The sequence below is a fragment of the Acartia tonsa genome, chromosome 10 (genome assembly GCF_053477335.1).
Source record: "Acartia tonsa isolate MP-2025a chromosome 10, ASM5347733v1, whole genome shotgun sequence".
In the NCBI taxonomy this organism is placed as follows: domain Eukaryota; kingdom Metazoa; phylum Arthropoda; class Copepoda; order Calanoida; family Acartiidae; genus Acartia; species Acartia tonsa.
In genome coordinates this window covers 28841811-28985989 of record NC_137269.1, presented here as the reverse complement: position 1 = coordinate 28985989, position 144179 = coordinate 28841811, and the positions used below count along the sequence as shown (strand labels likewise).

General features: G+C 33.8%; 5 protein-coding genes and 1 long non-coding RNA gene across 9 annotated transcripts; 5 read left to right on the top strand and 1 right to left on the bottom strand.

Annotated features, from left to right (window-relative positions):
• Positions 1-11722: 11722 nt before the first annotated feature.
• Positions 11723-21373, top strand: spz6 (Spaetzle domain-containing protein 6). Its single transcript, XM_080175339.1, has 14 exons — positions 11723-11939; positions 12840-12932; positions 13633-13672; positions 14082-14103; positions 14981-15095; positions 15502-15568; positions 16336-16543; positions 16807-16883; positions 17220-17271; positions 17656-17740; positions 18119-18202; positions 20110-20201; positions 20595-20738; positions 21251-21373. Exons 1-14 carry the CDS (start codon positions 11868-11870, stop codon positions 21330-21332), a joined length of 1233 nt encoding a protein of 410 aa, XP_080031465.1. The 5' UTR covers positions 11723-11867; the 3' UTR covers positions 21333-21373.
• A 3691-nt stretch (positions 21374-25064) lies between these two features.
• LOC145329797 (myrosinase 1-like) lies at positions 25065-38273 on the top strand. Its single transcript, XM_080174195.1, has 23 exons — positions 25065-25147; positions 26098-26192; positions 26418-26476; positions 26707-26773; positions 27039-27082; positions 27544-27630; positions 27929-28005; positions 28347-28395; positions 29089-29165; positions 29890-29963; positions 30165-30200; positions 30470-30573; positions 30826-30875; positions 31273-31364; positions 31793-31856; positions 32626-32693; positions 33310-33348; positions 33919-33963; positions 34434-34477; positions 34830-34914; positions 36670-36734; positions 36942-36995; positions 37966-38273. Exons 1-23 carry the CDS (start codon positions 25090-25092, stop codon positions 38045-38047), a joined length of 1515 nt encoding a protein of 504 aa, XP_080030321.1. The 5' UTR covers positions 25065-25089; the 3' UTR covers positions 38048-38273.
• Positions 38274-59845: 21572 nt separating this feature from the next.
• Positions 59846-75942, top strand: LOC145330681 (uncharacterized). The gene is made up of 5 exons (XR_013883550.1): positions 59846-59901; positions 62344-62397; positions 68859-68934; positions 72311-72358; positions 75198-75942. It is a non-coding gene; the product is annotated as an uncharacterized LOC145330681 (long non-coding RNA).
• A 4411-nt stretch (positions 75943-80353) lies between these two features.
• LOC145329796 (myosin heavy chain, muscle-like) lies at positions 80354-90377 on the top strand. Of its 2 annotated transcripts, none has more exons than XM_080174193.1 (11): positions 80354-80454; positions 81395-81454; positions 81790-81944; positions 82127-82282; positions 82468-82654; positions 83472-83554; positions 84132-84248; positions 84528-89021; positions 89147-89373; positions 89655-89903; positions 90105-90377. In XM_080174193.1, the coding sequence occupies exons 2-11, from the start codon at positions 81409-81411 to the stop codon at positions 90214-90216; spliced, it is 5826 nt and encodes a 1941-aa protein (XP_080030319.1). In that variant the 5' UTR covers positions 80354-80454; positions 81395-81408; the 3' UTR covers positions 90217-90377. The 2 variants fall into 2 exon arrangements, with proteins under 2 accessions (XP_080030319.1, XP_080030320.1); XM_080174194.1 differs by lacking the exon at positions 83472-83554 and adding an exon at positions 83348-83430.
• Positions 90378-91570: 1193 nt separating this feature from the next.
• On the bottom strand, positions 91571-110045 carry LOC145329806 (uridine-cytidine kinase 2-B-like). Of its 3 annotated transcripts, none has more exons than XM_080174211.1 (14): positions 109901-110045; positions 108732-108871; positions 108485-108556; positions 107912-108004; positions 105028-105063; positions 103616-103675; positions 102549-102600; positions 99206-99253; positions 98759-98869; positions 97816-97931; positions 97092-97148; positions 96456-96526; positions 93778-93890; positions 91571-92756 (listed from the first exon to the last, which is right to left on the bottom strand). In XM_080174211.1, the coding sequence occupies exons 4-14, from the start codon at positions 107932-107934 to the stop codon at positions 92673-92675; spliced, it is 771 nt and encodes a 256-aa protein (XP_080030337.1). In that variant the 5' UTR covers positions 107935-108004; positions 108485-108556; positions 108732-108871; positions 109901-110045; the 3' UTR covers positions 91571-92672. The 3 variants fall into 3 exon arrangements, with proteins under 3 accessions (XP_080030337.1, XP_080030335.1, XP_080030336.1); XM_080174209.1 differs by having other exon boundaries at positions 108485-108559; positions 108724-108882; positions 109901-110025; XM_080174210.1 differs by having other exon boundaries at positions 108732-108882; positions 109901-109987.
• A 1375-nt stretch (positions 110046-111420) lies between these two features.
• On the top strand, positions 111421-129432 carry LOC145329795 (F-box/SPRY domain-containing protein 1-like). Its single transcript, XM_080174192.1, has 16 exons — positions 111421-111656; positions 111985-112031; positions 112323-112438; positions 113147-113247; positions 113349-113400; positions 113882-113960; positions 115291-115347; positions 116041-116129; positions 116651-116730; positions 116992-117048; positions 117302-117417; positions 117754-117837; positions 118488-118550; positions 122823-122881; positions 128800-128847; positions 129139-129432. The coding sequence occupies exons 1-16, from the start codon at positions 111637-111639 to the stop codon at positions 129172-129174; spliced, it is 1104 nt and encodes a 367-aa protein (XP_080030318.1). The 5' UTR covers positions 111421-111636; the 3' UTR covers positions 129175-129432.
• The last annotated feature ends 14747 nt before the right edge of the window (positions 129433-144179 follow it).

The window sequence follows — 144179 nt, the reverse complement described above, 5'->3', positions numbered from 1 at the left end:
TTGTACAATACTAATCAGTGCAGAATTAGCCACGATAAACAGTTTTTATATGAATTTGAATTTTTTTTCATATGATTTCTAAAATTTCATCTGTCAAAATTGTATTAATAAAATCAATTAAATTGTCATATTTATTAATAAAAGGAGTGTTTCTATCTTTTTTTTGTTCCGACACAAAAATTTTTTGTTTTGCCATTGACCTGCAATAATTTCTGTTGTATTCAATGTGTTTATATTTACATGTATAAAAGAAACAGGATCAGGGTATGTCTCTACTGAAGGATCACTGTAACCACTAAACCGATATGGTTATCCTTTACAGTAAAGCTTCTTATAGGTCCAGTGAAGGTTTTTAACTATTTAAGGAGAGGGAAATTCTTCCTTGCCAAGAGAAATGGCCCCTATAAAAAAGGACCCCACCCCCAAATTTGTTTTTCTTTTCAAACTATAATTGACAAAGGTGGAGGCAACATCCCCCCCCCCCCCCCAACCCTTCTCATGTAGCCGCTAGTATTTAATATCGCAAGATAATCTAAACTATCAGATGCGATACTCAAGAACTTTTCAAGAACTTTACATTAAAAAGTTTACAGTGTAACGATTTATTGTTATTAGTCTATCTGAAATGCCATTGCTGCGCTTCTTTAAAAGGAGCGTTGTACTTTAAACATGATTATATGTATAAAACGAATTCTAAGGTTAACCTTCAATGAGAAGATAATCCTAAATGATAAAGCTTCCCTTTAATCTGTAGCCAGTAAGTTAGTCGATGCTTTGTGGTCATTATAATATAAATTTACCTTTTTGTACCTTCATCATATTTTTAATGATTTTAAATGTGTTAGATATATATCTACTAGAGTTGGCTCGATATAACTATCTCGCTATTGGCTAGGTTTATTCAATGATTTATTTACTTTTTATGGATTTACAATATAAAATACACTCTATATTTCTATAAAATCCTTTCGCGGCATTCTTTTACTAAAAACCCACCTTGTATTGGCAAAGTTTAATAACCAATTCAAAATTAATCTAATAACCTTTACAAACTGACATTTTAATTCATACATTTTATTTCACAAATTCACTCTCTTTAGATTTTTTTGAAAAAGACGACATTGAATATGTTTTTGAAAACATGTTGTGTTCATCACAACATGTTGTAACATACACAGGGGTGGGTTTTTATAAAAGAATGATGCGTTATTTTTTTTATCTTTCCTTTGTCATGAAATCTATGTACTTTTCTCTGTCTCTCTTTCTCTCCCCCTCTCTGTCTCTTTCTCTCTCTCTCTCTCTGTCAACAATATTTTCTGAAACAATATTTTTCTATTTTATATACTTTAGCATGTAAACTAAGGCTGTAAAATTGTAAACTTTATCCAATGCTGATGTGGCTCATTTGGTTAAGGCGTCAGGTTTGAGATGTTAAGTTTCAAGATGAGTGGTTCAAGACTCACCACTGAAAATTTTTTTTCAATCTTATATACTTTGGCATGTAAATTAAGGCTGTAAAACTATAAGTTTTTCCAATGCTTATATGGCTCTTTTGGTTAAGGCGTCAGGTTTGAGATGTCAAGTTTCAAGGTGGATGGTTCAAGACTCACCACTGAAACATTATTTTTCTTTCAATTTTATATACTTTGGCATGTAAACTAAGGCTGTAAAACATTAGTCATTGTCTCAAGTGATTTAGCTCTTTTGGTTAAGACGTCAGGTTTGAGATGTCAAGTTTCAAGGTGGATGGTTCAAGACTCACCACTGAAACATTATTTTTTTAAATCTTATTTATTTTGGTACATAAACTAAGGCTGTAAAACAATAGAGATTGTCTCTTGCTGAATCAGCTCTTTTGATTAAGGTGTCAGATTGAAGATGTCAAGTTTCAAGGTGGGTTGTTCAAGACTCACCACTGAAACATTATTTTCTTTCAATCTTACATACTTTGGAATGTTTATTAAGGCTGTAAAACTATAATAATTGTCTCATACTGATTTAGCTCTTTTGGTTAAGGCGTCAGGTTTGAGATGTCAAGTTTCAAGGTGGGTGGTTCAAGACTCACCACTGAAACATTATTTTTCTTTCAATTTTATATACTTTGGCATGTAAACTAAGGCTGTAAAACATTAGTCATTGTCTCAAGTGATTTAGCTCTTTTGGTTAAGACGTCAGGTTTGAGATGTCAAGTTTCAAGGTGGGTGGTTCAATACTCACCACTGAAACATTATTTTTTTTAAATCTTATTTATTTTGGTACATAAACTAAGGCTGTAAAACAATAGTGATTGTCTCTTGCTGAATCAGCTCTTTTGATTAAGGTGTCAGATTGAAGATGTCAAGTTTCAAGGTGGGTTGTTCAAGACTCACCATTAAAACATTATTTTTTAAAAATCTTATATACTTTGGCATGTAAATTAAGGCTGTGAAACTATAATAATTGTCTCATACTGATTTAGCTCTTTTGGTTAAGGCGTCAGGTTTGAGATGTCAAGTTTCAAGGTGGGTGGTTCAAGACTCACCACTGAAACATTATTTTTTTCAATCTTATTTACTTTGGCATGTAAACTAAGGCTGTAAAACAATAGTAATTATCTCATGATAATTTAGCTCTTTTGGTAAAGGTGTCAGGTTTGAGATGTCAAGTTTCAAGGTGGATGGTTCCAGACTCACCACTGAAACATTATTTTTCTTTCAATCTTATATACTTTGGAATGTTTACTAAGGCTGTAAAATTATAGTAATAGTCTCATGCTGATTTAGCTCTTTTGGTTAAGACGTCAGGTTTGAGATGTCAAGTTTCAAGGTGGGTGGTTCATGACTCACCACTGAAACATTATTTTTTTTCAATCTTATTTATTTTGGCATGTAAATTAAGGCTGTAAAACTATAATAATTGTCTCATACTGATTTAGCTCTTTTGGTTAAGGCGTCAGGTTTGAGATGTCAAGTTTCAAGGTGGGTGGTTCAAGACTCACCACTGAAACATTATTTTTTTCAATCTTATTTACTTTGGCATGTAAACTAAGGCTGTAAAACAATAGTAATTATCTCATGATAATTTAGCTCTTTTGGTAAAGGCGTCAGGTTTGAGATGTCAAGTTTCAAGGTGGGTGGTTCAAGACTCACCACTGAAACATTATTTTTTTCAATCTTATTTACTTTGGCATGTAAACTAAGGCTGTAAAACAATAGTAATTATCTCATGATAATTTAGCTCTTTTGGTAAAGGCATCAGGTTTGAGATGTCAAGTTTCAAGGTGGATGGTTCCAGACTCATCACTGAACCATTATTTTTCTTTCAATCTTACATACTTTGGAATGTTTATTAAGGCTGTAAAACTATAGTAATTGTCTCATGCTGATTTAGCTATTTTAGTTAAGACGTCAGGTTTGAGATGTCAAGTTTCAAGGTGGGTGGTTCAAGACTCACCACTGAAACATTATTTTTTTCAATCTTTTTTACTTTGGCATGTAAACTAAGGCTGTAAAATAATAGTAATAGTGTCATGCTAAATTAGCTCTTTTGGTTAAGGCGTCAGGTTTGAGATGTCAAGTTTCAAGGTGGATGGTTCCAGACTCATCACTGAAACATTATTTTTCTTTCAATCTTACATACTTTGGAATGTTTATTAAGGCTGTAAAACTATAGTAATTGTCTCATGCTGATTTAGCTCTTTTAGTTAAGACGTCAGGTTTGAGATGTCAAGTTTCAAGGTGGGTGGTTCAAGACTCACCACTGAAACATTATTTTTTTCAATCTTATTTACTTTGGCATGTAAACTAAGGCTGTAAAACAATAGTAATTATCTCATGATAATTTAGCTCTTTTGGTAAAGGCATCAGGTTTGAGATGTCAAGTTTCAAGGTGGATGGTTCCAGACTCATCACTGAAACATTATTTTTCTTTCAATCTTACATACTTTGGAATGTTTATTAAGGCTGTAAAACTATAGTAATTGTCTCATGCTGATTTAGCTCTTTTAGTTAAGACGCCAGGTTTGAGATGTCAAGTTTCAAGGTGGGTGTAAACTAAGGCTGTAAAATAATAGTAATAGTCTCGTGATAATTTAGCTCTTTTGGTAAAGGCGTCAGGTTTGAGATGTCAAGTTTCAAGGTGGGTGGTTCAAGACTCACCACTGAAACATTATTTTTTTCAATCTTATTTACTTTGGCATGTAAACTAAGGCTGTAAAACAATAGTAATTATCTCATGATAATTTAGCTCTTTTGGTAAAGGCATCAGGTTTGAGATGTCAAGTTTCAAGGTGGATGGTTCCAGACTCATCACTGAACCATTATTTTTCTTTCAATCTTACATACTTTGGAATGTTTATTAAGGCTGTAAAACTATAGTAATTGTCTCATGCTGATTTAGCTATTTTAGTTAAGACGTCAGGTTTGAGATGTCAAGTTTCAAGGTGGGTGGTTCAAGACTCACCACTGAAACATTATTGTTTCAATCTTTTTTACTTTGGCATGTAAACTAAGGCTGTAAAATAATAGTAATAGTCTCATGCTGAATTAGCTCTTTTGGTTAAGGCGTCAGGTTTGAGATGTAAAGTTTCAAGGTGGGTGGTTCAAGACTCACCACTGAAACAATATTTTTTTAATCTTATATACTTTGGCATGTAATAGCTTTTTAATATTTTAAGTGACTGTTAGTATAAGGTAAATGTTTAAAAATATTTTTTTACTTTTACCAAATATTAATTATTATATCAGAGAGTGAAAATGATAATTAGTGTTAAGGGTAGATTTGAACCATCTGACCTGAACTGGAACCTCATCTCTACCCCTGAGCTACAATGACAGACATGAAAGAGAGTAAAATTTTGAATTATACTATAAGATTATGTCTCTGATAATTGGTCTCCGTCATAGCTCATTTATAGAATGTCGGTTACCTTATCCATATGATGCGGGTTCGAGGTTTTTGTAGTTGTTAAAAATTGGAAGAATTTATAAAACAAAAGTTGTCACAAATGTAGGTATTAAATAATACAAAATAGCCTGATGTCTGTCCGTCTGAAGCTTAAGATCTCGGTAACCACTGAACCGATTGGGCTCTACTTTTTTTACTCTTTACTTTTAAATCTAAATAACACAAAAATAGGTTGATTAAACCTCTTGGGTCAAAGCCCCTAGAGGCTATGGGCGAATCCGCTAGTATATATAAAAAGTTGTACAGAGAGAACCTAGTAATAGTGTCTAACTTTTTATCTTTGTGACGTAACAAAAATCGAAGGATGAGAGGGGAGGTGGGAAAGGAAACCCCTAAAAAAGAGATGGATTTTTGTTACGTCACAAAGATAAAAAGTTTGACACTATTACTAGGTTCGTCCAGGGATTAAAAAATAAAATTTTATTTTCAATCCCTGCTTTGTTGGCTTATAGGTCTCCAAGTCCCTGGCCAACAAAATATAATTTCTTCCTATAATTCTTTTTTTGTGTCTGTAATTCGATAATAGTTATTTCTCGCATCGTATTATAAACAGCTTTCCGCGGATATAAAATGTTCAATTAGGAACGGTGTTGAGGAAAAATTGTCAAGGGTTTAAATATTTTCAGAACCACAAAGGTCCATAAGGTAATACATATCAGATAACTTGCATATTAAGTGCATGACCGTTGTCTGGAATTTCACAAAGTTGTTTTTGGATATGCTTCCTATTATATTACTTGGATCTTACACCAGATTTTCATGTTCTCTAATAAAGTCCATCCCCTCAAGAACTAACTAAATGAGTTCCATGTTAGCAAGCTAAATAGACTACAATTTTTCCCCTGTCATAATATCTACGTATATTCTACGTCTTCTCGTTTTAAATACAATGCACTTGAAATCAAAATTTTAAACATGACAAACATCAACTATTGGGTTTATGTTGTTGCATTCGTTGCACGTTTTTGTAATTTATCATAAATGCATAATTTTTTGATGTATTGTTTACTGTGCATCATATAAGTAAATGTTCCTGATTTCCCCCTCTTGCTATGTGACCCATGAAAGGAGAAACCAACGGACTATGACTAGGTACTTGTGACTTTGCTGTTTCTAAAGCCATTTATTTTACATTGAAAATACAGCATACAAATTTGAGGTAAATCAGTTTTTTTGTAGACCTCTTATTTTTTAAGTAATTTAAGTTAAAAAAAATAAATTAAGTCGATTTTAAGGTACTAAAATGCAACAAAAAAAAGAAAGAAAATGGCCATTATGAACAAAAATAGTAAGATCTTTAATTTGACACCTTACTTTTTCAATTCTGTCAGGTAATTATTGAAAAAATCGATTTTTTTAAACCCACGAGAATAAAAACTTTGAACTTAATTTTATCATTTCACAAGTAAAAAAATATGGGTTCATATATACCTTTAGAATCAGAAAAATATTACGAATCCATTGTAAGCAAAATTGAAAAAAAAGTTTACAATATAGTATATAAACTACAATAAAAGGAATTATATGAAAATATCATATTATATTGTACAGGCAACGTCTTAATTCTTGAATTGGGTATAAAAATGGGAAGGGGGTAAAGAGGGGGTAAAAAAGGGAAGACGATAGTGTTGCCTGAACAAAAAATATAATTGGCCATTTGTTTATTTTTTTATTTTTTTACTTTTTTTCAATTTTGCTTACAATGGATTCGTAATATTTTTCTGATTCTAAAGGTATATATGAACCCATGTTTTTTATGTCTGTTTGAGAAAATATTTAGGTCTAAAGTTTTTATTAAACCGAGGTTAAAAAAATAGATTTTTTCAATAATTACTCAACAGAATTTTAAAAGTAAGGTGTCAAATTAAAGATCTTACTATTTTTGTTCTTACTGGCCATTTTCTTCTTTTATTTTGTTGCGTTTTAGTACCTTAAAACCGACTCAATTATTTAAAAAAAAAACTTAAATTACTTAAAAAATAAGAGGTCTACAAAAAAACCGATTGCATATCTGAATTCTATGAAAAAATTTACATCTACTACTTACTAAAAGAACCGGCTAGCTATAAAAAAAAAGTTGATACACCTTCTTTTATAGAATAAATGTCTATAAAAATCTTATTAAATTACATATCAGTGCTTTTTAACTTGATAATATGTATTAGGTTTTATTAACAAAACATTAATAAAGGAAGGGAGTGTAAGAAGGGATCCAACGCCCCCCTAAAAATTAAAATTCAGGAGGCCCGCTTATGTTTTCAACCACTGCACTGATTGTTTCACAACCGTCTTATGAATTGCTGTGCACGCCACTGGTAAAAAAATCTGCACAAGAAATTTTAGAGGTTTATCTTAAACACAGAGGCCTGCAGAAGAAGTTCATTTATTTCTTTGCCATATGTATGCCAGTCTCAACTAACCACTTAACTAAATGCATAATACATCAGTGCTAACTAATTTTAGAGTAAATTAAAAGGCTAAGATTTTTCTTCTTGTAATATATAGATTTCAATTTTGAACATCAATCTTAAATTCAATTATTTTGACCTTTGTAAAAAAAATAATTATCGTTTCAATCAAAATCATTAACCTAATGAAATGTACAGTATAATTAATGATGATCTTGTGCTTAACTTTTTAATTGCTAATAACGGGGGCGCGCTTATGTTTTCACGATCCCTAGATTTGTTTGCCCCCCCTTTGAAATCGATCCCTAGCAGGGAGGGGTGTATAATATCAGTTACTTATTTTGAGTTGGTAAACTGCAGGGTTCTAGAGGGATAAGACAATTGCCGATAAATTAATATACATTACCAATGATGATACACAAACGTACCCATTTTGTATATTAAAATAAGTTACTGAAACGTTTAAACACTCAACTTTATGAATAACAAATTAAATTCACTAAAGTACCCAAAGGTGTTAAGCCAACGAATAAGAAAACGTTATTATAAAACTTTGGGGACTAGTGTAATAAACAGCCTATTGTCCCCTCTCTCTTTCCCTCTGGGTTAACTGTCCTCCCTCTACTAGTAGACTCTAGTTTGTAGGATCATATCGGTACGGGGTTCCTTTTTAAATCTTTAAACGTAACAAAACAAAAATTTGCCAGGCTTTTAACAGTCAAGCTCTTTATACAAGATTTACAATCAAAGCTATCTGTCAATAACGGGCGCACCCTAATTACAGAAAAATCCTATTACATAAAGTAGCAACGTTTTTTTTGTCTGTAGCTTGGGATCTCAATAACTACTGAACCGATTGAGTTCTTCATTTTAGGGGAGCTTCACTCCCATAGATACAAGTATGGTTTTATACTATTTTTGTTATATATTTAAGTCATAGGATAGTTTAGGCTATTTTTCTGCCCTCACTTATAGCTTAAAACTTAGAACCTCTAGATTCTAGAGGCGTAAATGCTAGTGATTTAACAAAATACCAATACAATCTTTTTAAAAGATTAATGTAATATTGAAGGTCAGATGATATTATATGTGTATTATTATAGTGATGAATTTTTACATCACATTTTTGTGGTTTTCATTCATAGTAATTACTTTTCTCGTATTCATTCGAATCCGGTGGATAGGAACCGGTTCTCATCCATACGAAAAAACTATGTCTATCACCGTATATTATATCCAGCTTTCTACGAATATAGAAATGTACAATCATAAGATTAAAACCAGTTTTTTTTAGCCCGTGCCTTTGGCACCTTGGAGTTAAAAAACTGATTTTAATCGTACAATTGTACATTCTATATCCGCGGAACTGTTTATAATACGATGCGAGAAATAACTATTACAACGCTCTTGCCAGGGATGCGGGTAAGGGACAATTAACAGTAAATTAATCCTCCTCTTAAAGTATATACTTGAAAATTAAATTCTGTATTTGGAATCTGTCAAAATTTAGGGGAGAAATAAAATTTTCAGATTTTGGTCCCTAACCTTCCTAAGCGCAAGTGTGATTTTCATACACAATAATGCTTTTTAAAGATACTATAAAATTAGGATATTCTGTATGTATGATAGGTCACAACGAAAGATTTCATGATTTGTTTAGTATTTTAGTTAACAGTTAATTTAATTATACTATGCTTTCTTATTTTTTTACTAATTATTTTTCATCTAAGGTATTGTTAACTTTTATTGCTGCGTTACTTATGGACTTAATGTTATGATAATTGTTTTCTAACACGAGTCAATATTAACCATGGATGATGGAAGTGTGTTGGGGCAGGATCTAAAAGGATAAGGCAAAGGAAGATACATTGATGTACATCCCCATGATGAAACATAAAATTACCCCTTCTATATATTACAATTAGTGGTTGAAACTTAAAGACAGTCAACTAGTGAAACAACCAATCAAAATTCAATAATAGTCCCCAAAGTTGTTAAACCATCGAATAAGAAAACGTTTTTGTAAAACTTTGGGGACTAGTGTAATAAACAACACAAAGTCCCCTCCCTCCCTGATGGTGGGGTCAAATATTTCATGACTTGTGTAATAGAAAACAAGTATAGTTTTATACAAAAATACTATACTAGATAACATCTATTTATAGAAAAAAAAAATTGTGTAATACATTAAAACAGAATTTAGTAACAATACACACACATTACACAAAGTGTAAGTTATTTCAGCAGACAAAGGCTCGTTTAGTTTTTAAATATGAATTTTAATATCCTGTAATAAGTAAAATTTAGTATTACATTAAATCAATAAATTCCCATTTGGCTAAAATACCTACAGAGCTACGCTAGTTATAAAGTAGCAGCGCGACAAAGAAGATGATTTTGTGAAAAAGACATTATTTGTATTGTACATTTGTGGTTTAATTATGCTCGCCAAGCTTCGCCTACATCACAAACACATGGATAAGAATGAATATAGGATATCGTACCCACCCCCCCCCCCCCCCCCAACACCCAAATACCAATAATATGGAAGGGGGCACGAATCGGGAAGAGGCTACCCCCCCCCCCAAAGTCTCATCAAAATCTCGATAAGGGTAAAGATATAATTAGAAAAGTCTTTTGAGAGGTAACAATCTTATTTTTTCTAACATGAGGTGGGGGTTAGGATGTAACATGTTGATTAAAGGGATGTTGATTTTTACGCAATTTTACTGATGACTAGAAGTTTAGATGTGAAGGTGGATTATATGATACGGTCGTTAATAAATCTCTTAACAACGTCTGTCTGTTTGTTTGTTCATTTGTATGTCTGTTTTTAAGTAGTGTATGCCCGTATATGATAAGGCCATCAGTAAATATAAAGAATTGTCTGTCTTTCTGTTTGATTATTTTTATTTTTTATTTAAGTAGGTATGTCTGTATATCATACGGTCATTAATAAATCTCATAACAATGTCTGTCTGTTTGTTTGTTCGTTTGTCTATCTGTTTGTCTATGAGTCTGTCTAATCGTAGCTAAATATTTTAACTTGTTTGTTTAAATTCTTTCTGCTTGTAGAAACTGTAAGAAATAGATTACATAAATGATTAATTGTAACCATGGCATTAATAAACTATAATTTATCTACTCTAAAAATGCTATTTTAAGCTATTGATAATTTCGGCAAATGACTTTTTCCCAAAAACAAAGCTTTTCTAAATTTTGATCATTTTGGCAAACAGTTGGAAGCTCATTTAATGGATTGCCATATTGAAGTGCTTTAATTTTTAGTTTCACATGTGTCTAAGGAGGTTGACCCCTTGATGGGCGAATCTGACCTTCTTACTGGTGAATATATCAAATTTCTTAATTTATATGAAATAATGTTTTAATCTTATTAATTGATTCGCTAATTAATGATCTTAGTTGCTTCAGAAAAACAACTGCACTTATAAAATTGTGATTGAGTGATTTTTTTATATCAAACCTTGAAGATAGATATTTAGTGTTTCTTCAGTTCCACATATGTTCAACTTTAGCTTGCACAAGAATAGCCTATCATTAATAAATAGAAAATTGGCCCCTGTTTTTGCTTCGTTCTAGTAAAACACAGATAGATAGGGGATAATAGGCTTTTTATTACACTAGTTTCATACTAACGTTTTCTTATTCGTTGGTTTTACAACTTTGGAGACTTTAGTGACTTTTAAATAATTGGTTTATTAAGTTGAGTGTTCAAATGTTTCAACCAATAATTTTACGTAAAAGAATGGGTAATTTTGTGTATCATTATTTGGAATTTACATCAATTTATCGGCCATTGTCTTGTCCCTTTCAACCAATAAACGACATTTCTCATTGCATACTATTTATTTATGGCTGATCTTTTGTACTTTTGCAAAAAAGAAAAATGAATACATAATATTTTTAAAAATTCCTTTTAAAAAAGTGCGATTACGTTCATTTGTTGCAAGACATTTTAAAAGATATTCTATTTTTATATCAAAGTATCCTAATTAGATTTCATACTTGATAAGTATAAACTATTTTTATACTTTAAAATTCTATTAACAGACAAAGCAGGAATCATAATTATATTTCCAGTTTGGCTACCAGACCGATTAATATCCGCTGGATTAGAACCGTTTCTCAGTCATACTGAAAAAGTATGTATTACATTGTATTACAGCCGATTTTCCACGAATATAAAAAAAAAATAATGAATTTAATACCAGTTATGTAAGTTTGGACCTCCGGCCCCCAAGGGGCTAACAAAACTGTTTTTATCTTACTATTTTTAATTTTAAATATCTGCCGAAAGTTGTCTATAATACGATGCGATGAATAACCATAAAAAAACTTTTGTCAATTTCAGATAAAAATGTTCAAGAATGGAAGAAATCTGATTTCAGATACACCAAATTAAATGTGAAAAATATGAGTTATTAGTGCAGCTTACCTCTTTGTGATATTTATAAAAAAAAAGACAGAAAAGAAAGAAAAAAAACATTATTTAAAATGATTTTGTTATTGTTACTCACTGTTGTGGAGGCCAAGATGCAATACCCGCAAGGATATTATCCATTTCAAGTAAGTCTTTTCTTCCAGGGAGGGAGGGGACATTAGCCGGGTTGTTTATCATGATAGTCCACAAAGTTTTATAATAACGTTTTCTTATTCGGTGGCTTGATAACTTTGGGGACTTTTATTGAATTTTGTCTGTTTAGTTTGTTAAGTTAAGAGTCCAAACGTTTTAACCAATAATTGTAATACACAGTATAAGAATTTTTGTGTATCTGTATTGGGAAATTGCATTGATTTATAGGCCATTGTCTTATCCCTTCAGATCCCTGTAAGAGAATAGATATAGAAAGTCTAAATGAACAATTTCTCTTTTAGATGTCTGATTGGCCATCTATGGTAATAATCGATGGGAGTTAAGCATTAAAGTAAAAGAATAGAATGAGTATGAGCTAATGTAACTCGGTCCACAGGGAGGGAACCTTTTCCCAATTTTGTATTGGGTTTTTTAAATCAGCTAATAGTTTTGGAAATTGAAAAATAGCCGAGTCCCTACAAAAGAACAAAAAGCTATTTGCTACCAGAAGAAAAGGATCTCCACCAATTGGGTTAGGAAGTTGTCTAGATACATCTATACCTATACATTTATTAGTTAAGCAAAGGTTGAAATTATTCAGCTCTGATCATTTGGTGTTTTGATATTCTGAGGGATTGAACTTAAATTAATTTATCTTTCATTTACCTATCCCTTAGGTACGTATTTACATTTTAGGAATCACCTGCCAAAATCTCTCCAGTGCACGTGGTGAGAATGCCTCCATTCTTCCAAACTCAAATTAATTTATCTTTTATTCACCTATCCCTTAGACCACTTATTATTACAGATATATATTTTACCTAAAACTAAAATTACTCTATCTTTTATTAACCTATACCTGTAAAAATGATCATTACAAAAACATATTTTAGGAGTCACCTGCCAAAATCCCTCCAGTAGTGAGAAAGCCCCCCTACCTCCAAACTCAAATTCAATGCCCGGGTGTCGGTTTACTCTCAAATAAGGTAAACTTAATTTTCAATTGGAAAGCTTTTCTTCAAGAGTAGGGTAGGTCCGTATGTCCTGTCCATCTGTCCGTCCTTTATGGATAGCTCTTATTGTTAATGTAGGCATGATAATATTGTCTAATTTCTTTGACTATTTCAAACCTTGGCATGATTATTCCTGTAAGAGTTAGGTACAATTTAGAAAACGTCACCTCTATTCAATCATTATGATATGATAATGAACACAGTAATAGTGTCTGACTGATTATGACGTAACAAAAAAAATAGCCAATGAGAGGCCGTTATTGACCAATTGTAAAATTTATAGTGGCCTCTCATTGGCTAATTTTTTTTGTTACGTCATAATCAGTCAGACACTATTACTGTGTTCTATGATAATGTGACAAAATTTGAGTTACCGAAAAATTTGATTATTTAACTGTTTTTGCCGTATTAATTCTAAACCGATTAATATCTTGTTGATTAGAACCGGTTCTCATCCATACAAAAAAATATGTCTAGCATCGTATTATATCCAGTTTGCTACGAATATAAAAATGTACAATCATAAGATCAAAACCATTTTTTATCCCGTGCCTTTGGCATCTCGGGGATAAACAAACTGGTTTTAATTTTATAATTGTACATTCTATATCCGCGGAAAGCTGTTTAAAATACGATGCTAGAAAAAACTATTACAATATTTCAAATTTTTCAGGAAGAGCAGACTTTAGATAACTTATGTGGTGACCTCAACAAGGAAAAATTCATTTTCATTTTGGACTGGAAATTATACTGGTACCCAAAGTTTTATATCGACGTTCTCTCATTTGTTGGCTTAAAAAATATTAGTACTTGTGATTGGTTAGCTCAAACAATAAAGCAGTGTCAAAACACCTTTAATTAATAGTCATATTCTAATCTACAGAGGTATATTTTCGTTTATCATAATTGGGCGTGTATACAAATTCATCGTCCATTGTCTTATCTCTTAAGATCCATGCATTTCAAACTTCACATACATACGAGAAATAAATAAGAGGTGGGGAGAGGACATTAGCTGATAAATTATATTCAAACTGTTATCTTCAATCCTCTCTATTCCCTTTTAAATATTGGAAGGTAATATAATTTTGGAGAATTAAAACTGAAAATGAATTTATAACTAGGGATACTTACCACTAAACCCTACAGGAAAAATTTATCTCAATTTTCTTTTGGCGATTTTCCGGAAATAGCCTTCAATCACAAGAAAGGCCAAGGAGTTTTAGTGTGTTATCTTTGGTTAGGTTAAAATGGTACAGGCTAACCCCGCAAGGTTGAGAACCAAATCTATAGCCTAAAGACCTACCTACTTTAATGTCAACTAGCGGCTACTCCCCTAGAGGCCTCTAGTGGCACTTTAAATGTTTTTTTTTAATAACACGATACCTATCTATGTTACTTTCAAGTATACGATACCTATCTAAATCTAAAGCCTAAAGACCTACTTACTTTATTGTCAACTAGCGGCTACGCCTCTAGAGGCCTCTAGTGGCACTTTAAATGTTTTTTTTTAATAACACGATACCTATCTATGTTTTTTTCAAGTCTACGATACCTTGCTATGTTGCGTTCAAGTCTCTAAGGTAAACGAAAATTTCGATTTTTTGTGATTTCTCTTGGGAGGATGGTGGTACCCTCCCCCAAAATAGTTATAAACTTTTCCGGGACCTATGAAAAGCTACCCTGATAAGGAGAACCCGAGATCTTACGGTACAAACACACAGACAAACAGACATCCTGTTACTTTAGTATAAGGATTTATTCTAAAGTCTGTAATAACTTTAGATTAAAATTATCATTTCCTTTTCAATTCTTGAATCCAAATAACAGACAAATATATTTTTTTTCTTTTTAAAAACTGTTGAATATATTAATATTATTTAACAGTTTGATTTAGTGAAATCAATTAAATGTTTTTTTTCTGTCTAAGTTATATAAAGTAACACACAGACAAAAAAAAACCATAGGCGATCATATTTAGCATACACATTTTTACATCATAGAGATAACTTTAAATTTTGAGCAGGTCAAAATATTCTTGGAGTTTCTTACCCCTTTGAGTTAATAAAGAACAAAACTCTGGACTTTTTCAGTAAAACTTTACCCATACTAAAAGCAGACGAAACTTTACCAAAGGTAAAAACATTTATATTCTAGAAGCGAAGCTACTCTAAAAGCCTAATTAGTTTGTTGGTATGTCATACTTTTTGATATTCTACACGTTGCGTTTTAAAATAATAAATATTAATATTAAATTTTTCTCCAATTTCTAACAATAATTAGGGAGGTAGGGTTCATTGATCTGTAAATTACACTAGTTTGGTACCCAATGTTTTATAATAAAAAAACTTTGGGTACTTTTACCAGTTTTACCAGGTTTTAATTTACCAGTGTTGAAACCAATACTCTAAATCTACGAAAGGGACAACTTTATTCATAATTATTGGAAATGTACATAAATTTTTCGTCCATTGACTTATCACTGCTAATAATAGAAAGACCACTTTAAAAAATTGATATTAAAATTATCATATTTTTGTAGGTTGCTAAATATCAAGACTCCCACATATTATATAATCCAACCATTTTTAATTCTCAGCCCACGGCAGGTATAAGCAATAAATTATTTTTTCATTTCTAAAACCGACAGTTTTTTCGTGTATTCTTGGTTTTTAGGTGTGGTTAGGTAAGGTTATATCTATTAGGTTGGCACTGCAGGATTAGGGCACCACAGGTTTAGGCCCTGCAGGAGTTATGCATTTAGAAATAACTGCACCCCCCTTTCTTATTTTTAAAATTATTTTTTACATCAAGGGGGTGGTTTTACTTGCTCGTCAGGCATATTGTTCTTAAGAAAAGCTATTCGACAAATATCAAAAGCGCTTATTATGTAATGCAATATAATCAAACTTGGGGCTACGCCCCTAGAAGCCTCTAGGGGCACTGGTAGGAGGGGGAAAAGTCGATCTCATCCCATTTTAAATTTGAGTTTCAAAGAGTTAAAAAAAATATTCACGGGGGTGAAGACACACTCCCAAAAAATAGTTTAAAACCTTCCCAGGACCTATAAGAAGCTTTACAGTAAAGGAGAACTATATCGGTTCACCGGTTAGCGAGATCCTTCATGACAGACAAAAAACGCTTACTACTTTATATAATAGGATAAATTTGAATACCTTTTTGATACTTTTATACAAGAATGATTTGTCCATAAGGAGCGCAACAACAACAACAAGCTTATGACAGTACGAATTAAATTTGAATGATCAAAATCAGTCAATAAACAGCGATAACATCTTTTAGCGGATTAATCGTAGGACTGGCCTTATTTTTAAGAAGCAATTGTAATCCTTAGTTGTCATTTATTCAATTTTAGGCGTTAAATTCTATAGCGATGGCCGACAAAAACGCCATATTAAAGACTTGCATCAAGAGCATTCGCAGCAAATATTAACCGCCGAGAAACGGCGGAGAAAACGTGAGGCCGATGAGGTTAACGGAGACAATGCTGCCAACACACAGCCACGGGAGGGCAGACAAGCTCCGGAACCAAGACATGAGAAGGATAACGTTGTGAGAGCCAGGTATTATCTTGCAATCTCTCCTGGTCAGGTTTTAAGGCTACTTTGTTATAAAGGGCAGCCCAAGGAGGGGAGGGGGTATGTGAGTATTCTCAACCATAACATCACATAACCATGAGAAACATCTAATGAAAAAAAATAGATAAAATATCTAAAAATGTCAGTTTACATTCATCCACTTGTTTCATCAATACTTATGGGTGTTGATAACCTTGTTTTTATGGAAATTGCATTTACGTCACAATAACATTAGAATATCTATATAGGCAAGGACGAGGGTGGTGTGATGATAGTCATGGTTTATTCTGTCTTCTCTTCAATGTATTGAAAGGAGACGAGCAAGGTATGCAGAAATTTTAGTAGTGAGTCTATGTTTCAAGTCTTTCACGTCGATTTGATAGTTTTTCTTAAAACATGTTAAAAATATTATTTCACCTATAAAAAAAGAAGATGATTAAAGTCCCTCCACAGATTATGACGTCATACGATAGAACAGCCAATGAAAGGCCAGTATACACTGTAATTGACCAATGGTAAAATTTATATTGGCCTCTTGTTGGCTATTCTATCGTATGACGTCATAATCTGTGGAGGGACTTTCATCATCTTCCAATGAAATGTTAGCGTTTTTTTCTGATTTGCACAAAGTATTTGACCCTTACCTTTTTTAATGTTTTAGATAAAGCTGATGATAGAATTGGCATAGATTCAGATGCAAAGGACGGTGTCAGGTAAATATTAATTTTATAAAGAAGCTTCTCTTTAATTGGTTTTAGTCACCGTCAACCAATTACAAACTGTCTGCTTTTGTAATGTAATTAATAAATTCTAAATTCCTGAAATAATAGCCGGTATTATAAGAAATAGGACAATGGACGAAAAAGTGTTGTACCTCCAATTATGATTAACATAACTGTTTTGTGCGATCCAATCAAGATTTAATTTAAGTCGTCAAAAGTTTTTAAGCTTACCAGTTGAAGCACCTGTTTATATAACTTTGAGAACAAGTAGTTTTTATAAATCAATGTCCTCTCCCTCTTTGGAATTAAGCAAAACAATGTATAAAAATGTTAGGAGAAGAGTGAAATTAAGACCTCATGTGTTTATATTTTCAGTCTGATCAACTCTATTGATGAACCTATGACACCGTGTCCATCAGCTGTAGAATATGTTACCCCTGTCTTTGCTAAAAATTATCAGGTATATTTTACTTCCTCCAGGGAAAAACCTTTTTTTAAAGAACTGGTGAAGATCTAACAAAAATATGTCCAGTTTATTGTCGAATCTAAAGTGCTCAAGTAATGGATTTATTATTACTTGGATCTTACACCATATTATCATGTACTTTAATAAAGTGAAACTTGTAGCAGGGTAAAATAACAATCCCACCCCATCCCCTCCACTCATACTGGATGAACGAACTGACCAATAAATGACATTTTTCAGCTGCCATAATATCCACCTATATTCTTTATCACTTGCTCCACTAAAAAATAGTAAATGATTCTTTAAATACATTCTTTTTAATAAATCAATAATCTTAAATTAAATCAATAAATCAACGTTTCTTTTATTTAGGGAGTTTGGAGGTATGTGGTACAGATTCCGTATGAAGGATATTTTACACAAACTGTAGAAGTTGTAAAATGCTTGAGCACAAAGGTAAATTATTTAGAAGCTTTGCTTTACGATCAATAATGTTCTTTCATATCCGCCTGTCTTGTTATATTTTTAGTAGCGAAGCTACTGATAGCTAAGTTTGTCTGTCCGTCCAACAGTCGGCTATTACTATTACTATTACTGTGCTATTAAACCAAGTATTTGTGTGTGGATTTCTTTTACTAATTCGCATCAAGTATACAACTAATTTTTGTTTGCCGGTTTGCAGTTAAATAGTATATGCTCTGAAAGATATTGAAATTCAAAAAGGAAAATGTTATTTCTTCAGCTGTTATCAGAGATAGATGTCTAAATTATTATTTGGCCACAACTTGGTCAAAAATGCTCACAAATCAGACCTTTTTCGACCGAAGATGCTCAAATGGTTCCTTTACAAGCCCAATCAATCAGTTTTAAGATATCTTTATATTTCAAGAAAAATTGATGAAAATACTAAAAAACGGCAAATTTGGGTGTTACCTTTTATATGCACAGATACCATAAAATCAACAGAAAAAATTCTTACTTTTACTTTTCTGTCATTTTTAAAGTTTAATTCTGTTAAATTGGCTATTCATGAAGGGATTTATGCATTGATTATACTGAAACATAATATTGGACAAAAATTAATGTATTTCAAAGAAAGAAATTTTGGAAAATAAGAAATTCGACCTCTATCACTTCAGAGGACAGCTGCCAACCTCCAGTTGACAGGATGTAGTTAAATACTTGTTAGCAATAATAATTAGCCCAAAAAGTAAAAAAAAAATTTTTTAATATGGTAAAAAAATGATAATCTAAATCTTAATTTTGGGGATGATGATCTTAAAGACGCTCTTGCTGTTGGTGATGATGACCCAGATGGTATCCAAATACATGAGCATTATGACAACTTATCTATGAAACTATGGTCCGATTTTTGTATTTGTAGCATTCTCCAATCAAGAGAAATCCCAAAACATACAATCATGGTTTTTAAATTCTCATATTCATAAGGTAAATATAGTAGTTTTTAAAAGATGGTTATATTTCTTGTTACAACTTTTAATTGGAGGCTGCTACAAATACAAAAATTGGACCATAGTTCAATAGATGAGTTGTCATAATGCTCATGTACTTGGATACGATCTGGGTCATCATCACCACCAGTAAGAGCGTCCTTCAGATCATCATCTCCAAAATTATGATTTAGATTATCATTTTTTTACCATATTAAAAAACTTTTTGTTTTACTTTTTGGGCTAATTATTATTGCTAACAAGTATTAAACTATATCCTGTCAACTGGAGGATGGCAGCTGTCCTCTGAAGTGATAGAGGTTGAATTTCTTATTTTTAAAATTTTCTTTCTTTGAAATACATTAATTTCTGCCCAATATTATGTTTCAGTATATTTCAATGCATAAATCCCTTCAAGAATAGCCAATTTAACAGAATTAAACTTTAAAAATGACAGAAAAGTAAAAGTAAGAATTTTTTCTGTTGATTTTATGGTATCTGTGCATATAAAAGGTAACACCCAAATTTGCCGTTTTTTAGTATTTTCATCAATTTTTCTTGAAATATAAAGATATCTTAAAACTGATTGATTGGGCTTGTAAAGGAACCATTTGAGTATCTTTGGTCGAAAAAGGTCTGATTTGTGAGCATTTTTGACCAAGTTGTGGCCAAATAATAATAAAACATAAAATAAAGTAACACACTTTATGTTAATTGTAGCACAACCCAATTTGGAAATTTCATTGGAAAGGGGGGGGGGTATCCTTGCCTTGACCCATATAAATATTATAGAAATTTCCTTTTCAAGCAACTGTTTAATGGATCGTATGTAGCAATGCAGACCAACATAGGGACAATCATATTCCTATAATTGTCTGTTCTTTTACTTATTGAGAAAAACTTATATTTTAGTGTGAGTTTTTGGAGGGAAGTTGTTTAGCCTCTCCCAGATGGGTCAGTCTACTAGTGGCAGAAATATATTATCCTGATGCTTATTTTCCCAGGTATACACACTCGTCAAGTTTAAGCTTCACTGAAAAGAATAAACGAATGAAAATTTCAAGGGTTGAGTGGGTCTAATAAAATCCACAATGTCAAACATACCAAAATAAAGTTTGATTATTTAAAAGTAAAATTATATAAAAACTGAAATAAAAATATCATAGACAAACTTTTAACAAACAGGAAGGGAAAGAACATTGGGCCATTAATTAATTTACTTTAATGACTTCGATTCTTTGAATTTATTTCACAAATAAGAATTAGATGGAAAGAATATTTTTTTTTTAATTTTAGAATGTTTTAAACCTATTTTTAATAGAATACACTATTTTAAGATATAAAGCTATATTTAAATTTTAGCATTTTTTTTCTATCCAAAGTTTTATATTTTGTAGTGAGGACCAGCCAATATCTGGGAGACAGGCAGTGGAGGGAAGTTTACCCGGGGGTGGCTACCCCTCCAACTATCTCCAGAAGAGAAGCAGCCAGTCAAACATCAGCTGTGACGGTCATGATGAACTTGGCTGCTTCCAAGTCAGGTACTAAACAGCTGTAACAAACAACTGAATTAATTCGAAAAAATTGTTATTTTGAGCTGATTTTTGCGTAATTTCGGGGTGCATTTTCTCGTAGTAAAGACGACCTTTTATCTGCCTCCTAAATATCATTTTAGATTTAATTCGTTTATTGGCTATACCTTATTCCTGGGTACAAAATTGAATTAAATAAGTTTTGAGTAAGTAAGTAACAAATTAAAAGTAGTTGACTGTTCTGCAGTCTGTCTGAAGGACCTCTAAAACATTGGTGTCTTTGGCTTAAGTTAAAGAATGTCTTTCAATTATGTGAGGAAGGGAGAAATTTAAGTTACAGTAATATATTTACTTATCTGCATACCAGGGAAGCGCTGAAGAGTGTCATGTGTGACGTCATAATGATAAGTCTAAATCCATCTCTTTTTTAGGGGTTTCCTTTCCACTCCTCCTCTCATTCCTCCTTTTTAGACGTATTTTCATGACGTCACACATGACACTTTCCAGCGCTTTTATTCTAGGTTGTATTATGACTGGTTCCTGATACCTGGATCCTGCAAATGCTGGAAGAATGATTTCTTTGCTCAGTACACAAGAAAATAATTCAAAATTTTCTTACTGAACACCCTATAATTAAATTCAGAAAAGTTTATTTAATAGAGTAATTTCTATTATTAATAAATTTGCTTGTTATAAATGGTGATTGTTTACACTTCACGGCAATTGAACTGAAAATCTTCAACCCCTTGAAAACTCTAAAACTGGTAGCTAAAAACTGTTTTAAAATTTGCATAGAAAGGGAGAATGTAGAACTATGTAATGAATAGTTATTTCTTTCATCGTATTATAAGCCGCTTTCCGCGGATATAGAATGTACAATTATAATACGATGGTAGACATAGTTTTTTCGTATGGATGAGAACCGGTGCCTATCCACTGGATTCGAATGAATACGAGAAATTGATATATATTTATTTGTATCAATTTTAGTTTACTATTTCATTGTATTATTTGTTATCCTTTAAAAAAATCATAAATTTTTAACACATATCATTACACTTTATTTTGTTTTATATATTGCTTTAAAAAAACCTGCAATATGTTTTTTTTGCAAAGGAGAATTTTATCCAAAAGTAGTGCAGCTACAAAAGATAACATTTTTATACAGGAAATAAACAGTAGATTGTTATACTGCAATCCAAGTTTTTAATTGCTTTTTATGAGGGGAAGGAGGTATATGACATTTTCAAATAGTTCTTCTTGATTTGTTAAAAATAAAAGCTTTCAATCAGAGATTTTCTATTTGAAGGGGGGGGGGGGGCGGGGAGGATATCCAACTTAGGTTTTATTTAATGTTGGGAGGTATAGATAGAATTTTTTTTATGGGAATATTGCCCTAATTGCAACACCTCTAACCCCTACGCAACCTTTGACTCGAATTTGAGAGTATCTGCGCTGAAAATAATCAATCTAAAACAAATAAAGAAAAAGTTGAATAGTAAAAAGTACATTACATATGTTTTCTGGCCTAATCCTCCCCCCCACCTAGTATGTGACCCCCGGGGGGTTTATGGGGGTATGGTGGGGGCATGGTTGGATGAATATATAACTTAGTCAATGGAACAGATTCATTTCATGAAGTAATTTTAAAGAGAAGACATTAAATTCTTACCAATTAAGTTTTAAATATATATTAATTCAAGATAAATTGCACAAGTTTAATACTTTTTTTTCATTTAATTTTATCATTTTATCAAGTAATTGTAAAAATAAGCAGTTTACTATATATGTATTATGTATATTAGCTGGATAGGTATGTAAATTTACAATTTTCTGTTGGAGTAGATTTGTATACCTATATTCTATGATTTGCATTTTGTTTTCCCTTCATATTAACATATAAATTAATTTACTAATTATTTATTTTAAATGCTACTCTTATAAATTACTCTGTGCTTAATTTTTATTTCATTTCATTTTCATTTAATGTCACATAATATAAAATTTCAATTGTATTTATGATTTCTAAATTTACATACATATTTTTAAAAGACGGACTTAGTCTCAAATATAAATACATTTTAGCCTGTATTTAGCGGCCAAACGGCTGAACAAACTTATTACATATGTATATCGTTCAAAACCAGCATTGGAATGCCTACAAATAATCTGGAATAGCGTTAGGCTATTTTGGACTATTTTTAGAACGTACAATACCAATTATAATGTCTGTTGTTTGTTCAGCCGTTTTGCCGCTTGCAGCTACAAACTTTATGGAGAAAAAACTTATTCATAATCATTTACCTCTAAAACTAAGTGTAACAGGGAATAAATATTATGACACCTTCTTTTTTAATTTTTACTTTTAATAGATTGAATGGTTTATAGTTTTCAATAAAAAATAAAAAAATTTTTTTAGTTACCAACCTTCTTTCAAGAAAATCCATAGAATGTTGCCCTCAGATACAAACATGCAATTTATGATTTAAAAAGGTTGTCATTCGTCCTTGATTATATTAAGAGAGAGGTAGGTTTCTGGTAGAATCCGTAAAGGTGTGTGTTTTAAGGCTTAAAAATAGTAGTAGAACGATAATATTCACTAAATATGTGTATTTCTTATTGAAAAGAACTATAGACAACATTTGGGTATAGTCCTTTTCACGACATCCCTCCATAAGGAGCGATTTTTCTTATTTTTAAAATGGCTTTTTATAGGTTATTTTAGGTTAGGTTAGGTTATATTGTGTTAGGTGATTGCCCCACAGGGTTAGGTAATTGGCCCCGCAGGGTTAGAGCCCCCCGCAGGGGCTAGAAATAGGAGAAACGCTACTGTGAAAAATACGAAGAATCGCTCCTTATGGAGGGATGTCGTGAAAAGGACTATACCCCAACATTTTTTTTTAAAGTTCACATAAATTTTTATCGTTCTACTACTGTTTTTTACTTATAACACATAACCTTTACGGATTTTACCAGAAACCTACCCCTCTCTTTATGTTTATTTGTTATTTCTAGTAGAATTGTTAGAATCAAAATATTGTATTGTTATTTGTTTTGTTAATTCTTTGTTTAATAAATGATAAAAATAAGTTTTAATGTTACTAACTGGTAATTGTCCCCATAGCTTTTAGAAGATTTTTCGGGAATAGTCCCTTTCGTAACATCTCCCCATAAGGGGCGATTCGTCGTATTTTTAAAATGTTTTTATTATAGGTTATTTTAGGTTAGGTTAGGTTAGGTTACATTGGGTTAGGTGATTGCCCCACAGGGTTAGGTAAATGACCTCGCAGGGTTAGAGCCCCCCCCCGCAGTGGCTAAAAATAGGAGAAAAGCTACTGTGAAAAATACGAAGAATCGCCCCATAAGGTGCGATGTTACTGTTACGAATGTTTTTTTTTGTAAAGATTATTTTGGTTAATAAGCATCTACCCTCTAATTCTCTTGGTCCATCAGTCTGTAAATAAAACTTATGTAAATATTCATATGATCACTATACAATTTATTATATCTGTATGTTATGATATCTTTTTCCTTCCATCTTCTTCGCTATTTATGCATGTTGTTAACTTGTACAGTTAATTTAATTTACAGCTAGCAAGAGCAAATATAAAAACTAATGAACAAGGATGAAGATGGTTAAAATTAGCGTACCTAAAATTAGGATACACAAACAATTGTCAAACCAGTGCAAAATTAAACTATTTAAACTGTTGACGTTCTGTCGATATGCGATTTTAAGGTTTTATGGATAATAAATGTTGTACCCAGCGTTGTGGAGCCGAAGCCAGGAGCCGCCATATTTTGCTGGAGCCGGAGCTAAAGCCGTTTTTTTTCGTTCAAAATCGGCTCCGGCTCCGGGTTAGCTAAAAAAAGAGATTTTTTACTAATTATAATTTAGTAACTCTGTTGTGTCGTGTGTAAATGCTTCTTTAAGTTCTTCAAGTCCATTTTTATCAAAAATTGAACTTTTAAAACCATCGAAAGTCAAAAATAGACTTGGCAAAAAAATATATCGAGTTCTTAAGCCGGAGCCGCACCAAAATCAAACGGCTCCGCAACACTGGTTTTACCGAATGTTTAATTCATTCCTTTATTATGAGTATGACGCTTCAGGAATTGGTCTTGTGTATTGAATCTGAAGGGATAACGCATTGGACGATAATTAAGATTACACTTTCTGTAGAGTAAAAGTATATATCAGTGAAAAAGTTTGGGTACTTCTGGTATTGAAACTTTGGGTTAGTATACTGTCAAATTTCCCCTCTCCTGTCTCTAAATTAAAAAGCATATTCTACATTAAAGAGATACTACGCTGCTAAAAAAGATAACAGTAAGAAATGGACAAGTCAGTAATAAAAAGATGCTTTTTAAGAAACAAATAATGTTCTTGTTATTTGTGCTATGTGTGAATATAAACGGTAATGATACTTTTTTATGAGTTCATCTTATACTCTATTTCAGGGGTGTTTCTATCTAAGCCCTCTTTTGTAGAATCAATTGAAGAGAAAAATTATTACGATGTGAATATAAACGATAATGATACTTTTTTATGAGTTCATCTTATACTCTATTTCAGGGGTGTTTCTATCTAAGCCCTCTTTTGTAGAATCAATTGAAGAGAAAAATTATTACGAGAAGATTTGAGCTAGCCTGTAAAAATCATTATTCTCCATCAAGAAAGCCTAAAATGTCACGTGTGACGTCATAAACATAAATCTAAAAAGGAAGAATAAGAGGAGAAGTGGGAAAGGAAACCCCCAAAAAGAGATAAATTTTTATTACGTCACACGTGACATTTTAGGCTTTCTCTGCTTCATCATTACATACGGTATTTTGGGTAATTTTTGCTTAAGTTGCTATGTTTTCATAATTATGTTACATCACAAGAGAATCAAGTTACAGTATCTTGCTTAGACAGAAATAACAAAAACGTAGAAAAGTTTCGCTTTACAAAAATTCGAATTATTGCTTTATGGTTGGCTCTTAATAAAGTTGTCTTACTATGGTATTATACTGGAGAAATTGGTAGAATTTTTGTCTATCTTCATGTCAAAAACTTTTAGATTCTCCTTTTTTTTGGATCCTTAATCTTTTTTTAAGGGGGAAAAGAATTTTAAAATTAATATCTAAAAAGTAAATTCTTATCCAGTATAACTTCGTAATATCTGTTGGATTATAACTGGTTCTGGTAAATAATGAAAAATCATGTATTACAGATAATTTTCCATGAAAATTAATAAAAAAATCATAATAGCAATAAACAGTTTTGTTGGCCCTGAGGGTCCGTGTTCTCATTATTCTTATATTTTTTTCTTTTACCATCTGCGAAAAGTTGTCTATAATACGTTGCGATAAATAACTATCATAGGCATAAGTGGAACGGTTGAAGATTACACAGACGACATTTTATATGGAAGTTTTCCTGAAGATTTTATCTGGGGCGCTGCAACGGCTGCTTATCAGGTTAGGAAAGTTGTCTGGTGGGCGGGTTGTGGAAATATCCCCCATGTATAGTTAAAAGCATTTACTAGACCTATAAGAAGCTCCAATGTAAAGGAGAAACATATCAGTTCAGAGGTTGGCGTTTTCTTTCGCTACAACACACGCACACAAAGACTATGATCCTATTACATTAATTTTTTTCATGTGTGGATTTGCAATGTTAGATAACATTTATTTTATTTTTAGATAGAGGGAGGATGGAACGCTGATGGTAAAGGAGAGAATATTTGGGACGTTTTTACCAGGTAAAATTTATTCCAGCAACAGAGCATCATAAAATTGACTAATTTAAATATGGCATAAAAATGTTTGCGTACTTTAGACTGGCAGTATCCAAACTTTTTAACTCAAATTCTTATGAAAATTTACATAAAAACGACCTATTTTTAGAATTCTATTAGAAGCACTTCCGGACAAGATAAAGATATTTGAATTATTCGAATGTCGTCATCCATGTACTTATTTTGTATAACAGGAAAGATGGAACTATTATTGATGGATCCTCTGGTGAAATTGCATGTGATAGTTACAACAAATATAAGGTAAACCGTATGGGTATATGTATTTCTTAACCCTTAATGGAGAGGGGGGGGGGTAATGTTCAATACCTTCCCCCTTTCCCGGATTTGTTTTCTCTATCTCTTTGTTTAAAAAAATGAAAGGCTATAAATTGAGTATTAAGTGACATGTGAAATTTTATTTTTTGAATACCACCTGGCGGGCACAAGATGCCAGGTCACCTGGCAGAGTCATCCATGTAATCAGAAACGTTTTTTGAATGCAATAACGCATTTAAAATATTTGTAGGAAGATGTTGCTCTACTAGTTAAGTTGAATGTAACAGCTTACAGGTATATCCAGTAAAATCTACTACATGATTAGTAACTTTCTTACAAGAAAAATGTATCAATCAGTTACAGGAATGGCACGAAATCATCTGACATCATTTAACAATGATGACAACATCTATAAAAGAAGCTAGGCTCTATAATCAGAAGAAAATAAACAATAACTCTTGTATTGTGCCAGAACTTAATAAGCAAAACATTAATTAGTAAGTCTAAACAAATGTTGCAAAATTGAATAAATACAGAATACAGCAAAAGGAAATACTTTATTTTTAAGGATTTGATTATAGAAAAGCTTCGCTTGAAAAAAAGGAGTTGATAACACATTCTTATACAATATTTATACAATATATATTTTTACAGGAATCTATTTCAAAATCCATAGGCCTATTCTAACTTAGCTATATTAACAATCAGAGCTATCCGTTATGCTGAACAGACAGACAGACATGTCATAATTATAGGTTTTCAATATCTTGGTCAAGAATTCTGCCAAATGGGTTTGGAGAAATTAATCCACTTGGAATACAGTATTATAAAAATCTTATAAGGTTGGATTTTAGATTTTACCTGGAATGGGGGGTAAAGCTTTAAAGGTATCCATATCTTTATTATAAGTAGAAACTACCGTCAGGTGGATTGGTCAAGTATTACTTAGTGAAACACTGTCTTATTATTTTTTTGCCCCCTCAAATGGGTAAACAGAAAATAATAAGAAAAAATTAACGCTTTAGTTTTTTTAGTTACTTATTCATAAATACTCAGTGGTAAAAAGATTGTATATTATGCTTAAGATAAAATAACTAATGTTAAACTTTTAAAAAATCACCATTTAAAATTATATTTAAGTGAGGTAAAGTCAAGTAACATAGAACCAGTAGTGACTTTATACCATTGGGATTTGCCCCAGCCTCTTGAAGACTTAGGTATGTATACAATACTGTTTAATTTTTAATTGGTATCATAATGTTTTAAATCCTTTCAACTTTAAACAGTATTCAGAGTTTCCCAGACTTTCATAAATATAAAGGAATAAGTAATGCTTAATAACCTCAAATAGTAAATACTAAAATATGCTTTTATTGATATCAATAATCAATTGCAATAACATATTTAGTTATAGACAACTTATCAAAGCAAAATGACATCGATATTTAATAAAAATGAGTCCAAGGAACATGCTACCGTGAATTGTACCTGATTCAAATTGTTAAAATTCTATTCTGAAATTACTAATTATTGTTCTTGTTTATTGATGAATTTCTAGGTGGTTGGTTGAATCCTGATATTATAACATATTTCAAGGATTATAGTAGGTATAACTTACAATTACTTAATACTGAAAACAACTTTCCGCGGATATTAAATGTACAATTATAAGATTAAAACCAGTTTTTTTAGCCCCGATATGCCAAAGTCACGGGCTAAAAAAACTGGTTTTAATCTTGTGATTGTACATTTTTATACTTATATACTATAATAAGATGCTACACATGATTTTTTCGTATGGATGAGAACCGGTTCTAATCCACCGGATATTTATTGGTGTCGAATGAATATTTATAAGAAAAAGTAATTTATTTGTTTTTTTTTAGTATCGGGATTCTTAATGTCAATATAGTGATGGTAGGTCTGAACATAGTGAGCCTTAACGCGACATGTCACGTCAAGGCTCACTATGTTCAACGTCTGTCTTTCCCTTTGCATGTCTTTTTTTCTCCTTTTTTTAAATTCTCTTTTTCCTCAAGGTTAAATTACATCGATTCTGTTGAGGGAATGCCTTGGCCCACACTCACAGGCGCAACTCATTGTCATGCAAAGTTAGGACTTGTCCTTCAAAGGTCATGCAATTAAATGGTTGGCGTTACTTAATCTAATATCCACCAGTAGCCGTTAGAGTATTTCATTTCATTACAAGCAGATGATGACCTTGGGTTCTCTAGGTGACCACTTGAAATCGAAGGAGAATCCCTCCGCAATTAGGTAATAATAATAATATTAAATCACAGGATTATTTTTACTGAATTTGGAGACGATGTGAACAAGTTTATTACTTTGAATGAGCCTCGTCAAACATCTGTTAAAGGTATTATTGTTATCAGCGATCTAAAGGGATAAAACAATAAATGGCCAATAAATCAATATACATTCCAAATGATAATACACAAAATTACCCATTCTGGAGATTAAATTATTGGTTGAAACGTGTAAACACTCAACTTATTTAACCAACCAATCAAAATTCACCCTATAATTGTTAAGCCAACGAATAAGAAAACTTTATTATAATACTTTAGTGGCTAGTGTAATAAACAGCCCATTGACCCCTCTCTCTCTCTGGATTGTTATTGCTACACAGTATGCCAATTTAAAACATCACAGCAGTAGAGACAAACCTACAGACTGAATATTTTATAGAGTAGATTCAATGAGAAAAATCTTCACGAAAAGCAGAAGATAAAAACACATTTCCTCTACAGAAATTTTTGGCCATTAGAGCATAACACACCTTCAAAGCAAGATATTGAATAGGTCATCAAAATCTTGGCATAAGTCTTCAGCTGTCTGTATCTAATAGCAGCCAAGTAATGCAGATTCCCTTAAGGATGGAGACTAAAATGATTTGCAGAGTTACTGTACTGCTAATAACCCTAAGGTTTCTAGTAGCTGTCCTACTAGAAAAGTAATAGTAAAAATTATTCATTTATTACACATGACATTTACAGAATTTTTTTATAATATTCCAAAGTAAACTAAATTGAATATTTTGTTTTGTTTTTATTAATCCCCTCTTCCCTGACTAATTGTAGGCTATGGGACTGGTGAATTTGCACCGGGAGTTCAGGGAATTGGCGATAAATCTTATATTTCTGCACATAATCAGGTTAATACGTCCACAGGAGTTTTTTTTCGGGGTAGAAACACATTTTTAAGTTTTACCACACAAAGCGCATTCTATACAGCTTAGTATCTCTCACACAAACTGTCTATAGTGCATTATAACACTTGATTTTTCTTAAATACAATAGTTATTTACAGAATTTTAAGATTTTCATATTTTGTAGTTACGTTACTTATTTTTTAGATTCTTGCACATGCGAAAGTATATCATTTATATCAGGTAAAAGTTTATCTTTTTTCAAAATAGAAACCTTGATAAATAGGCAATGGAATTATCTAATTATCTTCAAACTAAAATGGTACGGGTAAAGACTAAATTAAGTACAAAACAATTAACATCCAAGCAATCAAATAGCTAAAAATAAACAAATTTATTCATTTTTCTTTTTTTCTTTTTTTACATCTTGTATTAAACATTATTTCTTTTAATCTTAAATTTCTTAGTAAAATTTAAATTAATTTTTGATTGTGAAAAGTTAACATTTTTAGAATGAATTTAAAGAATCCCAGGGTGGCCAGGTTGGAATATCATTGAATATTCACTGGGCAGAACCTGCTACAGACACCACAGAAGATATTTTGGCTGCTGAAAGGTATCCTTAAAATAAAGTAACAGGATGTCTATTTGTATGTCTGTTTGTACTGAGGAATCTCGCTAACCGCTGAACCGATGTGCATCGCCTTTACAGGGTAGCTTATCATACGTCCTGGGAAGATTTATAACTATTTTTTGGGGAGGTACTTCCACCCTTCCAAGATAATTCGACCCTGTTTTATTTACTTTTTCTTTTTGGAATAAAATGAAAAATTAAAGTCTTCCCTCTTCCCTCAAGTTTTCTATTTAGATACATGCAGTTCTATTTTGGGTGGTTTGGAACTCCAATTCTTCTAACAGGTAAGGGATTTTTTTTATGAAAAAGTGGCATTTTTTAGAACAAAACAACTTTTGAAACTTTTATTTAATTTTAATTGATTCGATTGGTTCATAAAGTCCAAACTTTCATCCACTAATTGTAATCTACAGAAGAGGTAATTTGATGTATCATTAGGGATGTACATTTTGCATAAAATAATCGATCATTGTTTTATCTCTTTAATTGACTGTGTGATCATTTCAGTGTTCATAGAAATGGTATTTGTTTAAACACTCTAAATATATGCCATTTGAGTTGGAAATAATAACACAGCCAAGTCGCTACATAATAGCAGAAAGAAAGTTGCTAGAAGACGGAAAAGGTCCCAAATTGTTGATCCAGGTAGTAGTCTGGATTATATACTTTATATTTATTTAGGAGACTATCCTGAAATTATGCGATCATTAGTGGATGATAAAAGTAGTCAGCAAGGGTTTCTCACTTCTAGATTACCATCTTTCACTCCTCAGGTAAGGAAATGAATATAGTAGATCTAGATACCAAATCAGTAAATTTGACCAATAAGAACACAGTTTAGAACATAGGCTATGTTATTGGTTAAAACTTGTACCCATTTTGATACAAAAGGGAAGATTTTTTTTTCATTTCATCGCTATATAATAAGTAAATTGTTAAAAGTCTTTCATGAAATTATATTAACCAAAAGTATCTCCCTCGTAATACTGAAAATTAAATATTTGTTTTGTATCTGAAAGCCCATCTAGGATAATAAATCTTTTAGTAAGGCATTTTAAAAGATCTGAGACATTTTTTTTATAACAGGTATTGATTTTTATTCTCTTGAAGCCAACTATTTTTTTCCATGTATTTAAATTCATCCACCATACATATACAATAATTAAACAATTAAAATTTAATTTGTAATGTTTCTATTTAGGAGAGTTTACTTGTAAAAGGCTCAACAGATTTTCTGGGAATAAACTTTTATACAACAGATAAAGGTAATGAATTAATATAATATAAAATGGAGCATTTAATTTGAGCGTTTTTTCCAGTTAGGTAAAGAGTTCAAGTTTTGACCGAAACTACATAACATCATCATTTCAATTATTTATATGTTAATGATATGAGAATTGGTTAATATCAGGGTGGAATGGGAAATTGGGCTGTTTATTAATCTAGTCCCCAAAGTGGTAGATGAACAATCATAGTAAATTATAGAATAACTTCGCTACTTATAAAAACTAAATGACAAGAAAAATTAAAGAAGGTAATTGAGGCTAATTGATGGCCATTTAAGAGACTATTTTTTGTGTCAATGCATAATTGGATAATATATCATGATTTTTATTTTAACTATTCAAAAGTACGAAGTTATATTTTTAAATTAATCTTTAAAATAATATTTCTTTATTATAATGGAAAGGAAATTATTTTACTTTTGTTTACATTGAGAAAAACTTTAATGTCAGCTCTAACTTAAAGGAAGCCTGAAAGTAATACACTGCTTTAACATCTACCACAAGTAGACCTAATATCCCAAATTTGAAGCCTTTAACTTCAATAACAAAAAGTTCAATGACATTTTAATAAGAAGAAAATTTGAAAGTTTTTTATCACTTATATTAGAAATTTCAATATTGCATCACGTCAGATTGAAGCAAAATTATGAGCTTATTTTGGACACAAAGTAACTGATTACATTTTTGCAATAAAAACACCCCTGTTAATAATCAAAATCACAAAAAAAAATAATTTTTGTTTGTTTAGTATCCAACTTGGACGAAGGAGTTGATGAGATTTCTTACTTTGCTGATGACAACAACATCCAATTTCAAGTAAGATTGTTATCAGAGTTAACCTACATTTAGGCTCCTTACAATTGTTAAAAGCAAAGCTTTTCTATAATTAGCGTCAGTCCTTATGTCCGTACGTCTGGAAAGGATAGCTTTTTTCCCTTAATTTAGGCAAATTAGAATAGTTCTAACGATTTCAAACTTTGGATGGTGATTCCTGTAGTAGTTAGGTACAATTAAGAAAGCAACTCTATAATCGTTCCCAGAATGTCCGTATGTCCATTTTCAGCATGTTAATTTTAATTTTTTTAACAACAATTTTATGTAATATAAAAATCCGATTGATCTGATTTTCGGAATACTGATTCCTAGGAAAACAAAGCTAATGTTATAAGCGAAGCATCTCTATAATCAAGTACTAAACATGAAAGTATATCCTTCAACATTTTCCTGTATTTAAGCAGTTTTTCAACAAATTTACTTACAATTTTGTTTCAAACGTTATTCATATTCTGATTATTCAGTTCTGACACTATACAAGTGTTCATGTTTGTTTGTCAGTGTATTCTTTATGTCACATATTCTTATCATTTTAATACTTTTAAATCTAATTAACATACATTGTAACATTATTACAATTTGTGTATTTTGATCCGAGGATGAAGACTGGTATAATTCTGGCTCTTCGTGGCTGAAGGTAGCTTTTTTTCTGTAATTGAGTAATAGTTATTTATAGCATCGTATTATAAACAGCATTCCGGGGATATTAAGCTGATGATTTTCAATTTTAATATACGCGAAAATATCTGTAATATGGTGCTATACAAGATTTTTTAGTATGGTTGAGAACCGGATCTTATCCAGCAGATATTAATTGGTTTCGAACCCATACCGAAAAGATAAATATATAAATTAAAAGTAGTATTCGTTTAGATAAAACTATAATGCTTAAATAAGAGAAGAGGGTTATTAAATAGTTATAGGAATAAGGTATAACCAACAAGCGAAATAAATCTTAATCTTAATAATCTTGGGGGGGGGGGGGGGGGAGATCGAAAAGCCGTCAACTTTACTATATGTTGCTCCTCAAAGACAGCTGAAATTATGCATAGGTTTCGTGATTTTTATCTAATTAATTTGGTAAAAGCTGAAAAGTAGTGGACGAGAAGATTTTGAAGGATAAGACAATGGAAGATAAATCAATGGACATTTCCGAATCTCAATAAGATATAAACCTTACAACTGATGATAAATAATTAACTTTTAGATTACACCTTGGGGTTTGAGAAACACCTTAAATTGGCTGAACCAGGTAAGAAAAAAGCAACAAAATATAATACAGAAGAAAAGTTCATTGGACATTGAGCCAAATATGTCTAAATAAATAAATGCAGCCGATTAATTAATTGTTATTTCTATTGACCCTTGCCCTTGTTGATATCCTTGTTAGTAGTAGCAAATGTGCTCTATAATTCACTTTGTCTGTTTGACCGTCCGTCAGTCTGTAATGCGATTATTCCGACTGCAATTCAATTTTGACTGCAGACTTCTTGTAGGATGCCCTTTACCAAAGAGCATCCAGCATAAAAATTATTTGTCTGTCAGTCTGTTAGTCGTGCTTTAACATATAGTTTTGAATTTTCTACTGTTTAATAATCAATTATTCTCTCTCTATTTAATTTTCATGTTTTATAACACTCAATATCTCCCTCTAAAACTCTTTGATGCTTCGCTACATATGGATATTGTCATCCTTTTATATACTTTTATACTTTTTCTTAGAATTATCCTGGTTATGATATATACATCACTGAAAATGGTGTCAGGTAAAATGTTTATTATCAACGTATATGTATATGTTACAATCCTATTACATAAAGTAGTGAGGTTTTTTGTCTGTAGCTTAAGATCGCAATAACTACTGAAATGATTGAGTTCTCTACTTTAGACTTTACATAGCTTCTATGCTTGTTTTAGGCTTTCAGATTCCAGTATTGGGATGGTTTTAAGCTATTTCTCTAACTCTTTGTCCCTTCGTATAGAATGGCCCTAAATAGTAGGGGCGTAGCCGCTAGTTTATTTACATTTACTATCATTAAAACCTATTTGAGGAAGTATACACCTTAAAATGAAAAAGTATTGGGTATTGAAGATCCTATTGATCAATTATGATTTTAGTGATAAACAAGGAAATTTGGACGACCTGACAAGAATCTACTACTACAAACATTACCTCAATCAAATGTTAAGATCTATTCTAGAGGTAAATATTTTGGGTCATATAAGAAGGGTGATTAAACGATCATCACAACGTGTAGAGTGTCAGAACCCAAAAAGCAGAATATGAATATATAGGTCTAAACAAAATCTAATTAAATTTGTTGCAAAAATGCTTAAATACAGGATACATTTCTCGGACTTGATTAAAGAGATACTTCGCTTATAATATTGTTTCTTGTTGTAATAAGAATCAGTATTTCAAAAATCAGATGAATAGGAGAATTATATGACATAAAAATTTATATCATTTCCTAAAACTGAAAGATTGAAATTCTTAATTGAAAAGTTTGGAAACTGCTGGTTTGTACAACCGAGATTTGATAAAAGTCTCTAAAGTTGTGAGACAACAAATAAGTGAACGTGTTTATAACGCTTTTGGGACTAGACTAACTGTCCCTAATCTCACGAGGGAAAGGTTGTGGGCGTAACATTAATACTAGCGGACTTACATAATCAGAGGACTTGTAGAATAGCTTTGCTACTAAAAATAGTCTATCCTGTATTTTTTTGTATTTTGTAAAATAATGTTCAAAAGCCATTTGATCGATACGAATTTTCAAATTTATCATATTTTATCTTCATTTTTATAGCTTATATTCAATTATTTCATCTTATTTTAAGCGAAGCTACATTACAACTTATTATTGTATAGTCTGTAAATAAAAATAGTAAAATTAACTAAATAAAGTTTAAATTTTTAGGCTATTTTGGCTATTTAGCTGTCTTAGAAACATTAAATCTAATATAAAAATTTAATGTTTCTAAGACAGCTAAATAGCCAAAATAGCCTAAAAATTTAAACTTTATTTAGTTAATTTTACTATTTTTATTAAGGTAGATTTTCTTAGAATAAGGTAGAATTTCTTATAACAAGGAAGAATTTGAGGGAATAAGGTAGATTTTCTTAGAATAAGGAAGAATTTGGGGGAATAAGGTAGATTTTCTTGAAATTCTTAGAATAAGGTAAGCTATCTGAGATTAAGGGAGAATTTGTGTAATGAAGGTAGAATTTCTGAGAATAAGGAAGAATTTGGTGAAATAAGGTAGATTAATTAAACATGGTTGTAATAGTGAGGAAAAGGAAGAATTTCTAAGAACTAGGAAGAATTTGTAAGATTGTGGACAGAGGCCACCTTCCTTTAGTGATAATTTGTAAGATAGTGGACAGAAATCACCTTCCTTACTGAGAATTTGTAAGAAAAAGGAAAGGAAATAGCCTTCCTATACCCAAGGAAGGGGATTTCTGTCCTTTTTAGGAATGACTTCATTTCCTTCATATGATCCAAATTATCAAAGGGAATGAGTAAGTCATGCTTTAACATAAATTACAGCGTTCCTGCTTGCTGTCGGAGAGGTGTCTGATCGAGGGTTCGAGTCTGTTAAACTGTCATAAAAGAGACGTTAAGAATGATGTACTATCACTAAGTCTGGCACGAGATACAAATAGTGAGAGTAGTGGAAATGCCTTGGCCCTTAAACAGGCGATAACATTACAACGAACTGTTAGAACTTAGAGACAAAGGTCATACTATCAAAGGATTTTTTGTCTGTTACTTAACCTAATATTCGTGGGTGTTAGAGTATCACATCCTGTAACAAGCGGATAATGCTCTGGCTTATCTAGATGATGAGGTAAGGCTTTTATCATGTTAGCCAGTTATTTAGTCAAACAACGAGAAAGAGAGGGAAGATGCTCTATATATTCGAATGATTTAATGATAATGTTCCATATTTTAAGGATGGCTTAACCACCGTGAAAGGATATTTTGCCTGGTCATTACTGGATAATTTTGAATGGTCTAGGTGTGTACTGTATATTCCCATTATTTATAATATGATGTTTATTTGTTCGTCGATTAAAGTCTCGCTAACCACTAAAAAGATTGAGATATTTTTTTAAAGAAAACTTTATTAAACATTATTAAAATTTGAAACGCCCTTGCGGATTAATTTTATTGCACGGAAGGAAATTCAAATGCTTCTTTTATTTAAACTTTTAAAATGTTTTAGTGGGTACACAGAAAAGTTTGGACTTTGCTATGTTAATATGACTGACCCAGAAAGGTAAACCAGGGTTCGGAAGCCGCGCCTCAGCCGCGCATAAGCCTCAGTTTTAAACCTGCTTGTGAGCAGAAAAAGAAGTTTTTGAAAGAAGGATTGTCTACTAAAGAGACAGTTTTATACATCCAGCTAAATTTTATAGTGATAAAATGACGATTTCACTGAGGCTTACGCGCGGCTTCCGATCCCTGAGGTAAACTAATTTAAAAATATAAAAAATATAAAGTGAAGAAATAAGAAGTAGGCTGTATGAGTGTTTGTCAGTGTCTGTTTTTGGATCCTGTAGATATGGTTCTACTTTCAAAATTTTTATTTTATTTTTTTGTACACTAAGATCATGCTAACTTAAAAAACGATTGAGTTCTCCATTTTATTTTTTAACATAGATAACGGGATAGTTTTTGACAATTTTACTATACCATTTCTCCAAGATGCTATTAATTTGAAAGATAATAGAATATTTGAGGGGAAAAATCCCTGTGGGAGCTTCGCCTAGCTATGCAAATTAGACTATATAAGTTTGAAGGAATTTTAATTAATATAATAGATTTGAAATCTGCATAAGATTTTAAGGGTTTTTTATTAAATTCGTTTTTTATTTAATTCTTTATTTAACGGCGCAAATACGATTTAAGTTAATTTATTTTGACCAATAGGAAAGCTAGATTGAAACCTACCCGCGCTCTAATTGGTTGAATGATGTACGACACTTAAGCTTCTCCAATCAGAGCGCAGATAGTTTTCAATCCACCAATCACAGATGTCAAAATTAATTAACTTAAATCGTATTTGCGCCTTTAAATAAAGAATTATATAAAAAACGAATTTTATAAAAAACCCTTAAAATTTTATGCAGATTTCAAATCTATTATATTAATCAAAATTCCTTCAAACTTATATAGTCTAATGCAAATATCAACAAAGCCAATTAAATTTTTTTAACTTTTACTAATTCTATGTTTTTTTTATTTAGACGGAAAGAAATAAAGGCATCCGGAAGATTTTATCAAAAAATTGTCAGTGCAAATGGCTTTAATGTAGAAACAATTTGTTGATTTTAAAAATATACTTTATTTCAGTTTTCTTATTTTTATTTTCACACTATACATTCTATCCTAATTAGCACAGCGATTCTTCTTGTGAAAGTTTTGGTAGCCCTCTCCCAACCCCAACCCACCCCCTCTAATAAAGAGGAAAGAAAAACTAATTTTCAAAATTTAAAAAAATATTTCTAAGAGGATATTACTGTGTTATTCTGACACCAAATATATTTTGACATATGACATAATTGCTTAATTGCAAAACAAACATGATTCAAGGACAATTGGGACCTAAAGGTATAAGTCAATGGCCGATAGATTAAAGTACATCCCCAATGTTGATACAAAAAATTACCCCTTCTGTAGATTAAAACTATAGTTCAAACGTTTGGATACTCAACTAAATTAACCAACTAATCGTAATTCAATAAAAGTCCCCAAAGTTGTTAAAGAAAATAATAAGAAAACGTTGTCATAAAACTTTTGGGACTTGTGTAATACAGCCTAATGTCCCATCCCTCACTGATTCGGAGTCGGACCAAAACCCGTAATTCAGTTGAGTATAGAAAATCTTATTCATAGGAAATTTTGTATTTAATCAGTAGTATAAAATGAAATAAATATATTTTTTATGTATTATAATTATCCTATTTATAATTCATAAAAAATATTGTCAAAAAGGTTAATTATCTACATCTTTGAAATGGACGTACATACAATCTGGTTACGATTATAGAGTTACTACGCATTCTCAAATTTCCTAACTACTACAGAAATCACCATTACATGTTAAATTCGATAGGACAATTCCAACATAACGGACGGACCTACTCTAATTATAGGAAAGCCTTGCTTAAAATAAAAGATACTTAAGATATTCTTTATTGGCCGTATTATTATTGGAATATTGAAATTATTTTACTATAGGTTAGATCCGCTGCAAAAAATATGAGAATGAATAAATGTTGTCAGGGAGGGAGGGGACATAGGGCTGGTTATTACACTAGTCCTTAAAGTCTTATAATAACGTTTCTTAATTTGTTAGCTTCACAACCCTTGGGACTTTTATTGAATTTTGATTGGTTGGTTCATTTATTTGAGTGGCCAAACGTTTCAACCACTAATAGTAATCCACTAAAGGGGTAATTTTGTGTATCATCATTGAGGATTTATATCAATTTATCGGCCATTGTCTTATCCCATTACATCACTGAAATGTTGTACAATATGAATATATTTGTTCATTACAAAAAGTTAAAAGTTTATGCAATATTCAATAAAGAAAATTTTATAATACTCCATAGATATTTTAATAAAGGTAGAAAAAGAAGCTGATTCGCATGTTCCCTAAAAGAAGACGAGGTTTTTACTGCTGCTGATAATAATTTGTTATGTATGGGGGAACGTCTATCCCCAAAACAGGTGTATTACAAACAGAAAAAGTCAGAACTTCAAGACAAAAATCGTACAATAAAATGGTTGTTTAATGTTGGATGATAGCACTAAGTTTAAAAGAAGAATTTTTTTCTTTATTGGCGAATTTACTTATTTTAAAACACCAACACATACTGCAAAATTACGTAAATACACGATTCTGTTTAAGGACATATTTACAATTTGGGATTTGATTATAGAGATTCGACGAAGCCCACTGTCCCACTTTTGAGCAAGACGATTCCTATATGACGTCATATAAAGGGAAACGAAAAAGGGAAGGGGGGGGGGAAGAAAATCTCTTCAAAAGAGATGGGAGAAAAGGGAATCGTCTTGCTCAAAAGTGGGACAGATTGGCCTTCGTCGATTACTCGCCTAATATATTAAATCTTGTTGTCTTAGGAATCATTGTTAAATAAATCAGTTGAATAGGATAATCATATCATACAAAAAAATGATGTAAAAATTTAATTATTTGCATGTTTTAAATGGACATAAAGACTTTCTAAGAACGGTTATAAAGTTGCTACCCTTCTAAATTATGCCTAATTATTACAGGAATCATTATAGGACAAATCTAACATGCCTAATTTAACAAAAAGAGTTGAGTGTGACTTACGGACAAAAGTACAGACCCAAATCATAGAAAAGCTTCGTTTTAAAAATGTCATTATTTCTGCACTACATTATTTCTACTTGTTGGAACACTATCCATGGCGTTAAAACTTTATTCTTTTTATGAAATTGTTTATGAAAAGTGCGCAAACTTTGCTCAAAATTAATTTGTAAGTTTCACGAACAAACACAAGTTTTAAATAAAATTTTAAAAGGTAAATAATCTAATTCTTAATTCCTTGGTTATCTTAAAAATAAAAAGCAGGAGCTGTAAACAACAAGAACGATAAGGTTCATTTTTACAACAGAATTAAAAACCCAAAATATTTGGGATAAAAAATTAAAGCATTATGAATCATAACGAAAATTTTTGCAAGCTTCAAAGTTAATATTTTTTCTTAACAATTGTCAATAAACCTCTGAATATTATTTTTTGTTGTTGTTGTGTGGTAATACGACAACCAGACGGACAGGCAGTTTACAGAGTTGCTACGCTGTGACTTATCATAACAAACCCACTGCACTAATCTTATTATATCACCATCTATCTCATGACCGATGTTGACCCCGCTATCTAGCGGTCAAACTGGCCTGCCTAAATGTGGGGAGGGGCTCAAACATGCAACTATCACGCGCCCCTCACGCGCTTATATAACCGGGAGGCGCTGCCTCCCCTTTTACCACCGCTGCCCCCACAGCCTGTCTACCGCCGGGAGCTAAGCCCTAGCGTCCCACACCCCCTTCAAACCTAACCATTGTTATAATCTGTTGTATATATATAGTAAACATTGCTTGTAAATATTATTCAGTTAAATATATAATTTCTGTATGACTAAATCCTGCTAGTTTGTTTTGGTAGAATAATTCAAGGCTAGGGCTCGTTGAACTCGAACTCGTTACCCTGTGGGCCGAGAACGCTCGGCTTACCAGAACTTGGTGTCAGCGTGTTTCAATCGAGCCTTACAGAAACTAGCCTATTCTACCTCTGATTGGACCCTTTGGCAAGTAAGGGGACAATCAGCCGCCAACTGAGAAGCCAACTGACCCGCGAGACGGCCTTTTTAGGTCGAATTTCCATCATTTTGAACGCAATATGTGGGCCTCTGGCCTACGGCAAGCAGATTTAGCCTGCTAAAAGCGCCAGTTAAGACGCTTTTTCCGTACCGTGTAGGAGTAGCGCTAGGGGCGCAGCCACGGTAATCGGATAATTTAGCTCAGACGGCTACAGAACTGAGTCTAAATTGGCAAGTGTAGCTGGGACAAGCCCCAGGACACCCAGGCCAAACCTACGAGACAGACAGCTGGGTGCTGGTCTCCTTGAGAAGGCAATGTGTGGCTGCGAAGCTTCAGCACACAAGTAAGCCCTACCACTGCGACGGATAGCAGATTTTGAGCCACAGGCACGGCAGGACGGGACATTCCCTGCCGCTGCCTTCCAGGATTCGAACCCGAGGCGCTGCAGGACGGGCCATTCCCTGCCGTCATTTTCGGGATTCGAACCAGCGGCGCTGTAGGACGGGTCATTCCCTACCGCCGTCACCCCTCTGAACCTTGCAGGACGGACATTCCCTGCTGCCAGTGCTTCCAGAATCACACCTAGAGCTCCTAGTGATAACAACACATAAGTGTGTATAAATGTCAACCAAGTGATAAGAATAAATATAAAATTGTTGACCCAGTGATAATTAATAAGCTCTAGTGATTCGAAGCTACAGTCTAAGCCACCATGGTAAGCGATACCACCATAGCTGCGGTTCGGCCACCACCGAAGTTTCTGCCAACCCCAGCCGAACGGGAGGCCCCCTTGTCTCAAGGGCAGGACCTCCACTTCCCCTGCCATATCAGGGTGAGGTTTCCTACTCCTGACCCTGCCCAGCATGTACAGGTTGATGCCATGATCGATTCTGGCAACCGTGTACCAGGGTCTGCTGTAATTTCTGAACACCTCATGCACGCAATGGGCGTGCAGCGCATGTTGATTCCGGACAACACCCAAATCCTGACTGCTAACGAGGAAGGCCAGCCCCTCCAGGTAATAGGAAAATTGAAAGAATTATATATGGCAGTCTCACACACCCTTATACTCCATCTTTACCACGTGACTGTGGTCCGGAACCTCTCACACCCTCTGAACCTAGGAGGGTATTTTCTCAAGGAGTTCGGAACTAGGCTCTGTTTCGACATGCAACCACCTTGCTTGTGGGTGCTTGGGGAGTTTATCCCACTCCGTGGCGTCCCCATTGACCGGGAGACAGCCGAGAGAGAGCTGAGTTATGAAGGGCCTCTGCCAGGCCCACTGCCAGAGCAGCCGCGTGTGGTCGAGAAAGGCACGCACTGGGTGGATGCTGCGCTCAACGCCCATAAGGGGGCCAACCTGCTAGCCATGGGGTTGCCCCCAGTGCCCAAGGTGCCGCGGGAGAACCTGCCAACAACGTTCCCTGAGATTGCCAGCCCTCCAGAACCAATCTTCTCCTCCGACACCTTTATCAACGGCCAGCCGTGTCCACCTGGCCCCCTCTACCTGGGACCCCCAGCCAGTCAACCAGCCAAGCCCGAGTCCAGACCCGTCAAGTCGCGGTCTGATGCACCCGGAGCCACACTCAACTCCCAGGAATCAGCCTCTCCCGGCGCCGGGCCCGTCAAGTCGTGGCCGGCTGCCTCCGGAGCCATGCATGGCTCCGCTGCCTCAGCCTCTCCTAGCGCCGAGCCCGTCAAGTCGCGGCCGGACGCCCACGGAGCCCAGGCTGGACCCAGCGCCTTGGCCTCTCCCAGCGCCGAGCCCGTCAAATCGTGGCCGGACGCCCTCGGAGCCACACTTGGCTCCGACACGTCAGCCCCTCCCGAGGCCGAGCCCGTCAAGTCGCGGCCGGTGGCTCCCGGAGCCGAAGCTGACCCCACACCAGCCACGTATAGGCTAAGCGCTGTCACTCCAACTGACGGCCAGCCACCCCAACTTCGCACGGCCAAGCGGGTGGTCTTGCCTGGCCGCGGTGTCATGGCGGTCCCTGTTGAGTTAGTAGGCCACCGCACCAAGGATGCCATCCAACTAGCTGCCCCAGAACAGAGGTTTGGGGAGGATCTTGTCATCCCAGAAGGCCTGTATGCCCACAGGCCTGGATCCGCCACTGTGTTTCGAGTGCTGGTGGTAAATGAAGGGGAGACGCCCCTCCTGCTGGACGCTGGCCTCCCAGTGGCAGGGGAGCTGGTCAAGCCCGACATTTTAGAGGTTTCTGATAAGCCTCCTCCGAGTCTCCACTCGTTCCAAGAGCCTGTTGAGCCCCCAGACATGCAGGAGTTATGGGAGGCCCTTGAGATGGAAGACAACGAGTTCCTGCGCAAGGATCCCTTGCTCAAAAAGGAGGTTTGGACCATGTTATCAGAATACAGGGACGTCTTCTCCAACTCTACCCCCGGCTGCACAGATGTAGTCGAGCTGCAGCTGCGCCTCAAGCCAGGGACCCAGCCGATCCGCCAGAGATTTAGGGATCTGAACCCGCGGCAAGAGGCTGAATTGGAGAAACAATTGGACACTTGGCTACAGGAGGGAGTCATAGAGCCGTCAGACTCCGTCTGGAGCAGCCCCTTGGTGCCCATCAAGAAGAAGGACGGGAGCACCCGCTGGGCCGTCGACTACAGAGCCCTCAACAAGTGCCTGGAGCTGGATAGCTACCCTCTGCCCAGGATCCAGCAGCTGGTAGAACGAGCTGGAGGGCACCGCGTCTACAGTGCCCTAGACGCGGTGGCCGCATACTACACCATCCGTGTGTCTGAGGACAGCCGGCCCTGCAACGCCTTCACCACCCCCAGGGGCTTGTATCAATGGAAAAGGATGCCCTTTGGCCTGGCTACGGCACCATCCGTCTATTCCAGATTTATTGCAGGGGTCCTAAACCCATTAGGCACAGCCAACCTCCAGTCCTACCTTGACGACGTCCTGACCTTCCACCAGGATACCTGGGCCCACCTGGCTAGGCTCCGAGAGGTCTTGGAAGCCCACCGCAGGGGAGGAATCCGCCTCAAGCCAGCCAAGACTAAGCTGTTCCGAGCCAAGGTGGATTATCTGGGCCACACCCTCAGCCGTGAGGGGATAGCCATGCAAGAGGATTATATTGACCGTATCCTGGACTGGCCGGCCCCCAGCACCCCCAAAGATTTGCTGGCGCTTCTGGGGTTCTTTGGATACTACCGCCTGTTCATCCCAGAGTATGCCGACCTCACCTACGAGATGAATCGGCAGAAAACGGCCAAGACCCTAGCCTGGACACCTGAGATGGAAGCCCAGCTGCTGCAGCTCAAGGACAAGTTCCGTCAAGCCCCCATCCGAGCGCCGCCCAGGTTTGACTTGCCAGCAGTATTCCAGCTCACCACAGATTTCAGCAGCCGCGCCATCTCTGCCATTCTGAGTCAATGCCAGGACGGCAAGGAGAGACTGATTGCCGCCGTGGGGCGCAAGACAACCGACCCCGAGACTCGCTACCCGTCCTGGAAGGGAGAGATGGCCGCCATTATGTATGGAATCCGGAAATTCCACGGCATCTTGTCCTACCGCAGCTTCCAGATCAACACTGACTCCTCAGCCTTGCTACAGATGAAGTCACTGAACACATCCACAGGGATGGTGGCCCGCTGGCAAGAGGAGCTAGCGGCCCTAGATTTTACTGTCTGCCACCGTCCTGGCACCCAGAACACCAACGCTGACGCCCTCAGCCGCCGGGAGGACGCCAACATGCCAACGGCCAGCGCCGAAGAATTAGCAGAGCAGGCTGAGTATATCCATAACCTTGGCCAGCTAGGGGAGTCCGCAGCCAGCCGGCCCCCTGCCGCCCGACTGGACCCAGCTAGAGTACTAGAAGCCCAGACACAAGACCCTCTCCTGCTCCGTGTCCGCCAGTGGGTGGCTGATGGCAGAGCCCCAACCAAGGCTGAGCTGCGCGGCAAGGAACGAGACGAGCAGCAGTACGCCAGCCGCTTCCCAGCCCTGGGACTTGACAAGCATGGTTGCCTCACCACCACTGACCAGACCCTGACAGGGGAACGGACAAGATACCTGCTGCCTTCGGCCCTCCAGCAGGACGCGTTCTTTCTAGCCCATGGGACCCCCATGGCTGGACACTTTGGGATGGACGCGACTATCGCCCGCGTTGCCATGCACTTCTGGTGGCCCAACCTGGCCCGTGACGTCCGCCTGATGGTTCAGACTTGTCCTGAATGTGTCCAGAAGGTTACCAAGGAAAGGTTGAAGCAAGGGATACATGTACCCTCCCGCCAGGGGTATCCACAGCAAGTCCTGTTCATCGACCTGGTGGGGCCGCTGCCAGAGACCCCAGCTGGGAACCGCTACATCCTCACCTGCCAAGATGGGTTCAGCCGGTTTGTCAGCCTCTACGCCATCCCCAACAAGCGCACCCTCACGGTGGCTGAAGCCCTGCTGCACCGCCACCTGGCCACGTTTGGATGCCCCCTGAAGATCCACTCCGATAATGGGATGGAGTTCACCGGCCAGGTATTCCAGGAACTGGCCTCCAGGCTTGAGATTGGCCTGACACATCCACCACCCTACAACCCACAGTCCAACCGAGTGGAAAGGTTTCATCGGATGCTCAATACAGGCATGCGTCTGTTTTTAGACAGAGACGACAACAACTGGGAGCCCCACTTGCCGGCCATTGCCTTTGCCTACAACACCAAGGCCTGCAGATCTACCGGCGTGACCCCGTTCCTAGCCTTCTTTGGGAGAGAGGCCAAGCTTCCGGTGGACATGGTGCTCCGGCTGCCAGAAACAGAATATGCCTCGGTTCCAGCCAACGTCCAAGCCCTCCTGCAACGTTACTATGCAGTGTATGATGCCATCCAGCAGAAGGAGGAGGGAGCCATCCGGAGGAGCGCGGCAGCCTACGAAGGCACGGCCAAGTATGAGGTTGGAGACTTGGTCTGGTACCTGGCCCCCCGCCTGGTGCCAGGGAAGGCAGCCAAGATCACCAAGAGATGGACTGGCCCCTGGAAGGTAGTGAGGAAAGCTACAGAAGTCCATTATGTCATCAAGCCTGCCTCTCCAATAGCCAGGATCTCGGAAGTTACCGCGCATGTAGGCCGACTGCGCAAATACACTGGAGATGTGACTGCCCACCAGATTCCAGCAGACATTCAAGTTGACGTGGACGGCGACGAGGATGCCACCAAGCTGCCGGTTGGAGCGGCGGCGCCCGCAGCTGGCGACCCAGGACAGTTCCCAGTGCACCAGCCGGCCGCAGCCGCCCCACAGCCCAGCGGCCAGGATCGTGACCCAGTAGAAGAGGACCTGCAGGAGCAACCCAACGAACCACCGCCGCCGCCGCCAGTTCCAGAGCCCCCCAGAGATGCCATCTGGAATCCTGATACAGAATGGAGCACCTGCCAGCCAGCAGCGAGCCTGTAGGAGGAGAAGCAGCTGTTGCAATGGAAGAGGCCGCCCCAGAGGACGAAGCTGAAGCCATGTGCCCCCTGTTGATGACAGCCATCCCTATCCGGGTAGGAGCTAGGAGGCCAAGCAACCTGAACCAAGCAGGCGCCCCCATGGAATTTTATGCGCCCTCATCCATCGTCATCCCCCCCTTGGGAACCACCAGAGTTAGCCTAGGCCTCCGTGTCCAGCTACCCGCTGAGGCAGAGCTAGTCCTGCAGACGAGGCAAAATTTCCAGCGCCGGGGCCTGGCCGTCGCCAACCCCCGTCTAGAAGCCAACCAGGAGCTGACAATGCTGATATCCAACCACAGCCAGACCGAGCAACGGGTGTCCCGTGGAGCCTGTGTAGCCAGAGCTGTCCTCCATCGAGCTGTGCCCCAGGAAGAGCCTGTCCTGCGCAGACATAGGTTGTCGTATCCCCAGGTTCAAGGCCTGGTGGCTCGAGAGCCACGCAACCCTTGAAGGGGAGGTTGTGGTAATACGACAACCAGACGGACAGGCAGTTTACAGAGTTGCTACGCTGTGACTTATCATAACAAACCCACTGCACTAATCTTATTATATCACCATCTATCTCATGACCGATGTTGACCCCGCTATCTAGCGGTCAAACTGGCCTGCCTAAATGTGGGGAGGGGCTCAAACATGCAACTATCACGCGCCCCTCACGCGCTTATATAACCGGGAGGCGCTGCCTCCCCTTTTACCACCGCTGCCCCCACAGCCTGTCTACCGCCGGGAGCTAAGCCCTAGCGTCCCACACCCCCTTCAAACCTAACCATTGTTATAATCTGTTGTATATATATAGTAAACATTTGTTTTGTAAATATTATTCAGTTAAATATATAATTTCTGTATGACTAAATCCTGCTAGTTTGTTTTGGTAGAATAATTCAAGGCTAGGGCTCGTTGAACTCGAACTCGTTACCCTGTGGGCCGAGAACGCTCGGCTTACCAGAGTTGAATTGTCCCTTTTTTAAAATACAGCAATTTTTTGTTTTCTGTTGTAAACCATCTATTAAAGGATAGACGTGATAATATAGAAGTTTGAACACACCTAATCTATAGAGTAACCAAGCTCTTTGGCTAGAGGGTACTCAGTGGCTTGCAAGGGGGTGTAAACCATGAAAGTGTGAAAAAGGGTAGGCTGGCTAATTCCAATTTTAAGGAGGGTGTCGAAATCCAAGAGAAAGATTTATAGTCCCTCCCCTATTGCTTAGTTGTCATATAATGTTATAGTATTAGTTCAAGCGTCTACGCTTCTAGATGCCTCTTGGGGCCCTTAAGAAAAAAAGTATTACAAACTTTTAGAAGAGGGTAATTTTCTTCTTGGGACTATTTCTCTTTATAGGGTGGTTGGACCCTCCTCAAAAATAGTTATAAATAAACCTTCCCAGGTCCAATAAGAAGATACACTGACAAGGAGAACAATATCGGTTCAGTGGTTATAGAGGTTCTTTACTATTGACATACACACAAACAGACACAGATCCTGTTACTTTTACATATGGATAATGATGGAACTATCCTAATTTAAGAAAGCCTTCGCAGCAATCAATCTAATTTATAAAGTATGATGATATGAATTGTATTGATTCCTATTAGAAGTTTGTTTATTGGGTATGAAGGGATGTATGGATTAGCAAAAGGGTGTTTTTAAAATTGGTATGCACGATTGCTAAAGTCAATATGAATGGGGAGGGGGGGGGGGGTCTATTTATCATTTCCAAATGTTTTAATCAAATGTTTTAATAGGTAAATTAAACGCGGAACCTATTTGATTATCATTTACAGTGAAGCTTCTTATAGGTCCAAGGAAACTTTAAACTATTTGATTTATTACTTTAGGATAGGACTAGCGGCTACGCCCCTAGAGGCCTCTAGTGGCACTTTAAATGTTGTTGTTTGTTAAAGTTAATTTTTTATGTACGATACCACCTTATTTGATGTTGAAGTCTCCTCTAAATTTGAAATTTTTTTTATTTTTTTGTCATTTCTCTTGGGAAGGTGGTGGTACCCTCCCCCAAAATAGTTATAAACCTTCCCGGGACTTATGAGAAGCTACCCTGTTAAGGAGAACCCGATCGGTTCAGCGGTTAGCGAGATCCTTCGGTACAGACACACAGACAGACACACAGACATCCTGTTACTTTAGTATAAGGATATGTTTTATTATATACATATATGAGTAATGGGTAGCCCCCTAGGTTAGCCTAGGGTTAGGGCAACGAAGGTACTGACCACATGTAGAAATTAGGCTAAAGAAAAAAATACCCACCCTTTCCCCAAATTTTCCATTTATTCTAAAAACTAGGAGGGGGGTTTCAGTGCTCGATAGGCAATTTTAGGTAAAGCATCTTACACTAATCGATATTCTTTTCTTAATTGCAAGCTGACAAAAGCAGAACATCCTGAAATAATTGGGGAAGAATCTGAATTATTTTTTGTTTATTGTCCTTTCCCTGCATGCCTGGTTAATTCTAAATTACTTGCGAAAGTTTGCTTATGGTGGGGTGATAGCTGATACATATATGTTTATTTATATATACAACTTGAAGACAAAAGTTTTTGTATTCAAGTATTCATTTTACTTTTTGTTTTGAGCAACAAAGCTTTTCTATAAGTTACCGTCTGTCCGTCATCTTGTCCAAATGTATAATTCTCCCATTTTATTTTCCTCTTTTCTCCATCATCCTTTGCCCAAAGAGCTACCCTTTTCTTCTTTTCTTTTGCTTTGAGCTTTCAATTTCCTCATTGCTCTTACATTTTGCCTTATTTTATCCTCTGCTTTCAGATTCTTTTGCACTAAAATTATTCTCTTTTCCCCAATAATCCTTTTAAAAGCCCTTGAAAGGTATATTAAAAACAGATTACAAAGAAACATTTATTTACATTTCAGCAGACAACAAAATTTTATCAAGTCTATTTGATTTCTGTGTTAGTATTTACTTCATCTAAAAAAGAAAAAAAAATTCTGTAACCTACATAGATTTATCAGTCCATACGTCTAATATTGACGAACACTTATAGATAATCTTTGCTACTATAAACAAAGAAATAATAATGTAGTGTTAATCAGTTGATTGTTTTTGGGAGAGATTGATACATTATAAAAAAAATCTTTGTCGAAAAAAGAAATAAAAGGCTACGTGGATTTTCGGCTACTGTTAGATATATAACTCTATAGCTCACCTTGTCTTATTTAAGTAGGTATTTTTATTATTTTGCTACTATAGATCTTTTTATCCTTGATTTCAATTTTAGTAACGAATTTGTATCAACGCTACCCTATAATTTATTTTGTCTGTTCATCAGTCTGTCAGTAACGCTAATGGTTTAATATGATTTTCTTGGCTGTTATTTTAGATAGATTGCTGGAATTTTTCTCTGTACCAAATAAATATCCAGAATATAGTTCATTTGGTCCGTCTTTCGGCTATTCTCTAAAAATAAAAATAAAGATTTCAAGATTTTCTTTAAATTATAGCATATTCTCTCTCTTTCTTTTTTTATGACAATTAAATAACTACTCTATAATTTATTATGTCCGTTTGTATGTATGTGTTTTTTTTCTTCTCTGCTTATAGATTTTGTCATCCTTGTTTATTTTGAGTATCCTTATATCTGTTTATGATTGTGTATATATCAATCAATGAATGGAGTTTCTTCTGTTTTTATTTATCCATTATCATTACAAACTTATTACAACATATCATCAGCAGAACAATAAGTAGCGCAGCTACAACAGGATAACAATCACTATCAGAATTTTGTGTAATTCAAATAACCTGAATAACCAATCAGAGATCAAGAGGGATGATGTATATCCTCAATGACGATATTCAAAATTACCTCTTCTATGGATTACAATTAGTGGTTGAACGTTTGGATAGTCAACTTAATGTACCTTCTAATACAATTTCAACTAAACCAAAAGATGTTAAGCCAAGGAATAAGAAAAGATTTTTTTTATAAATTTTGGGGACTAGTGTAATAAACAGCCCAATGTCCCATACTTCCCTGATAACCATTAGAGTACGGAATGCTGAACAATATCTTATTTTGGTTTATCATTGAACCAAACCTTAATAATGAAGTGCTTTCTTAATATAATCCAGTCAAACACCCTTCAGCCAACCAACCCTTTGATTGCCCGACCCATTGTGCTTTAGGCCTGTTTTAACAGCAATAAGAACCATTTTTAACGTCGTTAGTTATGACTCAGTGATTGGCTGAGATTAGAACTTATCGCAAGCCCTAGATATACAAAATCTACGCTTTTAAAACTAATAAAAACTTTTAATAAATATACCATATAGTCAAACTTTAATAGTTTGCATTTAACTGAGAAGATAAGTGTACCCACGGGTGGTGTATAACTATCGACTGTAGAAAAACCTCGTACATAAATATCTTATCGAGATGCATGAATACTAAGAGGTATGGAATGTAATGGCCTAAGAACAGCTGCAATTCAGTAAACTCCCCAGTTAGGACTGTTAGTAGCGTTATCTAAAAAAATATTTTGCTTCGCGCCCTCCATGGTTAATATGATGGGTAAACCCTTGACGGCAGATGGATAGATTCACACACATTTAAAACATTTTAGATTTTGTTTTCTTAAATGCAATATTAATCCATTAAGCTCAAAGGATTAGGGTCAACGATTATAAATTTTAATATTTTTTCAATAGTTATTTGCTTTAAGTAATTTACGTCTTAGGATGATTTAGTGCTGTATTTTTGTTATTTCCTCTGCAACAAGTTTCACTTTTTTTTTCGTGAGTTATTAGAGACAGTTTGACTTTAGACTAGCATTTGATAATAAAAGGCATCGGGCAGTTTATTATACTAGATCGCAAAGTTTTATAATAACCTTTCTCGTATTCATTCGAATCCGGTGGATAGGAACCGGTTCTTATCCATACGAAAAAACTATGTCTAGCATCGTATTATATCCAGCTTTCTACGAATATAGAAATGTACAATCATAAGATTAAAACTATTTTTAATCTTATCATTGTAAATTTTATATCCTCGGAAAGCTGTTTATAATACGATGCGAGAATTAACTATTATTATTCGTTGTCTTAACATAACTTTGTGGAATTTTCTTGAATTTTAATTGGTTGGTTCATTTAATTGAGCATAAAACTGGTTATATAAAAAGAGGTAAACCATTTACAGGAATGCTTTGAAAAAAAATTGTTGTTACTCCCTAATTTTCATCTATGTATGGAAAGCAAACTGTGAAGAGCTCATTTGACTACAATTTTTTTAAAAACTTATTTTCTATATTGCTAAAATGTTTATTTTTTGGCTGTTTAAAGGATTTTTAGTGAAAAAAAATACCTACAGACAATTTTTTGCCAAGATAATAGTGAACGCAAAAAACGACTGTGTAATAGTAGTGTGTAAAAATCTTTTTTGAGAAAGTAAACTACACTATTGGTTTGTTTTGTATATATTTCATGGTCCGGTTTATGTGTTTCTTAATGTCAAAATCTATGGATCCCCAAGTGGATATAAGAGCAAAGGAAACAATATTCTTCATAATTCTCCGCCACTCAAAGATTACAGGGCTTCACACACAAACACACACACACATGCACACTCACACACACACACTAACACACACACACATGCACACTAACACACATACACACACACACACACACACATAAATGCTCTTCTAAAATACTACACGGAATCATCTTAGCAGTTTCATCCTACCCGTTGTTTCAATAAGTGCGTCTGATTTTAGAGTATAGTTATTTTTCAACCAAAGCTTGTCTTTTTGCCCGCAATTTAAAAGTTTACTGAAAATTCATGAGAACTCTTTTTTTTAAAGCGAAGCTTTTCTATAAATAGGGTTTGTACGTCCATCCGTCTGTACGTCACGGGTAGCTCTTTTCGTTTATTAAGGCATGTTATGATTGTATTACGCTTTAAACTTGGACAACTCTTTTTAAAAGCGAAGCTTTTCTATAATTATGGTCGGTCCGTCCGTCCGTACGTCCGTAACGGATAGCTTTTTTCGTTAATTTAGACATGTTAGAATTTTCCTATCGATTTCAAATTTTGCATGGTGATTCCTTTAATAGTTAGGTACGATTTAGAAAGCGTAGCAACTCTATAATCATTACCAAAATGTCCGTACGTCCGTTTTAAACATGTTGATTTTTTTACTTTTTTAACAACAAATTTTTATGTGATCAAATCATCCGATTGATCTGATTTTTGGTTGATTCCTGGGAGAACAAATTATAATGTTATAAGCGAAGCAACTCTATAATCAAGTCCTAAAAATGTAGGTATGTCCATAAACATTATCCTGTATAAAGAAGTTTTTCAACAAATTTACTTAGAATTTTGCTTCGACTCTTATATATTTATATTCTGATTATTTAGTTCTGACAATATATAAGTGTTGTTAATGTCCGTTTGTCCTACCGTTTCAGTGCTTCGCTTTTATGGATGTTGTCATCCTTGTTTAATATATGTATAACTATTCTATTTATCTGGTTTTTGAATTAATGATTTCTTGGACAGAAAAGGTACAATATTCTAAGCAAAACATCTTTGTATAATCGAGTAATAAGTATTTCATTAAACAGTATTATGTATTTACGCACAGTGGCTAGAAATCAACCTTATTCGACATTCACTCAAAGCCCCAAAAATAATGGACTTAAAAGTGTATTAAACTGTATATAAGACATTTGCGAATATATTGGTACCATTAATTTGCCTCTGAGATAAAAAAAAGTATGTTTTTTTGATATTTTTCTCTTGCAACAAATCAAATTTCAAATTTGAGTCACCAAAAATGCTAAACTAATTTTTGCTCTAGAAGAATCAATTTTTTGGAGTTAGAAAGTGCTTAATACCTCATTTTAATCGCCTGGCATTGCTTTATAATATACAGGTAATGACTTGGTTGTTTATAGAACAGCTGACTAAAAAATCGAGGTTTTGTGATAAACCCACTTTTGTTGTTGCTCCATAAATGATATTTTTTTTCCCAATTTTTTTGGCTGTAAAGAAGCTTTATATATTCATATAACATCCACCTAAATTTGACTTTTGGTATTTTATTTGTAACATCACCAGAGGGAATTGAATTTTGAAAAAAAATATCAATTTATATTTTACACTGCTATGCATTGTTCTTGTTCTTGTTTCTAAAAAAAAATTATATTATAAAAAAGAGAATTATTTAACGCTTCTATTGGTATGTTTATCATTTTTCTAGGCTTAATATAACTATAATTACACCATTTTAAAGTTAGACATTTTAACATATTAACACAATTATTGAATCGGTCTGTATTATTAAGCTGGCAACCCTTAAAACAGCTGCATTTCATTATCCTATTATATATAGTAATTATTATATGTATAAACACACTTAATTTTTTAACTTTTTATTGATGGAATACATATGTTTCTCTATAAAAATAGATCATCAGTTCCAATTAAGATGTATAAAATAAGAGTTAAAAAAATATGTATATGTCAATGCATTTTGAATCCTTTTAAAAGACTAAATAAGAAAGAAGTGTTAGAAAATTGTGCCACCTGCGGGGTTTTTACTGCTTATATCCTCTTGGGGTTAGGGGGGAATTAGCATCTTTATATAAAAAGGGGGAGGTGTTTAAAGAGAATTCTTAAAGAGAAAAAAATAGGTCATATTTTATCATTTGCAGTTTTACAAATTAATACATGTTATATAAAGCTTTTTTGTCTGTAGCTTAAGATTTCGGTAAAGTATAAGGCTATTTTACTAATTTCCTTACTCCTTTAATTACAGAGCTCCTAGATGTTTGGAGCGCAGCTGCTAGTAAACAAACAAAGTAAAACGATTCCTGAATAATTGATTTACAATTTTAAAAAGCAAAACATTTTTACAATTAGGATGTGTATATCCACACCATGCACAGTGCCTTCTAAGGTGCTTTGACTTTAGTGTCAGAACCTAAATTGGGACATAGTGCATTTCATTACCCTAGGTTAGGTAACTTTATTTCACTTTTCAATAAAATCTAAAATGCAGCGGTTTTTGAGAAAATTAAATTTGAAAATTTCAAGTTCAATTTTCACCCACTAGGAGTTACCGTATAATCATAACAAGAAAAGCAAAGATTATTTATTTTTAATTTTGAACAAGTTTGCTCTAATAAATTTCTTCATAAAACCACTCCTGAAGTGATGTAATTAATGGCTATTTTTATCAATTGCTTTGCTAAGGTCACAGAAATTCAGCCTTAAATAAATCATATATAGGGAGGTTTTATGACTGACTTTATAAAAGCAAAGTTGTTCAAAATATTAAATAAATAATCTTTGATTTTCTTGTCATGATTATGCGGTAACTCCTAGTGGGTGAAAATTTAACTAGAAATTTTTAAATCTAATTTTCTCAAAAACCGCTGCATTTTAGATTTTTTTGAAAAGTGAAATGAAGTTACCTAACCTAGGGTAATGAAATGCACTATGTCCCAATTTAGGTTCTGACACTTAAGTCAAAGCACCTTCGAAGGCACTGTGCATGGTTAGCTCTTATTGTTAATTCAGGCGTTTTAGAATTAATCTTAAATGTTGGAAGATGATTTTTGTAGTAGTAAGGTACTTAGCAACTTTATAATCATTACTTTATGTAAAGGGATGTCCCGGTGGGGGGGGGGGGGTTAGGGGGTTAAGGGTTATTAATTAATTTGGGGCAACCCCATAATTTTTAAATTTTTAATTTTTAATCTTCCCCTCTCCCCCCCCCCCAAAAAAAAAAAAAAATATAAAAAGCTTGACGTCCTTGCCTTTTTTATATAAAGATTACCCCACAAAATAAACATGGGGATGCCCAAATTTCCCTCCCCCCTTCCCCCCCAAATCAAAAAGCTTGGACGTCCTTGATTATGTAAGCTCATTTAAAACATACTGAAATCAATTTGTGTACAACAATTATCCTATTTAGTTTTTTAGTAGTGAAGCTACTCTATAATTCAAAATATTTGTCCGTCCATTGTCTGTCCATTCATCTGTATGTCTGTCCATTGGTATGTCTGTCTGTCTGAGACAGAAAGGGGAAAACGAGATTTTCTCGGCTTCTATAAAAGATAGAAGGCTTAAATTTTCATGGATTGAATATTCTCTCTCTCTATCAATACTCCATATTTTCATCAAGTTTCATTAGGATTTGCCAAAAAACTGGGGTGGGCTATATCGATTCCTACAATTCAAGTTTTCATGATTTTCTCTACTCCTATTCAAGATAGATAGTTGAAATTCAGGGATTGAATACTTTGATATTTTGCATAATTTTATCAAGTTTTATTGAGATTTACTTATTGGGGTTCTACCTCAAACATAGGAGTCCCAAAAATCGGAGTGGACAAATGCAGGAGTCCCAAACATCGGAGTGGACAAACGTAAGAATGGGACAAACGTCAGAGTGGACAAACATCAAGGTGGACAAACATGGGAGTGGAAAACATTGGAGTGGACATTGCTTAAATAAAACCTAGGAGTGTCTACTATTTTAATAATATAACAATTTTGAAATTTTTTATACCCCTGTCTACAAAATAATGACTATGGCTGCAGCGCTCAGCCCCCTAGCCTATATCCTAACCTAACCTAACTAAGAAAAGTAACGGGACGAAGGTAGGGGGGGCTGTGTTTGTAAACAAAAATTCAAAATTGAAAAAAAAGTTTGGGACTCCTGTGTTTGTCCACTCCGACGTTTGTCCCAAAAATCCTGCGTTTGTCCACTCCAACATTTGTCCCACTCCTGCGTTTGTTCCACTCTTACGTTTGGGACTCATGCATTTGTCCCTTCAATGTTTTTCCACTCCTACATTTGGCATGGAACTGATTATTGGTTGGGGTGCTAGTTTGATTCCTAGATTTGTAAGTTTTAAGGATTTTCTTTACTCCTATTAAAAAAAATTTAAAAGGCTGGGTTTATACCCCCCATAATATATTAAGGGGGGTGATTACCCCCATCCCTAAAAAAATTACCCTTTTACAAGCACCTCCCCCTGGATACTCCTGCACTCCCCCTTGTAGTTACTAGGCCAACTTTATGGTCTCTGGTTTCAGGAAGCCCATTCAATTATGAGAAGTTCACATTATAAGAGCACTCTTATAGCATCCTCTCTATTAGCATTACATGTGTAATGCATTATAGACAGACAGATAGATATTGTGAGGGATCCTACACTTTATAACACCTTGTTTTGCATGGTAAAAATTGTTCCAATAGTTCTTGATATTGATATTTTATTTAAAAATTACAATAACTTGAATATAATGATGTTTAAAAAATGCTGGAATTATAGTTATATTTAGACTAGAAAAATGATTAACATACCTATAGAAGCATTAAATAATTCTCTTTTTAATTATAAAAGTATGTTTTAGAAACAAGAACAAGAACAATGCATAGCAGTGTAAAATATAAATTGATATTATTTTCAAAATTCCAAAACTATCCAGGGTCCTATAGGAAGCATCCATAAAACACAGAACTCAATAGGTAATGTAATTGTCGAAATCTTAAGCTAAAGACAACAAAGATTACTACTTAATATAATAGGATAATGAAATGCAGCTGTTTTAAGAGTTGCCAGCATAATAATACAGACCGATTCAATAATTGTGTTAATATGTTATGATGTCTAACTTTAAAATGGTGTAATTATAGTTATATTAAGCCTAGAAAAATGATAAACATACCTATAGAAGCGTTAAATAATTCTCTTTTTTATAATATAAATTTTTTTTAGAAACAAGAACAAGAACAATGCATAGCAGTGTAAAATATAAATTGATATTTTTTTTCCAAAATTCAATTCCCTCTGGTGATGTTACAAATAAAATACCAAAAGTCAAATTTAGGTGGATGTTATATGAATATATAAAGCTTCTTTACAGCCAAAAAAATTGGGAAAAAAAATATCATTTATGGAGCAACAACAAAAGTGGGTTTATCACAAAACCTCGATTTTTTAGTCAGCTGTTCCATAAAAAACCAAGTCATTACCTGTATATTATAAAGCAATGCCAGGCGATTAAAATGAGGTATTAAGCACTTTCTAACTCCAAAAATTGATTCTTCTAGAGCAAAAATTAGTTTAGCATTTTTGGTGACTCAAATTTGAAATTTGATTTGTAGCAAGAGAAAAATATTAAAAAACATACTTTTTTCTATCTAAGAGGCAAATTAATGGTATCAATATATTCGCAAATGTCTTATATACAGTTTAATACACTTTTAAGTCCATTATTTTTGGGGCTTTGAGTGAATGTCGAATAAGGTTGATTTCTAGCCCAGTGTTTACAATTTTATATATTATATCTTTTAATTATTATTATATTTGTAAACAGTATAAAGTTTATTTTTCAAATTCAGAGCTTCACTTTTATGGATGTTGTCATTCTTGTTTGCCCTTATAATGCTTAAATTTTTAATAACCATTTTTTGCTATATTTGGGCACTATGAGCTGTAAAGTAAAAGAAGTTTAGATTAATAAAAAAAAAGGGAAAACCTAGTACCGGTAGAGGGGAGAGGGACAAATGTTCCAGAGGGTAGTTTGTGTGATAGTGCTCTTATTAAATTAAAATAGACTAACAATAACACTAAAAAATATATGTGGATAATATTTATTTTGGACATATTTTTAGCACAAAGAGAATATGAAAGTAGCGTTAATGATTTTTATAAAACTTTTGTTTTTATAAATACTTACAAAGTCTAGTATCAAGAAAATTTTAAAGTAGTTACATAACCGTTTATTGGTGAAACTTTAAAAACTTTTCTTCTTCAAAGGTGCGTTCGTATGCCCATTAATAAATGTCATATTCTTTGGCACTTATCATGAACATTTTTTTTCATAGAGTTTTTCATGTTTTTCTGTACCGATCAAAGTTCTGTTATTGTAGCTTTAAGAATTAATATTTATGTTTATAATTTTTCTATACTAAAGATCTGAAACTAAAGATCTTGGTCGAAATAGGTTGTTCTTTTTAGGGTATTTTTTATAAATATCTTGCTATTTGTCTTTCCTCCTTAGAGGCTACGGGCAAAGGAGAAAAAGCATGACTAAAAAACTAAAGATTATAAATTATTATCCCTTCATCACTGAAATTTGATGGAATATGGTTTATATCTAACTTAAACCTTTCAATATGAACCTACAAACTTTATATCTAGATATTATACACTCTCCTTTAATACAATCAAGAATACATATTTATCGCTTCGTACTATAGACAGCTTGCCGCAGATATTAGAATGAAACATTAATGATAAGGTTGAAACTTTTATTGTTAACAAAAATGGTATTAATTTTATTTTTATTTTATTTTCGTGGAAAATTGTTTGTAATACGATGCTATTCGTGATATTTCAGCATGGCTGAGAAACTGTTCTAATCCATTATTTTGAAGTATTTTCATTACAAAATTAAAATTAATTTAATGATGTTCGTCGAACCTAGTAAAAGTGGCTGACTCAGATTATGACGTCAAAAAAAACTAACCAATGAGAGGCCTCTATAAATTTTACCATTGGTCAATTTCAGTGTATACTGGCCTTTCATTGGCTTTTTTTACGTCATAATCAGAGTCAGACACTTTTACTAGGTTCATGTTCGTCGTGACACCCTTGGCAGTTATCTACCCCCCCCCCCACAATAAAAAAAACCGCAAATGAACGGAATCTTCAGAGATTTTGTGACTTAAAATTTTGAAGAAATATTTTAGTAAAACAGAAGGGTGCCTTATTAAACACAATATTTGTCTTTTGGGGGTACATGACATAGCAAATATTTTGAATTTATTTTAGTGGTGCGTGACTTATAAAAAAACAAAAATATAAAACTTTTAGTCTGTCTGTCTGTCTGTCTATGGATAATGCAATCTAAAGTGATTTTTGTTTCGTTTATATAACAAGAACAATATGATCATCCTTATATAAAATTAACAGGATATGTGTCTGTGTGTACCAAAGTATCTCGCTTACCGTTGAACCGATACAAATTTCCTTTACAATATAGCTTCTCAGATGTCCTGGGAAGGTTAATAAGTTTTTTTCTGGGAAGAATCTACCTCCCCCCCCCCATCCCCCCCAAAAAAGGTATAAACACATTTACATTTTCCTTACAGGTAAAAAACAATTTGAGGTTTAAAATTTAATTTCTACTAGCCGAGTTTAACACCCCCTTTCAAAAAATAACAAGCTTGAACGTCCTTGCTTGCCAATATACTACCAAGATTACCTTATTATATTAAAGCTGCGCTACTAATGATATTTTTATTTTAGAATGTTTTCAGAATGTGATATTTTTGAAAGTTGATGTGATTAAACCAGACCAAGGTATCATTAAAAGCTTTTAGTAAATCCCATTCCTTAAAATATTATTTCCACATTTTTTTGTTTACATGTTTTAGTGTTTTAAACTAAAAAAATATGTTTGATTACCCTATCGAAAGTGTTTTCCAATTATAACTAGTGTTTAACACTCTAAATTTGTTGTATAAATCTTAGTATCCGTTGTCTGTAGGTCTGTAAGTAACACTAGCAAAACATTGGAAAAAAGTACTTTGCTGTCAAATGTTCAAAAATTGGTGATTTCCAACCCCCCCCCACCTTAATCAATAAGAAGACTAAATGTGAAGCTTTCCTGAAAATTATAACTCCTCGTTTATCGGACAAATAAAAATAAATTCATCCCACATCCAAGTTGTTATATACAAAGAATTTTATTATTTTTAAGGTTTGCACCCATATTGACAGAGAACTAATAAATCTATGATAGAATCATAAAATATTGAACTTTCTGGCTACCAAATTATCACTAAAATTGTAAAGTGTTTGTCTGTCTAAAAAATCTCACAAACGACTGAGACGATTTTATTTATTTGACAAAATTTTGTTTTCGATTTAACTTCATACGATTTTATTTTTCTTTGGTACGGGGGGGGGGAGGGGTTTAACTCCCAAAATTTTCATCTGGAGTCAAATAAATTATATGTAGCGAAGCAAAGTTATCTATAAAAAATTAAATAAATAAAAAAGAACTTTTCATATAAAAAGCAAACCCCAAAAGAAATAAAAAAATAAACTGTCAAGTAAGGAAATTTTAAATGGGCAAAAAAAGAGAGATGAGAGGGAAAAGTGGGATGAAAATTAATCAAATAATGAATTAATGAGTAAATGATTGAATAAGTGATAATGATATTAATAAAGTTACTCAATACACATTTAAAAAGTACAAAGGAACTTTCCTCAGGAAAATGTCAAACAGTGTAGAAGCATAAAATCCTTATCAAGAAAATATAATTAGATTGAACACACCATCACTTTTCTGGAACATTCCCATAACCTGGCTTTTGAACTATAAATACACCTTCCCCCCTCCCCCTTTATCAAATCTCTCTTGGGGGGGGGGGGGGTAGTTCTCAACCAAACTTTAATGCTATGGAGTTCTTACGGATGGAAATGTTCAAAAAACAAAAAATTGAAGTAAAAAAGTTTCGTGCTGTTTTCCTTTGGGCTTGGTTGTACGAGTGGAGGAGGGTAAAAATGACCCACATCATTCTGTTTTTTCTATCTCATTTTCTGTGTGGAAAATAAAGTCGGCTGGGATTAATTGACTATTTTGGTGTTATTAATGCACATAACTGGGAATTGATTTTTAAAAAAATATCACAAACCTATCCCCAGGCTTCTAGCAATTCTTCCAATCTTCCAACCAGGGTCTTGCTGGTGCAAGGGTTGAGAGGGATGTGAGTGGTCCAGAGTATGTTACAAGGACAATACAACTTTCCTCTCTTCCTGAAAGTGCATTGACAAATAAAGGAAAAAAATATAAAAATCAAACCTTTCGTACTGATAGATATAAAAAATAATGGACAATTTAGGTTTTTTACTTTGCTTTTTATTTTTTATTTGCCAAGTTAATTCTTTAAGTAAAATCCAACAGACAATCAATCCTTTGCTTGCACGACCATTTACTTGTAGTCCTTAATTTACATGTTAGTAAATTGCGCCTATTTTAGGCCAAAACATTCCCCTTACTTTAATAATCTATGTTGCACAACTGACATAGCAGCAGAAGAAATCATTTTTATCGTCTTTAGTTTTTGTTTTTACAATGAAACCGTTTTAATCTAACTTTAAATGTAATTATGAAATGACCTAAATTCATACAAATTTTTCAACCATTTTCCCATTCATACATATGATGAAAAACCATGTCATTTTGATATTCTACTATTATATTTCGCCTTTGTGGATAATATCATCTTTGTATTTAATGTATTGATAATGCACATTAAATGATATAATAGCTTCCTCCTTACTATAAATGTCTTTTATACATTTTAATTCTTTATTTGAGTTTTCGCCCCTCTAGGGGCCGGGGTAAACCTAATAATTTAATATTTGTTGAAAAAAGCCAAACAAATATCTAAAAAATAGTTTAGAATTACCACAGGACAAATAGGAGTTTTCTCTGAAATATATAATACAATCATCTAACATCTATGGAATCTGTATTTGAAAAGGGATTAGAAAAATAGCGTAAAAAACATCCAGAGTATACTCGAGCACTGTGTATTAAAATGTAAAGCTTAATAGGTCCTGAACTGTAAGCGTTGTTTCAACGAACAAATAGATGTGCAGAAGTGAGTAGTCTCAAATAGTCAACGAGATGTATTTACAAAAAATCTAATAAATCTTTTTCTTTTCAAAGAATCTGTAAAATTTTCTTCGCTACTTTCAAATTAACTTATCCTTGTTTTTTTTTAAATTTAGATGTTGAGTTCCGAGGCAGCGAAGATACTCATATATGCAGATCATGTTATTCTGGTAAGTATATAATACAGTTTTTTTGCGAATAATGATTTTTACATTCTATGATACAAAGTAGAACCAAGTATGTTTGTCCATTATGGTGTAGTTAAAGATCTCACTAACAGCTTAAAAATGTGTCTTTGTTGGTCAATTTCATGCTATAGTTTAAGGTAATTTTCTTGGAGGGTTTAAAAAAATTGCCCCCTCCCTCAAAACTAAAATGAGTATCCACATTGTCTTTTTAGTTAATTAATTGTTAATCTATTCAAATAATAAAATCAATATATACAGAAACTAATTTTGTTTATCATCATTGGGGATGTATATTGATTTATCGTCCATTGTCTTATCCTTTAAAATCCCTGACTTTAACAATCAACTAATTAGTTACCTTTGTCCTCAAGTCCTAATTACGGACATGTTAAAATATACAGACTAACTTTGAATACAGAAATAATTCTCCATTAATTATGCTTTAATGTTTAAATGTAAGTGATTTATGTACATTACAATGTACGTACAGGGTGTCTCCTATTAATTTTAAAGGAATTTTATACCCCTCTAAAAAATCTTAGCAAAACAATAGCTCAGAAAACTACATTTTTTCAAATAAAAGCTCAAATTTTGAAAATTGAATGAGTTAATTGTTGCATTTTTTTATAGGATGTTATTTTTAAAGGGAACATAAGTTTAAAAAATATTTCACTTTTTTTTTTAATAAATCATGTCTAAAAATCCTGTTTTCTATAGTATATGATAATAGAAATATTAAATCTAAGGTTATTGCTTTGACTATCTATAAGTGTTAATGTTTGTTTGTCCTACAATCTAATTTTAGAGCTTCGCTTTTATGTATGTTGTCATTCTTGTTAAAAAGGGACAGAATTTAAAGGACCACCCTGTACAAAAGGTTTTCTTGTCTTGGATTTAATTAGGTTTAATTTATATGCAGTTAAGGTTATTCCTGAACAATTAATTACAATAATTACCTTCATGTACCATTAATTCAAAAATTTATTTTAGAAATGATAATTAGATAAAATATTCTTATTTTAAAGGATAATGTATTTTTAACAATAATGTGTGGGTGTGGGGGGGGGGGGAGGAGGGTGGTGTGATAAACACCCGCCCTTTTAAAAGAGGCTAGGTGCGAAGGCATCAATAACATAAAAGCGGTTATTTGAGTTGTGAATTCTAATTTGCCAAAAAGTAATTTTATAGCGAAATATTTGGTAAAATTGATTCTGAAATGATCTTGATAGGTCTTTCTACCCTTCAATAAAAAACCTTTTAAGATATAGAATACAATTAATCGCGCTCAGGAATTGATTTTTTAGTGGGAGTATTTTTAAGAGGGGAAGGGAGTAATTAAAATTAAAATTGTAAAAGCCTGACACTTCCCCTTTTTTACTCAGGTGCACACTACTGTTAAATAGCCTAAAACATGATAAGGACAATTATTAAGCTTTCCTTTAAATTGTAGACTTGTTCAGGGATTTTCGAGATCTTGCTGGACATGCGCACAGCCAGCTTCTTTAGTGTAAGAGATGTTTCTCTATATTTTGAAAATGTAAGGTTAGGGTCGAAGAAACAATATGGGAGTGGACATTAAGCTGTTTATTACTCTAGTCCACAAAGTTTTATAGTCTTATTCGTTGACTTAACAAATTTAAGTAATTTTTATTGAAATTTGATGGGTTTGTTCATTAAGTTAAGTGTCCAAACGTTTCAACTACTAATTGTAATCTAATTCTCTATATCATCATTGGTTATGTACAGAACATTAATTTTTCGGCCATTGTCTTATCCCTTTAGATCTCTGAAAAAAAAACTCATTTATTCTGATTGTCAAGTTCCACCTTTGGGTGTTAGGGTTTTTAGTTGATTTAACTACCATTGCCATATCCCTTCCTTGCTAAATATATATATATAAATTTAGTGAAACTATATTTGGAAATGATTTTGATCCAATATAAATCCTGTTTTCATTTCCGGACAATCTTATTCCATTCCATATGGTGGATACACAACAACATTCAAAATTTTAATGAGTGTTTTTCATCATGGCTCAGATTCATTTCCATTGGATATAAACCGGTTCCTCGGGGCCAACAAAACCAGAACTTTAAATTTACAAGTTTCCTTTTTCTTATCTCTCCCACCCCCTCTAAAAATAAACAGCGAAGGGAGGGTGGTGTCAAGGTAAAAAAGTGACATCCTCCTTAGACTTTGTGTGAAAAAATTTATGAGTCGCTTTTCTTACTTTTGAGTATAGTGATCATGTTTGAGGTTGGACTTTAATAGTCAAAAATTCTAATAGGGAGGTAAAAATTTTCGGGTGCGATTCGCAAATAACCCAGGTAAGTGGCAAAACCCAGTGCACTGCTTTCAACTTTTAAATGAAAACATATCTATAATACAAAGTAGTACGATGTCTGTCTGTCTGTCTGAATCTTAAGATCTCAGTAACCACTGAACCGATTGGACTCTAATCTTCAGGGAATATACCTACTGGTCCTTGGATGGTTTTAAACTATTTTATTGGAGGGGGGGGACACCCCCAACCCCCCCAAAAAATGAAAAATACTCCCCCCACCAAAAAAAAGTTGTTTTTTAAAACTAAAATTTAAAAAGGGAAAATTGACTACACCCCCCTCCAAAACATTTTTTTTTACTTTTTCTTTTAAAATCTAAAAACACACCAATAAGTTGAAAAAACTTTTTTGGACAAAGCCCCTAGAGGCTAGGTGCGAAGCCGCTAGTTTTAAAAAAAGTAAAGCTCTGTATGACAATATTTTCTCATACGCCTTGCCTAAACCTAGTAGAATATAAACTCTACATCCATCTTTTCTTGCCTTTCTGTATATTTAAACCTATCTTTAGCATTTAAATCTTCACACTAAAAGCTTCTTTCTCTCTTTCTCTTTCCTTTTTTAAATCCTTTCTTTTGTAACTGTCTGAAATATTCTTAAAAATATTTGATATATCCAATTTCCTTTCTTATATGGCTCTGTCTTAAGATTATGTGCCTTCTATTCCACCTAAGATTTTAGAATGCCAATTACTAAAGTATCAGGATGTGTGTGTGTGTGTGTATATATAGCAAAGGATCTCGCCAACCACTGCACTTAAATGGAAAAATAATATACTATACATAGGACCTATTAAAAAAATCTACAATCAAAAATTTAAAAAAAATTGTTTCAAATTTTAAAAGAAAATCTTCCAATTTTTGTAAAGAAGTTGTATCAACTTTTTTTTTTATAGCTAGCCGGTTCTTTTAGTAAGTAGTAGATGTAAAATTTTTCATAGAATTCAAATATGCAATCGGTTTTTTTGTAGACCTCTTATTTTTTAAGTAATTTAAGTTTTTAAAAAAAATAATTAAGTCGGTTTTAAGGTACTAAAACGCAACAAAATAAAAGAAGAAAATGGTCAGTAAGAACAAAAATAGTAAGATCTTTAATTTGACACCTTACTTCTAAAATTCTGTTGAGTAATTATTGAAAAAATCTATTTTTTTAACCTCGGTATAATAAAAACTTTAGACCTAAATATTTTCTCAAACAGACATAAAAAACATGGGTTCATATATACCATTAGAATCAGAAAAATATTACGAATCCATTGTAAGCAAAATTGAAAAAAATTAAAAAATTAAAAAATTACAGAAATGGCCAATTATTTTTTTTGTTCAGACAACACTATTGTCTTCCCTTTTTTACCCCCTCTTTACCCCCTCTTTACCCCCTTCCCATTTTTATACTCAATTGAAGAATTAAGACGTTGCCTGTACAACATAATATGATATTTTCATATAATTCCTTTTATTGTAGTTTATATACTATATTGTAAACATTTTTTTTCAATTTTGCTTACAATGGATTCGTAATATTTTTCTGATTCTAATGGTATATATGAACCCATATTTTTTTATTTGTGAAATAATAAAATTAAGTTCAAAGTTTTTATTCTCGTGGGTTTAAAAAAATCGATTTTTTCAATAATTACCTGACAGAATTGAAAAAGTAAGGTGTCAAATTAAAGATCTTACTATTTTTGTTCATAATGACCATTTTCTTTCTTTTTTTTGTTGCATTTTAGTACCTTAAAATCGACTTAATTTTTTTTTTTTTAAACTTAAATTACTTAAAAAATAAGAGGTCTACAAAAAAACCGATTGCATATCTGAATTCTATGAAAAATTTTACATCTACTACTTACTAAAAGAACCGGCTAGCTATAAAAAAAATAGTTGATACACCTTCTTTATACATAAAGAATAACGAACCACTTTAACTACTCAGTGATCCGCGGGTTGATGAATGAGGAGGATGCCCTGGCTCGCTCCAAGTTTCCAGAGCTATAAGCCAGAAAACATAAGGAGTTCCTATTTGGAAACCGTGACACTGTTTAAAATTCACTTGTTTTTTGTTTTTGGATACATAAATTGTTCATTGATTTAATGTATAATTTGTTTTCTCTTTGTTTAAATAATAAATTAAATAAATACCTACATAGTTATATTTTTTTTAACAGTCGCTGTTTTGTAATTTCGCCGTTTTGTAACATTCGCTGTTTTGTAATTTCGCTGTTTTGTAATTTCGCCGTGTTGTTACATTTGCTTTTTTTTGTAATTTCGCCGTTCTGTTTTTCGCCGTTTTGTATCCACTCCATCCTATCATATCCTATTGTATAGCGAAGGATCTCGCTAACCCTGAACCAATAATTTGGTTTTATGCTATTTTATTTGTAAAACTAGGTCTGGGGAGGATTTTGTCAATTTTCTGCCCTTCTATATCCCTTTAAATATAGAGCCCCTGAATGTTAGCTGCCGGCTGCTAGTATCTATAATACAAAGTAGGATCTCGCTAACCGCTGAACCGATCGGGTTCTCCTTTATAGGGTAGCTTCTCATAGGTTCCGGGAAAGTTTATAACTATTTTCTTGGGCGGGTGGGACACCCCCAACCACCCCAAAATTATCTGTATCCCTCATCCTGGAACTGAATGACGTCTCTTGTCAAGCTTTCATTTATGTCAGCTTTTCTGTGGAGAGAAAGTTTTTGTTCGAGTTCTGTATGTGTGCCGGCTGCATAATAATTCCAGTGCAGCCGCCTATGTGTGCAGGCTACATTGTAACACCATGCAGCCGCCTATGAGTGCTAGCTGCATTATAACACCAACAATCATCATCTTATCATTATACTAATATCATAATATAATCTTATTTATATTCAATAAATATTGTTAAGTAAATGCAGTGGCGTATATTAATGATATTATTATCAAAGCTATTCTACTAAAAATGTAAGTCCAACCGTCAACTGACATTGTGTAAGTGATGAAACACCTCTTAGATGAGAAGTTCAGGAATTGAACAAAGACAAATCTACAAAATGAAAAGGACTAAAATATTTTTATCAGCGCTCAGCGAGGGCTAGGCACTTATTTTTTGTTCATGAGTACTGGTTTTGTGTACCCTAGCGCTCTTACAGTCACAGATTTTAATTCTCCAATCACTAATTTGCATTTATATAAAACTGATAAAACATAAAAAAATCTTTTTTGTTTACAGAGAATAGGAATTTTAAAGATGCTTCGAATCTTTAAGGTTTTGAAAAGTTGACACTTCTTTATTAAAAAAAACCCATTAATTTGCAGTATTGAACGCTTTTTTAAACCTGTAAATAATTAGAATTACGACAGATAACCATTTATTTCAGGCACAACTAAAAATTATGATTTTTGTTATAGACTTGGGCAAATAAACAGACGGACATACAGATAGAAGACGAAAGTTACGCCCTGATTATAGAATAGTGTCGATACTAATTATTTATCATTTTTAGTGTTTTTTAGTGTTTCCTTATATTGAATTAATTGCCCATTGTCCCCTCCCTTACTCCCTGACAATCTCCCCTTACTTTTTAAATAGACTAGCGGCTACGCCCCTAGAGGCCTCTAGGGGCAATTGAGGAGGGGAGAGTCGAATTTGATAACCAAATTTATTATTTTAGATTTGAAAAGAAAAAGTAAAAAAATTGGCGGAAGGGGTAAATTTTTTTTTTTTTTTTTGGGGGGGGGTGAATTTTTTCTCTTGGTAGGATTGTGGCACCCTCCCCCAAAATAGTTATAAACCCTTACGAGACCTATTAGAAGCTACCCTCTTAAGGAGAACCCGATCGGTTCAGCGGTTAGCGAGATCCTTTGGTTTAAACACACAGACAAAAGACAAACAGACATCCTGTTACTTTAGTATAAAGATTAATAATAAAGTAGATGGAAGATAGTGTTATTTATACCTGGCCACTGCGGGTGACCTAACCCTGTGTGGCTCCCCAATAACCAATAAAACATAACCTCACCTAAAGTAATAAATATAAAACAATTTATATTAAAATAAGTGAAGGGGTTTCCTGCTCGACCAGTTACTTTATGGGAAACAGCCTAATAATCTCAAATTAATTATTTTAGGGAATTTTGTTTGTGATTGCACTGCTATGTATCCTGTCTGTGGTGACGAGCAGCACAGTTAATAATCAAGCACAAGGTAACAATCTTATAGTAACGACGCTACTCTACAAGTTTCCCGTACAGGTCTGTCTATAACGCTCACAGATTTTCAATGTTAATTCCCAGAGAGGGAGAGGATATTGGTGAACAACTTTGGGGACTTTTATTGAATTTTTGTCAGTTCATTAAGTAGAGTGTCCAAACGTTACAAACACGGTCCTAGGACAAACGTCGGATTGCACACTTAAACTAACCTAACCTAACCTATTTTAGACCATCTTATAGGTTTTTAAATGCCTAACCCCTGCGGGGGGCTTATTTATACATTCATATCTTCACCAAACCTAATCTGTATAGAAAAACCTAATTAAATTAATATTTTAAAACACCTGCGCGTTTGTCCATTCCGACGTTTAGGACTCCTGCGTTTGTCCTGGAATTACAAACACTAATTGTAATCTACAGAAATAATTTTGTGTATCGTTAATGGGTATGTGCATCAATTTATCGACAATTGTCTTATCCCTTTAGATCCTTGGTTAATTCCTGTAATACACTTATAACCTTAGATAGGCTGTCAGATACAATAACCTATCAAGCTTAAATGTTAAAAGTTATTTTTAGCAGAAAATTTTTTTGTTTATATTTAGTTACATATAATTCATTCCAATGATATTAAAGATTAACGATATAATTCCATTCAATGAAATGATAAAATAACTGCAATATGTGTACACATTCTAACAAATAAAATGGACGGACTGTACCTTCACTATTCCTCATTGGTCCAATTAACTGATTTTGAATCTAGGTCAACAACAACCACATTAATTGTTGCTTTCTATTTATCTTTTGACAATGTAAGAGATCGGGTCAGTTGAATTTGAGTTGCCGATTGTGTACACAATTTCCTCGGTGTTTTCTCATCCTATCTCAATATTTACTACTAGCTAAAATAAGTTTCAAACTTTAAAAAAATCTAAATTAAAAAAATTAAAATTTTTAATCTATAATTTATAAATTGTTATGATGGGGTGAGGAAACACCGAGGAAACTGTGTACACAATCGGTAACTCAAATTCAACTGACCTGAGATCGTCTAAGATGATACCTAATTGTTACAGGAATCTGTATAAAAAGTTTAAAATCAAAGGCTGTTCACAATATATATCAGACAGACAGACAAAATTTCACTTCCAAATGCAAAATAGATTTATCTATTACCAGATCAATAGATTAGGTATATCTAACCCCTTATTGTGATTTTACTTCTGCCTAACAAATCCTAATCTAATGTGTAATTTCTGTCAATATTAGATTAAAACTTTGCTTTTCAAAGGTTGGAATTTTCAACTGAAAGTTGGATAAAAGACTTTACTGAAAATTATGTACAACGTTTCAATAAGGGCGTGCTCAAGACTTTGCTAGGAAAGGTGTCATCAAATTTAAATATGGTAGAGTGATATGGGGAGGGTGTCTAATAAAAATCAGGAATTTTTTTTTACTGAAGGAACTAATAATGTTTCAAACAATTATCAGTAAAATATATTCTATATAATTCCTTTCCCCTGTTAAAGTATTTTTTTCCCTTTAATACTGGGTAAGAAGCGCAGCCACTCGTTGTATCAAAGGTAAATTCTGAGTGTTATTATAATATTAAGTTGTAACAATTGCTTTTCAATTCAATCTTATCTCTAAATTGTTGAATTTCATGTTCCCACTATAATTCAAAATCTTGTAGCATATTTAGCAAATGAAATATATTTTCTTTAATCTTTAATCCTATTATATAAAATATGATTTACTCACTTAATAACAAATAGTACACAGAAAATCGGGGATTGTACAAGTTTTAAGATTTTTTTTGGAGGGGGAGTGGTTGGTGATTAAAGTTGCCTGAAATTGTAATTTTACCCCTCCCCCCCCCCCCCCCTCCAACTCCCCCCCTAAAAAAAGACATTTAAGGGGTAGGGTTATGACAGGTGAAAGTTGTTTAACCCTACCTGGAATTTCTTCTTTTTTTGGTGTTTTTCTTCTTTTTACACTCGCAAAAAGTTTTATTTCGTAAAGCTGATATTCTACATTGAATGATCGACAAATTGTTAGGAGAACAGCACAAACAATTTTGAGCCATCCCTCTTAGCAAATTAAGGACCAAAAATCCCCCCCCCCTCTCTTCTTATCAAACCTCCAATTTTTAGGTTTCACATCTTTCGCGGATTAAAAATTTTTATTGCAGCTTTCTCATAATTTGTATGCAGGAAATTGTAGCCAACAAGCGAAATAAATCTAAAATAATATTATTTTTTTTTGGGAGGGGGGGGGGGGGGCAGAAAAAAAGGTCGTCAGTTCTACTATGCGTTGACCCCAACGACAGCTGAAGATCACGTATAGTTTTGTAATTTTTTCTTAATTAGTTTCGTTGTTGGTATAAGCTGATAGGTATGTCCCTTGGGACCTTTTTTGTTAGACAATACACCAAAAATCCCCTTAGTCGCCGTGAAAATCATTTTTCAAAGACATGCTTTGACACGTACAGACTATATAAATATTTATAGATTGATGGGTTTGATATGGTACACTTTATTGAAAGTGGGGATGTTGCAAACAATTTTTAAATGGAAAATGCATTTTCCGTATGACAAACCAAATTTTATAAATAAAATTATTCTTTTTATCTTTCATGTGTTTCTTTTCATCACTTTTTTGCATTTGTTTGGCTGCTAAGCTACTCTATAAGTATTAGCGTCTGTCGGTTAGTCACAAGGAACTTAACTTTACACTTTAGTTTAGATAGTGGACCAAGTAATGCCACGTCTCGCGGTCGTAGCGGTCATGCGTAACATTGGAAGGGTGACGCAAATGTCAGATCTCAGTTTTCGCTATTTGATTTACTATTTTTCTCTATAAGATAAAAACGATGCTTGCAAGATTATTTATTTTGCTTTAATATAAAGAATTTTTTTTCAAATCGCAAAATCTGGGATCTGAAATTTGCGTCACCCTTCCAACCTGACTCATGACGGCTTATGACCGGGAGATATGTCATTATTTTGTCCACTATCTTAGTTTAGGGAGTACATAGGGGGTGGGGGTCGGGCATCCTAAGGGATAAGACTATGAACGATGAATTGATATACATCCTAAATGAAGGCAAAAAAATTACCCCTTCTACAAATCCAAATTGTTGGTTAAACAGTTTGGACACTTCTAGTTTCAAATTAACCAACCAAGTATAATAAAAGTATTCAAAATTTATAGTCACAAAAAAATGAAAAATCAACTGAGGATTTTTTAAAAAGGCTATAAATTTTGCTAACTATTCAACCAAAAGTCACATTCAGTGATTTATTAGCTTACGTTTGTAGGCTATTGTTATAATTGTTTCAATTATTTACATTATTTTTTTTCAGATGAAGAGAAAGCAGAAATAATCCAGTCAGTAAAATATAACTTCTTAGGTAATATTTTAATAAACCAAGGATGACAACATCCATAAAAGTGAAGCTCTGAAACGGTAAATCAAACGAACATTAACACTAGTAGAGTGTCAGAACTCATTATTTAGAATATAAATGTATAAAAGTCTAAACGAAATTTTAATTAGATTTGTTGAAAAACTGCTTAGTTATAGGATACTGTTAAGGACATACTTACATTTTAAGGACTTGATTATAAAGATGCTTCGCTTATAACAATATACTTTGTTGTCCTAGGAATCAGTATTCCAAAAATCAGACCAATCGGATAATTCTATCACATATAAATTTGTTGTTTAAAAAGTAAAAAAAAGCAACATGTTTAAAATGGATGTATGTACTTTCTGGTAACGATTATAGAGTTGCTTCGCTTTCTAACTCGTACGTAACTACTACAGGAATCATAATGAAAACTTTGAAATTGATAGGACAATTCTAACATGCCTAAATCAACAAAAAGAGCTATCCGTTACGGACGAACGTACCGACCCTAATTATAGATAGCTTCGCTTTAAAAAATAAAAATAGCCATTTTCCATAAAATTCTGTGAAGAAAAAATTGTTCAAAGTAGCCTCTTAAATGATTTTGCTATCATTTTATTAAAGGCTTGGTAGTAGATATTTATTGACATGTTATGACATAGAGTCGACCTAAATCCATAAAATTGTATGTCAACTAGTATAACTAGCACTCCGATTTAGCGCACCATTGAAATGATTTAAAGATCCAGCTCTGTTGTAAAATATTATATTTGATTGAAAAGTGAAAATGAAAGCTATCAATCCAAAGCAGATTTTACTTTAAATTCTAAAGAGTGAGAATAAGGAGAGAGAGAGAGAGAGAGAAAGAGAGAGAGAGAGAGAGAGAGAGAGAGAGAGAGAGAGAGAGAGAGAGAGAGAGAGAGAGAGAGAGAGAGAGAGAGAGAGAGAGAGAGAGAGAGAGAGAAAGAAGAAGTAAATAGAAAAGAAATGGAAAAGGGATGAAAATAAAGAGAAAAAAAGGTTATTCCCTACTAATTTCAAATAACATTATAACAGCATTACTGAAAGACTCAAACTTTCTGAGAATCTTTGTATTGATCCAGGATGGATTATAGCTGTTTTGAAGGACGATAGTTCATCTTGCATTGTTTATAACAGTTACCAACATAAAAACATCTTCTTATCACAATAAAAAGATAAATGGAATTATAATGCAGCTTTTAAAGATAAGGGGCGCAGCCAATTGCATGTAGAAAATCGATATGATATGGAGGGACATGACAACATCAATAAAGTTAATCTACACCTCTATCTTTCCTTTCATTTTTAAAAGCGAAGCTTTTCTATAATTAAGGTCGGTCCGTCCGTACGTCCGTCCGTCCGTCCGTACGTCCGTAACGGATAGCTTTTTCCGTTAATTTAGGCATGTTAGAATTGTCCTATCGATTTCAAATTTTGCATGGTGATTCCTTTAGTAATTAGGTACGATTTAGAAAGCGTAGCAACTCTATAATTATTACCAAAATGTCCGTACGTCCATTTTAAACATGTTGATTTTTTTACTTTTTTAACAACAAATTTTTATGTGATCTAATCATCGGATTGATCTGATTTTTGGTATATTGATTCCTGGTACAACAAAGTATAATGTATTAAGCGAAGCAACTCTATAATCAAGTCCTAAAAATGTAAGTATGTCCATAAAAATTTTCCAGTATCAAGCAGTTTTTCAACAAATTTACTTACAATTTTGCTTTGACTCTTATTCATTTATATTCTGATTTTTCAGTTTTGACACTATACAAGTGTTAATGTTCGTTTGTCCTACCCTTTAAGGGCTTCGCTTTTATGGATGTTGTCATCCTTGTTGATAAGCTCTTAGAGCAAAATTTTAGTATAAATATATTTCTCCTGAATAGTCCTATCCCTGGCATCCCTGGGTAAATGTAAATACAAACATCACAATTCTTATCAAAATATTCAAGTATTGCAAATTCTTGCAAAATTATTTGGGAAGAATCCCCAATTTCGCAAGTAGACCATAAAACTATGCCCCGTAACTTAATTTCAGTTTAAACAGCTCGACTTTTTATAACTATAGGTGAGGCTTTTTTTTGAGTTGGGTTGAAAAGGGTTAAAGAGAGCTCCGCATAGCCAAGAGCCATGGAGAATGGGGACATTTGACTTGTTTATTACACTAGTCCCCAACGTTTTGTAATAACGTTTTCTTGTTCGTTGGTTCAAAACCTTGGGGACTTTTATTTGTTGATTCCTAAAGTGTCCAAACGTTTTAACCACTAATTCTGAGGTATAGAAGGAGTATTTTTAGTCATCATCATTGGGAATATATATCAATTTATTGGCCATTGTATTATCCCTTTAGATCCCTGGCGAAGCACATTCTTTGTCATGACTCCCCATAGGATCAATAAAAAGGCTTTTTAAAAAGATGTTGTAGGAGGGAGGAAGGTGGGGGCGAGCAACCCTTAAAAATTGCAAACATTCCAGTAATAAGTTTATTGTCTTTACATATTGAAAATTCACATTTTGTTATTATTTATTCATCATGTTGTGTAGATAAATACATTTTAACAAGAATACCAACATCCTGAAAGGCGAAGCTAATGAATAAGAGTAAACAAGGAGTATTAACAAAGCTAAAGTTAGAGCGCTCTTGATTGATATTAAAGAAACATGAACAAAAATGCCGATTAAATGCATACTTACCTACATACACTGTTGACTCGACTTGATTCCAAAGAAACCAGACAACCGTCTTTTCAAAGTCTAAACATATTTACTTGGAATGACATTAAAATCATCTCTTTTTTATTTTTAGGAGGCGAGGAAGTTTGCGTTTGAAGAAATGGCTGAGAAAAGAAAATTTTATTCCTGTATCATCTAAATCCCTGTCAAAATATTGTGTAGTTTTCATGTCAACATATGTATTCCATAAGACTCTGGATATGTCGATGTTATGTCAGTAATTATTGTCAAAAAATTTATTAAAATAAAGCATCTCGAAATTCTGTAGGCAACGAACACTATACATTAAAGCAATATAGTTGACCTAGACTTTTAAAATTGACATTTCGGTATAATGCCAATAGTTTTGACAGGGATTGTAAATATTTATATTATTTGAAGCACATCTATACTATAACTAGAGGTAGTATATCTGAATCACCGGAAACGGAATTATCTCAGTTTTTATGGTTATTCGCTCATTTTTTTTATCAAGGTAGGAGGGGACATTTGACTGTAAATTACCCTGGTACCCAAAGTTAAATATGCTTATTTGTTTGCTCAATTTGGGTACTTATATAAAAACTTGATAATCTCGTTCAAAGAATATCGTCGAAACTTTTCAAACAATGATTTAAATCTAGAGAAGGGGTAATTTTGTTTTTCATCATTGATAATGTACAACATTTTATTGTTCTTATCCTTTAAGATCCCTGGCTGTTTATTTATTTTTAGTTTTGTGTTTTTCTAATATCTCTCAGCCTGCAATAATGTAAATCTTAATTTGATTTTGGGAGATGATAATTTTACTAAAGAATATCTAATCAAATATCATATGAAATACATGATAATATTTTTTTTTGTTCATTTATTAATCTTCATAATATTTATTAAATTTTCCATTATTAATAATGTGAATGTGTGACCATGAAATATTAATAAAATTTTCAAAAATGAATGATTGTTTTTATTATCTTAGTTACCTTACAACTGGATGTGCTTTATGGCCTTATTAGCTCGTTGAATAATTCCTGATATAAAACAGTTTTTGAAGAAAAAAAACGGGTATTATCCTCTTAGAAATTATTTTTTTAATATTGAAAATTTGAGTACCCCCTATCCCCCCCCCCCCCCCGACAGCGAACTATGAACTCTGGCCGCAGCGCTCGGCTCGCTAGCCTGCTTAGCCGCAGCGCTCGGCCCCCTTGCCTGCCTAGCCGCAGCGCTCGGCCACCTTGCCTGCCTAGCCGCAGCGCTCGGCTCCCTAGCCTAAAACCTAACCTTACCTAAAATAGTTGTTCGTCGGTAGTTGGGGGGGGGGGGGGGGGGGGGTACAAAATTGAAAAAAGTTGAAAAAAAAATTTCTAAGAGGATAACGCCAAAAAACGGATCTACTGTAGTTCACGGTAAAATATTGCTGGCTGTTAACGAATATTGCCATAAATCTATGAATTTTAAAGGCTGCTAGCTGTCAAACGGCTGAACGTACAAATCATACCCGCACACCATTTTAAGCGGTATACGAAGGCCTGCAAATAATCTGGAATAGCCAAGATCCAATGATGCACAGGGAAAGCTTCACTAAAAAGCTTCTTATGCCGCCTAAAACAGTGTGTGGGCATGATCTGTACGTTCAGCCGTTTGGCAGCTAGCAGCCTTTTAAATTTATAAATGTTTGGCAATATTCGTTACTAGCAATATTTTACCGTGGACTGCAGTAGATCCAAAAAAAACTTCTTTATATAATCTTATGGTCTTTTAATCAAAAAGCCATACTCATTGCTTATTCAGTGTTTAATTGTTGCTGCTTAATTAAAGTGAATTGAGGCTCATATTCAATGCCAATGTTTTATCTTTCTATTGCTATTTACCTATCCCTTTAGATTTGAAGATGCATTGAGTCTCATATTTCTTTTAAAGCTGATAATCAGTAATCATTAAAAAAATAGATGGAAGAAAGAGAGAGAATTATGTCAACGGACCAAGTAAGTTGTATAGAAGATTCTCTTCCATAAGCGGTATCTTCACAAAGTAAATCAGCCAACTATTTTAAATAGGAGCCGAGAAAATGACATCTCCCTTATACAGATGGATAAACAAAGTGAATTATAAAGAATTTAGCTATTTAAAAAACAGAAGAAGCATATAAACAATGGATGGATATTTATCGTATTGTAGACAGCTTTCCCCGGATATTGAAATGAAAAATTATGAGATTAAAACTGCTAATAATTTTATTATGTTTTATCTTAAATCCACAGAAAATTGTTTGTAATACGATTCTAAAGATGATTTTTTTCTAGAGCTAAGAACTAAAAACTCTAATCCAGAGGATATTAATCGGTTTCGAAGCCATTCTGGAAAATATATTAAAGAGCAGATCCATTTTTATTATTTTAGCTTTATCATTTTTAAAAATCAAAAGGTTTCAAAATATTTTTTCCTTTCTTAACCTAAAAATTAACTTGGGTCTCGGTATGAATCATAGATTTGACCGTAAGAAATACTAAATTTATATCAAACATAATTAGGAACATAAATATTAAGAACAAGGATAAAAATATCCATAAAAATGAATTTAACAAGAATGACAACATCCATAAAAGCGAAGCTCTGAAACGATATGACAGACGAACATTAACTTTTGTTGAGTGTCAGAACAATATACAAAAAATGAAAATATAAGGTTTGACAAAATTATACGTAAATTTGTTGAAAAACTTCTTAAATACAGAATTCTGTTTAAGGACATACTGACATTTTTAATACTAATTATAGAGATGCTTCGCTCATAATATTGTACCTTATTGTAATAGGAATCAGTAATAAAAATCAGATCAATCGGATGATTTTATCACATAAAAATTGTTATTAAAAAAGTAAAAAAATCAACATGTTTAAAATGGACGTACGAACATTCTGGTAACGACTATAGAGTTGCTACGCTTTTTAAATCGTACCTAACTACTACAGGAATCACCATGCAAAGTTTAAAATCGATAGGACAATTCTAACATGCCTAAATTAACGAATCAAAGCTAACTATCTCGGACGGACGAACGTACGGACGGACGGACCGACCCTAATTATAGAAAAGCTTCGCTTTTAAAAATGAGACAAAAAATCAATAGCGATTATTTCATAAAACCTAATAGAAAGATGTATGTCTGTCTGCTGTCTAGATGAAGCATAAGATCTCGCTAACCGTTGGACCTCTTGGGCATGTATTTTGTGTATAAATAGTTCTTTTTCAAAACAGTTTTAAGGGCGGAAGTACATTTTGGAGCTTAGTTTTCTTTATAATTCCTAATCGTTACAGCAATCTTCATAGAAAATGAAATGTTCCAATCTGAAATGCCAACGAAATTCACAAATACAATTGTATTTCTTTGGACTTACATGAACGGAGGGACAGACTTTAGGTGTTGAAAAGATTCGCTGCGAATATAAAGTAGACTTTCCTTTAATATGACACGTTCTATACTATACAGGGAGGGAGGGGACATTAAGCTCTTTATTACACTAGTCCTAAAAGTTTCATGTAATATTTTTTCTTTTTCGTTGGCTTACAACTTTGGGTACTTTTCTTATTGAATCTTGATTGGTTGGTTCATTAAGTTGAAAATCCAAACGTTCAACCACTAATTCTTAGAAGGGGAAATTTTGTGCATCATCATTAGGGATATATATAAATTTATCTGCCATTGTCTTATCCCTTCAGATCCCTGCATTCTCTAAGTATCTAATTATTAGTGACGTGTTGGATATTTGAGTAAAAATATTAAAATTTCAATGTTAAACTTTATTCTCCTTTGATAACACTATCTTAACTAGAAAATCCTTACCATGTATACTTATTTACTGGTATGAATAACAGAAACATGATTTTTTAATAATTATTTATCACATGGTGTTATAGCCGAAGACGGACTTACAAATCTGGTATTAATATTATATTTTTTATTTAAATAATAGTGGAGAATTGAATGTAATACAATGCTATACATATTTTTTCAGTATCGCTGAGAATAGGTGCGTGCTTATCCAACGGATATTAGTCAGTTAAGAAGTCATACTTGAAATAAATAATGAATATCTACACTCTACATATTTTAGGTCATTATGACACCAAAGGTCAAAATAAACATTTAAGATTTAAATCAACAAAATACAAAACGCAACAATTAAATTTTTATTTGGGGTTTCAAACTGTTTTCTTGAAATTCTATAAGGCTTTTGCTTAAATTTTCCCGTTTCAAATCTAAATTTTTATGAAGCGTTTTATATTGTCAAGTTAAAACCTTTTGGTCGATTATTAGAATAATGGACTATTCTGATATGACGTCATTCGGAATTTTTCGGCCAAACGTTTTAAACTTATCACGCTCTATTGTGGGCTCTATAAAGAGCTTCAATTTTGACAAGTGCTTCTTTATAAACTCAACTAGTGGCTTCGCACTAAGAGGTGGGCTGCAGTTCCGAAGTTGCTTTATTTTTTGTTTAAATTTAAAAACAAGTGAAAAAGGGGTTTCCGTGATTATAAGTGACACAAGCATACATACATCCAAGTACTTTTAGAGAGGATCAAATATCTTTTCCATGCCTACAAAAACTGGATTAGAAGCTAATCCACAAATTTTTGTGTATGTGAGAAAGCGCACTCCCGGCCACTGAAATGTCCTCTAAGGGACAAACTGACCGGTCAGATGGCTAGCTGGCTGATTCCAAATTCTGCTGATTTGGCGATTTATTAAAACATGTATCATATTCAAGTGTATTTGCCGATTATTATTATATTCTCTAAAACATTTTTATGCAATTGTGTATAAATAAGACTTTATTTATTTATGTCTGTAAAAAACATTTACCAAAAAAAATGAAAGCACAATAACAACGCAGCTACAAGAAATGTTCTCACAAAAGAGAATAGGTCCTGAAAAATTACAATATTTTCTTTAATTTTAAAATGAAATTTATTGAAGTACGTCAACCTTACCCCTCACCTCCACCTTAAAGCCTCGCTTTAAATTTTTTCAGGACCTTATAAGCATAAGAATTATATGGAAAGTGATCCTTAAAACACTATTAAATTCATATTTCTTAGGTCACTTTCATTCCCCATGAATATGATCTAATATATTGTCGATTCAGCATTTAACCACTTTTCCCCTTTCCCTTCATGATCCCCCTATCCTTGCTCTAAAGGGGAAGTAAGGTTTTATTTGTAGAAAGGGGAAATGGTAACTAGGACAGGCGAGTTGACAAGTTGACCGCTGTGAGTGTAGCTAATTCACTCTCTTGGCTTCTTTTGGAGCGAACAGGAGCGTCTTTATTTTTCTCTATTGACCAAGGTATGTGTGCTTTATATTTGGGGTAATCCTTTAGGTATACTTTTCTACAGTCTTATTAAATCAAACTTTTCCAAAATAATTTCATGCAATTTACCTAACATTCTTATTTTTTTTTGAAAGCTTGTTTTAAGTAATTTTTAGAGTATATATATGGCACCTAAAAGTATTTGTATTTTGCTTCCAATTTGATAGCAACTAAAAAATAATTTTTAAAACGGAATATATTAGTTTCTCTATGTTATTGTAATTTTAAACTGCTGTAAGAAAAGTTTGAGGCAATATTGTGATATTAAAGTTACATATTAGAATCTATTTTCAAGTTGAGTTCGAAACCGATTATTATCCGCTGGATTATAAACGGTTCTCAGCCATACTGAAAAATCATGTACAGCTACATACTACTGACAATTTTGTTGGCATTGGTCTTCGGTCCCTTGGATCTAATAAAACTGGTTTTAATCTAATAAATTCTCATTTTCATATCCGCAGAAATAATACGTTTCTCAGAATAATTTTAAATCTTACAATAAAGTCAGGTCAATATAAATGTAATATGGTATAAACACAGTAAAAAATCATATTCAATTATGAGAAAAGAGTCAAGTAACTTAATTTATATTCATGTTTGAAATTGGAATTCAATATTTTGAGAAATGAGAAATAAAGCTAATTTGTAGATCTCTATAAATCTTTTCTTGGTATAATTAGATAGTTTCCATAATTTGAAAACAATATTTGAATATTTTTCAAATTCTTAGAAAGTTTATTAATACGAAAAAGAAAAAAACTTCTATTCCTAACAAACTTAATTTTATCCTCAAAAAGTTATATTTATCAATGCAATGTTTAGTAATATTATTTTTCATTTTAATAATAAAAAATAATAATTTAATTTACGTGTTTGTGGACAACCGTAAAAATGTATGTTTGTATTATTCAGGTATAATCTAAATCATGCCTGGCCACGTCAAGTCTGGAGGTTCCAAGGAGCCGGATCCAGGTAAAGTAAACTTTCTGGTAGCGCAGCAACTTTATAATTTAGGTTTTTCTGATCGTCCATCAAAAAAATTACATTTTTTTCTCAAAAAGTTTCTTTGTCTTGCGAATTTATTGATATTCTAGTCTTTTTTGTATTTTTTATCTAAAAATTGATTTAATAATTATTGACTTTTTAGAGAAGCTCTACAAAGTATCCTAAGAAATGAGCCGTGTGACGTCAATAGATCCATCTGTTTTTCCTTTCCCACTACTCCTCTCATCCCTTATTTTTATGACGTCACATGTCACATATTTTCTTTGTAAAACTCCATTTTTTAACAAAAATGTTTTATTCAGATCCATCTCCCTTCTTGTTCGTCTCTTTTGAGATGAAAAAAGAGGATTCCCTGAAGCCTTATGATGCCAAGAAGTCTGTGTGGGTCCCCGATGGAGAGGGAGGTTACGACGAGGCCCTCATTCAGGAGGTCAAGGGAGATATGATTGATGTCAAGGTAACAATTTTCACCCTGTAGGCATTAAAAAACCTAACATACATTACATAACTTGAATTTTAATGATTATTTTTTTGTGGAAACTACTTCTGATAGTTTGATTCTATCTAAATCATATGTTGACAAAACATTAAAAAAGTCAACTTAATACCTGCAGATTTAACAGAGTTTTTACTGTTTAGGTTGGATGGGAGCCCAAGACCTTCAAGGCTGACAAAGTGATGCAGGTGAACCCTCCCAAGATGGAGAAGTTCGATGATGTGTCCAACATGACCTACTTGAATGAGGCTGCTGTCCTCTGGAACTTGAAGTCTAGATATGTTGCCAAGCTTATCTATGTAAGTAACTTATATCTTACATTTAAGGGTAAAAGAAGTCATCTCTTATTTATAATCATTTCATGGCATGGGAAAATTAGTAAATTTATCTGAAAATTTAATCAATTTGGTAAATTCAATAATATTCACTCAAAAATCAGGGAAGTTTATTTAATCCAAAAGCTAAACATCTTTTATTTTTTAAGACTTACTCCGGTCTTTTCTGCGTTGTCATCAACCCCTACAAGCGTTATCCCATCTACACCAACAGGGTTGTCAAGCTCTACATCGGCAAGAGGAGGAATGAGGTTCCCCCTCACTTGTTTGCCATCTCTGACGGTGCTTACCAGCAGATGATGGCCAACCAAAAGGATCAGTCTATGCTGATTACCGGTATGTTTTATTCTTAGACAGGGGAAATGTGTTTGCTTTATTTAGCTGGTAAAATCTTTTATTTCATGAGTAGACGAAATAATAATCCTCCCCCAAATAATTCAAATTTTGTAAAGTAAAAACAAACTAGGTAATTAAAAAATGGATATAAAACGTTAAAAAGAAACATGAATAACCTTTGTAAGTAAGAAAAATATGGTTGCATACAGTCATTTTTTAATTTTGTTAAAATTATGCAAGTTGGAAATTTTAGGGCAAGAAAATTAGAAAAAAAAATATGAGAAAGATGCTGTAATTTAAATGTTTTTTTTTATTTAGGATTTAATTCAATTTATTCATTTAGGAAAAGTATATTTTGAATTTTATATTCAATTTATAATCATTGATATTTCTGAATAATACCACAAGAAAAAAAAAATCTGAAGGCAATGGCTTTATTTGACGTCACAGGTCAAGGACGTCCAAGCTTGTTTTTAGGGGGTAAAATGTCATAAGTCATAAGGTTATGTCATATAAATTAAAGTTATGATCTACATATGGAACTTAATTCTAAAAAGTCACTGGATCATACAGGCGAGTCTGGTGCTGGTAAGACAGAGAACACGAAGAAGGTCATTACGTACTTCGCCATCCTCGGCGCTAACGAGAAGGCCAAGGTGAGTGACATGTATCTATTGACATGTTGACATGTAGGTGAGTCCGGTGCTGGTAAAACTGAGAACACAAAAAAAGTCATCACATACTTTGCCATCCTTGGTTGTAACGACAAGGCCAAGGTGAGTGACCACATATATTTCTAATGCTAACACCCATGTAGGTGAGTCCGGTGCTGGCAAAACTGAGAACACAAAAAAAGTAATCACTTACTTTGCCATCCTCGGTGCCGATCCAAGGGCCAAGGTTAATATGAATTATTATACAAATTAAAAAAAAAATAGTAATTTTTTTCATTAAAACTTATTTTTCAATTTTTAATTGCCTTATTTTTTTTACATAATGGCAAAGTTTTAAGTAAATTTCAAGCATTGCAGATTAAATATTTAGTTGTTTAATTATTTATTCAGAAATTATAAACACTTTTTGGTGTTCTCTTATTTGAAGCGCTGTAGTTGAATTGACTTCCTTCTCTTTTGAGGGATTTTTAAAAATTTAATACAATGTTATTTTAAAATGGTCGGTATCTTGAAAAAGGTAAGTTTAAGTAAGTGTAAGTGGAGAAATTGAAAGATTTTATTGATCTTTCTCCTTACAACCATTTCTTCAGTTTTAAGAGGGAGGTATTTTTTATCTTGAAGAATAAATGTTTATTTTCTTTAACATTTTCATTGTTTTCTTACTGTAATAATCACGAGCAAAAGAAATAATACTGTTTACAAAAGGTCCTTTTTGGGTGGCAGAAAAGTTTAATGCAAATAAGTTTTTATTTTTTGGGGGTAAAAGTTAGTAAACTTATTTGAATTGTAACTTGCTTAATCAGGGAGGTGAAGGTGGTGAGAAGAAGGCCAACTTGGAGGACAGGATTGTCCAGACCAATCCTATTCTGGAGTCCTATGGTAATGCCAAGACCATCCGTAATGACAACTCTTCTAGATTCGTAAGTTTTACAATTTATTTAAATCAATATATCTTGATATCTTCAACTGTAGGGTGTCAGGCTTTTTCTGAATTAAAAGTTATGTCTTTATTTAAATCTGATATTAGCAATTAAAATCATAAATATTTTATTTGAATTTGATATACATATTATACTGCATACTTTACCTCTCTAAATTGTTATGCCCTTGTTTTACTATGATATTCAAGTTGATAAATACTTTATTTTCTCTACAAAATATTTATGATAAAATGAAATTAATTATTCTATTTTGTTTAGGGTAAGTTTATCCGTATCTACTTCAACCACATGGGTAAGCTTGCTGGTGGTTATATTGATGTCTACCTTCTGGAGAAGTCCCGTGTCACTTACCAGCAGGCTAATGAGAGAGGCTACCATATCTTCTTCCAGCTGCTTGAGACTGGCCCAGTTGAGGGTCTCCAGGAGATGTGCGAGCTGAGCACTGACCCCTATGACTACTTTTTCATCTCTCAGGGTAAGGTCAAGGTCGACTCTATTGATGATATTGAGGAGTTGGAGTTTACTGATCAGGCTTTTGATGTCATTGGCTTCACCCCTGAGGAGAAGAAAGATGCTTTCAAGTTGACTGCTACTATCATGCACATGGGTGAGATGACTTTCAAGCAAAAGGGTCGTGAGGAGTCTTGTGAGATGGATGACCCTACCCCTGGTCAAAAGGTCTGCAAGCTCTGTGGTATTGAGAACTGGCAACTGTTCTATGGTAACTTCATCAGACCCAAGATCAAGGTCGGTACTGAGTGGGTGTACAAGGGCCAGAATGCTGACAACTGTCTTTCTGCTGTGTCTGCCCTTGCCAGATCCATGTACAATCGTCTCTTCTTGTGGCTGGTTGACCTCTGTAACAGAACCCTTATTGACCCCACCATGAAGAAGGTTAACTTTATTGGTGTGCTGGATATTGCTGGTTTTGAGATTTTCGAGTTTAACACCTTTGAACAGATTTGTATTAACTTCTGTAATGAAAAGCTGCAGCAGTTCTTCAACCATCACATGTTTGTGCTGGAACAGGAGGAGTATGTCAGAGAAGGTATTGAGTGGGAGATGGTGGATTTTGGTATGGACTTGGAGGCCACTATCCAGCTTATGGAGAAGCCTATGGGTCTGCTTGCTATCCTTGAGGAAGAAACTATGTTCCCCAAGGCCAGCGATAAGTCTTTTGAGGACAAGTTGAAGGAGAACTTGCTTGGCAAGTCACCTGTCTTCTTAAAGAAGCAGGCTGGTTCCAAGGACAAGAATGCTCACTTTGCTATTGCCCATTATGCTGGTATTGTCAACTATAACCTGACTGACTGGCTCAACAAGAACAAAGATCCTCTTAATGACACTGTTGTCGACCAGATGAAGAAGTCTGACAATGCTCTTGTTGTCTATCTCTTCAGAGATCATCCTGGCCAGCCTGAAGATGAGGGTAAGAAAGAAAAGGGCAAGAAGGGTAAGGACACCAAGACCCACAAAACTGTATCATCCTTCTTCAGATCCCAGCTTGACTCTCTGCTGACTACTCTTAACACCACTGATCCTCACTTTATCCGTTGTATTGTGCCCAACAACCACAAGACCCCTGGACTGCTTGATTCTGCTCTTGTCATGCATCAGCTTACTTGCAACGGTGTACTTGAGGGTATCAGAATTTGCAGAAGAGGTTTCCCCAACAGAACCTTCTATGCTGACTTCAGACACAGATTTATTATCATCAAGCCCAAGGAGGTCTATGCTGCTGGTGAAGATAAGCAGAAGGCTGCCAGAATCATCCTTGAGAGCATTCCTGAAGCTAATGACAGATGGCGTCTTGGACACACCAAGGTGTTCTTCAGAGCTGGTACTGTTGGTATCCTTGAGGAAGTCAGAGATGAGTGCATCAAGGCCATTCTTCTATACATCCAGGCTCTCTGCAGAGGTTACCTGGTTAGAAAGCAGTACAAGCTTGAAATTGCCAAGAGAAATTACATCCCTGTTATGCAGAGAAACTTCAAGAAATACATGTTCTTCCGTGACTGGACATGGTATGCTCTTGTCAATGGAACCAAGAGATTTATTGGTCAGGTGAACATTGAGGAGGAGATTGCTGCTCTTGAAGCTGAGGCTGCTGTTGCATGTGCTGCCTATGACAAGGAAGTTGTACTTAGGGATGAATATCAGGCGGGCATTAAGCAAATGACTGAAGACAAAAAATCCATGATGAAGCAGATTGAAAATGAACAGGGAGATCTTTCTTCCTACCAGGCTCAGCTTGCTGATGCTAGCGCTGCCAGGGAGAAGAAGGAAGATGAGTTGACCAAGATTCAAAATCTTTTGGCTGATACTGAGGCAAAGAGAAATGCTGCCACAGACCAGAAGAGAAAGTTTGAAAATGATCTGCAAAGCTTCAAGAAGGACATTGAAGATATGGAGCTTGCTATTCAGAAGGCTGAACAGGAAAAAACCAACAAAGATCATACAATTCGTAATCTTAATGATGAAATTGCCCATCAAGATGAGCTGATCAACAAGCTGAACAAGGAGAAGAAGCACATGCAGGAGACCCAAGCTAAATCTAGTGAGGAGCTCTCATCTGCTGAGGAGAAGCTTGATCATTTGAATAAGATTAAGACCAAGCTTGAGGTTACTCTTGATGAGCTTGAAGATTCTCTTGAAAGAGAAAAGAAGGCCAGACTTGATATGGACAAGCAGAGAAGGAAGGTTGAGGCTGACCTTAAGGTTACCCAAGAGATGGTTAATGACCTTGAAAGAGATAAGAAGGAGATGGAGAGCCTGATTGCCAAGAAGGAAAAGGAGATTGCTGTCAATCAGGGCAAGCTTGAAGAGGAGCAGAACAGTGTTGCTAAGCTCCAGAAGAATATTAAGGAGCTCCAAGGAAGAATTGAAGCCAGTGAGGAAGAGCTTGAGGCTGAGCGTCAAGCCAGAGCTAAGGCTGAAAAGCAGAGAGGTACTCTTGCAAGAGAGCTTGATGACCTGTCTGAAAGACTTGAAGAAGCTGGTGGTGCTACTTCTGCCCAGATTGAACTTAACAAGAAGAGAGAGGCTGAAATTGGCAAACTCAGAAGAGATCTTGAGGAGGCTGCTATTCAGCATGAATCAACTCTTGCTAGCTTGAAGAAGAAGCATCTTGATGCTGTTGGTGAGATGTCTGAGCAAGTTGACCAGCTCAATAAGATGAAGACTAAGATTGAGAAGGAAAAGCATGGCAAGAGACTGCAAATTGATGAGGTCAAGGCTGCTATGGACACTGTTGCTAATGAGAAGGCATCTGTTTCCAAGCAGAACCATATGCTTCAGACCCAGTTGAATGACCTTACGCGTAGATGTGAGGAGGCCAATCTCACCCTGTCCGACTTTGACTCTGCCAAGAAGAAGATTATTGTTGAGAATGCTGACATTCTCAGAAACATTGAAGAGCTGGACAACAACAACAATGTTCTGAACAAGGTCAAGCAGACCCTTAATTCTCAGTTGGCTGAGCAGAAGAAGATTGCTGATGATGAATCCAAGGAGAGATCCTTCCTCCTGGGCAAATTCAGAAATCTTGAGCATGAGGTTGATACCACCAGGGAACAACTGGAGGAGGAGACTCAATCCAAGGCTGATGCACTCAGAATGCTTTCCAAGTCAGTTGCTGACTCTCAAATGTGGAGACAAAAGTATGAAAAGGATGGTCTTGCCAAGTGTGAAGAGTTAGAGTCTGCCAAGTTGAAGCTGCAGTCCCGTCTGGCTGAAGCTGAAGCAACTGTCCAGAACTACAACAGCAAAGCTATTGCTCTTGAGAAGGACAAAATGAAGCTGCAGTCTGAGATTGAGGAGATGAGTGGACTCCTTGATGATGCACAAAACAAGTGCTTCCAGATGGAGAAAAAGGCCAAGAACTTTGACAAGATTGTTGCTGAATGGAAGAACAAGATTGATGCCCTCCAGGCTGAGCTGGACCAGACCCAGGTTGAGTGCAGAAGCTACTCTACTGAGCTCTTCAAGGTGAAAACTGTATATGAGGAATCTCAGCAGCAGCTTGATGTTGTCAGACGTGAGAACAAGAATCTGTCCAATGAGATCAAGGATATTATGGACCAGATTGGTGAGGGTGGCAGAAACATCCATGAGATTGACAAAATTAGAAAGCGTCTTGAGAATGAAAAACTTGAGCTGCAGGCTGCTCTTGAGGAAGCAGAGTCTGCTTTGGAGCAGGAAGAAAACAAGGTGCTTCGCTGCCAGCTTGAACTTAGCCAGGTTAAGCAGGAGATTGAGAGAAGAATTAAGGAGAAGGAGGAAGAGTTTGAGGGTCTGAGAAAGACTCATGGCAAGGCCCTGGAATCTATGCAATCTTCTCTTGAGAATGAGACCAGAGCCAAGGGTGAGGCCATCAGGCAGAAGAAGAAGCTTGAGGCTGACATCAATGAGCTTGACATTGCTCTTGAGCATGCTAATGGCTCCAATGCTGAAGCCCAGAGATCTATCAAGAAGTACCAGCAAAACATCAAGGAGGCTCAGTTGACCCTTGAGCAGGAACAGATCCACAGAGACAAGGCCAGGGAGCAGCTCATCCAGGCTGAGAGAAGATTCCATGCTGTACAGAACGAGCTGGAGGAGTGCAAGACCCAGCTTGAGAATGCTGACCGCCAGCGCAGAGGTGCCGAGCAGGAGCTTTCTGATTCCATTGAACAGCTGTCTGATGCAACTCTTCAGAACCAGGCTCTCCAGTCAAGCAAGAGGAAGCTTGATTCTGAAATGCAAACCATGCATGTAAGTTTAATTTTAAAACTAACAAAATTTTGAATTTTAAATACTTTATTATCATTTATTCCTTCATATTTTAATCACATTACAAAATATAGTCAACAATAGTAATTTTTAAATCTTATTTTTAGGCTGATCTTGAGGAAATGCTGACTGAGAGCAAGATGGCTGAGGAGAGAGCTAAGAAGGCTATGATTGATGCTGCCAGGCTGGCTGATGAACTCCGTCTTGAACAAGAGAATGCTCAGCACTGCGAAAAGCAGAGAAAGGTTCTGGATAACCAGGTTAAGGAGATGCAGTGCAAGCTGGATGAGGCTGAGCAGGTTGCCATGAAGGGTGGCAAGAAGGTCACTTCCAGGTAACTTTTTTATTTCTTAAATTCAAAATGAAATCCATCTATAGTTTTTTATATATAGTTTTATATTTAATAGCTTCATCTTTCCCATTAAAAATAATATAAGAACTGTATATTTCAGCATTTTTATACTAAATAATACAAGTGAAATTAATCCCTTTTTGAAAAATGTTGTACATATGGAACATTGCAAAGTATTCCTGAAAATAATCAATCTAGTTCTTATTGAGCACATGCTTCACATAATAGCATAGCACAAATGATTTAACACAATAAATATTTAGACTTGAGCAGAAGATCAAGGATCTTGAGAGCCAGCTTGACAACGAGCAGCGCCGTCTGGTTGATGCCCAGAAGGCTCAGCGCCGCACCGACAGGCGCATCAAGGAACTGACCTTCAGCCAGGAGGAGGACACCAAGAACCATGAGAGAATGCAGGAGCTGGTAGACAAACTGCAGAACAAGGTGAAGTCTTACAAGAAGCAGATCGAAGAGGCCGAAGAAATTGCTGCTCTTAACTTGGCCAAGTTCAGGTAAATTAAATTTCCTCTATTTTATAGCATGTTGTATAGTGTGATCTATAAAGCTTAGTCTTGGTTTTAGATGCACCACATGTAATACATTTTTTTAAATTACTTTTTTGGGTAAAGCCCCTAGAGGCGAAGCCGCTAGTACATTATAATTGGGAGAAATATGCCCTTTTGTTCAAATTTCTAAAAAAAATTTTAATCTAGGAAGGTGCAGGCTGACTTAGAACAAGCTGAGGAGAGAGCTGACATCAACGAGCAGGTGCTCGCCAAGATGAAGGCAAGAGGCAGGGCTGCTTCCGTCGGACCATCCCTCTAAACATGACCTACACAATCTAATCTTCATATGACAACTTTTGAGATGATGTTTCTATAGAATTAAATATACTTGAATCTTATTATATTTAATTCTGTAATTAATTGTAGTCTTGTTTAGTTACTTTTGTTTCATTTAAACCAATAAATATTATGAGCATTAAATTAGTATTTATTTATCTCCATCAGGGGATGATATTCAGCCAATCAATTCAATTTAAAATTGCCGAAAATAAAATATTTTGTTGGAGTAACAGAAAGGGAAGTGGTTAGAAGCCTTTAAAAAATATGTTTAACATTTTTTTAGCAGAATCGACAGACCAAGAAGCATTTTTGGCAAAAAAAACTCAGCGACATATCTCATTTCTCCAAGCGTAACGGACGAACTTAGAGGCCGACAAAGTAAATTATAGAGCAATATGGATACAAAAAATATTTCGTTCGCAGTAGGAGTCAGCTATAAAAGTAGCATATACAAATTTTCTTTGGTAAATCATTCATTTAGTGTAAAAATTGTATTCCCTCATACTATGTCATTGTCCAGCTTATAACAAAACATATAGTAAGTTAGTTATTAATAATTAAATTTCTTAGGGTAATTAGCTCTCTAAAAATTATATCAAAAATACATCTTACTATGTATTTCTTAATTGATGGATCTCGTATCTATATTACAAATTAGAATGATGTTTGTCTGTTTGCAACGAAGGATCTCGCTAACCGCTAAACCGATCGGGTTCTCCTTAACAGGGTAGCTTCTCATAGTTCACGGGAAGGTTTATAACTATTTTAGGGGAGGGTACAACCACTTTTTCTTATAAAATCTAAATTAAGAAATTGGGTTATCCAATTCAATTTCCCCCTTCTCAAGAGGCCTCTAGGGGCGTAGCCGCTAGTATAACAAAAAATAAAGTTTGCTATTTGTCAATTTTTGTTATGTTTTACAAGGTATACTAAGTGAGGAGTTTTGAGGTATGAGGGGGGATAATCTAAGTATTTCTTTAGAGGGAGGTAAAATGGGCGTTTACAAGTTTTTATGAACATATTTGCATTTTTAGCACTTTATTACAGAGATGCTTCTCTGATAACAGTGTACTTTGTTGTCCTAGGAATAAGTATTCCAAAAGTCAGACCAATCGGATAATTTTATCAAAATTTTTGTTTGTTAAGAAGTTATATGTTTAAAATGGATGTGCGGACAGCTGGTAACGATAATAGAGTTTCTTCGCTTTCTAACTCGTACCTTACTCCTATAGGAATCATCACGCAAAGTTTGAAATCTAAGAGACAATTCTAAGAGCTATCTGTTACGTACGGACCGACCCTAATTATAGAAAAGCTTCGCTTTTAAAAATGGATTAACAACAAACAATCTTTATTACAAAGAATTCAAAGTAAAAAAGACAATTAAAAAAATTCAGATTTGATAGGTATAATTACATAATATATCGATCAATTTTAGTAAATTATGATTTTACATAATATTTAATTTTTTACAATTTTCTTTTAAATCGATGCTTAAAAATAGTATTTTGTTTTTATTTCCATATTTAACAAAAATAATGCATTTTGATAGGATACAATTAAACTAATTAAACAAGAAACATATCTTCTAACAAGGTTCAGATCTAATTTTTTTTTTAATTTGGTAAAATTGGGCTAGAAAAAGTTACATGAGCAAAGAAAAGTTGCGTCAATCAAAGGAGGGAGACGGGTGTGACACTTTTTTAATATAAAACTAAAAATCAAAGGAATTAAAAGAGTTACAGCACTGAAATTTGGCAAGCAAGTTGCTTTCAATAGATGCAATGTAGAACTGTAAAGAAACGGCGGCGGAAACGCCGCTATCGCCGAAAACTGCCATTTTCCGCCGTATTTTTTGTCTTTTCTTGCCAAGATGAACAATTTTGAATCATTTGAGACATATTTCTTTTCATAAAAATTTAGCGTCAAATGAAAATGTAAGGAAAATAAGTTTTCTCAAATGATTTAAAATTGTCTAATTTGGCGAGAAAGGCAAAACAATTTTGGCTGGAAACGGCGGTTTTTGGCAATAGGGGCGTTTCCGCTGCCGTTTCTTCGCAGCTCCATATTGTTCCTCTTTAAAGCGACTTCTGTGCTAAATTTCAGTATTGTAACTCTTTGTTTAAGTCGAGCTCCATTGACTTTTAGTTTTGGTTTTAAAAAGTGTCACACCCGCCCCCTCTCTTTATTACCTATATATTACAATTATGTGTTTTTTTTCAAAACCAAAAAAACATGATAATGAATTTAAAATTTCGTATTGGATGATGAAAAAAACAACTATTTATATTATGTTATGATACATAGATTCACAAAAGTTAATACCTATACAATACATTATATATACTTAGAGCAGCGAAAAATATGGATTTACAGCAAAATTCGCTAAAAAATCCTTTTCAGTTGGTTGGAAGTCCATTCTTTTGATGATATTATCTATCTGATAATGCTTTCCGAGTTTGATCTTGACCTGGAGGCTGGGGAGCTGCCCTTGCTTCCGTTGCTACGGAATATGATATCCTAAAAAATAATGGATGTATTACCTATGACTTGGATCTTAAACCAGACTTTCATGTTCTCTAATAAAAAGAATCCACCCTATCATACTGGATGAAAAATTTTGCCCGGTCATAATATCCACGTATATTCTACATCCATTTGTATTAGTCAACAAACAAGGACGAAGTCGACCATAACTTCGTAAGATTTAAAATAAGGAATATTTCCGCTTTTTTATTTCTCCACTTCCCCTTTGGAGGAATAATAGAAAATATACAACTCTGGTCAAAGCTTGAAATAAGTAACTAAGCAATGGAAGAATATAATTCAGTTGTAGAATTTTAAGGGATAAGACATACATACTTACACCCCCAATTATGCTAAAAAAAGTACTCATTTGTAGAACCAAAATATTGCTCGAAAAGTTTGGACACTAGTTATTTAATAAAAGTAGGTATTAAAGTGTTACAAACCAACGAATAAAAGAAAATAATTCTTAAACCTTGGGAACTAGTTTAATTCACACTCCATTGTGCCCTACCTCCCTGAGAATTACAGTGTCCCCTACCTCCCTGAGAATTACAGAGTCCCCTACCTCCCTAATAATTACAGTGTCCCCTACCTCCCTGAGAATTTCAGTGTCCCCTACCTCCCTGAGAATAACAGTGTCCCCTACCTCCCTGAGAATTACAGTGTCCCCTACCTCCCTGAGAATTACAGTGTCCCCTACCTCCCTGAGAATTACAGTGTCCCCTACATCCCTGAGACTTACAGTGTCCCCTACCTCCCTGAGAATTACAGGGTCCCCTACCTCCCTGAGAATTACAGGGTCCCCTACCTCCCTGAGAATTACAGTGTCCCCTACCTCCCTGAGAATTACAGTGTCCCCTACCTCCCTGAGAATTACAGTGTCCCCTACATCCCTGAGACTTACAGTGTCCCCTACCTCCCTGAGAATTACAGTGTCCCCTACCTCCCTGAGAATTACAGTGTCCCCTACCTCCCTGAGAATTACAGTGTCCCCTACCTCCCTGAGAATTACCTGAATATGTTGAACGATGAGGTCAATGGCGACTTTATTCTCTGCTCCACGGGGAACTATCACATCCGCAAACTTTTTAGTAGGTATACAGAACTCCTCAAAAGCAGGTTTCACTAAATAAATATAATATCCTATTATATAAAGTAGTGAGGGTTTTTGTTTGAAGCTTATAATCTCAATAACTTCTGCACTGAACTGATTGTGTTCTCCTATTTAGGGAAGCTTAACATTACATAGTCTCCGAGATGGTTTTAGGCTATTTTTCTGTCCGCTTCAGGTTCCGTAGATGCTAGGCGAGCATCCTTTAAAACAGTATGTCTGTCTGTCTTTGTATCTTACGATATCAATAAACACTTGTTCAATATGGTTCTCCTTTAAAGTATGATTCTTATAGGTCAAGGGAAGATGAATAACAATTTGGGGAAGGGTACGTCCACCCTCCCAAGAGTAAGCGCCCCTAGGGGCGTAGCCGCTAGTATTCACAATAAGCCAAGTTTGTCTATATAAGAAAAAAAGGACCAGGCGCAGTTAAGGGTAAAATGTTGCTGGTGTTTCAAAAAGCTCTTAGTCTCCACCCAAAATAGCAAAAAGCTGAACTTGCGTGTACCACCGGAAAAGGCCTGGAGAAATTAATCGGTTGATTGGTTGGCGAGATCTTAACGGACAAACAACAAAAACCTTTCTATTTTATTATTCAACTTAATATTGTCGGATTTAAGAATGTACAAGAGAAATACGACTTTTTAAATGTTTTGTATTGTGAAGTTTTACAAAAAAAATATTTCTTTTTTCTTACTTTAAGTGCTTATTATTAACCCTCAACCTTCTTATTTAATTTTTAATTTCTAACACTCTTCTAACCGTTCAAAATGTTTGTTTGTGGTCCAATAAATTATATGAAGGATACTGCCGCCTTTCATTTCATATAACAAAAACAAGGATGACAACATCCATAAAAGCGAAGCACTGAAACGGTAGGACAAACGGACACTAACACTTGTAAAGTGTCAGAACTGAATAATCAGAATATAAATGTATAAATGTCGAAACAAAATTGTAAGTAAAATTGTTGAAAAACTGCTTGATACAGAATAATGAAACGGTAGGACAAACGGACACTAACACTAGTAAAGTGTCAGAACTGAATAATCAGAATATAAATGTATAAATGTCGAAACAAAATTGTAAGTAAAATTGTTGAAAAACTGCTTGATACAGAATAATGTTAATGGACATACTTACATTTTTAGGACTTGATTATAGAGTTGCTTAGCTTATAATATTGTACTTTGTTGTCCCAGGAATCAGTATACCAAAAATCAGATCAATCGGATTATTAGATCACATAAAAATTTGTTGTTAAAAAAGTAAAAAAATCAACTTGTTTAAAATTGACGTATGGACATTGTGGTAATGATTATAGAGTTGCTACGCTTTCCAAATCGTACCTAACTACTACAGGAATCACCATGCAAAGTTGGAAATCAATAGGACAATTCTAACATGCCTAAATTAGCGAAAAAAGCTATCCGTTACGGACGGACGTTCGGACGGACGGACTGACCGACCCTAATTATAGAAAAGCTTCGCTTTTAAAAACAAACTATGCACCAATTATGAATTAATGCATAAATATAATTTTTGAAACTCAGCAAAATTGTACCTTCATAAATTACATGTTTTCAAGTTTTTTCATCGTTTCATAATGTTGCTACGCATAATAAAATACAATCTTCAGGGATAAGACAATGTACGATAAAATAGTGTAACACACTGTTGAGATAAACAAAATTACCTATTTTTAAAAGCGAAGCTTTTCTATAATTAGGGTCGGTCCGTTCGTACGTCCGTAACGGATAGCTTTTTTCGTTAATTTAGGCATGTTATGTTGAATCCTATCGATTTCAAATTTTGCATGGTGATTCCTTTAGTAGTTAGGCACAATTTAGAAAGCGTAGCAACTCTATAATCATTACCGAAATGTCCGTACGTCCATTTTAAACATGTTGATTTTTTTACTTTTTTAACATCAAATTTTTATTTTATCTAATCATCAGATTGATCTGATTTTTGGTATATTGATTCCTGGGACAACAAAGTATAATGTTATAAGCGAGGCAACTCTATAATCAAGTCCTAAAAATGTAAGTATGTCTATAAACATTATCCTGTATAAAGCAGTTTTTCAACAAATTTACTTAAAATTTTGCATCGACTCTTACACATTCATATTCTGATTATTTAGTTCTGACACTATGTAAGTGTTAATGTCCGTTTGTCCTACTGTTTCAGTGCTTCGCTTTTATGGATGTTGTCATCCTTGTTTAGTTTAAAATTATTAATAAAAAAGATTGAAAATAAATTCAAGATTAAGTACAAGTCAACAAAGTTTTTAAGCTTAATCTGTTGATTTATTGTATTATACTCAGTTGTACAACGACGTTTTTTTAATCGAACAAAAGTATTGCCTTTTTTAACCCACTTAACCTTAACAGAAATTAATCATTAATATCTTATTTTCTTCGTTGCCTTGGGGAAATTGTAACAGAATATATTTATCAGTTTTTGATAAATTATGCATTTAAAAAAAATAATCTACAAAATATTTAGGGATCAAGAATAGTTTAAAGAGCAATAGGTACTTTTGTACATCCACTAGAACAAATATAATTGCATACCTAATGTTGTGTACTGATTTAGTACATGTTCTAGATTTCTACCTCTCTCTTCAATATCACGGAAAACTCGCCTGAACAAATAAAAATTGGCAAGTTTAAAATAAAAGAGTATTCAACATAATATATATTTGTTGTTCAGTTCAAGTAATTACTAATATCTAATATATCTTAAAAGAAATAGAAGAAATATGCAGCTCAATACTGACCCTCTCTATGGAATAATCTTGAAAAATCTGTGGAAAAAAAATCTACGGATAAATAAGTATAATAGATACAACCAAAAGATGAAAATTATTTGTGGACCATTTGACAGTATACTGCTAATTATTGAGAGAACCAATCAATATAGTAACAAAGTTTGAAATCGATATAACAATTCTAACGTGTCTAAATTAACGAAAAGAGCTAACCTTTACGGACGGACGGACCGAACCTAATTATAGAAAAGCATCGATTTTTAAAAATACCCAGTTTTTTTAATATAGGAAATCGGGAATTATAAAATTTGGGTACTAGTGTAATTAACACAAGTCCAATGTCCCCTCCATCCCTGAAAAAGTATAAGCAAGCTCCATAACACCTCACCCACCCACCCCTAGAACTCAATATCATTGTAGAGATGAATTATAAACTTACCTGGCAAGTCTGGTATCGGCATCAGCATCGACAAACAGCTTCAGGTTGAAAATCTCTCTAAAAATTATTAATGGATCATTGAATTTTTTGTTAACAAGGTTAGCTTTCATGAAAATTTCTTAAATAAGTGTAAACTGTACAGACATACATCAAATAGATCGTTTGTAAATTATTTTCTCATTCAAAATTTCATGTGGAAATTGTTTTAACAGGCTTAAAAACCGGCTAAAATATGTCCAAAATAGGGTTGTCAATCCGCCCAATTTTCAGATTGTGGATTGCTTATTCTAGCAATATTTTCGAAGGTCTTTTTATAAAAAAAAAATCATGCCACAACAGCGGCCATTTGTTAACCCTTACTTAACCTAGCCTAACCTAAAATAAGCATGAAAAGCTACCGTGAAAATAAAATACAAAAAACTATGGATGCTACCAACCATTTTACTTGTAGTTAAGAAAAAAAAAATACTATTTTGGTTTTAGTCTGGCACTTTTATATACCTACCTACAATTTTTTAAGTGCTGCAAAAGTCATAAAAATTAACAATCCGAATCCGCAATTTAAATTTAAATCGGATTCTGGGTCCAATAATTCGGCGGATTGCCAACCCTAGTCCAAAAAAAAGACTTACACACAGACAGACATAAAAACTGTCAAAGGCACAAGATTGGGTTAAAACAAGGCCGACACTTTTGACTCGAGTACATATGTACATATTTTTACCTCATTCTGGCATAGTAGAATATTAGAATTCCCTCGACTAGCACCACATCAGATGGATAGATAACTGTAAATTTATCTGCCACTCGAGAATTTGTCTTGAAGTCGTACACAGGAATCTATTAATAATCGATAAATAATTGCTTGGATGTTGCATTAGAATTTCATGTACTCTATTAAAGTAATACTCACAGCTGGCTAAAAAAAAACAATAATTTACTTCATCCATCCCTTTAACCCTAACCCCTCACCTCCTACTGGATGAAAGAACTGGCCAATGAATTTAAAATTCAGCTGGTGGTATAAACTAAAATGACAATCCCTTTTTAGTTTTTTTTCAAAAACTTTTTCAAAGCCACAAACTGGTTAATATATATGAGGCTTAGTCGAGCTTTGTTTATTATTTTCTTAGAATAAAGCTTTTCTATAATAGAGAAGTCCAGGGTTTCGGATCCGCATTGATTTTTTGCGGATCCGGATCCTCAAAATTTGGTCAGTGCAGATCCGGATCCGGTTCCGGATCCTTGACAATAAAAATAAAATCACCAAACTTTTTAAAAATATTTATTCTTTAATTTGAAGTCAAAAATACTTTTAATTTTCAAGTCTGACCCTAAACCTTAAAGATTGGCTCTCATCAAGAGAATGTCGGAGATTTTATATAAATTTAGGTAGATTTTTCTATTTTTTCCGCATTTTTTGGAGTCCAAGGATCCGGATCCGCATTTTTTTGCGGATCCGGATCCTTGGACTCGAAAATATGCGGATCCGAAATCCTGTAGAGAACCAAATATTTCAGTTGTCAACAAGATTTTAAGTGACTAACAAAAAATTACCTACAACTTTATTTATAGGAAAAATGTTTAGGTAGCTAGGTATCTATTAATCTTATCCATTTTTGTGTAGATACTTGGTAGTAGGTAGGTAGCAATATTTTTATTATTACCTTGGTTGGTTTGCCAACAAGAATATCATCTAAACATTTCTCCATAAGCTCGTTGTCAAAAGCGTCTGGATGGTCAAAATTAAATTTTCCTTTAGCAGCCATAATGCTCTCCTGAAAAGTTAGACGGTAAATTTTCTTGCTTGAAATTCTTCAGGGTTAGAAAATGGCTAAGTAATATTTTAAGTTTAATTCTTTTAAAACAAAACTAGAAATATTTTTAAATTTTACTAACCGCGGAAACCTATTCATATTACGATGCGATAAATAACAATGTAAAGGTTATTTTCCAGGTAAATTAAGAACCTGTCTTAACCAATTTGAAATGGCTAAAGTTATTATCGAATAGTAACATAGCTCTAAACCTTATTAGTCTGGAATGATTTACTAAAAAACGGTCAGACAAACAGACGTACATTCCATTAGTTTAAAATATATTTAAAATGTAACCTGTTCATCTAACTCTCTGTAGAATGAATCTTGAGATATTGACACAACCTAAATATTAAACAAAATACAATTAATGATAAAATAATGGTAACACCTCCAATTGAGACAAACAAAAAACCCTCTTCTGTGGATTAAAATAATTGGTGGAAACGTTTGGACCCTAAAGCTTGGTTCTATTTGATCAAGATTTAATGAAAGTCCTCTAAGTTCCAACGAAAGAGATATCTTGTTTTTAAAAACTTTAGGAATTAATATAATTTACAGTCTAATATCTTCTCCCTCCCTCCTTGTATAAATACTGAATTCAGTGTGGCCACAACCAAAAAAATACTGATACTGAAGAAAAAAAAGAAAAACTGAAAATACTTAATCCTAAAATAAGAAAAAATACTGAAAATACAGAAGAAAAAAAAGGAAATACTGAAAATACTGAATCCTAAAATAAGAAAAAATACTGAAATACTGAACAAAAAAATACAAATACTGAATAAGTATTTTTTTTATATGATTCCTCATTTCAAAATTTCATATATCATACCTTTATAATTTGGGGGATATTTTAAAGACCTTTTATTATTTTTTGGGGGGAGGGTAAAATTTTTTTAAGGGAGGGGTAATTCGCTTTTTGGGGGGGGGGTAAAATTCGCGCAATTTTTTTTACCCCACCCAAAATTTTTACCCTGGGGGTAAAATTTGCTTGGGGGGGGGGGGGTAATTACCCCCCCTGAAATCTGTTGGCAGGGGTAAATTTTTTTTACTCCCCCCAAAATTTACCCCCTGGGGTAAAATTTTTTTTTTTTGGGGGGGGGGGGGGGTAATTTAAATTTTATTAAATATTTAGTATTAAAAATGCGCGCGAAGCACGCAAAATTTTTTTTGTTAGAGATTTTTATTTTTTTGGGGGGGGGGAGGTATTTACCCCCCCAAAATTGTTTAGGGGGGGTAAATACCCCCCCTCCTTAATGGTTGGGGGTAAATGTTAAATGGGGGGGGGGGAGTAAAATGAAAAAAAATTTGGGGGGGTAATCGCCCCTTTACCCTCCCCCCCTTGGACGTCTATAATTACCATAAAAAAAACAAAATTAATGTACAAAGTTATAGGGTAATTTAAAGGAAAGTAAAGTGAGGCGCGAAGCGCCAAAAAAAATCTGACATAAACTACTTGAAAAAACATCTTATTTATGCAAATTTTTTTGGAATTTAAGAAATAATGAAAATACTGAATCATGAAAATTCCCAAAAACTGAAAAATACTGAATAAAATTTTCAAATACTGAATATTCAGTATTTACTGAAAATACTGAAGCCCCAATTTCCAAATACTGAAGAATACTGAAGATTTTCAGTATACTGAAGAATATGGCCACGCTGTGAATTGTTAACTCATAGAAACCCAGAAATAAAACTTGTTTTATTTACGTCGCGTTGTCACGTCTCGTATTTTGTGTTTAGTACGAGACAAAGTCAATGCACACTAGGTCAGTGAAAACAAATTTAATTAGCTACAGGCCTTGTTTGGTTTTGTCAGTGCAACAAATTTTGGTTTTTGGAGTGAAGGAACTCGGTGATTTCCCTCAAAGTGCTTAATCGGGCACAGAAACCTGATCCCCTTCTTAAAAAGAAATTGAAAATGAGAGGTGGGGGTTGGTTTATTTTGTTTGTATCCTGACTTTGGTTAGTTTATGTTATATGAGTAGGAAGAGGGGTTATGGGCCCGCTTAGCACTCTGAGGGAAATCACTAGGAGCACGTTTTTCAACTTTTCAGAAACCCAGTAAGTACAAAAAACAGTAATAATAATGAATTATGTCTATGGACGGAAAACAAAAAATGAAGTAGAATATCGAACAAATATTTTAGTACTATCTTTGTCCCACTGTGCATGGTGAAGTATCAAAGCAACGGATTATTTTCAATTACATTTGCAACTTCTCTTTTATCATTAAAAATCCCACCAAAACTTCATTTTTTCATGGCAAGTTTGTTTCTTAAGTACCTAGGTATATCTTACTTAATTTTTTTACCGATAATTAACACAACATTGTTGCAACACCTAAAGCACACATACACACACACACCTTAACTCCAAAAACTGATTATGAGTACCCTAGGTTTTTGACCCCATCCGTTTGTAAAAGTGGGTTAGTTTTTAGTAGCGAAGCTACTCTATAATTCGAAATGTCCGTCCGTCTGTCTTTCTGAGACAAAGTGGGGGAAACGTGATTTTCTCGGCTCCTAGAAAAGATAGACAGCTGAAATTTTTAGTGAAGATTCTTATAACATATGCCCATCTAATCTATACGTTATTTTGTCCATCTGTCTGTTGTTGGGGGTGCTAGATCGATTCCTAGATTTTCATGTTTTCGTGGTTTTCTCAACTCCTTTTTAGGAAAATGGGCTGAAATTTTCAGGGTTTGCTTAAATTTACATTCTACATATTTTCCTTAAGTTTTATTACGGTTTTTCTATTAGTTGGGGTGCTAGATCGATTCCTAGATTTTTAGGTTTTCTATGGTTTTCTCGATTCCTATTCATGATTTGCGGCTGAAATTATCAGGAATTGAATATGCTCGTATTCTTCATATTTTTTATCAAGTTTTATTAAGATATGTCTATAAATTGCGATGCTAGAAAGATCGATTCCTAGATTTTTAAATTTTCGTGATTTTTAAGGTTGCGTGATTTTTAATGTTTCCTTATTTCCCTATTTTATCAAGATTAATGTTTATTTTATGAAACTGCTTTATAGTATTTTTTTCCGATATCCATTCATAATTTTTGAGCTTTGCTTCTTATGGATGTTGTAATCCGTGTTAGTTTATATTTTACGGCATTATTTTATCTAAACTTTGTTTGAAAACAGGAAAAAAAATATTTTTATAAGCAACAAAGAAATGGTTTTATATTTCTATGCAGAAGAATTGTAACAAGGATGACAACATCATGTCAAGCGGAACGCATGGATACAGAACATTATTAAGCTAAAAAGAAGTTTGTTAGACTTATGGACAAAGCAGTCTATATAGTAGATGCCTATTATTCAAGATAATCTTGTTGAGAAGTCCCACCTGTATAACTTCACTTAAATAGTAGCCAAGTATATTCTTATCCCAACGAAACTTTACCGACTGCCAGTGGGAAAAATTTCCCCCCCCCCCCCCTCCTGGCCCCCATAGCCTTCCTAGAATTTTATCGACTGACTGACAAAGTTCCTAACATACTAAATCATAATAGTAAAGGAAATCGTCTATCTTTCTCAGCAGCCGAGGAAATCCAATTCTCAACCTTATCGTTACGGACGGACAGTGTGAAGTATTGAAGTAGCTGTTATACTAAAAACCTACCTGTTTTTCTAAATTTTTTACTTCATGTTCAGCTAATCTGCTCATAATAGTCCTAAAAAAAAAAATATATACCAGGGTTGGCAATCCGAATTTGTCCATCTTTGGACAATTTTGGAACCCAGAATCCGTTATTTTAATAGCGGATTCGGATTCTTAATTGTTAGGCTAAAATTAGCTTTTCATGCTTATTTTAGGTAAGGTTAGGTTGAGTAAGGGTTAGAAAATGGCCGGGCCGTTGTAGGGTCTAGAAATAGGAGAAAAGATTATGTAAAAATATGAAAAAAATTGCAGCTTCAGATTCTTCTCAGTACCCGGTAAAATTTAATCCCTCAATTTTATTTTTAAAAATGCCTTTTAAAATATTGCTAGAATCCGGAATCCGTCAAAAAAAAAAGAATCCGGAATCCACGGATTAATCCGGTTTTTTTTTGGCGGATTTTTGTAAGAATCCGAATCTGGTCCAAAAATTGGTCGGATTGCCAACCCTAATATATACAGACACACTTGGTAAACTTAGTTAAATGGGCGTGCGGAAGACGGGTGTCAAAACCCACTTAAAAATTAAAACTGGGAAAGCATTTTTCCACTTTATTATCCTCCCCAGCCACACCAACACTAAACACGCCACTGTTCTGAAACTTTGAAAAATTAAATTATTTTTTTCGCCAATTAAGTAGGTGGTCTTTTTAATTCCTAGTATTACTTTTAGTACTACCTAATAACTTTGTTTATGTAGTGGTATTGACAAAATAATATTTTATTTCTCCAATAGAGTTATATGTCTAGGGGGCCGAGCGCAGCGGCCATGGTCATAGTTTTGTTGGGGCGTGAGGGGGAGTCTACCCCCCAACCACCACCATCAAATTAGTTTTTAAAAAAACATTTTTTTTTGTCAGGCGGAATTTTTTTTTGATTTAGGGGCGATTTCTAATTGGAGGTTTGTGGTATCCTCCCACAAAATAGCCTTTTTGGGTCCTATAAGAATCTACATATGATATAGGATCAGCGGTCAGAACAGACAGACAGACATCCTGATACTTATTGTTATAAGGCTAATGAATTGTTACTTGCAAACTGTAGATTTACCAGACGCAGTACCTCCAGCTACACCAATCATAAACGGGATTCTGAAAAGCAAAAAAAAACGTTACTTCCAGGTATAAAGTATTACCCGGGCCGGATCTAAAGGGTTAAGACAAAGGCCGATAAATTGTGTACATCCTCAATCATGATACACAAAATTACCCCTTCTGTGGACTATAATTAGTGGTTAAAATGTAGTGGACACTCAATTTAATGAACCAACTAATCAAAGTTCAATTAAAGTCCATAAAGTTGTTGAGCCAACGAATAAGAAAGCTTTTTTAAAGACTTTAGAGACTAATGTAATAAACAGTCCAATATCACACCCTGGGTATAACCAACAAGCAAAATAAATAAAAAGATCATTTTTCATATGCCCCCCCCCCCCCAAAAAAAAAAGGCTTGGTAAATAAGCTTTTTAGGAGGGTTTTAGTTAAGTATATAAATATTTCCTTCTTGAGTTTCATTAATTCTCTTCTAATAAAAACCCAAACCAGACCCCGTAAACAAAACTTTAGCTGATATCTAACAGTATATCTTTTTACATTTAACTCCCAAATTATTTTTTTAAAATAAACTAGAAACAAGTGATCTCAGCACCTTTCATCAGAGTTTCCAAGCAATCTAAGTAAATAATTGAAGTATGCTATGTATTAAAAACTGATAATAATGTAAAATAAATTTTCCTTTATCGTTAAATAACAGAAACCAGATAAGTATGAAAGAAAAAAACTGCTTTTGTAAGTGTTTTAAATAATTTGCTCTCATTATTTGTTAACATAAAATATTTAAAACTAAAAAAAATAATATTCCTATTTTGTAATACGTAATGCCTGGCTTTAATTAATTTTAAAACAAAAACATACCTAAGTAATCAAATAAATCTTTAGGTAAAAAGTTCAACGTATACAAAACTTCATAATACAAAAAAATGCTTAGTTTTATTTCTCTAGTAATGGATAAATCAAATTTCCATGTTAGCAATAAAGCATTGCGTTATAAAAGTAATATCTTTCCATTTTATTTTTAATGAATAAATCAAAATTACATTGATTATTAGCGCATGCTTTGATAGGTACCTACAGTTTTTAATTCGAAAAGTTATGATTTTTTTACATTTTATTTAAATACCTAGTCAACAAAGAAAATAAAAAATATAGGTATGGATATTAAGAGAATAATAAAGGATAGGTATAAATCAATGTACCCCCCAATTATGAGAATCAAACGGGAAGATTTCTTATACTTAAGCTTTTAACCTAACCTGATGTATTAACATAGTTAAAAATAATCAAAGATCAACAACCTGATACTTATCATAATTTGTCGGTAGTGGTATTCCCTCTCTATGCAAGAGAACTTATGTATGTTAAAATAAAAATATTAAAAGATTTACCTTGGAGTGTTGGACAATTTCCTCTGAGGAGATCCCCTAAAAACATTTAAGGTATAAATATAATATAAAATAATCAATTTGTAAATGAAGGTGGGGTATCTATCTAATACCTAAGATTTGTTTTAGACGATGAAATAATAACAGTCTAAAGATATCTAGCTTTAACTTTCCTAATTTAAAGAACTACTTACTACCTAAAATCCTTATATAAAAGTAGCAGTAGCTGTACCGAAGGATCTACTTGCTAGCCGCAAGACCGATAGGGTTCTACTTTACAGTGAAGCTTTTCATTTAGGTTAATGTAAGTTTTATAACTATTTTTGGGCAGTATTCTATCATCCTTCCAAGAATAATCGCTCCTAGAAAAAAATGATCTCATTATCTTACTTTTCCTTTAGGTATAAAACCAAAATTGAAAGTGACAGGATGGGGGCTCGACTTATCCCCAACCTCAAGGTTCTAGGCGCATAGACACAGGGCCTATTTTATAAAGTAGTAAGGTTTCATTTGTTTGCAAGAAAAGATCTTGTGTACTACTTTATATAGTTCCTGGGATAGATTTAGGCTATTTTATTTCAAATTTAAGTTGGCTATTTTACTTATCTGTCTCCCTTAGATGATGGGGTAGCATCTGCTAGCATATAAATTATTGTTACTTGGAAGAAATTATAAGTCTGTATATTAAAAAAGTACTTATTTGGCAATCTTACAGATAAATTTTATATGCTGACTGGAGTCTAACAGCCATGACTTTTATTATTAATAAAATCATGAAGTGTACTTTGTCTCAATAAGATTCAGCAACTCTGCTTTAATTCAAGCAGGGAGGGAGGGGAAATTGGAATGAAAATTAAATTGATACACACACTTTTATAAACACAATCTTTCATTCATCGGCTTAGAATTTTGGGTACTTAAATCTTGATTGGTTGGTCATTCGGGCAATCCCCAATCTTTTTAATCTATAATTTTAATCTTAACAAACAAAAGTGAAAGTTTTAGGATGGGCATGAATTCAACGTTTATTTCCCTATCCCTTAAGATCCCTGAATTTAATAGCGCACCTACTTTAAGTCTAGACTTGAATAGGGTATGTCCGTCCTATGTCATTGTCCAATCGACAAAAGGTTGACTTTAAAAGTTAAATAAAATATTATGGGCAAGAAGCTTCACTATAAAAGATTTCCATATCAGTCCAGAAGTTCGGAAAGATCTTTTTATTTACAAAAACACAGACAGACAGCCTGTTACTTTTATTTAAAGATTTAAAGACCTTTGCTTAGAATAGCTGACACAGCGAATTCTCTTTGATTTAGTTTTATCATATTTAGATAACATTTATCAACTCTAATCTTTAAACAATGAATATAATAACAAATCCTATGTTACGCAGAATAGTTTTTTTTCTCGCCTGACAGTAAAGATCTCGCTATTCACTTAACCGACTTAGTTTTTAGGTACTCTATGGTTTAGAGATTGTTTTAGGTTATTATATAAATCAGTCATCCCCCCCCCCCCCTCAAAAAAAAGAAGCTTGGACGTCCTTTGGTGAAGCCTCTAGTTTATAATATGACGTAAAGGACTTTTTTTTGACAATATTGAGTTGCTCTGCTTTCAAAATTGTTTGTAGTTTCATTATAAGAACTTTCCTTTTTAAGCCTATTTGACGATTAAGGACGGACTGACATACAAACAAATCCTTAATACAGATAAGCTTTGCTATTAACCAGAGTTTAAGTTACAACAAGAGTGAAGAAAGTACTAATTTCAATGTGGGTGAACAATTTTAAACCTCATCTCATTTCTCTTTCAAGGGACATTGCTCTTTTTAAAAATTATAATAAAAAAGTAGTAAGGTATTTCGTAGGGAGTTGAAATAAAAAAACTCAGGACGCTAAATTTTAGCCTACTAATTAGGAATCCGAATCCGCTATTAAAAAACGGATTCCGGATTCAGATTCCAAAATTGCCCAAAAATTGGGCAGATTCCGGATTCGGATTGCCAACCCTAGTATTTTGCTTGATTTGTAAAGCTTAGCGTAAATAGATGGTGCCATATATATTTTATATTTCTACTAGAGATCTTAAGGGAAAGATAATAGACGCTAAATTGATATATCTCCAATGATGATTAATTAAAATTATTTCTTCTGGAGATTAAAATTATTATATACCCAATAAATAAGATAATGTTGTTATAAAACTTTGGGTACCAGTCCAATATCCCTTCATTTACATTTAGTAACATTTACTAAATACTAAATAAACACTTGCATAAAAAGCCAAACCATAGTGTATCTTTTGAACATAATACGTTGAATAGAATTTAATTATATAAATATTTTCTCTCTCTCGGAGAAATTTTCTCTCTATTACCACTCTTACACAAATAGAATTAAATCTTCCTGCTATATAAAGTAGATGGTTTTTTTTCTTTTTCCGTTAAGATCTTGCTAACCACTGAACTGCTTGAGTTCTTCATTTTAGGGAAGCTTTATCTAATAGGACCATGGAAGGTTTAAGGGTGCCCCCTTCCCCATCGAATAAAGATCCGAGAGCCCTTAGATACTAAAGGCTCAGGCGCAATATATGATTAACCTACTTTTTTAATAAAAAAGATTACCTATTTCACTTTCGTTAAGACAAATAAACCCCATAGAACATCCAAACATTTTGGGGGCAGGTACCACCACCATCCGAGGAGATATCACCCCCAGAAAAAATATCCACCCCCCCCCCCCCAAAAAAAAAAAACAACAACTAATATTTGAAATTGTGGTGGTCGGCTTCCCCCCCCCCCTTCCCTATGCGTCTACAACACGCTAATAAAATATTTTTAATTTCTATATATAATCTATTTATTAACAAAAGAAAAAAAACTTACCTATAATCACTAGCAGACGGCATATTGAAATATTTGTTTCTCAAGTAAGTCGGACGTCTACTAGTGCTTGAGTTAAAGTTTACACCAATAACACTATAAGGCACTCGGTGTTTATACAATCGTACACAATTTTCTTTTTTTAAAATGGTCCAATGAAAGGTTATTAGGATAATCCCTCCCCGCCCCCATATTTTTCATCTTTTTTCAATATTATAAATGCTTTAAAACACCTCCCCCCCCCCCCCCAATCAACATATTGGGCGAACTAACTTGCATTTTATCATAAGTTATCCATCAAATTATTAAAAAGAGCTAGGCATTTAAAGATAAAAGGCACAAATAAAATTCAGAAATGGGGCAATCGACGAAAAAAATAACATTCCCCTAAATTCTTATGATCGAAACTCTAATTTTAAATTATGGTAAAAAATTATGGGATAAAAAGAATGAAAATATGATTAATACTTATGTGCGCAATTTTTCATCTTCCCATAAAAGCATTTAAGCATGTTAAACGTATCTTAATCCTTTTTTTTATTTGTATAAAATATTTTGTGTAGATTGTGTAAACACCTTGAGCTCCTATATCTAGAATAGCCGGGGCTGGACGCGCTCACACAGTGGGCTGCACTGGTCAATAGGCTTCTATACCAACAAAACATTTCACTGTGGAATTTTCCTAGATTTTTCCAGCACTAAATTTTGTGATTGAATTATTTTTTTTCAAAGAATTTAAAATTCATAAATATTTTGACTGCAATTTAAAAATTTAATTTTTTTCTATTTTCCACATTGTAAATGTTTTTTTCCTACTGTGCACCAGGGGAAGTAAGGAGGTGAGAAGGGTTGGAGGTGCTCTACAGGTGACTAAAGTGGAAGGTTGGAGAGCCAATACAGTGGAGAAAGATTTTGATTGTAGAGGAAGAGAGTGGCGTACTAAAGAGCTAAGTCCTACTCTTCCTACAAATAACCTGATATAAATGATAAGCATTAATAGAGTTGTATAGATTGATCAGCCAAAAAACTTTAAAATAAATGAACAAGGATTGAAGCTTCCGTAAGTACCGAAGAGAAAAAAAAAAGATCTTTGCATCAAATACCCCCAAACTGGAAAGATAATACTAAAAACCATTAGGTACCCTCCCTTAAGATGTACAGACAACCTAAACTATTAAAACGTTTCGATACTAAAATATTAATATTATAAAAATTATGATAGTTACACAGTGTAAATGATTACATAGTAAAATTATCAAGTTAAAACCTAAATAAAACAATCAAGCAATAATTGGTCTAAATAAGCTCAAACGTGACACTCGTATGTTTTTTAGAGGGTCAGACATACACGGAGGGGGATACAAATTACAAAATCAAAAGTTAGAACTTAATAATCGAATTTATGAATAAATGGTGGCTGCGTTCGCACCAAAAGTCAAATAACCTTAAATGCTCAGACTTAAATTTGAAGATAAAATAGCCTTAAACCATCCCAGGATCAAAGTTAACATACTCTTTAGATGATTAATCCCAACTCTGGTTACATATATGAAGTACAATAAGGAACAATTCACACACAGAAAGCGGAGCTTACTATGTGCATTACGTAGATGATTGCGTGTTTGTGAAATTTGGATAAGAGATAAAAAGGGGCTTAAATTAACACCAATGAATACTTATACCAACTGATTTTTATTTAATTTTAAAAACTATTCAAAGCGATACAAAAGTAAAAATGGAAGAAATAACTTAACTTTGCTGTTAAACAGCAGGGGTATAGAAGTGGAACATAAGATCTAAAACTCATTATTTATTTTGACTCTCTTGGACTTAAGGAGGGAGGAGCATTAGACTGTAAATTGTAAAGTTACCCAAAGTTTTATTATCATGTCACTCATTCGTTGACTTTAAAATACTTTGGGTACTTTAATGTACAGTTGGTTTAAGTTGGCAGTGCAGTGTCTTAACATTACAAGCATCAGTTTTAATTACCTCTGAATGGACATCTAATTAAATTGTATGTTGATAAATTTCTTGATTAAATGCTTTGTTTTGACCATTGGCTTAATATTGGGGTTAATTCTGAAACAAATAAAAATAAAAATCTTATAGAAAGGTTTAATTGAATTCTTAGGACGTTGCCATTTTTCAATACCAGTTGAGCAGAGAATGTGTTTATTTATTTGGCAAAAAGTACATTTTTTAAACCTCCGTTATATAAAATTCTAACTATTTTCCTAAGAGAGATTATTTATCCTTTCGTTAAATAAAGCAAACCTACTTAATATATACAATTCTAGTGCAAGCGCCTCTAGCATCTTATCTACAGGGTGAGGGAGGAGACAGAAATAAGGACCAAACCATCAAAGAACCTATATATGAAACTTCTTTAAAAAAGGGGATCTTCACTAAAGCACAAATTAAATTAATTTTTACATAAGAGAAATCCTAAATTGCCATTTCATATGAATTACATGATTCCTGAAAGCTGCAAAACTGAATTGCAATCGCATTACGAAATATCACATTTAACTAGAAAGCCGGGCCATCATGATAAAATTAAAAAAGCTAGCAGCAATGACTAATTTTAAACTACAGCTTTTTTATGAGTAAAATTTTGCATAAATGAATAATATTTAAATCAAATATGCTACTAAAATAAAACAATGGTAAACATATTTTATACAAATTGTTAATTTTTTAAATTTTAAGCTATTTTTATTGATTTAAATTAAATAGCACATGTTTAAGGCAGTTGCATGTTTGTTTACATTCGCATGATGGTGTGTGTGTGTGTGTTTTGGTGTACTTTCTGTAGCAGACGAGAAAATCAGCTGATTATTTGTGAAAGTAAATGTCGTCGTCGTGAATATTATTTTAGTAAGGACATTGTAGTTTGTTTTCTAATTGTTGGTTAAGATCTCGCTAACAACTAAACCGATTTGGGTTTCCATTGTAAGGAAGCTACTTAAAGGTTCTGAAATGGTTCCAGGCAATCTAAATTATCAATTTATGCCATCGTATGGTTTCTATAGCCTATTTTTATCGTTCTTCCTTTTGACGGCAACCCTATGATGCTAGGGGCGACGCCACTATTATCAAAATAAATTTATTATTTCGTCCGTACGGGAATCGTGATTTTTTTACTAATAGTAATATAATACTCAAATCAATAACATGAAGATTACAATTCATAAGATTAATTGGCGAGTTTTTAGGACACACATGGTAGTGGCAGAAAAATAGCCTTAATCCGTCCCAATTGACATTATTCCAAAATAAGATAAATAAGCCATAAATAATCTCAAGAACTTTTTAAAGCTCTAAGTGAAGAACTTATTCTACCGTGAGATCTTACCCGACAAACAAAAAATCAAATATGAATTAAGTTTTCTGCATAGATTTTTGTTTAGAATAAGGAAAAAATTATACAAAAAAATGTAAGATAAATATTGCACATTTGGAAGCCCTGTTTTATAATTAACAACTTAAATTTGGAAACCATGATTTTCAGAAATTGACGGGTCTTGTACGAGTGAAGCAAAGCCCAAAGTTCGAGTAAACTTTTTTCCACTTATTTTTATTTTTGGTGAAGAAGTTACTCTTTTTTTCAAACCTTCCCCTAAAATAGTTATAAACCTTCACTGGACCTATGAGATCGAAGCGAGCTTTATTACTTTTATATAAAGATTATCTTTATATATATCTATTTTTTTTCAGACTTCAAAATGGCAAAAAATAAACAGAAGTAAGAAAAATATATAATTTATAATTATTCTAAATTTTTCATTTCTTGATTATGAGATATCTTTAGTGGTTGGTCATGTTCTCTAAGTCAATCGTGTGAGGATTTCTTTGTGAATAAGGAATAATTTGTAAATCGCAACGACTCAATAAAATAAAGACTGAAGTATTGTTTTAATGAAATTTTACTTTTAACTTGATTTTTGAAATAGTTATTTAAATGGCAACTTTTCGGCAAATTACCATTGAATTTTTCTAGATTTCACAACTATATTTGTTCTCTTGACTTATTGGATGAACTTTTCTTGTATGAATATTTACTATTGTTTTAGGAAGTGTTTTTCTAAAAAGAGTGAAGACAAAGTAAAATCTGTTAAAGGTAAAATGTACTACTAAAAACCTTGGGGGGGGGGGGGGCATTTATTACCGAAGCTATTGGAAAACTAAGTCAAAAGCTACTTGTCCCCTCATCGACAGACACAAAAATCCCTCAAATTTACTCAAGTGTACTCAAATTTTCAAAATTGAAAAAAATTTCTAAGCGAATATTATTAACTGACAAATAAATGAGTGCCATGCAATGTTAGCAAACTAAATTGACATTTTTCTACCGTCATAATATCCACAACGTAGGTATAATTATATTCTACATACATTGATATTGTTTTAGGTGGTTCAGTTGGTAAGAAATCCGACCAGAAAGTAGTTTCCTACATTCATGTTGGGGATGCTGGGAAAGAGGATCTTGAAAAATATATGACTGGAAAAAGCAATCTAACCCTGCAGGTTTACTAACCAGGGGTGTATATTCTACATGGGATCCCCTGCTCAGGGGGGGGGGGAAATAAAAAATAGTTGGTTGGAGGGAAAAAAATGTAAAAATTAAGAAAACTGAAAACATTTTTTCCATTCCCCCCCCCCCCTTCTTGGTGAAAAAACTTTTAAAAATGTGTGGTAGGAGGGATAAAATAAATAAAATATAGAGTTCTTTAAATATTTTTCCTTTTTCCACCTACTTGGTGAGAAAGAACTAGGGGGGGGAAGAAAACTAAGAAATTTTGTAGCAGGGGAAAAAAATAAATCTTGTGCAGAATATACACCCCTGTTACTAACAGTTTAGTCTAGATGCACAGCTACTCTAAAGCTCTTTGCACAGGCTCACACCCCCTTCTTATTTTCAACATTGATGGCAACATCTATAAGTAAATAAATTAACCAAAATTACGCATAAAAATGCCTGTTATCTTTAAATGCATTTGGCATCCGCCTCTTAGCAAGCTTAGCAACTCCTATAATTAGAATATCTGTTTTAAACATGTTATTTTTTATGTCTATGATAAGGATCATGTATTTAAGTATTTTTGGGATAGCTTTTTAAAGTATTTTAGGCTTAGTTTTTATATTGAATATAAAGTGCGCTTTTTATTATTCGTTTGTCTTAACGTCTTTGTTTTAAGCTTCAATTTTGAGTTTGTTGTCACCTTTATTATATAGATTTATCAAGAGGAGAGATTACCAGACATAGACGAGAACTGCATGATCAATGGTTTAGATCAACTAGGAACTTCAGCTGATTTTAGTGATGAACATCATAGGTAATCAGATACCTAAATACAACATTTTTAGATAAAATATTTACCTATAAAAGTTGATTTATTGTTTAAATACATCGACATCTTATTTATGTATTTTTAAGGTGTTCCCGTGCTTGTCCTGTTGGATGTCAAGGCCATCTCAGACCAAATGAGGTAAAAAAGCTTGGATCATGGAAAGAAAACGAAGTAGCGGGTTTTGTCGTATTTTCACAGTATCTTTTCTCCTATTTTTAGCCCTTGGGGGCAATCATTAACATTTACCTAAAATAACCTATAAAAAGCTTCTTTGAAAAGAAAATACGATTTAACCAGCTACTTTGTTTTCTTTCCATATTTTAACAGCTTTAATTGAAGTCTTGAAGTAATTTGGGACATTGGGCTCAAGTTATACTTAGATCTACACGTTCTCTCATTCGTTAAATATTTTTTATATTTTGGAATTTTTATTTATTCCTTAATGGGTTGTAGGTATAAACTATAGTTGCAGTGTCACAACATTTTATCCAAGAATTTAAATATGCTCAGAAGGGGTTAATTTTGTTTCATCACAATTTGGAGTTTCTTTACTTCTATTGGACATTGGATAGAGATAGTGAAAAATTCACCTATAATTTTTAAAAACTTTTTTTTTTAGATCGCCATCTATGAAGGGTTGAGTGTTAAGGGTTATCTTGTTGAGAGAAAGAGATACAGAGCAAGATTTATCCTTAAGGAACGTTACCATATCATTGTTACTGAAAATATTTTTTAAAAAGCGAAGCTACTCTATAATTTGTTGTACAGTACGTCCAGCCGATTGACTATCCTGAAGAAACGATCATGGGGAACTTTAATTTTTATTCATCTATTGAAGATAGATGGCTGATATTTCATTGTTGTGACGATTCCCTATTATATACAAATAGGCATCCAGTATATAACCTACTTTGTCCGACAACCCCTTCTAGATCTTCAAAGAGAGGGTGGAACGTTTAACACCCGTTTGAAAATAAGAAAGAAAAAAAAAAATGGAGAAAAATATTTTCTAGGGTCAATTTTTATTAGGATGGACGAGGTCTCCTTTAAAATCTTCTCGGGACCCGCAAGAAAAGCTTCTATGTTGTTTCGGTACAACGGCATTTGGCTGGCCGTTTACCAGATCTTTACGTACAGACGTACAAAACCTGCTACTTCCCACAAGAATCAAAACCAGCATAGTTACTAATACAATTTATTGTATGAAAACGGTCATGCTGAAATAGAAAATAACAAAATTAATAATCAAATATTAAAATGTTAAATACATGATAAAGTAAATCTTGTAAAAGAGAATAAATCTTTTTCTTATTTGGACCAATCGTCTTTTTTAATAAAATAATATTCCTTACGAGAGGTTGCGTGACTTCGAAATTATATTTTAAAATGTATAAGAAGGCTAGGGTTATTTTTTGCTTAAAATTAATCAAAATTGAATGCGAGTTTGAAATTCATAAACAAAATCATTATAGACTACTATTAAAATATTCTGATACAAAAATAAATTAATTACTTGGTCTAATTTCAGTAAAAATGAAAGATTAATTTGCCGTCTTAAAAAAATCACTCCATTCCATTAAAAATGCTTAAGAAAGAATTCTTACCGAAGTTTTTGTTCCTGTAAAGCCGGGAAGCACTCAAAGGTATTTTTCAGTACGGATAACACCACAATTCTGACTATACATGGTTTTTTATCGCACAGATATTCCGCACATTTTGAAAGATAGATTAAAGATGGCCACGCTAGCTTTGTTTTGGTTTAAGCGCAAGCGTTGTTTTGATTGCCGCGTCCAATTATGAACTTTCAATTTAAATCTGGGCGCTTTCTAAACTGCCATTAATGATAAGGAAAACAAAAGGATAAAGGTTCGAGTTCACAAACACATCACACTATTATACTTCCAATACATATGTTAAGAAGTCATAAAGGTCTAGCGGTTAGCAAGATTGTCTTAGACCGTCATTCAACCTATTACTTTTATATAAGGATTGTTTTTGTGATATGTGTTACATGCGGAAAACTTAAGGGATCTTTGCAAGCACCAACAAAGCAGAAAAAGCCTAAAGTCGCTCTGGTACCTCCAGGTAAATAATTTAGATTTTTACCTAAACAGTGAGATTTTGAATATCTGTTTAAAAAACAAATTTCGTGCTTTGTATAAGTGTCTTGAGTACTAGATTATTAGCTAACTTTTACAACAACAATAAAACTCAGCCTTTTTGATTAATCCGTTTTATGAGATTAAACTCTGATAATTGAAAATGTTGTAATAGGAATAGGGTTTTCAATCCGTCCAATTTTCGGACTGAATTCGGATTCCTATAAAATCTTACCCTAAAATGAAACTGATTATTCCGTGGATTCCGGATTCTTATGCCTAAACTAAAGGGAAATGGATAAAAAGGGGGAGAAGGAAATTTTTACTTTTCAGAATCCAGACCTATCTTTTTGAGTGAATGCTATTCTTATGTACTGTTAAACGCTTTAGTTTAGTCAAACCTACCATAATAAGAAATTTAAGTATTTTTTGTCTTGCTAATATTTTCGGATCATGGAAAGAAAACGAAGTAGCTGGTTTCGTCGTTTATTCATATTTAGTATAAATATATTGTAGAAACGATTTGCCATTAAATACTTTGACTTTTCCTTGAGTTTTTGCTTTCTCTCTTACTTTGTTATTGCAACTAAACATCCCCTGTTTAATTCACTTTGTTCGTTTGTCCATTTCATGTCTTTTTTGCTTCGCTACTTATGGATGTTGTAATTTTTGTTTTCAGTGTTACCCAATGACAGTATAGGAGTGGATATACCAGAGAAATATCAGCTCATTATAGATGCTAGAGACCATTATATTCACAATGATCAGGTTATATAAAGTGATAGTTCCATATAGTATTTCTACAAGTTTAATAGGTTACCTAGTCATTATGATAATTTTTTGGTAATAATAGTCACGATATCAGAAAAATTATCGCTAGATAATTTTCAAAAATTACTTGTAGAATCTTAATAAAACTAATTTTAACTGATATTTTTAAGTTCTATAAGAAATATAGTTTAAACTAGAAAAAAAATATTTTCACTAAATTCAAATGCATTTCGTGTAACTACCTCTTTTTAACAAGGTAATAATGTTGTGCTTGTTTTAATTTAACGACCAAAAAGGGAAGGAAATTGGAATGTGAATAATATTGTCATTTAAATTTTTAAACCACGTTCTTTTATTCGTTGGCTTTTAAATTTTGGTACTTTTTTTATTAAATCTTGATTGATTTGTGTATAAATATTTAATGTAGTGTCTAATCTTTCCCCACAAATGATTTTACCCTACAGGGTATAGTAATATTACAATTCTTATGTATTTTATTCATAATACTTACTATTTAGATCCAAAAAGATTATGGTTGGAATCCTCTTGACAAATCAGATAATCTTGCCATGAGATCACAAGAAGACCGGTGTGTAAGGTGAATCAATATTTGGACAATGTAGTTGGAGTGTATATATGATACGTGGATATTGTGACGGGGGATTTTTTGTTGTCAATTTAGATTGCTAATATGGTCATCAGCTATTGGTCAATACGTTCCTAAATGGTCAGGGAAGTGGTTTGGGAAATGTCATTAGTGAGGGATGGAGAAATTAGCCAGCTGAAAGAATCCTTCATATGAAAAAAATGTTAATTGTAATAAATATGAAGTAAATAAATCAGAATTGTATTCCTTTAGACGTCAACCTGTCACTCAGTCGACTGATGGAGTCAGAGGAAAAATGGGCGTGTCCAGGTAAGCAAACAAAGCTAGGAATAAGTTGGTGGTGGAGGGTGGTGGTACACTCTTCAAAATAGTTTTAAACCATCCCAGGACCTATGTAAATGAGAGCCATATTGACAGACAGACCGACAGATAGAGATCTTGTTATTTTATTATAGGGATAACAATTATACCTATTGATTTCAGTAGAAATAACATAAAAATACTCAAATATTCAGATATCACGCAACCTTGTTTTAAAATATTTTATTTCAATTTATTATAGAGGCATCAGTATTTATGAGATAAGTTGGCCTGTCAGGATGAGAGGAACTCACGCATCTGTCGGAGTAGCTACCAGACAAGCACCCATTCAGGCACATGGATATATTCCATTAATAGGTAAGGAAAGGACCAGGAATTAGGCCCAACGATAATGCATAAAAATTAGATTTTTGAGGCTTTGGCAGATGAAAAGCTCGTTATGTCTTCTAGGAGAATAAAAACCAGCTGAAATTGAAAAGTATTAATATGTTTCCGTTCTTCCAATTGTCTGATGCTTAAGAATAGGGTAACTGATCAGGCTTTGCTTCTCAAGTAATAAACCGATTGGTCATGTTATGGTTTTAATCGATTTTTCCATGTTGGGACACCTAAACCTCCAAAAAATTGCCACCTCCTGTTGTTCATGATGGTGAAAACAATTAGTTTATTCTAATTATTTTGAAATTATTTCAGGAAGCAATCGTCATTCCTGGGGCTGGGATATCGGTAGAAAAGAAGTAATCCACCACATGACCAGAATTAACTATCCTTCTGCCGGTAAACAACTTTAATTATTTAAACCGCTGTTTTCCGCCGAAATGTTCGACATATTAAAAACAAATCAAGTATCAAGCGCAATTATAAGGAAATTTTCTTAATGAAAAAAGTTTAAGTTTCAAATTATTCAAAATTGTTTAATTTTACGAGAAAAGGCAAAAAGAAATGTTGGCCACAATCGGCGGTTTTCGGCGAAAGCGGCGGTGTCGCAGCCGTTTCTTTACAGTTCCATATTATACCTCTTTAAAGCAACTGCAAAGCTAAATTGCAGTGCTCTAGCTCTTTTTTTAGTTGAGTTCCTTTGACTTTGAGTTTAAGTTTTAAAAAGTGTCAAACCCGCCCCCCCCCCTTTTCTCAAAGAAAAAATCCTTTGAGCTACTGCAGTGTATCGCCTAATTTAACTGGATAGAATTGTTATAGATATTTTTATTTAATATTTGCTGAATTAGAACCGGTTCTTACCTCTGCTAAAAAATCTTGTATTGTATTATAGACAATTTTATACAATTAATAAAATGATAATAATATTAATATCTCCCAGTTTGGTCTTCGGCCTCTCAGGGCTAACTAAACTGGAATTAATCTCAAAATTGATTATTTATCCACAGAAAGCTGTCTATAATATGATGCGACAAATAAGTATTTTTTAGTTCAAAATCATTACCAATGGAGCGTGCCTGAATCTTTCTACCTGATCATTGATATGGAGGAAGGTTAGTTCAAGCAAATCTAGCGTGCAGAGCTTGAGTGGCGGACACTAATGTCTAAATTGTAGAGAAGATTCACTTCAACCCAAATAACTCATGGCAACTTTTTACATGCTTATTTATAGGCGAACAAAACGAAACCGAATCCAATATTTACAGGTTCGGTTAAAACAGATTATACACCAATCCTTCCCTTTATGTATTTCGCGGCTACGCCCCTAAAGGGCTCTAGGGGCAATTAAGTTGCAGGGGGGGGGGGGGGTGATGACTCGATCTCCCCTATTTTTAATTTTAGTTTTGAATTTTTGGGAAGGTGATTTTTCTTTTTTTTGCACTTTAACAGTTATAAATCTATCTCAACCATAACATTTATAAATTAGTAACTACTGCTGCTTCATAACGAAATATATTTCAAAGAAAAAAATCTTCATTATCAATCGCATCTGTAATAGAAAACAACAACATAAATAAATGAAAAAAAAGCATTAAGAATTATACAAAAATAGTCAAAATGTTAAAATATATCATAAAAAATAAAATTTTAAATTCACAGCTACTGTTTAGATCTTTACTATAACACAACCAAATAACAAATAAAGGAGAAGCGGTCAAACTGGCTGTGTAATAAGAGAGAGAAAGGGAAGGGTGTATAGTTTGAAAAAAATATTTTTTAAAAACAATTGCAACTGCATTTTGAATCAAGTTCTACGATTTAACAATGGTTCAAATTTTCTAATATAAAATTTTTCACGGGCTAATCTTATCCAAGGATTATTACTTTTAAGTTGCTCAAATGGAACAAATTGTAAATGGCAAGGGTTGTGGCCATTTTGTGAAAAATGTTGTCCTACAGTTTTTACAGAATTTGGTTCAATTGAATTTTTGTGTTCTCTGAATCTATCCACTGCTTTACGTCCTGTTTGTCCAATATATTGTGGATGAGATTTACAAGTTCCATTATCTTTAGTACAAGTTATACAATATATAATATTTTCCGAATTACAAGTCAAATTAGATAAAATGGGAATAGTTTCTTTTGTTACAGAAGATACAATGTTGTTAACAAATTTAGGTGAAAATTTACATAACATACAATCATTACCACAATGTTTAAAACCTATCTTATTTCTGGAAGGTCTTTTAGGAACTAAACTTTTTGGCAACTTTGCTCTTATGAGAAATTCTCTCAAATTTTTTGGTTTTGTCCAGCACACCATCGGTGGATCTGGAAAAATCTTTTTTAATAAAGGATTTTGTGTCATGACCTTCCAGAATTTAAACAAAATATTTGAAATATGTGGCAACCGTGGATCATATTGTAAACTAAGAATTGGGCGGTTTACAATTTTTTTCTCTACTTTTTTCAAAGCAGTTGACCTATCAATTACAGAAACACGTTCAAAAGCTTTTAAAATGTAATTTGGTTTGTATCCACGGGTCAAAAGTAATTCTTTTAAAGTATCTAATTGTTTTACAAAATCTAAATTATCACTGCAAATGCGTTTTAATCTCAAAGCTAATGAATAAGGAATATTTTCAGTTATATGACTAGGGTGACAAGAAGATGTAAGCAAATAAGAACATTTTTTGCCAGGTTTAACAAATAAATCAGTTTTAATATAACCATTTTTATCAATTGATATCACAGTGTCTAAAAATTCTACAGATTTGGTCTCGAAATTGTAAGAAGCTTTAAATTTAAGATAAGGATGAAAATTGTTCAAATGTTCAATAAACTTTAAAAGTTGTTGCTCAGTGCCAGTCCAAAAGAAAAAAATATCATCAATATATCGTTTGTAAAGGTGTGGTTTGATGCCTTTCCATGATGTTAGCATCAAACATTCTATCGCACCCATGAATAAACAGGCAAAAGTGGGTGCAACACGCGTGCCCATGGCTGTCCCAATACGTTGTAAGTAATACTTATTATTAAAAACAAGAACATTACATGTTAGCACTAGGGTTAAAAGAGTAATTAAGAAAGTGGTTGGGACACTTTTATCACTTCTTGTTTCTAAAAATTTACCAAATATATTGATTCCCTCGTCTAAGGGAATATTCGTGTACAGACTTGACACATCTAAAGTCACAGGAATTGAACCTGGAGGCTGTGGCCCTTTTAGATTCTCCTGCTCAAAGTTCCTTAGCATATCTGGTGTATCCTCCCAATATGATGGCAAGGATTTAACCAGATGGTTAGAATGAATATCAACGAAATGGCTTGCATTCTCGAAAGTAGTACCACTTGCTGACTCTACTGGCCTGAGGGGAGGTACAGTGGTACCTGGCGGCCATTTCTCAGGAGCCACATGATCTTTAATCAAGCCATACAATCTACCTGGCTTTGGCTCCTCTGTTACAAGCCATGAAGCTATATCATTGTCTATCCAGCCCTCCTTTTTAGCTTTATTTACTTCCGATTTAAGCTTCTCATGGTCATTAAACTGGATTTGATCCGCCTGATATGCATCCAGCTCTTGAAAATACGGGTGCTCTTGACCATCAGCATCTAAGTGTTTAGCCTTAAGTAAAATCTCCATAGAATCAATATAATCCGAAGTGTTAAGAACGGAGCAGCCACCTGTCTTATCGTTCGGTTTAATTGTGATTTGGCGGGATTTTTGAAGTTGAATCAAGTCATTCATAGCACGCCTCTCTGATTCAGGCAAATTTGTATGAATTTTGTTTAAATCCGTACCTAGGACGCAAGCCAATGAACCATTTAAAAATGTGTTTAAATCTGCAGAAGGAGCGCTTTTTGGAAAACTAGTCTTAACCTTTTGCCACGGCTTTTTACCTTGTGTGGGTTCTATCAAGGTTTTTTCCATGTCATCCTCCTTGTGAAGATTTTCACGCCATCTCATAGATCTGCCTAGCTTCTGAAAACCAGCATGAATATCTGTAGTGTTAACAGATTTCGGTGTCACTGCAAAATTTAGGCCACGGTTTAAAAGGTCAGACATTTCTTTAGTTAATTCTATATCACTGTAATTAGTAACCAAAGAGTTCAAGCTTTTATTCTGACGTTTTATCTTTCGTCTATATTTTGTTCTTTTCACAAATTTTCGACACTTTTTAACTGTAGAATTATTATTTGCTGAGTCATTGTTTGACTGAAACTCACGAGGAATAGGCTTATTATTTTTCTGCAACAAGAAACACAACTTATTTTTATGGACATTGAAAAATTGTTTCTTTAATTTTAACTTATCACTGTTGACTTTTTCCTCCAAAAATAAATGTAAATTTGGTTCCGAAATTAATCCATGCAGAGAAATTTTTAGGCTGCGCAGATGTTTTTTACATAAATCCAAATGTTTATTTTCCTCGACAATGCCTATCTTTAAATTATCAAAGCTCACATTTTGTAAATTTGTTTGAAAGTTTTGAGAAGCCTCGTTAGAAAATCTAACATTATGGTTGGCTTTTATCACAGAAGTTGGAGGCAAAACATTAAATCTTACACAGTTTTTTAAGAACCAAATGCGAGACGCGCATTTTTCTTGCTTTGTCAAAGCTTTGTGTAAGTTAAAGTATGACTTTTTGTAACTAGCATTCTCAAAAAAAGTTTTTTCATCATTTAAATTGCTGCTAACAGTAGGTACCTGGCCAGATGGTAGGGCCGTAGTAATCTGAGAACCTGGAGGGCTGGAAGCAGGGCGGGATAAGGCCGCATCAGCCCCATGGCCGGGGCCCGCCTCCTGCTCAACACTGTTCTGCACTGGAGACATACTATTTGTAGTGTATGATAACAATAAGTTAGAGTCTGTCTCAAAGATCACTGGAAAAATTACTATGGGATACAGTAATGTATTCACAAGGGATAGAATTTTCATCGTAAGCACTTTAACAGTTATAAATCTATCTCAACCATAACATTTATAAATTAGTAACTACTGCTGCTTCATAACGAAATATATTTCAAAGAAAAAAATCTTCATTATCAATCGCATCTGTAATAGAAAACAACAACATAAATAAATGAAAAAAAAGCATTAAGAATTATACAAAAATAGTCAAAATGTTAAAATATATCATAAAAAATAAAATTTTAAATTCACAGCTACTGTTTAGATCTTTACTATAACACAACCAAATAACAAATAAAGGAGAAGCGGTCAAACTGGCTGTGTAATAAGAGAGAGAAAGGGAAGGGTGTATAGTTTGAAAAAAATATTTTTTGTGAGGGGGGGTTGTTTTAAAACTCGTTAAATTACCTTCATGCAACTATCCCTTTACTTAAAATCAACGTCAACAATAAACTGAAAACTTTTTTAGGAACGCTAAGTTTCGCTGGTGATGGAAAATGGTATGGTCCTGCATTTTCTGGTTTAGAGGTAAGCAAGAACATCAGGACAAATGGATCTAGACACTCTTTAAAAGTATTAAAGTCAGGGAGAGAGGGGATATTGGACCGTTTATTACACTGATTCTGAAAAACAATTCTAAACGAAAATTTCTACACAACCCCCTTCCCCCATTTTTCCCTTCTTACACACCCTTCTTCAGTTACATCAAAAAACAAGTTATACTCCAACCTTACTCCAACAAAATATTAAAGGGGGATGTGGAAAATAACCATTTGGGCAGGGGGGGGGGGGGGCGTTTACTCGAGAACCCTTAGAGCTAGAGGGAGCTAATTTTGGATATAAGCTTCTATGGGGCCAAAGTTACTTTTAAAATTATCGTCGACCCCCCACCCCCCCCCCCAATTTTTTTTTTTTTTGGGGGGGGGCGGGTGGATTATACTATAGGATGTTTCTCATAAACGACTTAAGATAAATGGAGCAAACCTTGGGATACAAGTTTTGTAGGCCTATATTTGATTTTAGAATTATCGTTGACCAGCCACCCACCCCAAAACCCCTAATTTTTTTGGGGGGGGGGGCGGGTGAATTATACTATAGGGTGTTTCTCATAAACGACTTGAGATAAATGGAGCAAACCTTAGAATAGAAGTTTTGTAGGCCTATATTTGATTTTAGAATTATCGTTGACCACCCACCCACCCCAAAACCCCTAATTTTTTTTTTGGGGGGGGGGGTGAATTATACTATAGGGTGTTTCTCATAAACGACTTAAGATAAATGGAGCAAACCTTAGGATACAAGTTTTGTAGGCCTATATTTGATATTAAAATTATCATTGACCACCTTCTCACCCCCAAACCCCTAATTTTAAGGGGGGGGGGGGGGCGGGTGGATTATACTATAGGGTGTTTCTCATAAACGACTTGCAGCAATTTTATTTTGGGTGCTACTCCCTTAGTTTTAGAGATAATTGGATGAAATCTTTTGGGCTGGGTCACTAATTACCCCAACTATTAGTATCTTTAAAAAAAACGGCTGCGAGACCGCCGCTCCCGCCGCCCGCCACCGTTTACTGCCGCCACAAAAAAATTTTTTTTATTGCATTTCTCGCCAAATTAGGCAATTTGGAATCATTTGAGACCATGTTATTTTTTTCAAAAATTTTTCGCCTTACAAGCAACCCTGCGGGGGATTTAGTCATTTTTTTCAAATTCTTGAAAAAAATAACATGGTCTCAAATGATTCCAAATTGCCTAATTCCGCGAGAAATGCAATAAAATTTTTTTTTTGGTGGCGGCTGTAGACGGCGGCGGGCGGCTGGAGCGGCGGTCCCGCCGCCGTTTTTTTTAAAAGATACCAATAGTTGGGGTAATTAGTGACCCAGTTAAAAAGATTTCATCCAATTATCTCTAAAACTAAGGGAGTAGCACCCAAAATAAAAGTCGAAACAAAATTGTAAGTAAAGGGGGGGGGGGGGGAAATGTGGTGACTCATCACACGACATACCAGCAATTTATTTTGGGTGCTACTCCCTTAGTTTTAGAGATAATTGGATGAAATCTTTTGGGCTGGGTCACTAATTACCCCAACTATTGGTATCTTTAAAAAAAAACGGCTGCGAGACCGCCGCTCCCGCCGCCCGTCGCCGTTTACCGCCGCCACCAAAAAAAGTTTTTTTATTGCATTTCTTGCAGAATTAGGCAATTTGGAATCATTTGAGACCATGTTATTTTTAAAAAAATTTTTTTGCCTTACAAGCAACCCTGCGGGGGATTTAGTCATTTTTTTCAAATTCTCGAAAAAAATAACATGGTCTCAAATGATTCCAAATTGCCTAATTCGGCGAGAAATGCAATTAAGAATTTTTTTTTGGTGGCGGCTGTAAACGGCGGCGGGCGGCGGGAGCGGCGGTCCCGCCGCCGTTTTTTTTAAAAGATACCAATAGTTAGGGTAATTAGTGACCCAGCCCAAAAGATTTCATCCAATTATCTCTAAAACTAAGGGAGTGTCACCCAAAATAAAAGTCGAAACAAAACTGTAAGTAAAGGGGGGGGGGGGGGGAAATGTGGTGACTCGTCACACGACATACCAGCAATTTTATTTTGGGTGCTACTCCCTTAGTTTTAGAGATTTGACACCATGTTATTTTTTTCAAAAACTTTTTCGCCTTACAAGCAACCCTGCGGGGGACTTAGTCAGGGAGTAGCACCCAAAATAATATTGCTTATTTTGGGTGCTACTCCCAGAGTTTTAGAGATAAAGGGATGAAATCTTTTGGGCTGGGTCACTAATTACCCAAATTATTGGTATCTTTTAAAAAAAACGGCGGCGGGACCGCCGCTCCCTCCGCCGTTTACCGCCGCCACCAAAAAAAATTTTTTTTATTGCATTTCTCGTTGAATTAGGCAATTTTGAATCATTTGAGACCATGTTATTTTTTTCCAGAATTTGAAAAAAATGACTAAAATTCCCTGCAGGGTTGCTTGTAAGGTGAAAAATTTTTGAAAAAAATAACATGGTCTCAAATGATTCCAAATAGCCTAATTCGGCGAGAAATGCAATAAAAAAATTTTTTTGGTGGCGGCGGTAAACGGCGACAGGCGGCGGGAGCGGCGGTCCCGCCGCCGTTTTTTTAAAGATACCAATAGTTGGGGTAATTAGAGACCCAGCCCAAAAGATTTCATCCAATTATCTCTAAAACTAAGGGAGTAGCACCCAGAATAAAAGTCGAAACAAAATTGTAAGTAAAGGGGGGGGGGGAAATGTGGTGACTTAACACACGACATACCAGTAATTTTATTTTGGGTGCTACTCCCTTAGTTTTAGAGATAATTGGATGAAATCTTTTGGGCTGGGTCACTAATTACCCCAACTATTGGTATCTTTAAAAAAAACGGCGCCCGTCGCCATTTACCGCCGCCACCAAAAAAATTTTTCGCCTTACAAGCAACCCTGCGGGGGACTTAGTCATTTTTTTCAAATTCTCAAAAAAAATAACATGGTCTTAAATGATTCCAAATTGCCTAATTCGGCGAGAAATGCAATAAAAAAATTTTTTTTTGGTGGCGGCTGTAAACGGCGGCGGGCGGCGGGAGCGGCGGTCCCGCCGCCGTTTTTAAAGATTATAGTTTTAGAGATAATTGGATGAAATCTTTTGGGCTGGGTCACTAATTACCCCAACTATTGGTATCTTTAAAAAAAAACGGCGGCGGGACCGCCGCTCCCGCCGCCGTTTACTGCCCCCGCCAAAAAAATTTTCTTTATTGCATTTCTCGCCGAATTAGGCAATTTGGAATCATTTGAGACCATGTTATTTTTTTCAAAAATTTTTTGCCTTACAAGCAACCCTGCGGGGGAGTAGCACCCAAAATAAAATTGCTGGTATGTCGTGTGACGAGTCACCACATTTCCCCCCCCCCCCTTTACTTACAATTTTGTTTCGACTTTTATTTTGGGTGCTACTCCCTTAGTTTTAGAGATAATTGGATGAAATCTTTTGGGCTGGGTCACTAATTACCCCAACTATTGGTATCTTTTAAAAAAAACGGCGGCGGGAACGCCGCTCCCGCCGCCCGCCACCACCAAAACAAATTTTTTATTGCATTTCTCGCCGAATTAGGCAATTTGGAATCATTTAAGACCATGTTATTTTTTTTGAGAATTTGAAAAAAATGACTAAATCCCCCGCAGGGTTGCTTGTAAGGCGAAAAATTTTTGAAAAAAATAACATGGTCTCAAATGATTCCAAATTGCCTAATTCGGCGAGAAATGCAATAAAAAATTTGTTTTGGTGGTGGCGGGCGGCGGGAGCGGCGTTCCCGCCGCCGTTTTTTTTAAAAGATACCAATAGTTGGGGTAATTAGTGACCCAGCCCAAAAGATTTCATCCAATTATCTCTAAAACTAAAATTGCTGGTATGTCGTGTGACGAGTCACCACATTTCCCCCGCCCCCCCCCCTTTACTTACAATTTTGTTTTGACTTTTATTTTGGGTGCTACTCCCATAGTAGTAGAGATAATTGGATGAAATCTTTTGGGCTGGATCACTAAATACCCCAACTATTGGTATCTTTTCAAAAAAACGGCGGCGGAAAATTTTTGAAAAAAATAACATGGTCTCAAATGATTCCAAACTGCCTAATTCGGCGAGAAATGCAATAAAAAAAATTTTTTTGGTGGCGGCGGTAAACGGCGGCGGGCGGCGGGAGCGGGTGTCTCGCAGCCTTTTTTTTAAAGATACCAATAGTTGGGGTAATTAGTGACCCAGCCCAAAAGATTTCATCCAATTATCTCTAAAACTAAGGGAGTATTATTATTATTATTTAAACTTTATTATTAGAATATAAATTATTAAATGAGACATAGTGATAAAAATCAAAGCATAATACAAATACGAGTAAAATAAGATAAAAATAAATAAGGATTAATGAATTCATTGTTTGACAAGGTTTATTGCGTCATCAATCGCCCCCTCCATAGGTTCCCTGGTGTCAGCCTCGTTTTTGGTCAGTAACCCCTTCATGGTCAGGTAACTGCTGAAAGCTGGCATCCTGGAGGGCGTGTTAGTCTGTTTTCTAGGTTTACGCTGAAGTGAACCCAGAAAGAAATTGGCGCAAGCTTTGTAGGCTGAAGGGGTCAGGTGAACCCCATCGACCAGACTGTTTTTATCAAAATTTCTACCAAAAATGTTTTGGTACTCCAGGAATTCGCATCTCTCTGGTAGAACGAGGCTTGCCTGCAGATACTTGTTGAAAAGAAAAGGGAGTAGCACCCAAAATAAAATTGCTGCAAGTCGTTTATGAGAAACACCCTATAGTATAATCCACCCGCCCTCCCCCCCAAAAAATTAGGGGTTTGGGGGTGAGTGGGTGGTCAACAATAATTATAAAATCAAATATAGGCCTACAAAACTTGTATCCTAAGGTTTGCTCCATTTATCTCAAGTCGTTTATGAGAAACACCCTATAGTATAATCCACCCCCCCCCTCCAAATTAGGGGTTTTGGGGTGGGTGGGTGGTCAACGATAATTCTAAAATCAAATATAGGCCTACAAAACTTGTATCCTAAGGTTTGCTCCATTTATCTCAAGTCGTTTATGAGAAACACCCTATAGTATAATTCACCCCCCCCCCCCAAATTAGGGGTTTGGGGGAGGGTGGCTGGTCAACGATAATTCTAAAATCAAATATAGGCCTACAAAACTTGCATCCTAAGGTTTGTTCCATTTCTCTCAAGTCGTTTATGAGAAACACCCTATAGTATAATTCACCCGCCCCCCCCCCCCTAAATTAGGGGTTTGGGGGTGGGTGGGTGGTCAACGATAATTCTAAAATCAAATATAGGCCTACAAAACTTGTATCCCAAGGTTTGCTCCATTTATCTCAAGTCGTTTATGAGAAACATCCTATAGTATAATCCACCCGCCCCCCCCAAAAAAAAAAAAAAAAAAATTTGGGGGGGGGGTGGGGGGTCGACGATAATTTTAAAAGTAACTTTGGCCCCATAGAAGCTTATATCCAAAATTAGCTCCCTCTAGCTCTAAGGGTTCTCGAGTAAACCCCCCCCCCCCCTGCCCAAATGGTTATTTTCCACATCCCCCTTTCACGGTAATTTCAAGTGGAATTAATCGGCTGAAGAGCAGCCCCTGGGCAGAACAACCTTGGGGACTTTAATTGAATTTTTATGGGTTGGTTTATTTAATTAAGTGTCCAAACGTTTCAACCACTACGTAAGGGGGATTTTTGTGAATCATAGGGGACCGGATGTAAATTAATTTATCGGTTATTGTCTTATCCCTTCAGATCCCTGATTACAATATAAGGATGCTAACATTTATATAAAAAAACATATAAATATATATCATTTTTAGATGTGCTTCCTTTGGCTAAGTGTTCTGCACGCCCCTGTTAGAAATAAATGATAATTTATATTTTATTAATCTTAGGGTGAAACGGTTTTTCCCGCAGTAAGCACTGTTTGGGGACACGCTGAGGTAAACTTTTTTTTGTAACAATTCTACTCTATAATTTGAAATGTCCAAGGTTATTGCTATTGGTTATTAGGCTATTGTATTCAAAGTTTAAGTTTTGAGATTTTCTTCAATTTTCTTTAAATAATGATTACAGATGCCCTGAATGATAAAGGCGCTTAGGCTATAAAAGCATTTATCTATGGAAATTTCAAGAAAACGAAAATATGAATCATAGATTCAATTTCTTTTTTACGGTTCTTTACCTGCGGACCACTGCCTAATTATAGAATATTAAAAATCTATTTTTTTCAGGTGTTAATCAAGTACATCGGAACTAATAGAAGATAATTTGATAATTAGATGCATGGAAATTTAATATTTTTTTTATAAAGACATTTTTACGTTAATAGCATGGAATTAATTTTTTTAAAGCATGTTTTTTTTAACTTACTTAAGTCACAAAATTTTAGTCACTGCATGTAAATATTCTGCATGAGTTAAAATTGTTTTTATTTTGTCATTAAATTGTACATATATTATTTGTATATTACCTATGCGATTTGACGATTTTTTTATCCCAAAATAAATTATATAGTCAATTACAAAGATGTTTTTTGAGAAGGTTTCTAAATCAACTATTATATCCGTTTACTAGCGGCTTCGCCCCTAGCCATAGGGGCTTTGCCCCAAGAGGTATAATTACATCTTTTATTACCTGGAGATGCCCCCACTCCACCACTATTTTAAATAATTAAAAAAATATTGGTGGGGGTAATTTTTTGTTGTTTTTAGTTTTTTTTTTTGGGGGGGGGGGTGTCCCACCCTCCAAGAAAAAATGAAAAATTTTAAAATGAAAAGTCGCTCTATGTTTCTAATTGTTTGTCCGTCTGATTTGCTGAGTTTTGCCTTTATGGATGATGTCATACTTGTTATTATTGAATCCCGCGACTTTGATGTAACCCGTAAAAAATGGTTACGACGATTACTTATGTCAAGCTCACGATATTTGGTAAGAATAGTGGGAATGCCTAGGCTAAAACCAGGCGCAACTCGTTATCATGTAAAGAAAGGAATTCCAGACTAAGATCGTGAAATCAAGCGGTTGGTTGTCTATAGGGTGTTTGACCATATAATTATGTGCATAGCAATCAGGCAAGATTTGGTTCAGAGATGCATCAAAGGGATAGTTGCATGAAGTGAAATTGACAAGTTTGAATGCAAGTTAAAGTTCCAAGAATACCATTTAACATATATAATTTTGTCTTACAACAAATAGCAATCAATTAGGGACCACTGAAGTAGTCACCATGCTGTTTTCGAAAACAGGACAGCCATATAAGTTGTATATATCTATAAAATATGATTTTCAAGTCTTCATATTTTTTAAACTACCTGGTAAAAAATTGAAATTCTTTCAAATATAAGTCGTATGGATGAAGTTAAAACTTTATAACAGAAAAAAATATGCTGTTCACTAAATTTAAGTTAAATGCACTTGGTGCAACTACCCCTTTAGATTTCGCGGTGTATCTCATCCTCAAAAGCTGTCTTCAGCTTGTTAGTAGCGAAGCTACTCTTTAATTCACGTTGTCTGTCCGTCAGTAAGTCCGTAACGCTATTGGGGAAACGTGATTTTCTCGGCTCCTATTAAAGATAGAGAGCCGGAATTTTTAGTGAAAACTCCTATTACATATGCTCATCTTGTTTGGTCCGTCTGTCTATTAATTGGACTGCTAATTAGATCGATTCCTAGATTTTAATGTTTTTTTTAATTATCTCGATTCCTGTTCAAGATAAACGGCTATAGAATTACTAGGGATTAAATAAATTCACATTTTACATATTTCCATCAAGTTTTATTAAGATGCCTTTATTAATTGGGGTGCTAAATCGATTCCTAGATTTTTTGTTTACATGATTTTTTCGATCCCTATACAAGATAGAATACAGCTGAAATTTTCCAGGATTTAATAAGTTTACACTTTACATATGTCCATTAAGTTTTATTATGATACCCTTATTGGTTGGGGTGCTAGATCCATCCCTAGTTTTTCAAGTTTATGTGATTTTCTCAACTCGTGGTCAAGATAAACGATTGGATTTTTATTGATTTATTACAACATTCTACATATTTTGACTAAATTTAATAAAAACTTACCATTGGTTGGGATGCTAAATCGAATTTTAGATCTTAATTTCTAAATTATATTAGGAAGCTTAATGCTAGAAAAGACCATTATACAATATACAGTTTTAAAAAGTTTCGTGATTTTTATTATTGAAATTTTTTTATAGTATACTCTATAGATCTTTTTTTTTTCTAGATGTCTCATCATAATTTTTGAGCTTCGCTAGTTATGGATGTTGCCACCCTTATTCGTATGTGAGCAATTTCTGCAATCCCGAATCGTCATTTACTAGTGGTAATTTACAATACCCTCCCTATAAAAAGGATTTTTTTTTATCTTTTTAGGGGGGATATATTGAACTTGGGCCAATGCACTCACCCACTCTTATGCCCATTATCACATCCACACACTCACCAAAAAGTCCCATCCGACAGAGGAAGAGCAACAGCAAGTTTCATAGTCATAATTACAGTATAATATAAGTACAACAGCAGGAAACAAAGTCAATAATTGTGCTGTGATCCTTGCTGAGGAATAAATTTTGGAACCACTTTTATGTATGAAGTTGTGAGGCCGCAAAACTTATATTCTGTTGACTGTATACATACTCAGTGACTATCTATCTATCCACACTGCCAGTAAATATCTATCTATCCACTCTCTTTCTTACATATATGGAAAGTGTCAGTGCTTAGTTAGAAGAGGTCCGTTGAGGACGGACATTCTATTCAAAGAAATTCCATGATTATATTTCTCTTATTTCAGTGATACTCTATTAGTTTTTAGTAAGTAACATACAAGAATTTTATTTATGTAATATTTATATATTCTTATTTATTTGTATATAAATAGATACATTAAACATTAAGAATTAAAAAGTATAAACTTGTATATATATGCATGTATGTACATATAAGTGGCCACATCAAAAGTCAGAATAGTTGGATTATAATGCAGTCTAACCAAGTACAGGGAAATGGGATTATTTTGATACAATTGTCTTATTAATTTTGATCTTTAATCCAAATAAGAAGAAAAGTAATTATCCTATACTCACTTGCATTAAAATTTAAATTTATGTTTTAACCAAGTGGTTTCGTATCTTCTTTAGCTAGATTTACTGATGTTATAGGTTTGTCACTGTTCGTTTGTCCATCTGATTTGTTGAGCTTTGTTTTTATGGATGTTTTCATCTTTTTTTTTTTTTTTATAGATATACTATCAACTACGCCACTAGCATCTAGAGGCTCTGTACTCGAAGGGCTAGAAAAATATCTTAAAACCATCCCACGTCTTTAATCTGAAAATATAATAGCCTTAAACCATCACAGGACCTATAAAGAAAACTCAATCGGTTCTGTAGTTATTGAGATTGTAAGCTTTAGACATAAAAAAAACTTTGTCTATCCCTTATCCAAAAATGTTGATTGAGGCAGTCACTCATCTAAGAATACACAATACTAAAGCTTCAGAATACAGGTTGTCTGGTTTAATGCTATGTATAAGAGGTAACAAAAAGCTCTTTCTTTTTATGAAAAAGTGGCAAGCTTTTTCGTTTGTTTGTCCATTATAATCTCGCTAACCACTGAGGGAAAGCTTTACATAGGTCCTGAGATAGTTTTAGCCTTTTCATTTTGTATTAATTTTTGGATGGTTTAAGGTTATTTTCCTGCCTAATCTACCCTAGATGCTAGGTTAGAAGAATCTAGTACATATTAAAGTATATTAATAGCAGGAAGGGAGACATTGGGCTTATTTTTACACCAGACACCAAAGTTTTAAATTAACCTTTCCTTATTCGTTGACTTAGGTATAAACTTTAAAGACTTATTGAATTTTAATAGGTTGGTTCATTAAGTGCCCAACGTTTCAACCGATTTTTTTTTTGTATCATTTGGGATGTATATCAATTTATCGGCCATTGCCGTATCCCTTTAGATCCATGATAGAGTAAAATTAGTCTGACTTAAAGGCCAAGTTTAGTGTGTAAATAAAAACATTATAATTCAGTTAAGAGTTATAATTAAAGTAGATTAATTATATAAACATTTATTACTTACCTCAAGCATCTAAAAGATTTACATAAAAATGTAAGTTTTTTACATTCAAGTGATACATTTAACGGAGGATTCTGATTTGATGATTATATTGTAGTATTTATTACTAGGGACGGGTTACATTTTTACGTTTTGATGATTTAATACATTTTCTCGTATTCATTTGAATCCGGTGGATAGGAACCGGTTCTCATGAATACGAAAAAACTATGTCTAGCATCGTATTATATCCAGTTTTCTACGAATATAGAAATGTACAATCATAAGATTAAAACTAGTTTTAATCTTATAATTGTACATTCTATATCCGCGGAAAGCCGTTTATAATACGATACGAGAAATAACTATTACCATTTATTTGTGACACTTTGACTTTAGTAAAGCATTCCGTAACATAAAGAATCTGTTTAACTTTACTTGATAAATCCTGTGACAGAGTGCTTTGATCATGATGTTTGGCTTACAATATTTTTATTTTATATTTATAGTCTGTCTGTTCGTCCGTCCATATAAAACTCTTGATGTTCATTTGGGCATGTTATACTTGTCCGTATTTTATACTTCATTATAAATTAAATTTTTGAAAGCACTGACACATTTGTATTTTTCTAGTAGCTGGACAAAGTTTCGCAAAATCAGCCATGTGACGTCATAAAAATGAGGAAAGAAAACCCCTAAAAAAGAGATGGATAATCCTTCATTTGTATGACGTCACAAGGCTAAATTTTTGAGACACTTTGTCCAGCCAATTTTTTCTAATGTTTGTCTGCTTATGGATATTGTCATCTTAGTTTTCATGATAATTATTAATCCCCTTCACTATATTATGTAAGTGCAGCCGCTAGTTACATAAAATGTTAACTCAATTATCCTTTATATAATGTAATCAATTTAAAACTTTATATAAATTGAGTACATCAATATAAGATTAAATAATCAATGTACATTATATAGAGTGTTTTAAAACTCGTAAACTTTTGAAATAATGCAAAATTTATTGTTTGCAGCTGTCCTAAGAATACGAACCCTAATTTTAGTAGTTCAATTGAAAGGATTAAAAATCATAAATACCTTCATACTAACCTATTAGTATTCATATACCATTTATGGATTTTGCCTTTTAAATATTGTCCAAGGAGTATGTTTCTAAAGCGGCTAAAAATCAAGTTTAAATAAGATTCTATCTTGATAGCAGTAAAGAATTTTAAGATTAAAGAAAATATACCCATAAATGACTTACTATATTAAGTTGTTGTTTGGAAACAGCGTATAAGTGTCCAATAAAAAGTGACGTCATACAATACAAATTACCAATGACAGGCCTGCATATAATTTACAATTGGTCAATTACAATGTATACTGGCCTATCATTGGTCATTTGTATTGTATACGTCATTTTATTGGATACTATACGCTGTTTCTGTTTTTGTTGGTTTTTGGGTATTTTTTTTTCTTCCCCCCATCCCTTTTAAGATATATCAAGATAAATTTTACAGCAATTTTGAAAACCTCTAATGTATGATGTTGTTCATGTTCTTGAGTTTGTCGATACTAACTTGATTAAAACAATACATTATTCACGAAGATACGTATAGTGATGAGTAGAGCAGGGATGGAGAGGATATTAGACAGTAAATTATACTGGTTACCAAAGTTACCAAGATCTATCGTTGTCTGGCTTAAAACTTTGGAGACTTATTGGGTTGTACAATATAACAATGTACGAGCTCTTCAATTAATAGTTTAATCTACAGAAGGGGTAGTTTTGTTTCTTGAATTGGGATAGTACATAATTTTTTGCTTCATTGTCTTATCCCTTAATATCCCTGCCTAAGATATAATATAGCTGAGCTAGAACAAACCTTGGAAAAAACAGGGAGGGAGGTGACATTGAACTCTTAATTATACTGATACCCAAATTGTAAATACATTCTCTGATTCGTTGCCTCAAATATTATTGGTACTTTTAAAAAAAAGTTCATTAGTTAGTTCAAGCTTCTAGTCTCTAAAGTTTCAACAGACATTTTAAATATACAGAGCAGTGATTTTAATAAATTTTCCATGGACTTATCCCTGGAAAGAAGACATTTTAAACTTTATAAATTTTATTCAACATCTGAAAAATATTCTTCTTCTTTTGTTTTATGATTTGCGCGTCGTTTTTATTAATGTTTTCACGAAGAAAGTATCTAAATATATACTTTTGGCACTGCAAGACAATAATAAATAGATAAAAAGATAGATTGATAATATAAAAAGATAACATATAACTTGATACGATGACCCTTATGTGAATGTATATACTTTTGCATAGATTAAAGAAGGGGTAAAAAGACATTTTTTTGTTAAAAATTATAAATTTTTAGTGGAGAAGCTACTTTATTTTTCACTTTCTCGGCTGCTGTTTAAGGTAGACTGCTGTTTATTTTGTATACAGTATACAACTTATTTGGTCCGTCGATCATGCTATAAAATACATACTTTTATTTAAATAAATTTTGGGATAAACTCAATATTTAAACCATTCAAATTAATCTTTTTTATCTAATGATAATAATGCAAAAATATTTATAATTACAAAGACAAAATGTATTTCTACTGATCAATTTACTTTCATTCCCTAACACTTTTCGCTATCGTAATATTCCTGATTTTTACCCCATACATGAGATATTATGATAATGAATTTTTGGCATCTAAACATAATTCTTTTATATACACATATAACAAACAAATAAATAAATAATGCTGGATTCCGGGAAAATGTGGCGGTTTACCTCAAATCGTGTATGAAAACAAACAACTTTCTGAAAACATTGTATTTTCTTATGCTTTTTTATGTCAGGTTAGGTTTAGCAAAGGTTGGGAGAGCCCTATGGGGATAATTCTCTGTAGAAATAGGGCTCTTCCCTTCATGGGCTAGAAACATGTTTTAATATTTTAGCATTTAGTTTATAAAAATTTTAAATGATGTAGAGTATAATTGTGGAACTTATCAAGTGGTAAATTTTTTTCATCTTCCTTTGACTTGATTTTTAATTACCCTATATCCAAATATAAGATAAAAAGCTTTTTGTGTTTGTAGTGAGGGATCGCACTATCATATAAACAGACATCTATTTTTACTCCGATCTATTAAAAAAATATATTTAAATGTATTTTTTTAACAACCCCTTAAATATTATGAAAACACTTGCATAAGTTTTTATATTTAAAAAAGGTTCTAGTTATCATGATATGTATTTTTCTTAAAGACTTTAGAAAAGTTGAAGTTTTTCCAACAAACATTAATGAAATTTAGTTAAGTTTAAATTCTATGAATTTGATTTCTTACAAAATAACAAAAAAATTTGAAAATAAACTAGTTAAAAATTTTTAATCCAAAAAAACAGCGAAGGGTTTAGTAATCATGATTATTATTAATATCCCTGATATAAAATTAACAGATTGTAAGTCTGTTTGTGAGTAGCAATAGCGAGGGTCAACCTCCCCCCCCCCAACAAAACCCTTAACTCAAGCATAGTATTTTTAAGAAGTAGTTGTATTAATAACGTCTTGACTAAAAAAGTATATATTTTTAGGGAAAATTTTTGTTTATTTTAAACCAAGACATAGGAAAACATTATTTCTTTGCAATGTATACACATAAAGGATCTATTAATTAATTAAATTGAATTGTGGTTTGTCTCCGTTTATAAAACTTAGTTAATTCCACTGTCAAGAACAGATTCATCCAGCTAAAACAAGGAAGAAAATGTTAAGTAGCAGCAACAATATATATTTGTAAAATTGGCGGGTTAGCACAAATTCCAATTCATGGCTGAAGGCGGCTGATTTTGTAAACTGGTGTCTTATTTCTCCAGCAACTGCTACTGTAAATATATTAAAATAGCCTAAAACCATTCCAGAATCTATTTTATGCTTCTCTAATATGGAGAACATAATCGGTTCAGTGGTTAGTTAGATATTGACGGACGAACAAAATTCATATATAATATAAAACTAAGTTAGGCTGTTTCAGAGACTTTAAAGCACACAAAAAATAAGAGAGTTTAATTCAAGTTTGTCCTATGAATATATTTTCTTTATTTAGCAACATTTTCTGCCTTTATAGTTCTACAAATTTCTTTATTTTTATATATCTTTTAATATGTAAATTAAATAAATATGATTTATGTCATTTAGACTGAAGAGGGTGCAATGTACACCGAAATATATTTCAATAAATAACTAAGAAGTATCAAAGACTTTTTCACTCAGTGAATTTATCATAAGTTTAATTAACTTTTAACCTTAACATTATAAATTTAGGTTTGATTCAGATTAACTTGTATTGAAATATAATATGGGACTTAGATTAAATTAACATTGATTTATCTTCCTATTTAAATGTATCAAAGCAGGTTAGATTGAAATCCAATATTAGGTTTAAATTGAATTAACTCATATATAACACTAGTCGCTCGCTACCCCTCTAGCCTGAAGGGACGTCAATACAATATTTTATGATTAAAAACATATTAGTAAACTTAAGTTAAATAACAATTCTAAAATAAAAAAGTAGTAATTTCTATGTGTGTATGTGTTTTAAGATCTCGTAAACGGCTTGACTGTTATTTGTTATGGGTCCAGGGCAGGTTTTAGGCTATATGACAGTGGTTACAACCCCTCATAGAGTTGAATTACCACTCCCCCTCCCCCCTAAAAAGAAATCTTTATCTAGAGACTAGGGGCGAAGTCATGTAGTAAAGTATAAAATGTCTAAAAAATAAATAAATGAAAGAACTTTTTAAACCTAAACTTTGAATATTTAAATTTCCTTAATGCATTTATTTTTCTCTCAATGTAAATTCTACATTAAATCTTTTTGGGACAGATCTTAAATAGAAAAATACAAATACATTTTTACAGAAGAAGGAAATGGAATTGACATTTTTTTACATGGATAAAGTATTTAGAAAAAAACTTTGATTAAATTAAAAAGTTTTGAGACAGGTCTATCTTATCCATCAGATATTTCTTTATGTTTGACAATTGGATTTTATTGGATATTAGAATAATTTATTTAGTTCATTTGCTATGTTTTAATAGTTATTTCTAGTATCGTATTATAAACGGCTTTCCGCGGATATAGAATGTACAATTATGGTTTTAATCTTATGATTGTACATTTCTATATTCGTAGAAAACTGGATATAATACGATGCTAGACATAGTTTTTTCGTATGGATGAGAACCGGTCCCTATCCACCGGATTCGAATGAATACGAGAAAAGTTTTTCTAACCCCTGGAGGGAGCCTAAATACTTTTTTGGGCATTATCCTTTTACATGAAGCACTATTTTTTTTTCTTTTAACATCTAGACCTATTGAGTTCTTTGAAGGTCCATGTATGATTTTTAAGTTTTAGTTATTAAGAAGGTATTAGGCTATTTTTCTGGTTCTAATCAAATACCTCTAGAAGCTAGGGGCGCAACCGTTTGTGTCTGATAACCCATTAGTGAACAATATATTAAGAATATTTCGCCATTTTTTTCCTGCAATATAAATCCGTATATCTCTGATTTCACTTAATCTGAGAATGAAACTTTTTATCGGAACTTTGAAAGAAGAATTTCATGAAAGTTTATAATACAAAGATAATTTTGTCCATAAGTAACACGGAATCAGTAGTCTCTCAGGAAACAGTACATAGACTGTAAAACGATACTGCTTTGCTTATATACATTTTTAAGTACTGGCGGATTCGCCCAAAGGGCCACTTGAGGAAATGGGGTTGGGGAAGTCAAACCTTTACTTTCAATTTTAGTTTTTTTTAAAAATATTTTTCAGGGGGAGGGGGATTTTTTTATTCAGGAGTAACTTCTCTTGGGAGGGTCGATATACCATCCACCAAAATAGTTAAAAAACCTTCCTTTGACATTTATGAAGCTTTACTTTAAATAAAAACCATATCGGTTAGCGAGATCCTTTGCCACAAATAGAAAAAGCTTACAACTTTATATAAAAGGATATGGATTTTGTAAGATATGCTCTAAGGAAGTTTATTTGTACCAATGCACAGTATTTAAGGAGGTTTTCGTGGGTTACTGCTGTTCCGTTCAGACATACCTTTATTATAGTAATAATCTTTTATGTACTCTAATATGTACAGTTAAAAGCTAAATAAAATAAAGTTTGTTAAGTAAATTCAAACAATTTTCTTTCATAATCGTTCTACACTTTTTATCTAAGAAAATGTTTAAAATGTAAAATATATCAACCGTGGCTCAACACTTAACGCATCCGCTCGTCGTTAGAAAGGTGATAGGATCGAATCTCGGACCGAAACCGCGTCATAAAGATGTTAAAAATGGTTTTTAATGCTGTTATGTCAGATGCGCGACATAAATAGTTAGAGTAGGGGGAATTCCTTGGCTTAAAACAGGCGCAACTCGTTACCATGCACAGTTGGGACTTATTAGACAAAGGTCGTGCATTACAGAGAGTTGGTTGTCTGTTGGATGTTAAAACGCCTCGTATCAGAGACGACCTTGGAACCTGTCCCCCAAATATTGTTTTGGATTTATATGTGTGTATGTTTTCTACTGCTTGCAACGGAGGTCAAGGACATTGGACTGTAATTCAAACTAGTACCCAAAGTTTTACACACGTGTTCTCTTATTCCTTAAATTAAAGAATTTGAGTACTATTATCAAATCTTGTATGATTGGTTTAAATTAGTAGTGTCCAATCTTTTCAACCAATAATTTAAATCTTTAAATGGTGTATTATCATAAGGGATGTACATATATTTAACGCCAATTGTCTTATCCCTTTAGATTCCTGACTGCTTGTAAATGTACATGAAAATTAACTGGGAAAGTTTTCATGGAAAAATGAACTGCATTTTGCTTTATGCAGGTGTATGCATGTATATGTCAGGGATTTCAAGGTATAAGACAATGGACGTTATATTATAAATGTACTGTTTATACACAATCATAATAAACAATTTTCCAATTTCTTATGATTAAAATTAATTGTTTCAAAGTTCGAACTGTTAGTCTGATCCAACAAACTAATGTTTAATTAAAGTACCCAAAGATTTTAAGCCAACGAATGAGATAAATTTTGTAAATCTTTAGGTATGTTGTCCAATATCCACCACCCTCCCTGCCACCTGGTTACATGTAGAAAACATATGTATATCTATATGACTATATATCTTATGCCCGTTGTGTTGTTTGTTTTAGGTAATACCTCACTATACAGTAAATCAAATCAGTTTGAGGTTGACAGAGGTCCTGGGATGGATGTAGGCTAAATTATTTTCAATTGAAGGATGGTTTTAGGCTAATTTTCTCTCTCCTTCTTCCAACTTTAACTTTAGATAATTACATCTGTTTTGTTTTGTAAATTTTATTTGTTATTTATCTATAAGTCAGTTTATTTATCGATATTTTTGTTAATTTTGTATTATTTCCTGTCTGTTTGTAATTCTGTTCGTTAGTCTGTACATAATGTACTTTAAAACAATATGTTTCCTAGTTATAAATTACATTAGTGCATTGCTATTATAAGCACTATAAAGACAATCTTTCTATTACATACATACTTGCTCAAACAATTAAACAATAATATAGGGATTGTTCTATCATAATAATTACATATGCTAATAAAAAAGGAAAAAATACCCTTGGTGGAAGGAAAGTCCAGTAAGTCATACATTGGTGCCACCTAGCTTCCTTTGAAAATATTTTTTTTTGGGGAGGGGGGGATTTGCCTTGGAAGGGTGGTGGTACCTTCCATCATAATAGTAAAACACCTTCCTAGGACCTATAAGAAGCTATATTGAAAAGGAGAACGATATTTGTTAAGTGGTTAGGCTTCAGTACAGACAGACACAAACATACAGAGATCCTGTTACTTTTATAGATATTTTGTATAATAATTTTTGCATGCTGAAAGCATAACCAACAAATGAATTAAAATAACAACTCAAAATGGAATAATGAACTATACTAGAAATCTACAACAATGTTTGAAATGTTGATTGTGTGTGTAAATCCCCAAACTTCTTGAAATTAGCTTTCCTCTGCAGTAAAACTCAGGAATTTAAAGGGATAAGACAATGGACGATAAATTTATATACATACCTAATGCTGATACACAAAAACAACCCTAATGTAGATTACAAATAGTGGTTAAAATAGTTGGACACCCAACTACATGAACCAACCAATCAAAATTAAATAGTCCCCAGGTTGTTAAGCCATCGAATAAGAAAACGTTATTATTTGAGGACTAGTATAATATACACCCAAATGTCCCCTCCCTCCCTGAGTAAAAGTAAATTACTAACAGTGTTCTCACAAAACGAAGATTTTTATCAAAATAGCAAGAACTTAAAATGAAACATTTTAATAATATAAAACAAAACTTAAATTTCAGACACTATATCGGTTAATTCTTAAGTGACACAGAATTAAGAATTCACATTTTTAATAGCGGTGCTACTTTAAAATGCGCGATGTTCGTACGTCTTTCCTATCGCAAGAAACGGTATGGAGGAAACATTTATATCTATGCTACTTAGTATCTATAGTTGTTGTCATTCTTGTTTTTGATAAAATTAGAACATTTAATAAAAATATTAATAGTAAAAAACAGAGAAACCATGTAATAGATGCTTATTTATCAAAGGATTTTTCAAAGCTCATGGCAGACGTTTTTTTTTGGTAGAATAAGTAAACTCTAAAAGTCTTTTACTTAGATGCAACATAAATATAAGATTATTATTTACTATTTTACTTCTCGTTTTATCTATCCATAATACGAGTATAACAATTTCTGTTAGCTTAAGATCTCGGTAACCGTTGAACTTATTGGGCTCTTTTTTTAAAGACCTGTTACGGTTTTAAGCTATTTTCTTAGTTGGCGGGGAAAATATAATAGGAAAGGGTAAGGACATCCAAGCGGTTATTTTTTTGGGAGGAGGGATTTTTTCAAGTCACATTGAAGTTATGTTTTTTTATAAATGAAACTCTCAGTTTGGGAGTGCAATGTCCAAAAATTACTTGAATTGTAAAATCCAATATCTTTGAAACATGGCGCATCGAGTAAACAATTATTAAGAGGTTTCAAAGATTTGTGGTGCCACATTTTGGGGATCAAATTTTTATGGGTAAGAGAGTGGTAATAGTGGAGAATATTTATTTCTCGCATCGTATCATAAACGGCTTTCCACGAATATAGAATTTACAAATATAAGATTAAAACTAGTTTTTTTAGCCCTGAGGTGCCGAAGCACCGGTTAAAAAACTGGTTTTAATCTCATGATTGTACATTTTTATATTCGTAGAACGCTGGATATAATACGATGCTAGACATATTTTTTTTTCGTATGGATGAGAACCGGTTCCTATCCACCGGATTCGAATGAATAAGCGAAAAAAAGTTAGTGCTATATTAATAGGTTAGGTCATATTGTGTTAGGTGATTGCCCCATAGGGTTAGGTAATTGGTCCCGCAGGGTTAGAGCCCCCCGCAGGGGCTAGAAATAGGATAAAAGCTACTGTGAAAAATACTAAGAATCGCTCCTTATGGAGGGATGTCGTGGAAAGGACTATTTTATTTTAACGTCAAACATCTTTTTAAAGTCAAACTAACATTAATTGAAAAAAGAAATTTAAAAAAGTTATTTGTAAGTACTTTTAATAGCTGGAATAAATTTTAGTAATTTATGTTATGCCAGCCCATTAAAACACATAAACTATAAAAGTAACTTAATTGTTTATTGAGGAAATTAATTAAATAGAACAAATGCTTATGAATAAACAAGTTGAGTAAATAAAAAGACCCAAAATTATTGCTTTATAATTCTTTAGTATACACGTTATATAATATATATAATTGTTCAAAAAACGTTTTAATTTTAACAATTAATAAAGTAACAGGATTTCCGTGTGTCTTTTGTCTGTACCGAGGAACTCGCAAATTGCTGAACTGATCTGTTTCTCCTTTAGCTTCTAAGGTTCTGAAGAGATCTATAAGTATTTCAGGGGAAGGTAAAATAAGTGACCCCCCCCCCAAATTAATTTTTTTAAAATGAGAGGTTGAATATAAAGCAACATTGTTGTTACGTCTATAACAGATTCTTAAACCCATTAAAAGAAAAATAATAAAAGTAAGAGTTAAATACTTTTAAGTGGGGTCTACATTATATTTGGCTGTTTTGCAAAAAAATATGCTTAAGAAAATAGAAATAAAAAGTAAGTTTTTAAGAAGGGGTTAAACTTTTATTTGTTTCTAACTTTTCCACAAATTACAGACTTTTGGAAAAATGAATTTTTTATTTCTATTTTAGGTTATGTTGGGTTATTAAATAAGTTAACGTTAATTTTTTGCGTTTAAATTTATTAAAAATACAATGCAAAACAAACAAATATATTAATTTGTATTCAAAGCACAAAGCTATTAAAATCATAAATAATAAATATTTTGCAAAACTGATAATTAATTTTATATAAAAAGTTGCAATTGAAACATTGATATTATATTTTACATTCGTGTTTTCTTTCAAGCAGCATCAATGCTTAAGATTATATCGGGATATTGAGGACAAAGTCATCTTTTAAAATCCCCAATTCATTGTCCCTTCCCCGATTCCCTGTGTAGATTATATCAAGCTTTTGTGATAGCATTTACAAGTTCTAGAAAAGCTCTTGAAAAAATCTTAGGGTTAATCAGCAACGTTTCAGTAAATTTCGTATTCAGAAATAACATTTTTTTCTTTTACAGATTGCAGGGATTAAGAGCTATGTTGTCCAGGGATAGGAGAAAACACGTTCACTCATTTGTTAGCTTTACTGGTTGGTTCAAACTTGTTAGTTCGAAAAGTTGTTCAAACTTTTTGGCCAATAATTTTAATATACATTATGGATAATTTTTTATCCCCATTTTGGATGTGATTAATTTATTATTAAACTTTTCAACTAATGACTTTCAAATACAGTATGGGTAATTTTATTCTTATTTTGAATTATTTTATCATCCATTGTCTTATCTCTTACAATCCCTGCCTCTATCAAAGGCAGAAACGTGGTTACACCGTTTACGGTAAAGATTTATTTATAATCCATTATCCCTATCCCGTATGAATAATATATATTGTTGGGCCAAATTG

Bases quoted from the DNA above. Each gene is read 5' to 3' on its own strand.
- spz6 (XM_080175339.1), top strand. From the start codon at position 11,868: ATGATTTTGTTATTGTTACTCACTGTTGTGGAGGCCAAGATGCAATAC. The intron at 15,096-15,501 runs GTAAAAACATTT...ATATTTTTGTAG, and splicing joins CAGACGAAACTTTACCAAAG to GTTGCTAAATATCAAGACTC. The intron at 15,569-16,335 runs GTATAAGCAATA...ATTCAATTTTAG, and splicing joins TAATTCTCAGCCCACGGCAG to GCGTTAAATTCTATAGCGAT.
- LOC145329797 (XM_080174195.1), top strand. From the start codon at position 25,090: ATGCTTTTTAAGAAACAAATAATGTTCTTGTTATTTGTGCTATGTGTG. The intron at 31,365-31,792 runs GTAAGGAAATGA...GTTTCTATTTAG, and splicing joins TACCATCTTTCACTCCTCAG to GAGAGTTTACTTGTAAAAGG. The intron at 34,478-34,829 runs GTAAAATGTTTA...TTATGATTTTAG, and splicing joins ATCACTGAAAATGGTGTCAG to TGATAAACAAGGAAATTTGG.
- LOC145329796 (XM_080174193.1), top strand. From the start codon at position 81,409: ATGCCTGGCCACGTCAAGTCTGGAGGTTCCAAGGAGCCGGATCCAG. The intron at 81,945-82,126 runs GTAACAATTTTC...TTTACTGTTTAG, and splicing joins GAGATATGATTGATGTCAAG to GTTGGATGGGAGCCCAAGAC. The intron at 89,022-89,146 runs GTAAGTTTAATT...TCTTATTTTTAG, and splicing joins CTGAAATGCAAACCATGCAT to GCTGATCTTGAGGAAATGCT.
- LOC145329806 (XM_080174209.1), bottom strand. The intron at 99,254-102,548 runs GTAGGTTTTTAG...TTTAATATTTAG, and splicing joins TAAAAAATTTAGAAAAACAG to GTTGTGTCAATATCTCAAGA. The intron at 96,527-97,091 runs GTAAGTTTATAA...TTATTTGTTCAG, and splicing joins GCCGATACCAGACTTGCCAG to GCGAGTTTTCCGTGATATTG.
- LOC145329795 (XM_080174192.1), top strand. From the start codon at position 111,637: ATGGCAAAAAATAAACAGAA. The intron at 115,348-116,040 runs GTAAATAATTTA...TTTTGTTTTCAG, and splicing joins AGTCGCTCTGGTACCTCCAG to TGTTACCCAATGACAGTATA. The intron at 117,418-117,753 runs GTAAGGAAAGGA...AAATTATTTCAG, and splicing joins TGGATATATTCCATTAATAG to GAAGCAATCGTCATTCCTGG.